The 133,993-nt window shown below is 48.7% G+C and overlaps 1 protein-coding gene across 1 annotated transcript; it reads right to left on the bottom strand.

The window, feature by feature from the left end:
* Positions 1 to 25,121: 25,121 nt before the first annotated feature.
* PEX6 (peroxisomal biogenesis factor 6) lies at positions 25,122 to 130,228 on the bottom strand. The gene is made up of 17 exons (XM_063918743.1): positions 128,801 to 130,228; positions 103,902 to 104,053; positions 95,967 to 96,050; positions 95,593 to 95,695; positions 94,897 to 95,033; positions 92,185 to 92,296; positions 88,338 to 88,546; positions 79,181 to 79,376; positions 75,177 to 75,253; positions 71,389 to 71,512; positions 70,437 to 70,642; positions 70,283 to 70,344; positions 43,768 to 43,876; positions 37,296 to 37,412; positions 36,456 to 36,533; positions 28,971 to 29,110; positions 25,122 to 25,501 (listed from the first exon to the last, which is right to left on the bottom strand). The coding sequence occupies exons 1-17, from the start codon at positions 130,190 to 130,192 to the stop codon at positions 25,353 to 25,355; spliced, it is 3,447 nt and encodes a 1,148-aa protein (XP_063774813.1). The 5' UTR covers positions 130,193 to 130,228; the 3' UTR covers positions 25,122 to 25,352.
* Between the last annotated feature and the right edge of the window lie 3,765 nt (positions 130,229 to 133,993).

Raw genomic sequence — 133,993 nt, 5'->3', positions numbered from 1 at the left:
ATACAAAATGAGAAGCCCTGAGCTAATCCCGTCAGTGATGGAATGAAGTTGATAGACCAAGGCAAGTGTTGGAGACTCAACAGACATCCACTAGTAGAATGGGAAAACTCAGAAATAAATTTGGGGTTGTGGGGGAAAAAATGGTAAATCCTGTCATTGAATGGGAAATTATAGATTTTGGGGAACTGTAGAATGGGTGCTAGTGCTTTGCAATATGGGGGCTGGGGGGAATTGTGTGTGTGTGCGTGGGAGAGTGCAGGCGGGTCATGAAACAATGAGTACAGTTAAGAAAGAGATTCACTTCTCTTGTATTGTGATGATTCAATAACCAATGTCCACAGTTAATCAGTATTCCAATCAGGAGTGATAGGCAAAAGCACATTCCTTCTGATGGCGGTCATGTCATATTTCTGCTGGACAGGGTAATAAGCATGGCTACTTATGGTTCCTCTTCCAATTATGGGATCATCGTGGCACACGGGATTGGTGACGTAAAAAAGTGCGACGGCAAGACCTGATTGTAAAGGAACCTGGACAATTCAGCATCAGTCAGAAGCTGGTTGTCTCCGAAAAGCCTATATCAGGGGCAGGGCCAAAGAAGCTACCCTGAAGAACTGTACTAATTGAATAGAGCAGAAAGGACCACCATTCCTGGACCCAAGTGAGTAACCATGGTAAATGGAGAATTCCAACAACTCAAGAAATATATCTTTAAAGAAAAATGTAGTACTGCCACAACTAGAGCTGGACTAGATACTGCTATCCTTGTCTGGTTAGTGCACCACTGGGGCCATTATATAGCAAACAGTGGTGACTGTAAGGACTCATACAGGAAGAACCTGTGCACACGGTATGGTAGACCAGATACTGGGGAATTTGGATTTGGAAGAAACAGACAGTAATAGATATTGAAGGTAAAGTTTGAGTGTCCAACATCTCAAATTAAGTGTCTACAGTGGTTGTAACTAATCCGAATTTGTCAGGAAAAACCTGGAAGTCAGTAGGAGGAAACTGCTGAACAGAGAGACTGGTCCCTTGCACCATCGGAATAGCCACAGGGTGGAATAGGTGGTAAAGTGTAAACTCAGGAATACAGAAACAGAAGGTGGATGAGCCCCCCCCCCTCCCTTCCCTCCACTTTCCCCTGTACAAAACAATCCATCAGAAACTTCAGAACCACTCCAAGGTCCTACTACAGGACCACTTCAAGATCCCACTACACAACCACCTCAAGGTCGTCTACAAAATCACTCCAAGGTCCTACTAGAAAACCACTCCAAGGTCCTACTACAGAACCACTCCAAGGTCCTCCTATAGAATGACTCCAAGGTCCTACTACAGAACTACTCCAAGGTCCTACTTCAGAATGACCATGATATCCTCCTACATAAAAAGTACAAGGTCATCCTACAGAATGACTCCAAGGTTCTACTACAGAATAATGCAAATGACCAATTACAAAACTACAATGTACTACTACAGAACAACTATAAGGACCAACTACAGTATAACTACAATTTCTTACTTCTATTGGGGATAGAACTAGCCCAATGAAGAATGGCATATCATATATAGCACATGTGTTAAGCCTCAGGAAATACACCCAGTCACTCTTTACAAATTGTGGACTGTGTACTCAGTCTCACGTGTTTAACTATTTCCTGCTTGATTTATTTTTACCTTTTAGCTAGGATTACAATTAAAGGCACATGTCCTCATTGTGGCTAGGAACGTTGTACTGATCAGTTAACAAGTGCTTGCAATAAATTATTATTATTATTATTATTATTGTTTATTTATAAGGCAGCACAAAGTAGTGCCGTATAGAGTACACATAGAAAACGGAAGCAGGTTATCAGAGCATAGATACAATATATAATGGCAGATCATAGTGTAATTGCATAGAATACGTACTAAAAATCACACCACTGACTGGGTAGGACAGAAAACAGGGACATGGGAAGGGTAACTTACTGAAGGAAAGGTAACAAAGTAGCACACTTGGGGCCTGATTCATTTTTGTAAGTAAAGCAAATGATCAAGCAACTGGGCAAAAACATGTTACACTGCAGGTGGGGCAGATGTAACATGTGCAGAGATATTTAGATTTGGGTGGGTTATATGGTTTGATTTATTTTTACACTGCAAATTCGATTTTAGTTTGGACGCACCCCACCCAAATCTAAATCTCTCTGCACATGTTACATCTGCCACACCTACAGTGCAAAATGGTTATGTCCAGTTGCTTGATAATTTGCTTTACTTACAAACATGAGTTGGCCATTAATGATATGACGGGTGCTAGGGAAGAACAAGAGGGCACAGGGCTGTACCCGTAAGTGCTTACATACTGAGGGGAAGGGGTGAACAGTTGGAGGGTAACTGGGAAGGATATATAGCAGATGGACGATGAAGAACAGTATTGAGTGTACACAGATCCAGAGCAATATAAGTGGGGAGAAGATGGATTTATGAAACAAAACAATTGGTAAAACACTGGGATATGAAATCATGCGATTCCTGTCTTTGTCTCAGGGTTTACATCCAAGAATGCTGGATTATTTGCCTCACAATTAAAAATCAACTTCTTACATTATTGCACTTTTATTTCATTCAAATTTGCGATGGCAGGTTGGCGGTTCCGTGACACCCATCGGTCTGCTAAAATAACGCAGCAGTTGGAGGAGCCTGGACAGAATAGCAAGTGGTATTATCAATAGTTACAATAGAATGGTGATATTATTAAAGCATCCAAAAACACAGCAGAGTCAGATTCAAGGATCTACTGTATGATGGCAGGAGCTGTGTTGGCATGGGTGAGGATGAGTAAAAAATCATTGGAGGACACAGGGTTAGAGTGGAGCTGTGACATGTAAGAGGCAGCTGATCAAGATGTTAGATTGGAGTAGGAGGGGTTATGATCAAAGTGGGAGGAGCTGTGACAAGAATGAGGGTGCATTAGTAGTAGACAAGCAGAGGATACATTCGTAACACACGAATACTAGTAGTAGAGGAGCTGTAATTAGAAGTGGGAGGAGTTGTACTAAAAGTAGGAGGGGCTGATAGAAGTGGCAGGGAATGTGATTAGAAGTGGCAGGGGCTGTGATAGAAGTGGGAGGGGCTGTGATAGAAGTGAGAGGGGCTGTGATAGAAGTAGGAGGGGCTGTGATAGAAATGGGAGTGGCTTTCATAGAAGTAAGAGGGTCTGTTATAGAAGTGTGGATACAAAAAATGCACCGACCATAAAAAAATTTCACAATTTGTCTGGATTATCCTATGGCTCTTATGAAAGGGTACGGAGTCATTTGTATCTCTACATCAGTCATGACCTGTGTAATGTCCAACCCAGGCAGCTAAGACCTTGTATCTGCTCCTCATGCTAATCTGAGCCATCTAGTAGGTAGTAAAGCCACGCCAGACTTTTTGTCTGGTCCTTGGCACATGGAGAATGGGCTTTGGCGGCCCTATAATATTCCCAGCCCTGTTTCTGAGTACAGTCTGCAATGGACATCTCTAAAAGTCTTGTCCCCTTCATACTCCTATGGGAAAAGATCTACCATATAGGCGCACAAAGTGTGAGGAACCAATAGCCTCCTGTAGGTCTCTATGAGCATTGAGCAGGAAGCTGTGGCTGCAAGACCATCTCGTCAGGGGACATAGCGACATGTCCCCTTTACCTTAATGTCTCATTAAACCACACGCATAGTCTGTTCACCTGGTGGTCATAGGGTGGCTCATGCAGGAACCGGGCACCAAATTCAATGAGAATCTCACATGGAAAATGAGTAAAAGCAAATCAGATGCTTTTTTTCTGAATAAGCCATTGCCTCGTGATGTCTGATTTCATTACCCACTACTGTGAGAAGTAACTAATCCCCAGGCCTGGAGGGCACAACTACTCTTTGAAAAGTCTCAGTACCTAATGGCATGGACTACAGTTGGGACCCGTTATCTCTGACAGTATACCAGGACTGACAACAGTGGGCATCATCCTGCCAGATTGCTGATCATCTAATTTATTGGGCTAGCCTCTTCATTGCCCACTCTTGGAGATTTATATGAGCAGGTAAAATAAGATAGTACAATCGGATGTGGAGTTTACAATCTATATTCCCTACCACATGTACATGCATACACATTCACACTAAGGTTAATTTGTAGTGAGCCAATGAACCTACCAGTGTATTTTTGGATTGTGGGAGTAAACCAAAGTACCCAGAGGAAACCCACGCAAGCATGGGGAGAATATACAAACTCTTCACAGTTAGAGCCAGGGTGGGAATTGAACCCATGACCTAAGTGCTGTGAGGCAGTAATGGTAACCATTACACCGTCCATACTGCGAGGTACAATTTCAAGGAGGTCACTATTAGTAGAATTAGTGTAGGAAACAGATTTAATTCATTGGAATAATTTGTTCAGGGACAGGAAGTTTATGGAGTTCCGGAGCAGACAGTTGCCAGGACTTCCCGTGCTCTTACCGGCTGGGTCCTAACTCATTGGCTCCTCACTGGTCACATGCTTTGATCAGGGCAGGATTAAGAGCCACATGGACTTGGGGCTGATTGATCAATTGCCTGCTGTGAGAATCGGCGTGGTGACCAGTAATGTGTGGGTGTGGCCAGTGACACGTGGGTGTGGCCAGTACCACCCCCTAAACTTTCAGCCCCAATGTCTCCCAAATATACAGAAGTAGAAAAATTAATCATTGTGTGAGGAAAATAGAAATCCAATTTTAATACTTATGGTTTATGGCTGACTAACCCACCACGTGGCCAGCTAGTGACCGTCATGGAGTCATGATGATGGGCCTATTTTTATGTGGAGTAATGAGCTGTAGTCCTATCCACCTCATTGCTAATCTGGCCCTGGCTCTGATAGGCTGTTTACATATTTCCAGCAACACTTCCCAATTGTGACAATACATATAGAGTCTTAAGGGGGGTACACGCGGAGAGATCCGTGCCTAAATTCTAAGCAATCTGACTAGATTGCTTAGAACTTAAGCACGGATCTCTCCGTGTGTACCGAGTGGGGGCGCGCTGGGTGAAATGAGCGCGCCCCCACCCCCAGTTCGCCCCCATCGCTCAGTACATATCTCGCTGTGCTGAGTGGGTGGAGAGATGTGTGCTGAGGGATCTATCAAGGACCGCTCTCCCTGTGTGTACGGGGCTTTAAAATCACCTAGATCCCTCTTGAGTCAGGGGTCATTATCAGTATACCCCAATAAAATTGCTCCACCACCCAATTTACATAGCGCAGGCACATTTGAGAAATAAAACCACATATGTTCTGCGCTGACAGTACGGAACAACACAGCGGCCTAAGTAGCTAGCGTTTTGAAAGAACGATAAAAGAGACTGTATGTAAATAATCAAAATAATTAGCTGGGTAGATGTACAGTAGGTCCCAGTTACTAGGAGACACAAAGACATTATCGTTTACATACTAGAACACAGACAGCTGCAGATAACACAGGAAAACGTTTGTTATGAACAGGAAACAGAGATTACAAGGAATACAGTTCAAAGAGAGAACAGACACCAAAGACTATCCCTCCGCAAAGGATTCCCATTCAGGCACGAGGCTGTCAGCAATACTAACATTCCTCTCAGGGGAATCTCAGGGACTATGGGGGTCTATATATTAAGCCATGGAAAGAGATAAAGTGTAGAAAGATAACACACCAGCCAATCAGCTCCTAACTGTCATGTTACAGGCTGTGTTTGAAAAATGACAGTTAGGAGCTGATTGGCTGGTACTTTATCTCCGTCTACTTTATTTCTCTCCAAGGCTTAGCACATAGACCCCTATGTATCTCCAATAATAAAGGAAGAGCACAAACATTGCCACAGAGCTAACACTATCAGGCTTATACTTTGAGTAGGGATTGTCTAGAAGAGTGGGAAACCTACAGAACAGTAGCTCATTACTAAAGAGAGGTAATTGGAGCCGGAATGTCTGTAGAAGATCTGTAAAGTGTAATTATCCCCTTTGATAAGCAATAAACACTGCACTGCAGGAGATATTTACGGTCTGTAGTTATAAACAGGTATTTTTATGACTTCCTTTAACTCCTGTTTGAACAATAAACTTCTCACATTCCTGTTGTGACTCCTTGTGGCCACATTCGGTACTGCATGGCTTCAGCTCTATCTAGCCCTGTGGTAGTCCCTATAAATGGTTCACAAGCTGATGTTAGTTACTAAGGAGTAGAAGAGGGCCGCATGAATAGTATTATGTCATAACAGAAATTTTTTTTTTTTTTTAGAAACCATTTTTATTTAGTTTTACAAAGAAGCAGTTACAGAAAACACCCAGCTAGTTTTCGTAGAATTTCCATATCAATGAAGTTTAACCCAAATAAATACATATGTATAAACAGGAATCTGCTGCAGCTACTGGCGACATCTGCTGCAGTTTGTCTATTTTCGCATGCGTCTCAGTCGCACTGCGCACCTACCTTTGTGATCCCACTCGCGGTGCAGATTTTTTCACATTGACAGTCAGAGACCGTTAGGCGGCAGTTAGGAGGAGTCACAGACTTTTTTTTGGGGAAGTATCTCAGCCTACAACTGCGAACCTGTACGCAGAAAACATGTCTCCAGCGTTCCAGCGACCATTCTGTGTGTCCATACGCAGATAGACGATTACCAAAGGATCTGCGACCACCGCTACATGTGTGTACACAGAAGCTGGGATCTACCGGTGGGCATCTCTGTGCATTTCCAGGTGGCAGCTTTACCATATTTTCGTGCATGCGTGGCGTACGGGAGCGCAGCTACTAATGTATTAGCTACATCTCTGAATCAGGCCCAAAGCATGGAGGATGGTGGGGATATAGGAAGAAAGCCTGTGGAGGAATTAGAGAAGTCCTGATTCTCACTGCAAAAAGGTTAAATGTGAATCTGTCCCAACAGTGATAGAAATACCAGTCGTACGTCACACGCTTTATTGGTTTCTTCACCTTCACAGTTCCGGCTATGAAGACGTCCATGTCATGTAATACATTCTATGCACACCAATACTATGTGTCATTTATTATTTTTCTGAAAATAAAACAACTTTTACCAGCAGGTGATCTGCCAGCACTGCTCAGTGATCCCCATTCCCCAGAACTATCAGTAACTCAATCAGTGTCAGCTGGTGTTAAGGGGTCTATTCATGAAGCAGTGGAAATACTGGGGAAACAGAACATTGGAGAAGTTGCCCATGGCAACCAATCAGCATCTCCCTTTTATAGAATTTACTTGATAGAGGCTTCCTTCAAAGCGGATTGGTTGCCACTTGTCCTTTTCTCCACTCTTTTCACTGCTTCATGAATAGACCCCTAGGGGGAGATGTACTAAGCAGTGATAAAATAAGAATTTACTTACCGATAATTCTATTTCTCATAGTCCGTAGTGGATGCTGGGAACTCCGTAAGGACCATGGGGAATAGCGGCTCCGCAGGAGACTGGGCACAAAAGTAAAAGCTTTAGGACTAGCTGGTGTGCACTGGCTCCTCCCCCTATGACCCTCCTCCAAGCCTCAGTTAGGATACTGTGCTCGGACGAGCGTACATAATAAGGAAGGATCTTGAATCCCGGGTAAGACTCATACCAGCCACACCAATCACACCGTACAACTTGTGATCTGAACCCAGTTAACAGTATGATAAACGTAGGAGCCTCTGAAAAGATGGCTCACAACAATAAACAACCCGATTTTTGTAACAATAACTATATACAAGTATTGCAGACAATCCGCACTTGGGATGGGCGCCCAGCATCCACTACGGACTATGAGAAATAGAATTATCGGTAAGTAAATTCTTATTTTCTCTGACGTCCTAGTGGATGCTGGGAACTCCGTAAGGACCATGGGGATTATACCAAAGCTCCCAAACGGGCGGGAGAGTGCGGATGACTCTGCAGCACCGAATGAGAGAACTCCAGGTCCTCCTCAGCCAGGGTATCGAATTTGTAAAATTTAGCAAACGTGTTTGCCCCTGACCAAGTAGCTGCTCGGCAAAGTTGTAAAGCCGAGACCCCTCGGGCAGCCGCCCAAGATGAGCCCACTTTCCTTGTGGAATGGGCTTTTACAGATTTTGGCTGTGGCAGGCCTGCCACAGCATGTGCAAGCTGAATTGTACTACAAATCCAACGAGCAATCGTCTGCTTAGAAGCAGGAGCACCCAGCTTGTTGGGTGCATACAGGATAAACAGCGAGTCAGATTTTCTGACTCCAGCCGTCCTGGAAACATATATTTTCAGGGCCCTGACTACGTCCAGCAACTTGGAGTCCTCCAAGTCCCTAGTAGCCGCAGGTACCACAATAGGCTGGTTCATGTGAAACGCTGAAACCACCTTAGGGAGAAATTGAGGGCGAGTCCTCAGTTCTGCCCTGTCTGAATGAAAAATTAGGTAAGGGCTTTTATATGATAAAGCCGCCAATTCTGAGACACGCCTGGCTGAAGCCAGGGCTAACAGCATGACCATTTTCCATGTGAGATATTTCAATTCCACAGTGGTGAGTGGTTCAAACCAATGTGATTTTAGGAGACTCAACACTACATTGAGATCCCAAGGTGCCACTGGAGGCACAAAAGGAGGCTGTATATGCAGTACCCCTTTGACAAACGTCTGAACTTCAGGCACTGAAGCCAGTTCTTTCTGGAAGAAGATTGACAGGGCCGAAATTTGAACCTTAATGGACCCTAATTTTAGGCCCATAGATAGTCCTGTTTGCAGGAAATACAGGAAACGACCCAGTTGAAATTCCTCTGTAGGGGCCTTCTTGGCCTCACACCACGCAACATATTTCCGCCAAATGCGGTGATAATGTTTTGCGGTTACATCCTTTCTGGCCTTGACCAGGGTAGGGATGACTTCATCTGGAATGCCTTTTTCCTTCAGGATCCGGCGTTCAACCTCCATGCCGTCAAACGCAGCCGCGGTAAGTCTTGGAACAGACAAGGTCCCTGCTGGAGCAGGTCCTTTCTGAGAGGTAGAGGCCACGGGTCCTCCGTGAGCATCTCTTGAAGTTCCGGGTACCAAGTCCTTCTTGGCCAATCCGGAGCCACGAGTATAGTTCTTACTCCTCTCCTTCTTATGATTCTCAGTACTTTGGGTATGAGAGGCAGAGGAGGGAACACATACACTGACTGGTACACCCACGGTGTTACCAGAGCGTCCACCGCTATTGCCTGAGGGTCCCTTGACCTGGCGCAATATCTGTCTAGTTTCTTGTTGAGACGAGACGCCATCATGTCCACCTTTGGTTTTTCCCAACGGTTTACAATCACGTGGAAGACTTCTGGGTGAAGTCCCCACTCCCCCGGGTGGAGGTCGTGTCTGCTGAGGAAGTCTGCTTCCCAGTTGTCCACTCCCGGAATGAACACCGCTGACAGTGCTGTCACATGATTTTCCGCCCAGCGAAGAATTCTTGCAGCTTCTGCCATTGCCCTCCTGCTTCTTGTGCCGCCCTGTCTGTTTACGTGGGCGACTGCCGTGATGTTGTCCGATTGGATCAAAACCGACTGACCCTGAAGCAGAGGCCTTGCTTGACTTAGGGCATTGTAAATTGCCCTTAGTTCCAGGATATTTATGTGAAGAGACGTTTCCATGCTTGACCACAAGCCCTGGAAATTTCTTCCCTGTGTGACTGCTCCCCAGCCTCTCAGGCTGGCATCCGTGGTCACCAGAATCCAGTCCTGAATGCCGAATCTGCGGCCCTCTAGAAGATGAGCACTCTGCAACCACCACAGGAGAGACACCCTTGTCCTTGGAGATAGGGTTATCCGCTGATGCATCTGAAGATGCGATCCGGACCATTTGTCCAGCAGATCCCACTGAAACGTTCTTGCATGGAATCTTCCGAATGGAATCGCTTCGTAAGAAGCCACCATCTTTCCCAGGACCCTTGTGCATTGATGCACTGACACTTGTCCTGGTTTCAGGAGGTTCCTGACTAGCTCGGATAACTCCCTGGCCTTCTCCTCCGGGAGAAACACCTTTTTCTGGACTGTGTCCAGAATCATCCCTAGGAACAGTAGACGTGTTGTTGGAATCAGCTGCGATTTTGGAATATTTAGAATCCACCCGTGCTGACGTAGCACCACCTGAGATAGTGCTACTCCGACCTCTAACTGTTCCCTGGACCTTGCCCTTATCAGGAGATCGTCCAAGTAAGGGATAATTAAGACGCCTTTTCTTCGAAGAAGAATCATCATTTCAGCCATTACCTTGGTAAAGACCCGTGGTGCCGTGGACAATCCAAACGGCAGCGTCTGAAACTGATAATGACAGTTCTGTACCACAAACCTGAGGTACCCTTGGTGAGAAGGGTAGATTGGGACATGGAGATAAGCATCTTTGATGTCCAGAGACACCATATAGTCCCCTTCTTCCAGGTTCGCTATCACTGCTCTGAGTGATTCCATCTTGAATTTGAACCTTTTTATGTAAGTGTTCAAGGATTTTAGATTTAAAATTGGTCTCACCGAGCCGTCCGGCTTCGGTACCACAAACAGCGTGGAATAATACCCCTTTCCCTGCTGTAGGAGGGGTACCTTGATTATCACCTGCTGGGAATACAGCTTGTGAATAGCTTCCAATACTGCCTCCCTGTCGGAGGGAGACGTTGGTAGAGTAGACTTCAGGAACCGGCGAGGGGGAGACGTCTCGAATTCCAATTTGTACCCCTGTGATACTACCTGCAGGATCCAGGGGTCCACTTGCGAGTGAGCCCACTGCGCGTTGAAATTTTTGAGACGGGCCCCCACCGTGCCTGAGTCCGCTTGTAAAGCCCCAGCGTCATGCTGAAGACTTGGCAGAAGCGGGGGAGGGCTTCTGATCCTGGGAAGAGGCTGCTTGCTGCAGTCTTTTTCCCCTTCCTCTGCCCCGGGGCAGAAATGAGTGGCCTTTTGCCCGCTTGCCCTTATGGGAACGAAAGGACTGAGTTTGAAAAGACGGTGTCTTTTTCTGCTGAGAGGTGACCTGCGGTAAAAAGGTGGATTTTCCAGCCGTCGCCGTGGCCACCAGGTCTCATAGACCGACCCCAAATAACTCCTCCCCTTTATACGGCAAAACTTCCATATGCCGTTTTGAATCCGCATCACCTGACCACTGTCGTGTCCATAAACTTCTTCTGGCAGAAATGGACAACGCACTTACTCTTGATGCCAGGGTGCAAATATCCCTCTGTGCATCTCGCATATATAGTAATGCATCCTTTAAATGCTCTATAGTCAACAATATACTGTCCCTATCCAGGGTATCAATATTTTCAGTCAGGGAATCCGACCAAGCCACTCCAGCGCTGCACATCCAGGCTGAGGCGATTGCTGGTCGTAGTATAACACCAGTATGTGTGTATATATCTTTTAGGATATTTTCCAGCTTTCTATCAGCTGGTTCCTTGAGGGCGGCCGTATCAGGAGACGGTAACGCCACTTGTTTTGATAAGCGTGTGAGCGCCTTATCTACCCTAGGGGGTGTTTCCCAACGCGCCCTAACCTCTGGCGGGAAAGGGTATAATGCCAATAATTTATTAGAAATCAGCAGTTTTTTATCGGGGGAAACCCACGCTTTGTCACACACCTCATTTAATTCATCTGATTCAGGAAAAACTATGGGTAGTTTTTTCACACCCCACATAATACCCTTTTTTGTGGTACTTGTAGTATCAGAAATGTTCAAAGCCTCCTTCATTGCCGTGATCATGTAACGTGTGGCCCTACTGGACATTACGTTTGTCTCGTCACCGTCGACACTGGAGTCAGTATCCGTGTCTGGGTCTGTGTCGACCATCTGAGGTAACGGGCGCTTTAGAGCCCCTGACGGTGTTTGAGACGCCTGGACAGGCACTAACTGATTTGCCGGCTGTCTCATGTCGTCAACAGTTTTTTGCAAAGTGCTGACACTGTCACGTAATTCCTTCCATACGACCATCCAGTCAGGTGTCGACTCCCTAGGGGGTGACATCACTATTACAGGCAATTGCTCCGCCTCCACATCATTTTCCTCCTCATACATGTCGACACAATCGTACCGACACACAGCACACACACAGGGAATGCTCTGATAGAGGACAGGACCCCACGAGCCCTTTGGGGAGACAGAGGGAGAGTTTGCCAGCACACACCAGAGCGCTATATATATGCAGGGATAACCTTATATAAGTGTTTCTCCCTTCTATAGCTGCTGTATATGTATTTTCTGCCAATTAGTGCCCCCCCTCTCTTGTTTTACCCTGATTCTGTAGCAGGACTGCAGGGGAGAGTCAGGGAGCCGTCCTTCCAGCGGAGCTGTGAGGGAAAATGGCGCTTGTGTGCTGAGGAGATAGGCTCCGCCCCCTTTTCGGCGGCCTTTTCTCCCGCTTTTTTTAGGAAAACTGGCAGGGGTTAAATGCATCCATATAGCCCAGGAGCTATATGTGATGCATTTCTTTAGCCATATAAGGTTTAAAATAAGAATTTACTTACCGATAATTCTATTTCTCGGAGTCCGTAGTGGATGCTGGGGTTCCTGAAAGGACCATGGGGAATAGCGGCTCCGCAGGAGACAGGGCACAAAAAGTAAAGCTTTAGGATCAGGTGGTGTGCACTGGCTCCTCCCCCTATGACCCTCCTCCAAGCCTCAGTTAGGATACTGTGCCCGGACGAGCGTACACAATAAGGAAGGATTTTGAATCCCGGGTAAGACTCATACCAGCCACACCAATCACACTGTACAACCTGTGGCCTGAACCCAGTTAACAGTATGATAACAGCGGAGCCTCTGAAAAGATGGCTCACAACAATAATAACCCGATTTTTGTAACTATGTACAAGTAATGCAGATAATCCGCACTTGGGATGGGCGCCCAGCATCCACTACGGACTCCGAGAAATAGAATTATCGGTAAGTAAATTCTTATTTTCTCTATCGTCCTAGTGGATGCTGGGGTTCCTGAAAGGACCATGGGGATTATACCAAAGCTCCCAAACGGGCGGGAGAGTGCGGATGACTCTGCAGCACCGAATGAGAGAACTCCAGGTCCTCCTTAGCCAGGGTATCAAATTTGTAGGATTTTACAAACGTGTTTGCCCCTGACTAAATAGCCGCTCGGCAAAGTTGTAAAGCCGAGACCCCTCGGGCAGCCGCCCAAGATGAGCCCACCTTCCTTGTGGAATGGGCATTTACATATTTTGGCTGTGGCAGGCCTGCCACAGAATGTGCAAGCTGAATTGTATTACACATCCAACTAGCAATAGTCTGCTTAGAAGCAAGAGCACCCAGTTTGTTGGGTGCATACAGGATAACAGCAAGTCAGTTTTCCTGACTCCAGCCGTCCTGGAACCTATACTTTCAGGGCCCTGACAACATCCAGCAACTTGGAGTCCTCCAAGTCCCTAGTAGGCGCAAGGCACCACAATAAGCTGGTTCAGGTGAAACACTGACACCACCTTAGGGAGAGAACTGGGGACGAGTCCGCAGCTCTGCCCTGTCCGAATGGACAAACAGATATGGGCTTTTTTGAGAAAAAAACCCACCAATTTGACACTCGCCTGGCCCAGGCCAGGGCCAAGAGCATGGTCACTTTTCATGTGAGATGCTTCAAATCCACAGATTTGACTGGTTTTAAACCAATGTGATTTGAGGAATCCCAGAACTACGTTGAGATCCCACAGTGCCACTGGAGGCACAAAAGGGGGTTGTATATGCAATACTCCCTTGACAAACTTCTGGACTTCAGGAACTGAAGCCAATTCTTTCTGGAAGAAAATCGACAGGGCCGAAATTTGAACCTTAATGGGCCCCAATTTGAGGCCCATAGACACTCCTGTTTGCAGGAAATGCAGGAATCGACCGAGTTGAAATTTCTTCGTGGGGCCTTCCTGGCCTCACACCACGCAACATATTTTCGCCACATGTGGTGATAATGTTGTGCGGTCACCTCCTTCCTGGCTTTGACCAGGGTAGGAATGACCTCTTCCGGAATGCCTTTTTCCCTTAGGATCCGGCGTTCCACCGCCATGCCGTCAAACGCAGCTGCGGTAAGTCTTGGAACAGACATGGTACTTGCTGAAGCAAGTCCCTTCTTAGCGGCAGAGGCCATAAATCCTCTGTGAGCATCTCTTGAAGTTCCGGGTACCAAGTCCTTCTTGGCCAATCCGGAGCCATGAGTATAGTTCTTACTCCTCTACGTCTTATAATTCTCAGTACCTTAGGTATGAGAAGCAGAGGAGGGAACACATACACCGACTGGTACACCCACAGTGTTACCAGAACGTCCACAGCTATTGCCTGAGGGTCTCTTGACCTGGCGCAATACCTGTCCCGTTTTTTGTTCAGACGGGACGCCATCATGTCCACCTTTGGTATTTCCCAACGGTTCACAATCATGTGGAAAAACTTCCCGATGAAGTTTCCACTCTCCCGGGTGGAGGTCGTGCCTGCTGAGGAAGTCTGCTTCCCAGTTTCCACTCCCGGAATGAAACACTGCTGACAGTGCTATCACATGATTTTCCGCCAAGCGAAAAGTCCTTGCAGTTTTTGCCATTGCCCTCCTGCTTCTTGTGCCGCCCTGTCTGTTTACGTGGGCGACTGCCGTGATGTTTTTCCCACTGGATCAATACCGGCTGACCTTGAAGCAGAGGTCTTGCTAAGCTTAGAGCATTATAAATTTACCCTTAGCTCCAGTATATTTATGTGGAGAAAAGTCTCCAGACTTGATCACACTCCCTGGAAATTTTTTCCTTGTGTGACTGCTCCCCAGCCTCTCGGGCTGGCCTCCGTGGTCACCAGCATCCAATCCTGAATGCCGAATCTGCGGCCCTCTAGAAGATGAGCACTCTGTAACCACCACAGGAGAGACACCCTTGTCCTTGGATATAGGGTTATCCGCTGATGCATCTGAAGATGCGATCCGGACCATTTGTCCAGCAGATCCCACTGAAAAGTTCTTGCGTGAAATCTGCCGAATGGAATTGCTTCGTAGGAAGCCACCATTTTTACCAGGACCCTTGTGCAATGATGCACTGACACTTTTCCTGGTTTTAGGAGGTTCTTGACTAGCTCGGATAACTCCCTGGCTTTCTCTTCCGGGAGAAACACCTTTTTCTGGACTGTGTCCAGAATCATCCCTAGGCACAGCAGACGTGTCGTCAGGATCAGCTGCGATTTTGGAATATTTAGAATCCATCCGTGCTGTTGTAGCAGTATCCGAGATAGTGCTACTCCGACCTCCAACTGTTCCCTGGACTTTGCCCTTATCAGGAGATCGTCCAAGTAAGGGGTAATTAAGACGCCTTTTCTTCGAAGAAGAATCATCATTTCGGCCATTACCTTGGTAAAGACCCGGGGTGCCGTGGACAATCCAAACGGCAGCGTCTGAAACTGACAGTGACAGTTCTATACCACGAACCTGAGGTACCCTTAGTGAGAAGGGCAAATTTGGGACATGGAGGTAAGCATCCCTGATGTCCCGGGACACTATATAGTCCCCTTCTTCCTGGTTCGTTATCACTGCTCTGAGTGACTCCATCTTGATTTGAACCTTTGTAAGTGTTCAAATTTTTTTAGATTTAGAATAGGTCTCACCTAGCCTTCTGGCTTCAGTACCACAATATAGTGTGGAATAATACCCCTTTCCTTGTTGTAGGAGGGGTAATTTGATTATCACCTGCTGGGAATACAGCTTGTGAATTTTTTCCCATACTGCCTCCTTGTCGGAGGGATACCTTGGTAAAGCAGACTTCAGGAGCCTGCGAGGGGGAAACGTTTCGACATTCCAATCTGTACCCCTGGGATACTACTTGTAGGATCCAGGGGTCCTGTACGGTCCCAGCGTCATGCTGAGAGCTTGGCAGAAGCGGTGGAAGGCTTCTGTTCCTGGGAATGGGCTGCCTGCTGCAGTCTTCTTCCCTTTCCTCTATCCCTGGGCAAATATGACTCTTATAGGGACGAAAGGACTGAGGCTGAAAAGACGGTGTCTTTTTCTGCAGAGATGTGACTTAGGGTAAAAACGGTGGATTTTCCAGCAGATGGACCGACCCCAAATAACTCCTCTTCCTTTATACGGCAATACACCTTTGTGCCGTTTGGAATCTGCATCACCTGACCACTGTCGTGTCCATAAACATCTTCTGGCAGATATGGACATCGCACTTACTCTTGATGCCAGAGTGCAAATATCCCTCTGTGCATCTCGCATATATAGAAATGCATCCTTTAAATGCTCTATAGTCAATAAAATACTGTCCCTGTCAAGGGTATCAATATTTTTAGTCAGGGAATCCGACCAAGCCACCCCAGCTCTGCACATCCAGGCTGAGGCGATCGCTGGTCGCAGTATAACACCAGTATGTGTGTATATACTTTTATATGATATTTTCCAGCCTCCTGTCAGCTGGCTCCTTGAGGACGGCCCTATCTATAGACGGTACCGCCACTTGTTTTGATAAGCGTGTGAGCGCCTTATCCACCCTAAGGGGTGTTTCCCAACGCGCCCTAACTTCTGGCGGGAAAGGGTATACCGCCAATAATTTTCTATCGGGGGGAACCCACGCATCATCACACACTTCATTTAATTTATCTGATTCAGGAAAAACTACAGGTAGTTTTTTCACATCCCACATAATACCCTCTTTTGTGGTACTTGTAGTATCAGAAATATGTAACACCTCCTTCATTGCCCTTAACGTGTGGCCCTAATAAGGAATACGTTTGTTTATTCACCGTCGTCACTGGATTCAGTGTCCGTGTCTGTGTCGACCGACTAAGGTAAACGGGCGTTTTAAAACCCCTGACGGTGTTTTTGAGACGTCTGGACCGGTACTAATTGTTTGTCGGCCGTCTCATGTCGTCAACCGACCTTGCAGCGTGTTGACATTATCACGTAATTCCCTAAATAAGCCATCCATTCCGGTGTCGACTCCCTAGAGAGTGACATCACCATTACAGGCAATTGCTCCGCCTCCTCACCAACATCGTCCTCATACATGTCGACACACACGTACCGACACACAGCACACACACAGGGAATGCTCTGATAGAGGACAGGACCCACTAGCCCTTTGGAGAGACAGGGGGAGAGTTTGCCAGCACACACCAAAAAACGCTATAATTATATAGGGACAACCTTATATAAGTGTTTTCCCTTATAGCATCTTTTTATATATTTCTAACGCCAAATTAGTGCCCCCCCTCTCTGTTTTAACCCTGTTTCTGTAGTGCAGTGCAGGGGAGAGCCTGGGAGCCTTCCCTCCAGCCTTTCTGTGAGGGAAAATGGCGCTGTGTGCTGAGGAGATAGGCCCCGCCCCTTTTTCGGCGGGCTCGTCTCCCGCTCTTCAACGGATTCTGGCAGGGGTTAAATATCTCCATATAGCCCCCGGAGGCTATATGTGAGGTATTTTTTGCCAAAAAATAGGTTTACATTGCCTCCCAGGGCGCCCCCCTCCCAGCGCCCTGCACCCTCAGTGACTGCCGTGTGAAGTGTGCTGAGAGCAATGGCGCACAGCTGCAGTGCTGTGCGCTACCTTAAGAAGACTGAGGAGTCTTCTGCCGCCGATTCTGGACCTTCTTCTCTTTTCAGCATCTGCAAGGGGGCCGGCGGCGAGGCTCCGGTGACCATCCAGGCTGTACCTGTGATCGTCCCTCTGGAGCTAATGTCCAGTAGCCAAAGAAGCCAATCCATCCTGCACGCAGGTGAGTTCACTTCTTCTCCCCTAAGTCCCTCGTTGCAGTGATCCTGTTGCCAGCAGGACTCACTGTAAAATAAAAAACCTAAGCTAAACTTTTCTAAGCAGCTCTTTAGGAGAGCCACCTAGATTGCACCCTTCTCGGCCGGGCACAAAAATCTAACTGAGGCTTGGAGGAGGGTCATAGGGGGAGGAGCCAGTGCACACCACCTGATCCTAAAGCTTTACTTTTTGTGCCCTGTCTCCTGCGGAGCCGCTATTCCCCATGGTCCTTTCAGGAACCCCAGCATCCACTAGGACGATAGAGAAAACATGTTTTATTGCGTCTCAGGGCGCTCCCCCCCAGCGCCCTGCACCCTCAGTGACCGGAGTGTGAAGTGTGCTGAGAGCAATGGCGCACAGCTGCAGTGCTGTGCGCTACCTTATTGAAGACAGGAACGTCTTCTGCCGCCGATTTTTCCGGACCTCTTCGCTCTTCTGGCTCTGTAAGGGGGCCGGCGGCGCGGCTCCGGGACCCATCCAGGCTGAACCTGTGATCGTCCCTCTGGAGCTAATGTCCAGTAGCCAAGAAGCCCAATCCACTCTGCATTCAGGTGAGTTCGCTTCTTCTCCCCTTAGTCCCACGATGCAGTGAGCCTGTTGCCAGCAGGTCTCACTGAAAATAAAAAAACCTATTTAAAACTTTTACTCTAAGCAGCTCTGGAGAGCTACCTAGCATGCACCCTTCTCGGCCGGGCACAAAAATCTAACTGAGGCTTGGAGGAGGGTCATAGGGGGAGGAGCCAGTGCACACCAGCTAGTCCTAAAGCTTTTACTTTTGTGCCCAGTCTCCTGCGGAGCCGCTATTCCCCATGGTCCTTACGGAGTTCCCAGCATCCACTAGGACGTCAGAGAAAAGTGGAGTAGTGAGCCAGTGGAGCATTGACGTAACAATTATAATTTGCATACTATTAAAGTATACAGAGCAGCTGATTGGTTGCATTGGGAAACTTCTCCACTGGCTCACTTCTCCCACTTAGGGGTACATTTACTAAGCAGTGATAAGAGCGGAGAAGTGAGCCAGTGGAGAAGTTGCACATGGCAACCAATCAGCACTGAAGTAACATCTATAATTTGCATACTATAAAATGATACAGAGCTGCTGATTGGTTGATGGGGAAATTTCTCCACTGGCTCACTTCTCTACTCTTATCACTGCCTAGTAAATTTTCAACTAAGTCCCCTACCCATAGCCCTGCATGCTAATATGGATGAGATTGTCCATATTGGTTTACATGCACAACGTTCATCGTTGGTGCCTACACACTAAACAATATGAACAAGTTCTCGTTCATTAATGAATGAGAACGTTCATATCGTTCAGTTATATCTATAAGTGTGTAGGGCCTTTAAGGCCTCCTTCATGTCTGGGATCTTCAGTGATTCTCTAGTGGGTACATTATTATTATTATGAACGTGATTTGTAAGGCACCAGAGTGGGGAGAACCAAGCATACATAATACAGGAACACACATAAAACAGGGACATATTGGGGTAAATTTACTAAGATGGGAGTTCTATTTAAGATGGGATGTTGACCATAGCAACAAATCAGATTCTACTTCTCATTTATCTAGCACATTCTAGAATATAATACCTGGAAACTGATTGGTTGCTATGGGCAACAACCCATCTTAAATAGAACTCCCATCTTAGTAAATTTACCCCATTGTAGGTAAAACGGACTTACAATGTAGAATAAATAAATGCCGACGCCAAAGTCAACATTTCACTGGGAATAAGGGAAACCTAAGTGAGATAGTAAAGGGTGCACCAGGGCAAATCAGCCAGGGGGAGGGAATATCAGCATTGTACAATAGGCAGGAGGTATGAGGCATACCCTCCAACCTTACCTCTTTGGCCGGTACAGTACAGTTTTTTATGGTCTGCAGCGGCCAAAATGGGCCTAGTACCGATTTCTGCGTCTCCCTTGTCCTATAGCTTCCTATGACAGCGTCATGTGGCCACGCCCCCTGTGCCAGTAACCATGCCCCCTTTCAGAAATTGAACACTTTTCTTGATTATCAGAAATTGAACACTTTTCTTGTTTAACGATGTTGGAGGGCGTGATGATGAACCAGTGTGAGCATTGTAGCCAGGTATAAGGTATACCAGTATGGGAAGTAAAGGCATGAGTGGGGTTATCAGTATGGGTACAGCAGGCGGGGGTAGACTATATGAGTATTGGTACGGTAAGTGGGTGTAGAATGAACCGGTGTGAGTAACGTACATCAGTATGGTAAGAGTAGGCAGGAGCGGGGTTAATTAATGTGGGTAGGGTAAGAGAGGCTAGGGTGTGCTAGTGCATGTAGCACAGCTGTGGCCAGGGTTTATTAATGTGGGTAGGGAGTGCCAGTGCGTGTAGTACAGTCGGGGGTAGGGTCTATCAATATGAGTTGGTTGGGAGGGCAGGTGTGCTAGTGCATGTAAAACAGCCAGTGATGGGGTATATCAGTGTGGGTTGGGTAGATGGGTGCAGGGTGTGCCACTGCATGTAATACAGCTGTAGCTAGGGTATATCAGTGTGGGTTGGGTAGATGGGTGCAGGGTGTGCCAGTGCATGTAGTAGGGTATATCAGTGTGGGTTGGGTAGATGGGTGCAAGGTGTGCCAGTGCATGTAGTAGGGTATATCAGTGTGGGTTGGGTAGATGGGTGCAGGGTGTGCCAGTGCATGTAGTACAGCTGTAGCTAGGATATATCAGTGTGGGTTGGGTAGATGAGTGTAGGGTGTGCCAGTGCATGTAGTAGGGTATATCAGTGTGGGTTGGGTAGATGGGTGCAGGGTGTGCCAGTGCATGTAGTAGGGTATATCAGTGTTGGTCGGGTAGATGGGTGCAGGGTGTGCCAGTGCATGTAGTAGGGTATATCAGTGTGGGTTGGGTAGATGAGTGTAGGGTGTGCCAGTGCATGTAGTAGGGTATATCAGTGTGGGTTGGGTAGATGAGTGTAGGGTGTGCCAGTGCATGTAGTAGGGTAGATCAGCGTGGGTTGGGTAGATGAGTGTAGGGTGTGCCAGTGCATGTAGTAGGGTATATCAGCGTGGGTTGGGTAGATGAGTGTAGGGTGTGCCAGTGCATGTAGTAGGGTATATCAGTGTGGGTTGGGTAGATGAGTGTAGGGTGTGCCAGTGCATGTAGTAGGGTATATCAGTGTGGGTTGGGTAGATGAGTGTAGGGTGTGCCAGTGCATGTAGTAGGGTATATCAGTGCGGGTAGGATAGGCGAGGGTAGGGTGTGCCAGTGCATGTAGTAGGGTATATCAGTGTGGGTTGGGTAGATGGGTGCAGGGTGTGCCAGTGCATGTAGTAGGGTATATCAGTGTGGGTTGGGTAGATGGGTGCAGGGTGTGCCAGTGCATGTAGTAGGGTATATCAGTGTGGGTTGGGTAGATGAGTGCAAGGTGTGCCAGTGCATGTAGTAGGGTATATCAGTGTGGGTTGGGTAGATGGGTGCAGGGTGTGCCAGTGCATGCAGTACAGCTGTAGCTAGGGTATATCAGTGTGGGTTGGGAAGATGAGTGTAGGGTGTGCCAGTGCATGTAGTAGGGTATATCAGTGTGGGTTGGGTAGATGGGTGCAAGGTATGCCAGTGCATGCAGTAGGGTATATCAGTGTGGGTTGGGTAGATGGGTGCAGGATGTGTCAGTGCATGTAGTAGGGTTTATCAGTGTGGGTTGGGTAGATGGGTGCAAGGTATGCCAGTGCATGTAGTAGGGTATATCAGTGTGGGTTGGGTAGATGAGTGTAGGGTGTGCCAGTGCATGTAGTAGGGTATATCAGTGTGGGTTGGGTAGATGGGTGCAAGGTATGCCAGTGCATGTAGTAGGGTTTATCAGTGTGGGTTGGGTAGATGGGTGCAGGGTGTGCCAGTGCATGTAGTACAGCTGAGGCTAGGGTATATCAGTGTGGGTTGGGTAGATGAGTGTAGGGTGTGCCAGTGCATGTAGTAGGGTATATCAGTGTGGTTGGGTAGATGAATGTAGGGTGTGCCAGTGCATGTAGTAGGGTATATCAGTGTGGGTTGGGTAGATGAGTGTAGGGTGTGTCAGTGCATGTAGTAGGGTATATCAGTGTGGGTTGGGTAGATGAGTGCAGGGTGTGTCAGTGCATGTAGTAGGGTTTATCAGTGTGGGTTGGGTAGATGAGTGTAGGGTGTGCCAGTGCATGTAGTAGGGTATATCAGTGTGGGTTGGGTAGATGAGTGTAGGGTGTGCCAGTGCATGTAGTAGGGTATATCAGTGTGGGTTGGGTAGATGAGTGTAGGGTGTGCCAGTGCATGTAGTAGGGTATATCAGTGTGGGTTGGGTAGATGAGTGTAGGGTGTGCCAGTGCATGTAGTAGGGTATATCAGTGTGGGTTGGGTAGATGAGTGTAGGGTGTGCCAGTGCATGTAGTAGGGTATATCAGTGTGGGTTGGGTAGATGAGTGTAGGGTGTGCCAGTGCATGTAGTAGGGTATATCAGTGTGGGTTGGGTAGATGAGTGTAGGGTGTGCCAGTGCATGTAGTAGGGTTTATCAGTGTGGGTGGGGTAGATGAGTGTAGGGTGTGTCAGTGCATGTAGTAGGGTATATCAGTGTGGGTTGGGTAGATGAGTGTAGGGTGTGTCAGTGCATGTAGTAGGGTATATCAGTGTGGGTTGGGTAGATGAGTGCAGGGTGTGTCAGTGCATGTAGTAGGGTTTATCAGTGTGGGTTGGGTAGATGAGTGTAGGGTGTGCCAGTGCATGTAGTACAGCTGGGGGTAGGGTATATCAGTGTGGGTTGGGTAGATGAGTGTAGGGTGTGCCAGTGCATGTAGTAGGGTATATCAGTGTGGGTTGGGTAGATGAGTGTAGGGTGTGCCAGTGCATGTAGTAGGGTATATCAGTGTCGGTCGGGTAGATGAGTGTAGGGTGTGCCAGTGCATGTAGTAGGGTATATCAGTGTGGGTTGGGTAGATGAGTGTAGGGTGTGCCAGTGCATGTAGTAGGGTATATCAGTGTGGGTTGGGTAGATGAGTGTAGGGTGTGCCAGTGCATGTAGTAGGGTATATCAGTGTGGGTTGGGTAGATGAGTGTAGGGTGTGCCAGTGCATGTAGTAGGGTATATCAGTGTGGGTTGGGTAGATGAGTGTAGGGTGTGCCAGTGCATGTAGTAGGGTATATCAGTGTGGGTTGGGTAGATGAGTGTAGGGTGTGCCAGTGCATGTAGTAGGGTATATCAGTGTTGGTCGGGTAGATGACTGTAGGGTGTGCCAGTGCATGTAGTAGGGTATATCAGTGTGGGTTGGGTAGATGAGTGTAGGGTGTGCCAGTGCATGTAGTAGGGTATATCAGTGTGGGTTGGGTAGATGGGTGCAGGGTGTGCCAGTGCATGTAGTAGGGTATATCAGTGTGGGTTGGGTAGATGGGTGCAGGGTGTGTCAGTGCATGTAGTAGGGTTTATCAGTGTGGGTCGGGTAGATGGGGGTAAGGTGTGCCAGTGCATGTAGTACAGCTGGGGGTAGGGTATATCAGTGTGGGTTGGGTAGATGAGTGTAGGGTGTGCCAGTGCATGTAGTAGGGTATATCAGTGTGGGTTGGGTAGATGAGTGTAGGGTGTGCCAGTGCATGTAGTAGGGTATATCAGTGTGGGTCGGGTAGATGAGTGTAGGGTGTGCCAGTGCATGTAGTAGGGTATATCAGTGTGGGTTGGGTAGATGAGTGTAGGGTGTGCCAGTGCATGTAGTAGGGTATATCAGTGTGGGTTGGGTAGATGAGTGTAGGGTGTGCCAGTGCATGTAGTAGGGTATATCAGTGTGGGTTGGGTAGATGAGTGTAGGGTGTGCCAGTGCATGTAGTAGGGTATATCAGTGTTGGTCGGGTAGATGAGTGTAGGGTGTGCCAGTGCATGTAGTAGGGTATATCAGTGTGGGTTGGGTAGATGAGTGTAGGGTGTGCCAGTGCATGTAGTAGGGTATATCAGTGTGGGTTGGGTAGATGGGTGCAGGGTGTGCCAGTGCATGTAGTAGGGTATATCAGTGTGGGTTGGGTAGATGGGTGCAGGGTGTGTCAGTGCATGTAGTAGGGTTTATCAGTGTGGGTCGGGTAGATGGGGGTAAGGTGTGCCAGTGCATGTAGTACAGCTGGGGGTAGGGTATATCAGTGTGGGTTGGGTAGATGAGTGTAGGGTGTGCCAGTGCATGTAGTAGGGTATATCAGTGTGGGTTGGATAGATGAGTGTAGGGTGTGCCAGTGCATGTAGTAGGGTATATCAGTGTGGGTTGGGTAGATGAGTGTAGGGTGTGCCAGTGCATGTAGTAGGGTATATCAGTGTGGGTTGGGTAGATGAGTGTAGGGTGTGCCAGTGCATGTAGTAGGGTATATCAGTGTTGGTCGGGTAGATGACTGTAGGGTGTGCCAGTGCATGTAGTAGGGTATATCAGTGTGGGTTGGGTAGATGAGTGTAGGGTGTGCCAGTGCATGTAGTAGGGTATATCAGTGTGGGTTGGGTAGATGGGTGCAGGGTGTGCCAGTGCATGTAGTAGGGTATATCAGTGTGGGTTGGGTAGATGGGTGCAGGGTGTGTCAGTGCATGTAGTAGGGTTTATCAGTGTGGGTCGGGTAGATGGGGGTAAGGTGTGCCAGTGCATGTAGTACAGCTGGGGGTAGGGTATATCAGTGTGGGTTGGGTAGATGAGTGTAGGGTGTGCCAGTGCATGTAGTAGGGTATATCAGTGTGGGTTGGGTAGATGAGTGTAGGGTGTGCCAGTGCATGTAGTAGGGTATATCAGTGTGGGTCGGGTAGATGGGGGTAAGGTGTGCCAGTGCATGTAGTACAGCTGGGGGTAGGGTTTATCAGTGCGGGCAGGATAGGCGGGGGTAGGGTGTGCCAGTGCATGTAGTAGGGTATATCAGTGTGGGTCGGGTAGATGGGGGTAAGGTGTGCCAGTGCATGTAGTACAGCTGGGGGTAGGGTTTATCAGTGCGGGTAGGATAGGCGGGGGTAGGGTGTGCCAGTGCATGTAGTAGGGTATATCAGTGTGGGTCGGGTAGATGGGGGTAAGGTGTGCCAGAGCATATAATACAGCTGTGGGTAGGGTTTATCAGTGTAGGTAGGGTAGGCACAACTACAGTGTACCAGTATGGGTAGTATCTAGAGAAGATATGGGTTTTCAGACAGCATTTAACAATCTGTGATATATGATAAAACAACATCATCCTCACATCCTGCTGCAGCATAGATTCTATATGAAGCCGTGCCCTCTACCGTAACTTATATGGATCCTAGTACTATGGACCGGTCATTCCCCAGGTTACAAGCCGTTGGGCCGGGCAGTGCTGTTTTGTTTCCCATACTGAGCATGTTCTAGTCAGATTAGTAGAATTACAGATACAGATCTGAAGTCATATATCAGGTATACTATCTACACGAGCGCTTCTACTGATTACATAGCGTCACACTGTTTATACAGATGTTTATTACAGGAATATATACATAAATGAGCATTAGGCAGAGAATACTCAGACATTGTACACGATTTCAGCACTATAACTATGGAACGTAGAATGACGGGAGTCACTGCTGCTCACAAGCTGTTGTTCAATCTTATACATTGTCAGTTTTCCTGGACAATATCACTTCCCAACACTATGAACCATTCATCATCCGGGTGCTGTAAAAAGCGACTGTTATATATTGGGGGTTGTCGCAGAAAACTGCTTGTGGACCTTCTCAAAGCGTTCTAGTTCCTGCTGTGACACAGAAGGACGAAGTCGCTCCGCGGCCTGAACGAGATGTTCCATGCGAAGAAGCAGCTCCGTACCGGGCTCATCCAATCCTGAGAGGACATAAGCAGACGGCACTGCATGAATAACCGTAATGGCAGCTAATGGGTACTCGTAGCTTCTGATTGTAATAAGCCCAAAAACGTCACCAGTTACTGCTTAGATAAATCCCTTTTCTCCAGAGCGACAGGATAATAGGAGATTGAATGGACATAAGAACACAGAAGCAACACGCAGGCCATTCCGCAACTGGCAGATGGGCAGCATACTGGCCATATGGACATTACATGGTGGAAAGAAGCATAGCACCGCTAGATCGGATAGTCTGAGCAAATGACCTGGGTAAAAAATAACCTTAGCAAAGCTCTGTCAGCAGAACCTTGGAATGGGCTCAGAATAATGCCCCTTAGTCCAGTGCAAAACCAGGTGGTTAAACGGTGGCCGTACGTGAGCCCTTCCCTTCCCTGTGACAGAAGCCAGAGGTCACTGCAACATACGAGCTAATACTGAAACAGGAGCTAGAGGAGCTGAGATGTTTATGATTCTCTCTAAGAAAACCTTATGCTGCAGAAGTAATGTCCTTATGTGCCATGATGTTAACGGGGATGTTCATAAGTGGTCAAGGCCAAACACAACGCCATTCATAAGAAGATCCAGACAAAGAGAACGAAGGGTCCACAATACAATTGTATTTATGCTGCTTACGGGTGTTAGGAGTGTGTACAGTACTGTAGACACTGTCTGATGCACTGCTCGGAGACCCCTGGCGGGTGTAGTATGGTATCCCGGCGGCCGGGCTCCTGGCGACCAGCATACCGGCGCCGGGAGCTCAACCGCCGGCATACCGACAGCGTGGCGAGCGCAAATGAGCCCCTTGCGGGCTCGCTGCGCTTGCCACGCTGCGGGCACAGTGGCGCGCTACGCTATTTTATTCTCCTTCCAGGGGGGTCGTGGACCCCCACGAGGGAGAAAAAGTGTCAGTATGTCGGCTGACGGGATTCTGGCACCGGTATACTGTGCGTCGGGATCCCGACAGTCGGCATACTGAAGACCACCCCCTCTGGCAGCAGCAACCATTCTGTAGGGTCCATGGTCTTCTAGCTAACTAAAATTGCCCTCCCGATACTCCACTGCCTGGATGGAAATGGCTGATAGAGTAGCCTCAGCCCCTTGTTCACAGGGAATTATCTTACTTGACATCTGTCAATGGGTTTAGTATGAAATACATTATTTATCACCAGTTATTTACATAGCGCACACATATTCCGTAGCGCTTTACAGAGAATATTTTGCCCATTCACATCAGTCCCTGCCCCAGTGGAGCTTACAATCTATATTCCCTATCGCATGTACACACAGACACATTCATACTAGGGTTAATTTTGTTGGGAGCCAATTAACCTACCAGTATATTTTTGGGTTGCGTGAGGAAACCCACGCAAGTACGGGAAGAATATACAAACTCCGCACAGTTAGGGCCATGATGGGAATTGAACCCATGACCTCATTGCTGTAAGGCAAATACATACAATCAAAATCCCCACGGTCAAAATCCCGACAACAATTGACCGACAGTCAAAATCCCAACAAGGTTTTAATACCGACAGTCAAAATACCGACATTTAAAATGTCGACAGGTCAAAAAGTTGACACAAGTTTTTCATTATTTCTTTGGGTGTGTATGTCGACATGGGTCAACATGGACACCGTATAAGTGTACCGCGTCCCCTTGCAAGGCTCGCTGCTCTCAGCACACTATTATATTCCCCCTCCAAGTCCACTGGGATGGTAAAGTACTGTATGAACAAGTCGGTTTCAATTAAAAAATAATGAAAAACTCATGTCGACTTTTTGACCTGCCGACATTTTAAATGTTAGTATTTTGACCTTGTCTGTATTTTAAATGTCGGTATTTTCACCATGTCGGGATTTTGACCGTCGGTCACTTGTCAGGATTTTGACAGTCGGTCACTTGTTGTCTGGATTTTGACCGTATGGATTTTGAATGTAGGTAAATTGACTGCATCCCCTGCCAATGCCAGGGCACAGAAGATGCTGCCTTGACGGTTTAAGTACTTGACTATTGCCATCCTGAAGACCCTATAGATCAACAGAAGACATAAGTTTCCAATTCAGAACATATCGAGCCTGCGGCCCTCCAATCTGATTGTCAGCCTTTGAGACTGGCACTCATGGTCACCACATACCAGTCCAATTAACCCTTAAAAAAGGTGACATGAGACAGAGATGTATCCCACACCCTCAGTAATTCTGCTACAGCTCAAACTGAACTGGGCAAATCGGACTGCATCTATAGTGGCATGTACAAGGCGCCTCACTTGGTGCAATGGTGGGCAAGTTAAACTCAAAGTGCTGATGCCCCTGCCCTGCAACTGCCACAAGAAAGTAGCATTGATGGCAGAATCAAACTGGAGTGTGGTGGGTCCACTCATAGCTGGAGTCAGGGACAGATGTGTTGGACATCTATGTCACTGCACTGCTACATGCAGATGGTCTTCTACAAAGTCCAGAGATGGGGGGTGCTAATTATCATTTTATCCGGATAGGTGGTTAGCTGAAATGAAGACCATTACCCTGGTAAACACTTCAGGGTTAACTGTAGGACCCAAGACTGGAAATCCCAATAGAAAATTATCCACTTGATAGAGTCCTCCACCCATAACAGCTGTAATTGCTCTTGAATCAAATCCATGTGTCCCTCTTTTAGGTCTGATATATAGGCCTATGTGTGCATTCTGACGTATGCCCGGTTCCCACATATAATATGCTGTATCCAAATCTAAGGTATGTTTGTGATGTTTTGTTCTTTCTGAAGCATCAGCCCATTTACTGGGAGTGATATGCCAACAGTTCTTTACTATACCTAAACCACAGACGCAAAATAGTATCAGACCTCTTTAGTGATTGCCACCACCACAGTCCAGAGATGCAGATATGGAGCTAGAAACTATTTCATTTGGTTCCTGATTGTAACAGGGATAAGATGTGGACTCCAGGGGCCTCATGAGGATTGAAACTGGACTCAAAGGAGAATAGGAAGAAACCAAATGTCAGGGGCAGGCAGCAGAGAAGTGAGCTCAGGTAATTTGTATACAGTAGGTTGTCTGCACAGCAAGATAACAGACACTGCCTAACAGAGAAACTACATGGATACTACTTAATGACCACGTCATTTGTATGGATTGAGCTGCTGTGAATGGTCAATTGGGTTCTGTGAAAATTGTCAATTGACTCTGGAAAAGTTGAAAGCTACAAACTAGACATTAACAACTCAGTACCCGGTCAAATACCTTAAACTGGTGCTGATGCAGTTTCCAACAAAGTCTAGTGACCTCAATATACCAATGACACTAGAAGAACCCCCAGCAACAAGTAGACCCATCAAACTAAGCAGGGTCTCCAGTTTACTAAGCTCCTTCCATGGAGTGACCACTTTCCCTTCCAGCTTCCATCCTGCACCTAATCCCACCATTTACAATTTACAAAATCCCTGGTACTTGCCTTCCTGCAGACACTTGATGTTCTCCTTAACGGCACTCATCATTGCGTCTGCACACAGAGCATAGAGGTCAGCACCGGTCAGGGCAGTCGGACAGTATTCTAATACCAGGGAAAGTTCCACAGCGGGGTCCAGAGAGAACCTACAAGAAAAGGGGATACTTCATAGACTGCATCTGGCACGGAGACAGTCTGATGGTCACTGAAATAGTCTCAGATAGCAGAAGATAGCGTTCAGCCCATGACATGACATGACACAGGAGTGAGAACACTCTATTCCGGGAACCAATCGTACCTCTTCGACTGTCCGCTATTACCCAATCTTGTTTTATTACTCTATCGTTCCTAATTGTAAAACACAATGCAGTATGCTGGCGTTATATAAGTAACTGTTATTATTAATTTATTATTAATCATAGTAATAATAATAGTTCACAAAGCACATCTGAAGAGCTGTCCAGAAATATAAGACACCCTCTGATGTAAATGCAAAAATAAGATTTTACTCACCGGTAAATCTATTTCTCGTAGTCCGTAGTGGATGCTGGGAACTCCGTAAGGACCATGGGGAATAGCGGCTCCGCAGGAGACTGGGCACAACTAAAGAAGAAAGCTTTAGGTCACCTGGTGTGCACTGGCTCCTCCCACTATGACCCTCCTCCAAGCCTCAGTTAGGACACTGTGCCCGGACGAGCTGACATAATAAGGAAGGATTTTGAATCCCGGGTAAGACTCATACCAGCCACACCAATCACACCGTATAACTCGTGATACTATACCCAGTTAACAGTATGAATATAACTGAGCCTCTCAACAGATGGCTCAACAATAACCCTTTAGTTAGGCAATAACTATATACAAGTATTGCAGACAATCCGCACTTGGGATGGGCGCCCAGCATCCACTACGGACTACGAGAAATAGATTTACCGGTGAGTAAAATCTTATTTTCTCTGACGTCCTAGTGGATGCTGGGAACTCCGTAAGGACCATGGGGATTATACCAAAGCTCCCAAACGGGCGGGAGAGTGCGGATGACTCTGCAGCACCGAATGAGAGAACTCCAGGTCCTCCTCAGCCAGGGTATCAATTTTGTAGAATTTAGCAAACGTGTTTGCCCCTGACCAAGTTGCAGCTCGGCAAAGTTGGAAAGCCGAGACCCCTCGGGCAGCTGCCCAAGATGAGCCCACCTTCCTTGTGGAATGGGCTTTTACCGATTTTGGCTGCGGTAGTCCAGCCGCAGAATGCGCCAGCTGAATTGTGCTACAAATCCAGCGAGCAATAGTCTGCTTAGAAGCAGGAGCACCCAGTTTGCTGGGTGCATACAGGAGAAACAGCGAGTCAGTTCTCCTGACTCTAGCCGTCCTGGAAACATAATTTTTCAAGGCCCTGACTACGTCCAGTAACTTGGAATCCTCCAAGTCCCTAGTAGCCGCAGGCACCACAATAGTTGGTTCAAGTGAAAAGCTGATATCACCTTAGGGAGAAACTGGGGACGAGTCCTCAATTCTGCCCTATCCATATGGAAAATCAGATAAGGACTTTTATATGACAAAGCCGCCAATTCTGATACACGCCTGGCCGAAGCCAAGGCCAATAACATGACCACTTTCCACGTGAGATATTTTAGATCCACGGTTTTTAGTGGCTCACACCAATGTGATTTTAAGAAACTCAACACCACGTTGAGAACCCAAGGTGCCACTGGAGGCACAACCGGGGGCTGAATATGCAGCACTCCTTTTACAATGTCTGAACTTCAGGTACTGAAGCTAGTTCTTTTTGGAAGAAAATCGACAGAGCCGAGATCTGTACCTTAATGGAGCCTAATTTTAGGCCCATAGACACTCCTGCTTGTAGGAAATGCAGAAATCGACCTAGTTGAAATTCCTCTGTTGGGGCCTTTTTGGCCTCACACCAAGCAACATATTTTCGCCATATGCGGTGATAATGTTTTGCAGTTACATCTTTCCTGGCTTGAATCAGCGTAGGAATGACTTCCTCCGGAATGCCCTTTTCCTTTAGGATCCGGCGTTCAACCGCCATGCCGTCAAAACGTAGCCGCGGTAAGTCTTGGAACAGACAGGGCCCCTGCTGCCGCAGGTCCTGTCTGAGCGGCAGAGGCCATGGGTCCTCTGATATAATTTCTTGAAGTTCTGGGTACCACGCTCTTCTTGGCCAATCCGGAACCACGAGTATCGTTCTTACTCCTCGCCTTCCTATTATTCTCAGTACCTTTTGTATGAGAGGCAGAGGGAGGAACACATAAACCGATTGGTACACCCACGGTGTTACCAGAGCGTCCACAGCTATCGCCTGAGGGTCCTTTGACCTGGCGCAATATCTTTTATAGCTTTTTGTTGAGGCGGGACGCCATCATGTCCACCTGTGGCCTTTCCCAATGGTGTACAATCCTTTGGAAGACTTCTGGATGAAATCCCCACTCTCCCGGGTGGAGGTCGTGTCCGCTGAGAAGATCTGCTTCCCAGTCGTCCACTCCGGGAATGAACACTGCTGACAGTGTTAACACATGATTTTCCGCCCATCTGAGAATCCTTGTGGCTTCTGCCATCGCCATCCTGCTTCTTGTGCCGCCCCGTTGGTTTACATGGGCGACTGCCGTGATGTTGTCTGATTGGATCAGTACCGGCTGGTTTTGAAGCAGAGGCCTTGCCTGACTCAGGGCATTGTAAATGGCCCTCAGTTCCAGAATATTTATGTGTAGGGAAGTCACTTGACTTGACCAAAGTCCCTGGAAGTTTTTTCCCTGTGTGACTGCCCCCCAGCCTCAAAGGCTGGCATCCATGGTCACTAGGACCTAGTCCTGTATGCCGAACCTGCGGCCCTCTTGAATGGAACCTGCCGAATGGGATTGCTTCGTAGGAAGCTACCATTTTTTCCCAGGACTCGCGTGCAATGATGCACCGATACCTGTTTTTGCTTCACGAGGTCTCTGACTAGAGATGACAGTTCCTTGGCTTTCTCCTCCGGGAGAAACACTTATTTCTGTTCTGTGTCCAGAACCATCCCCAGGAACAGTAGACGTGTCGTAGGAACCAGCTGTGACTTTGGACTGTTTAGAATCCAACCGTGCTGTTGTAGCACTTTCCAAAATAGTGCTACCCCGACTAGCAACTGCTCCTTGGACCTTGCCCTTATAAGGATATTGTCCAAGTACGGGATACTTAAAACTCCCTTTTTTTTATTATTTTTTTTAGGAGTATCATCATTTTGGCCATTACCTTGGTAAACACTCTCGGTGCCATGTACAGTCCAAACGGCAGTGTCCGGACTTGGTAATGGTAATCCTGTACCACAAATCTGAGGTACTCCTGGCGAGGATGGTAAATGGGGACATGCAGGTAAGCATCCTTGATGTCCCGGGATCCCATGTAATCCCCCTCGTCCAGGCTTGCAATAACCGCCCTGAGCGATTCCATCTTGAACTTGAATTTTTTTTTATGTATGTGTTCAAGTTTAAATATAAAATGGGTCACACCGAACCATGCGGTTTCGGTACCCCAAACCGTGTGGAATAGTAACCCCGTCCTTGTTGAAGTAGGGGCACCTTGAGTATTACCTGCTGGGAATACAGCTTATTAATTGCCTCTAGCGCAGCCTCCCTGCCTGAGGGAGCTGTCGGCCAGGCATATTTGAGGATCCACCTGTGAGCGAGCCCACTGATCGCTGAAATTTTTGAGACGTCCCCCCACCGTACCTGGCTACACCTGTGGAGCCCCCGCGTCATGCTGTGGACTCAGAGGAAGCGAGAGAAGAATTTTGATTCTGGGAACAGGCTGACTGGTGCAGCTTTTTCCCTCTCCCCATGTCTCTGTACAGAAAGGAAGCGCCTTTGACCCGCTTGTTTTTCTGAAGCCGAAAGGACTGTACCTGATAATACAGTGCTTTCTTAGTCTGTGAGGAAACCTGAGGTAATGGATACGAGGTCCCAGAGACCATCCCCAAATAATTCCTCACCCTTATAAGGCAGAGTCTCTATGTGCCTTTTAAAGTCAGCATCACCTGTCCAGTGACAGGTCTCTAATACCCTCCTGACAGAATGGTCATTACATTCATTTTGGATGCCAGCCGGCAAAATATCCCTCTGTGCATCCCTCATATATAAGACGACGTCTTTAATATGTTCTCATGTGTGACAGGGTCACCGACCACGCTGCAGCAGCACGATCTGCAGGTCTCAGTCTAGTACCTGAGTGTGTAAATACAGACTTCAGGATAGTGCCACCTTTTTTGACAACCGTGTGAGCGCCTTATCCACCCTAGGGGATATCTCCCAGCGTAACTTATCCTCTGGCGGGAAAGGGTACGCCATCAGTAACTTTTTAGAAATTACCAGTTTCTTATCGGGGGGAACCCACGCTTTTCACACACGTCATTCATTCATCTGATGGGGGAACAAAACACTGCCTGCTTTTTCTCCCCAAACATAAAACTCTTTTTAGTGGTACTTGGGTTAATGTCAGAAATGTGTAACACATTTTTTATTGCCGGGATTAAGTCACGGATGTTCCTAGTGGATTGTGTATATGTCTCAACCTTGTCGACACAGGAGTCAGCCTCCGTGTCGACATCTGTGTCTGCCATCTGAGTGAGCGGGCGTTTTTTTTTTTTTTTTGAGCCCCTGATGGCCTTTGAGACGCCTGGGCAGGCGCGGACTGAGAAGCCGGTTGTCCCACAGCTGTTACGTCATCCACCCTTTTATGTAAGGAGTTGACACTGTCGGTTAATACCTTTCACCTAACCATCCACTCTGGTGTCGGCCCCACAGGGGGCGACATCACATTTATCGGCATCTGCTCCGTCACCATATAAGCCTCCTCATTAAACATGTCGACACAGCTGTACCGACACACCGCACACACACAGGGAATGCACTGACTGAGGACAGGACCCCACAAAGCCCTTTGGGGAGACAGAGAGAGAGTATGCCAGCACACACCAGAGCGCTATATAATGTGGGGATTAACACTATAACTGAGTGAAATTTCTCCAATAGCTGCTTGTATATATAATATTGCGCCTAAATTTAGTGCCCCCCCTCTCTTTTTAACCCTTTGAGCCTGAAAACTACAGGGGAGAGCCTGGGGAGCTTTCTTCCAGCTGCACTGTGAAGAGTAAATGGCGCCAGTGTGTCTGAGGGAGATAGCTCCGCCCCTTTTTCGCGGACTTTTCTCCCGCTTTTTTCTGGATTCTGGCAGGGGTATTTACCACATATATAGCCTCTGGGGCTATATATTGTGGTATTTTTGCCAGCCAAGGTGTTAATATTGCTGCTCAGGGCGCCCCCCCCCCCCAGCGCCCTGCACCCTCAGTGACCGGAGTGTGAGGTGTACATGAGGAGCAATGGCGCACAGCTGCAGTGCTGTGCGCTACCTTGGTGAAGACTGATGTCTTCTGCCGCCGATTTTCCGGACCTCTTCTTGCTTCTGGCTCTGTAAGGGGGACGGCGGCGCGGCTCCGGGACCGAACACCAAGGACTGGGCCTGCGGTCGATCCCTCTGGAGCTAATGGTGTCCAGTAGCCTAAGAAGCCCAATCCGGCTGCAAGCAGGCGAGTTCGCTTCTTCTCCCCTTAGTCCCTCGCTGCAGTGAGCCTGTTGCCAGCAGGTCTCACTGAAAATAAAAAACCTAAATCTATACTTTCTTTCTAAGGGCTCAGGAGAGCCCCTAGTGTGCATCCAACCTCGGCCGGGCACAAAATCTAACTGAGGCTTGGAGGAGGGTCATAGTGGGAGGAGCCAGTGCACACCAGGTGACCTAAAGCTTTCTTTAGTTGTGCCCAGTCTCCTGCGGAGCCGCTATTCCCCATGGTCCTTACGGAGTTCCCAGCATCCACTAGGACGTCAGAGAAATTGCATATACATTCGCATAATTGCGATGCATACTCAGAAATCAAGTACCAACGACAGTTGCGGTTGAACCATGCCTACTCAGAATAATGAGTGTGCAGTCACACCGGCGCCATGTTTTTATACACAAACCATTGCAACTGACGTCACATACACGCCCAAAACCGGATAAGATCTGCCAGCACTTTTCCAACCACTCCCCACAAACGCCATTTTAACACCCACGAATGGTCACTTCCTGTCACTCAAATTGCGATCACATTTCACTGAAGCTGCGATCGCATTTTAGCCTTTGTGCACGCGCAATGCATTCGTAGCGCATGCACAGTCTGTCGATATTCACCCAATTCGCAATTTTGCAACTGAGGCTGAATAAGGCCCCATGTCCACAATAGTATCACAGCTATCATACGTTGAGTACACAAATGACAATACACCCAAACGCAGATAGTTTAGTAATGTTTCCTGGACTAGTTACAATGTAATTTCCACAACACCAATCTTTTGCAATGCACATATTGTCGTTCACAGACCGATCCCCTACTTGTCGACCTTTTCATTGTAGACATTTCAATTGCAGACAATCCGACTGTTAAATTGTGGAGGTTGTAGACTAAAGTGACAAATTTTTTCCTGGCTACAACCCGTAATTATAACTTTATTATGACTCAAGATGGATTATTAAAAGAAAATCTCTCAACAATCCACCTGGATCTATTCAGAATCCGCAGCATTTAAATTCATGCATCAAACTCATATTGTCCAAATAGACCAGTGATGGGGAACCTTTGGCACTCCAGCTGTTGTTGACCTACACATCCCAGCATGCCGTGCTACAGTTTTGCTATTTGGCCATGCTAAAACTGTAGCAGGCAGTGGCGTATCTATAATGGGTGCAGTGTGTGCGGTGCACACGGGCCCCTGAGTCCAGGGGGGGCCCCCTATACACACATTTCTCCTATACTTACCTTTCCGGAGTCCATCGCTGTGGGCCCCTCCTCTCCCGTAGCGCCGCTACTAGTGCACTGACCACTAGAGACTCTGGCACAGTGCCAGAGTCTACAGCGCATGCGCAAGACTCCGAAAAAATGGTGCGGCGGCCATTTTTCGGAGTCCAGCGCATGCGCTGTAGACTCTGGCACTCTGACAGAGTCTACAGCGCTCAGAGCGCTAGCGCAGCGGTGACGGCTATGGGAGAGGAGGGGGCCTAAACACGGAGTCTGCACACAGGTCCCCTCCTCTCTAGAGATGCCCCTGGCAGCAGGGCATGCTGGGATGTTTAGTTCTACAACAGCTGGAGTGCCAAAGGTTCCCCATCACTGAAATAGATTGTAAGCTTATTGCGAGCGCCGTCTTACCACTTTGTCTAGTAGTACACTATTGTTTTAGTGTTTTTATTCCCAATTGTCAAGCGTTTTGGAGGATGCTGGCGCTACATAAATGTTAATAAAATACCATTGTCCCCTGAAGCATCGTAACACAGTTTACCAGAAGTCACAACCTAGTGCACAGGACTATATTGCACATAAAACATACAAAATTGTATAGCATCAAAGAAATGCCCCTTTAAAACACGCCGACACAAAACATGTACAGCTGACGCACATGCAGATACTCACTTGCGTGTTATGGCCTCTAGAACTTTCAGCTGTGACTCACGGTCCTCATTAATCCCAACATACACCAGTTTGTCAAACCTGGGGGAACATGGAAACCACAACTGCGTAAGGAGCCCATATAATCAGGTTGTAAAATCAGGCGCCCAAAGCCGGTCATTCAGGGCTATAATACTGTCCGGTATCCTGGACCAGAAGATCTCACACATCTCACTACGCATCTATAGAGGGTTTCCCACATCTTACCAGCATTGTAACATTAGCACCAACCATATATTACAGAGATGTTTTACAGACTGAAAAGTAGATACATTGAGCCGTAGAGAAAGATAAAATGGAAAAGTTGACCAATCAGCTTCTATCATTTATCTAGTGTAGCCTATGACATGACAGTTAGGAGCTGATTGATTGATAGCAGTGGGAAGGAGATGATGGTATACTGTGACTGAGGGAATGAAAAGCACATGAGGGAACAGGGCCCTGCTCGTGAGAGCTTACAGTCTAAAGTACTAGGGATACCATGCTGATCCGGGCAAATAGAATCACATCTAAGCCAAACTTTTCCATGGTACATAATAGTCATTACTAGCACTTAAAATTGTCACCTTCAATGTTACTTATTAAAGTACAAATATTTAAGTCTTTTATTACATCTAAATACAATATTATAAAGGACATTTACTATATATGTAGCATGCAGGAGCTAACCCAGGACCAGTGTATTCAAATGGTGTCTTTGTTATTCAGGGGACCAGGTCTATTGTATATCTCCATGTACTGTAGGTAGTATAGGATAGGACATATCAGTTTATGAACAAACAGCTAAAGGAAAATGTACTCTACCTCCCAGGTCGCAGCAAAGCTGAATCCAACAGATCAGGGCGATTTGTGGCTCCAATCACGAAGACATCGTTTGACGAGTGTAGTCCGTCCATCTCCGCCAATAGCTGAGACACCACCCTGTATACACAAAGGCAGGCATTTACCTGTGGGCAATTCTCTATCCTACTCCAATACTGGAGCTCAATTTACACCGTCTGCAGGGCAGGCAGGGACAGAACTTATTCTGCAAAACTATAGACGTCATCTCTAATGGCCTAAGGTTATTCCAAACTATCATTTATACCTGGGCAGAAACCATGTTTTAAGAATTCTCCACACTGGACCATCACATAGATAATTACTGTTTAATTTATAAGGCGCCACAAGGGTCCAATAGCGCCGTACAGGGATAAAACTGAGAACAAGTTACACTAATACAGACAGTAAAATCACAGATCTATAACTAAAGTGAGCATTTAGCCCATATGTACGGTCATAGAAATTAATCTTAATAGACCGTTTTGAAATTATACTTTTATTGCACTACCATTCATACAGACTACCCTGGCAGGTCCTGCTTCAGATCACCATTCATACAGACTACCCTGGCAGGGTCCTGCTTCAGATCACCATTCATACAGACTACCCTGGCAGGGTCCTGCTTCAGATCACCATTCATACAGACTACCCTGGCAGGGTCCAACTTCAGATCACCATTCATACAGACTACCCTGGCAGGGTCCTGCTTCAGATCACCATTCATACAGACTACCCTGGCAGGTCCTGCTTCAGATCACCATTCATACAGACTACCCTGGCAGGGTCCAGCTTCAGATCACCATTCATACAGACTACCCTGGCAGGTCCTGCTTCAGATCACCATTCATACAGACTACCCTGGCAGGGTCCTGCTTCAGATCACCATCCATACAGACTACCCTGGCAGGTCCTGCTTCAGATCACCATTCATACAGACTACCCTGGCAGGGTCCAGCTTCAGATCACCATTCATACAGACTACCCTGGCAGGTCCTGCTTCAGATCACCATTCATACAGACTACCCTGGCAGGGTCCAGCTTCAGATCACCATTCATACAGACTACCCTGGCAGGGTCCTGCTTCAGATCACCATCCATACAGACTACCCTGGCAGGGTCCTGCTTCAGATCACCATCCATACAGACTACCCTGGCAGGGTCCTGTTTCAGATCACCATTCATACAGACTACCCTGGCAGGGTCCTGCTTCAGATCACCATTCATACAGACTACCCTGGCAGGGTCCTGCTTCAGATCACCATTCATACAGACTACCCTGGCAGGGTCCAACTTCAGATCACCATTCATACAGACTACCCTGGCAGGGTCCAACTTCAGATCACCATTCATACAGACTACCCTGGCAGGGTCCTGCTTCAGATCACCATTCATACAGACTACCCTGGCAGGGTCCTGCTTCAGATCACCATCCATACAGACTACCCTGGCAGGGTCCTGCTTCAGATCACCATCCATACAGACTACCCTGGCAGGGTCCTGCTTCAGATCACCATTCATACAGACTACCCTGGCAGGTCCAGCTTCAGATCACCATCCATACAGACTACCCTGGCAGGGTCCTGTTTCAGATCACCATTCATACAGACTACCCTGGCAGGGTCCTGCTTCAGATCACCATCCATACAGACTACCCTGGCAGGGTCCTGCTTCAGATCACCATTCATACAGACTACCCTGGCAGGTCCAGCTTCAGATCACCATCCATACAGACTACCCTGGCAGGGTCCTGCTTCAGATCACCATCCATACAGACTACCCTGGCAGGGTCCTGCTTCAGATCACCATCCATACAGACTACCCTGGCAGGGTCCTGTTTCAGATCACCATTCATACAGACTACCCTGGCAGGGACCAGCTTCAGATCACCATCCATACAGACTACCCTGGCAGGGTCCTGCTTCAGATCACCATTCATACAGACTACCCTGGCAGGGTCCAGCTTCAGATCACCATCCATACAGGCTACCTTGGCAGGGTACTGCTTCAGATCACCATTCATACAGGCTACCCTGGCATGGTCCTGCTTCAGATCACCATCCATACATACTACCCTGGCAGGGTCCTGCTTCAGATCATTTTAATAACTCCTATGGAAATTTGTGAAATGATTACTCTAATTACTCTCCAAAATAGTAGTAACTCTTTTTTGTGTGTTAAAATTTGATTTTTAGTCTCTTATTTTTTAACAATATAAGGTTTCGATTTTATTAGACTTGTCCCGCTATACGTCCCACTTACAGTAACTCTGGACCAGCTGACTGTTGCCCTACAGTGGTCATATAGTCTAAAATAAGAAGAACTAGTGGGTTCTCAACTTAACCCAAAAGAAAAAGAATTGAAAACAAGAGAGAGTATCTCCGGCGCGGAGACTTCATAGATCAGATCTTTGATGTGACACTTCTGCTATGTAAAATGAGTCCCTTACTCTCTATAAATGGGAGTCAAGCATATAGGACTGTTAAAGGTAGTGTCATTACTTAAGATATAAGTGGTCAAACCCCCTTTTACCCAAACATGAAATCTGGGCTGCAATAGGCAAATAAAGAGATGACCCAACAAAAAATGATAATCAATAATCCAGTGCCGGGAAACACCTCCTGAGGAAGAAGCCAGGTGCCAGGAACCACTGCCTGAGGAAGCGAACCAATGCCGGGAAACACTGAGGAAGAGGCCTGATACCGGGAAACACTGCCTGAGGAAGAGGCCAGGTGCCAGGAAACGCTGCCTGAGGAAGCGGCCCAATGCCGATAAACACTGAGGAAGAGACCAGATACCGGCAAACACTGCCTGAGAAAGTGGCCTAATGCCGGTAAACACTGCCTGAGTGCCCGAGGAAGTGGCCAGGTTCTGGGAAACGCTGCCTGAGAAAGCAACAAGGTGCCTGGGAAACGCTGCCTGAGGAAGTGACCAGGTGCCGGGAAACACTGCCTGAGGAAGTGGCCAGGTGCTGGGAAACGCTGCCTGAGGAAGTGGCCAGGTGCTAGGAAACGCTGCCTGAAGAAATGGCCAGGTGCCGGGAAACGCTGACTGAGAAAGCAACAAGGTGCCAAGAAACACTGCCAGAGGAAGTGGCCAGGTGCCGGGAAACACTGACTGAGGAAGCAACAAGGTGCCGAAAACGCTGCCTGAGGAAGCAACAAGGTGCCGTAAAACGCTGCCTGAGGAAGCAACAAGGCGCTGTGAAACGCTGCCTGAGGAAGTGACGAGGTGCAGGGAAATGCTGCCTGAGGAAGTGACCGGGTGGCGGGAAACGCTGCCTGAGGAAGTGACCAGGTGCCGGGAAACGCTGCCTGAGGAAGTGACCGGGTGGCGGGAAACGCTGCCTGAGGAAGTGACCAGGTGGCGGGAAACGCTGCCTGAGGAAGTGACGAGGTGTCGGGAAACGCTGCCTGAGGAAGTGACGAGGTGCCGGGAAATGCTGCCTGAGGAAGTGACCAGGTGCCGGGAAACGCTGCCTGAGGAAGTGACCGGGTGGCGGGAAACGCTGCCTGAGGAAGTGACCGGGTGGTGGGAAACGCTGCCTGAGGAAGTGACCAGGTGCCGGGAAACGCTGCCTGAGGAAGCGACCAGGTGCCGGGAAACGCTGCCTGAGGAAGCGACCAGGTGTCGGGAAACACTGTCTGAGGAAGTGGCCCGGTGCCACAAATTGCTCTGCAGTTTTGTAGTGACATCATCTATGTGAGAGGTGATATAATGTAGCGACATCATCCATGTGAGACTGCCCAGGAAATAATGTACTAACATCATCTACCTGAGACGGAATATAATGTAGTGACACCATCTATGTGAGATGGGATATAATGTACTGACATCTATGTGAGACGGGATATAATGTAGTGACATCATGTATGAGAGGCAGGATATAATTTAGTGACACCACCCACGTGAGGCAGGATGTGATGTAGTGACATCATCTATGTGAGACAGTTTCGTGTTCCTGTAGATGACTTACATGCTGTATAAGAAACAGTTCTCGTAACAATAATTCACAAAACCATTGCTATCCCCTCACTGTAATGGTGTATTGGTATCACATCATGCTGTGCGTCACGCTGCTTTTCCTGTACCCTGTGCGTTTCCCACACTCAGAGGCAGTTAGTAAGACACACCTTTAGTCTCAGAGGTTTCCTGCCGCTCTGTAGGTAGGACAATGATACTAATAAAGGATACAGTATGAGTGTGTAGGTGTGTTTTGCCCTAGGCCAGTAACCAGAATGCCAGTGATATATGGAGGTATAGCAGTGGGCCTGGCAGTGTCTGTGTACTGAGCGGAGAGTAACCCCTTGCATCACCACAGAGCACAGCAGAACAGTAGTGTCTCTGTATGGACACCCAGCAATGTCACTGACACTTCACCTGGGAACACTCCATACTCTATTTCACTCCTGCACCCCAATAATTAGCGATCACTTGCAGATGTGATATTAGTATGCTGGCATGAAATGACCACAAGTGATCCTACAATGCTCAGATACAGGAGAATCCTCGGACACTTACTTCTGCAGCCTTTGTCATACCGTAGTTTAAAAAATAAATAAATTCAATTTTTGTTCCCAGAAAAATCATCAAATCATGTGACAATAATGTATTTAGTATGGAAAGATGAGGGGAGGGGTGGGGGTTATACAGTACACATTGGGGTATATGGAATAGGTTTCAGGTTGGTTTTCCTTAAAACAAATTGCTGCTTTAAATTTAACAGCTAAACTGCCAGAATCACGCCAATTCCAGGAGATCAGATCCTACAGGAGGGTTGGGTTTGTGCGACCGGCGTTTTGGGGGGTCGAGCACAACGAAGTCCCTTGCGGGCTCAGTGGCTTGCTGCGCTCGCCACAGGTTCTATTCCCGCTCTGTGGGTGTTGGTTGTCGTGGACACCCACGAGTGGGAATAGTCCCTGGCAGTCGGCATGCCGACTGTCAGGCTTTTAAGAGAGCGGGATCCCGGCAGCAGTATAGAGACCAACGGGATTCCCGACTGCCAGTCACATAACTACATCCCCTACAGGATAAACCCCATTGTGATCATACAGTATAAGAGCCACATTCCAAATGTTGATAACTGCGTCATTTACTTTGAGCAGAGCTCAGAGCCGTCACTGAGCTGCACGGTGAGGCCAGCACCAATGTTCATGTGCCATGAGATGAGCTTCACCAACATGGACGGCTGGTGAGCGATCACTGTATTTGTTTTTCCATCTTTGAAGAGTGGTTACCGTGGCTACAGTGATGAGTGAACTTTTGTCCAATGAGAATAGAGCGCTGCAGTTTCTTCTGACTGTATGACCTCTCCTATAAGCACTCACCGGAGTGTGCTCAGTGCAGCTGCACATCCTGCAAGTTTCTGGGCAGATATGGGCATGATATGGGCAGTTGCACTGATATGGGCAGTTGTACTGACACCAGCAGTCACGTTCAGATGAACATTCTGCGCCTCCACATGGCTGGTGCAACTCTGCAGCTACCAGGTGTTACAGACAGTCCGCGCAGAGCAGCAATGTGGCTCCTATCTAATGCCTGAAGTCTGCCGTTTAATTACACCCGCACGCGACACCCCTCAGCAGACTCACCCAAGAAAGAGTACAGGGTCTGAGATTTAGCCACAACTAAGAAGTGTCCATATTCTGATGAATAAAATGTAAGGACAGCCACGTGCAACATCTGCTATTCCTTCTTAGGAATCTATGATCCACTTCTACACCTGTGTCCTGCAACTGCTGAGGGAAATATGAAACGCATCCATTGCTGAGGTTGCCTTAAATTTATGCTTCTGGTTCAAAAACAACTTTATTAGAAATGAACACAGCGAGCATAACATAGTCCTCGTGCAGCAATGACACCATGTAGTATGTGGGTACCTAGAACCTCCTTTACAAAGTGCACAGCACACGCACAGGAAGTCCCTCGGGTTATGCATCAGTCTGATGTATCTGTAGGGGCACCCATACACCCTATGTCAGCGAATGCCTCCACAAACTCAGACGCAAATGTATGACTGGCAGAGAAAACGACACCTCTCATTACATTAACCTTTTAACCTATGTCTGACCATGAGATAGGGGGCTGTGGCACTTTGTGGGGTACCAACTCTTTAACCACTAGGCCAAACTGCAACAGGAAGGGACAAAACACCATAAAAGTACAGTATGGTGTTTGCTGCAAAGTTCTGCGGAGTACAGACGTCAGAGCGCCCTTCCACAGGGAAGACAACTCCTTTACAAATGTGCCCTCTCAGCCCGTTATCGGATGGTCACGCTTCATCAGTGTAAGAATGTTTGTTTTTAATGCATGGAATAATTTTTTACTTCACAGGTTAATGAATAAAACTTTTCCCTCCAAAAAATGTTTTTCCCAGCTTTGAGTGCCGTAGTCTCCTCTTAGCATATATTAAATCTCGAGGTGCATATCATGTGTCTGATGCAAGACAGTGTCTCACCTGTCCATGACGCCTCCTGAATCTCCACTCCTTCCCCGATTAGGAGCTAATGAGTCCAGCTCATCAAAGAATATAATGCATGGGGCAGCAGCTCGCCCGCGAGAGAAGACTGCAGGAAGAGAAAATGATGGCGGAAATAAAACAATGACATGCAGAGACAGAAAACAGAGCACAGGCAGAGAGGAAGAGGACAGGAGGTAGAGGTGTGACGAAAAGGCATGGAGAGAGATAGGGGAAGAGGAAATAAAGAGATATAGGAAAGGGAGATAGAGAGATAGAGGCAGGGGAGAGAGAGAGACAGAGGAAGTGGAGAGAGAGATAGAGGAAGAGGAGAGAGAGAGTAAGGGGAGAGAAAGAGTACATGAAAAAAGACTGCGGAGGGAGGAGAGAGCAAGTAGAGAAAGGAGAGAGAGAGAGAGAGAGAGAGAGAAAGAGAGAGAGAGAGAGAGTAGAGGAAGGAGAGAGAGAGACAAAGAAAAAGAGAAGGAAAGAGAAAGAGTGTTGATGTAAGAGACAAAGAGAGGGTGAAGAAAGGGAAGAGAAAGAAAGAGTAGAAGGAAAAAAAGAGAGATTAGAGCAGGGGTATTCAACAAGCGGCCCTCCCGCTGTTATGGAATTATACATTCCAGCATGTCCTGCCACAGTTTTGCTATTAGGGCATGCTAAAACTGTGGAAAGCATACTGGGATGTGTAGTTCCACAGCAGCTGGAGGGCCACATGTTGAACATCCTGGGTGTAGAAGCAGTTAAGAGGAAGTCGAGGAATGCGAGAGGGAGCATGTCAAGGGGGAGAGAGAGAGTAAAGGGCCCCATACACTAGAAAGATAATGCCAGATTTCAGCCCAATTTGGGCATTTGGGCCGATATCAGGATTTTGGTACTTACCGATAAATCCCTTTCTCCGATTCCACAGGGGCCACTGGAGCGTAGTTACAATGGGGAAATAGTAGGCAGTAAATGGGAGCTGGCACTTTAAAATTTTCACACTGTGGCTAGCTCCTCCCCTACTATCTCCCCTCCAAGCCAGTCTACGTAAAACTGTGCCCGATGAGAGATGGAATAAACAAACCTTAAGGTAGAGGAGGTTAATGACGCCCTGTAAACCAGGATAATCCAAACTAAACCTGGAACAGAACCTGACAAAAACCAGGCTAGCCTGAACTCAACAAGCAGTCATATGGTGATCTGCAAACCTTTAAGCAAAAAACAAGGAGAAACAGCGCTGGGCGGGCGTCCAGTGGCTCCTGTGGAATCGGAGAAAGGGATTTATCGGTAAGTACCAAAATCCTGATTTCTCCTTCATCCACTAGGGGCCACTGGAGCGTAGTTACAATGGGGACGTCCCAGAGCTCCCAAAAACGGGTGGGAGAGCGCTGAGAGTCCTGTAAAAACTGCTCGGCCAAACTGTGATGCAGAGGCCGCAAAAGTGTCAAACTTGTAGAATTTGACAAAACGAATGTCGGTCTGACCAAGTAGCCGCCCGACAAAGTATTCATGGAGACCTCACGGGCAGCCGCCCACGAAGGTCTTACAACGCGCGTAAAGTGCGCTGAAAAGGAAAACGGAGGCTCCCTAGTAACTGGCAAGAAGACTGTCTGATGGTCAGATGTATCCAACGGCCCAGCGTACGCTGGGACCCCGGCTATTTAGCACGGGAGCATCATACAGAGACAAAGAAGAAAAACACTTTGTCGAATAGCCGAAGACCTCTGTAGAGAGAGTCGGCGAGCCCTGACAAGCCTTCAAAGAGGACCGAAAAAAACACTAGTGTCAGATTTATCTGAAAAATGGATATCCCCTCTGGAAGAAACGACTGCTGAGGCCGAAGCTCAGCCGGGGGAGTTGCCAATAGAGTACTCCCTGAAAAAGAGGCCGAACCTACGGTCGCTAGACTAATCTCTTTTGGAAGAAAACGGAAAAAGGCAGAGAGCTAAAATTCCGGTCATTGTGGTCTGAAGCGCAGCGGAGTCAAATCTCCCAGAGAAACCACAGATGAATGGTAACTGAAAGAAGGGGAAAAACCCCTTTTATCCTTGTTATGTCCCATAAAGTTTTCCAAAAGTGGCAAAAGCGAGAAGAGGTAACAGACTTCTGAAATCGGTGCCCAGTAGGCCTAACCGAACTAGGGAACTCGTCCCTTCTGAGGTCTCGTGAATAGTCACCCGTTTAAACGAAGCAAGTGTAAGATTGAACAAAGAAAAAGGACCCTGTTGAAGTAGACAGTCCAGTCGAGGTAGGAGCCCAGGCTCCTCTACTGACAACAGGTGTATCTGTATCTTCAAGTCATGCGTGGCCCAACCAGCGCCACCGAGAGGACTAGCACACAATTCCCTCATGTGTTACAGAACATGAGGTAGAAATAGAAAAGGAGGCAGGATAGAGTAACCAGAAAACTCCCCGGAGCCCTGAGAGCCTCCTCGGCTACTGCCGCCAGAGCTCACGTCCGAGAGTAGTAAAGGGTTAAAGAGTCAGTCAGAACGCCCTGAGGTCGATCCGAAATCTCCGCCCACAGCGGACCGGCTGACAAAACTCCGGGGAATGTTCCCTCACCCGGGAGTCTGACCTGGAAAGAAGATTGTTGTCCTCCGCTCAGAGAGAAATGTAGGCGACCACTCATTGCGTCGCAACTTGATTGAAGGAATAGAGTACCTGGTGCCGAGGAAGGAAAAATCCTCTGACGAACCGTGTTGAGAAACGTCTACGAGGAGCATAGATAGGATCTGTGTCGAACCAGAAGCTCCTGGAACCTCCGGATATTCCGAAGCCACCTAATGTACAGAGTGGGATAGTAGCAGTAGATTGTCCCATTAGGGAACCAACGTCACCTACTGTCCTTGAAAAAGAGTTATTGTGTGATCTTCCTGAACCCTGTGGGAGCGGAAGAGAGACCGAAAGGAAAGGACTGACAGCGAAAATGAGAATCCTGTAATGCGACTCTGAGAAAAGCCCGTCCAACGGAAATCAGTAAACAGGCATCCCTGAAGACAAGGGACACGTAAAACCCCCTTTCTTGTTCAAAACTAGCAATCACAGACTGAAAGGATTGTAAGGCCAGAATAGGCCTGGCCTAGTCAACTGGCTTCGGAACGTGAACAGAAAACAAAGGCCTGAGTACTGTTCCGATTCAAAGGATATCTGAGAAACAGGGATCAACATCCTTTTCGGTTAAAAACATATGGAGTGCCACCTGCAGTATGACTCTCTTGATTCCTGAAAAGGTTGTACAGCAAAATCTAGTCTGTAACCGCCCAATCCTTCTCAGTACTCCCCGTAGGACCAGCAACATGTGCCTACCCTGGGACCCTCCAGCTGGTAGGAAGGTTTGACCTGTAGTGAGTGTATAGGATGACCTAAACTCGGACTGGACCGAGGATGTTGAACCGCTGCTTCAGCCTGTCACCCTGGCGACATAGATATCGTGTGTGGAGTCGAAAGCTTGAAAGGCACGGAAAGATCTAGATGAAAAACCGGTAAAGGTCTGTCCTGAAGCTGGGGCAGCAGTAGGAGAAAGAAAAGTGGACTTACCTCCAATGGTTCAAGAAATCCTGCAGATAGTTCCTTCCCCTGAACCATCTGCCCCGTAGGATTTCATGTTCACCTGTCACTGTTGCAGCCCCAGAGGTCGTCTGGTTAAGACAGCCCAAGCGAAAATGCAGGTTCCGAGTCTGCAGACGTGGAGACCTCCAAAGAAGATAAAGCAGAATCGTGATTCTGACCTGTACCAAAATATCAGTTTCCTCTGTAACCTAGAGGACAATTGGTCCACAACCTACCTGCTCCGGACAAGGTAGAACCCTGCTGCCGTATATGTGTGGATACTTGAGCAATGTTGCCTCAGGAAAACGGCAGCTTGTTGGACCGGTGATACATCGAGGGTAAACCTTGGAGAGGTTCTGATACCATTTCCCTCCTTCTGCGGGGAAAAGATAGGAAAACAAACATTGTTTTATACCTGAAATTGTGTATGCGGGTGTCTGCAAGCTGCCTACCGGAGCCTGTCCAGCTCATCCGAAACTGGACCATTTCGTCATCTGCGCCGAACCCTGATGTATCTGACGTGTCCGCCTTCTTTACCTGCAGTATCAGACAAACTGCTGTATAATGCACCTGGATATTCTGAGACACTGGTTGAGATTGCACAGAAAACAGACATCCACTGTATCCTGGGCATCTCTCGCCTCCTCCCCGAGGGGCCTTTCCACTGGTAATCTGTGAGGCTAGCAAGGTTCTTTTAGAAACCTGGAGAGGTGAAATGACGTACAAGGTCTCTGGTTAACAGTGACATTACCTGCGTAATCTGAGCTGTTCCAACAGGAGTGTCCTGCAGGTGCGTGGAGGGCTAAGCAGATGGCTCCACCGCATACTTCACACCTAAGAGGGAATTCTTTGACTATCCCAGGTGAGACAAACGAAAGGAGAAAAGGTGGGTTAAATAAACACAGCACTATGTAAGGTCTGCACTATAATGTGTAGAGACCTACACAATTCCATATAAACCTTCTAGTGAACCCGTAGCGCTGCGCTGTTCTACTGACTGAGCTATCTGTGCTCTGTTGGGATTCAAAACCCCTGTCCCCCTGTTGAGATACCCGCTACTAGCATACTGAGCCGCAACGCTAAAAGTATCTGTTGTGGTACTTGAACCCAGGCCTCTGTGATTGGGTGTTTAGGGGATTAGTGTGCTGAGTCACACTGTTTATATATATATATATATATATATATATATATATATATATATATATATATATATATATACACAGTCCCCAAATTGCCAATAGCATTAGTAGCCAGTGACACCAAGGAATAACAAAGGGTAGGCAACACCCCGCCCTGTATGTAGCGTATCGCTAATTAAGGTGCACCAGATGTTTTCGGAGGTTCCGCTGGCTCTTCAAAATGGTGGCCAGCCTGCGAGAGGAGATGGGGGAAAGTGTTATGTGGCAAGGCGGGGCATTTTGTCGTTATAAAACATTGCGGAAGTGGTTTGTTTTACCCCCTATATCTGGCATTGTATGCATATATATCTATATACACATATATACATACACCCGCACACATACAAATATCTATATACACAAACAAACACCCAACAGGGTAGATAAATACTGTGTGAAAAACTGTTATTGCACACTAGATTTAAATCCTTAATGAGCTGATCCCCAGCTCCTGTTATATAGCAGGCTCCCTGATCTACAGCCTTTTGTATGGAATGCCGGGCAGAGGACTCTCATGCATGAAGGAATGGCTGCCAAAGCGAGATATACACAATATCTTATCTCCCTGCACAGAAAGCTAAAATCCCCCTCTGTGACCATGAGCGCTGGGAGCCGCCGCCGGGAGCCCGCTGAGCAAGCGGGAATGTCAGCCTCACCTTTTAAATGTGCTGGAGCGACCGGGGAGCGGAGGTACTGGAGCGGCCGGGGAGCGGAGGTACTGGAGCGGCCGTGGAGCGGAAGTGCTGGAGAGGCCGGAGTACGCGCTGCTGTAGCGGCCGGGGACTTGTACACGCTGCTGCAGCTGCCGCGGCCGGGGGACGGAGTGAGCCTACAGCGCGGGAGTTAGCTCCGCCCCCCCCCCGCTCCGGCGCCAATTTCAAAAATGAAACCCGCTGCACATGAAGCGGGAAGTGACTGTATCTCCCCGGCCGCCTGTATGCTGCGGCCGGGGAGCAGAGAGTGCTTAGCGCCGAACGGAGCGGGAGTTAGCTCCGCCCCCTCCACTATTGGCGCCCAATTCAAACTTTTTTATGTGTAAAAATAAGCTCTGCATAACCGGCTTGTATACTGCGGCCGGGGAGTGGAGATCGCTGAGCCCGCTTACAGAGCGGGCTGAAGCTCCCATCTAAAACCCCAAATGCGCCCTTTATACGCTCCGGTATAGGGGGCCACATATGCAAATATGAAAACAGACAGTGTAAAATAATAAATCATGGAAGAAGGGGGGGGGATGGGGAGAGGGGAGAGATTGTACTCACCGCTGTCCTTCCAGATACACGCCGCACTTAGCGGTGTTACACTGCTCGACAGAGCGGCCCCGACACGCGCCGCACGCAGCGGTGTCTCCTGGTGTAGCGGCCCCGACACACGCCGCACGCAGCGGTGTCCGGCCCTTTATACTCACCGCTGCCATGCTGCCGGAATCTTCTGCTGGATGGAGTGGCCGCGACACGCGCCGCACGCAGCGGTGTCCGCCAACTCAGGAGAGCTCAGTGTCTCCCTCAGCCGGGGCCCATCCCGAGCCGCACGCAGCTGCGATGGGACCCCGCCGGCAGCTCCCACGGTGCAGACTGGCAGTGGCAGAGCTGCCAGTCTGTGAGTGTAAGAAAGAAAAATAAAATAATAAAGAAAAAAAAAAAATTTCTTCAGCTAAACCAAAGTGAACCAGCTCACATCGGGCACTAACTAAGACTGGCTTGGAGGGGAGATAGTAGGGGAGGAGCTAGCCACAGTGTGAAAATTTTAAAGTGCCAGCTCCCATTTACTGCCTACTATTTCCCCATTGTAACTACGCTCCAGTGGCCCCTAGTGGATGAAGGAGAAATATTGGGGGAAATCGGGCATTTTCGTTGTGCTTTACACCCGGTCCGATCCGATGCGCGTTCCCGTGAGCATCGGATCGGATCACCCTAGATCCGACATATCACGAGTGCTGCACTCGTGATATGTTGGATCCCGCAGGAATGGCTGGGATCGTATAAGATACATCGTATGCAAAAGGACCGCATACGATGTATCTTATACTATCCTGCCGCCCGGGAGGCTGCCGGGAGGTTGAAGGGAGATCTTATACGACATGACGGACCGTCATGTCGTATAAGTGTATGGGGCCCTTAAAGAAAGAGAGAGAGAAAGTGTCAAGGTGAGGAGGGGGAGGGAGACAGAGAGAGAGAGGAGGTAGGAGAGGGGTTGTGGTAAAGAAAAGCTACAGCAATTAGATACAGTCATTAGGTCAACCCCATATAGTCGACAGGGTCAAAAGGTCAACATTAAAAATGGTCAACACAAAAAATAGGATTTTAATGCCTACCGGTAAATCCTTTTCTCCTAGTCCGTAGAGGATGCTGGGGACTCCAAAAGGACCATGGGGTATAGACGGGATCCGCAGGAGACATGGGCACACTATAAGACTTTGAATGGGTGTGAACTGACTCCTCCCTCTATGCCCCTCCTCCAGACCTCAGTTATAGGAACTGTGCCCAGGGAGACGGACATTTCGAGGAAAAGGATTTTTGTTACACTAAGGGTGAGATACATACCAGCCCACACCACAACACACCGTACAACTGGATTACCAGGAAAACCAGAGAACAGTATGAACGAAAAACAGCAACAAGCTGAACATAACCAATACACAACCTTCGTGTAACCGAAAACAACAACTAACAATACAACTGCAAGTAACAGTCCGCACTGGGATGGGTGCCAGGCATCCTCTACGGACTAGGAGAAAAGGATTTACCGGTAGGTATTACAATCCTATTTTCTCTGACATCCTAGAGGATGCTGGGGACTCCAAAACAACCATGGGGTCTATACCAAAGCTCCAGACCGGGCGGGAGAGTGCGAACGACTCTGCAGCACCGACTGAGCAAACATGAGGTCCTCATCAGCCAGGGTATCAAACTTGTACAACTTGGCAAAAGTGTTTGAACCCGACCACGTAGCTGCTCGGCAAAGCTGAAGTGCCGAGACCCCTCGGGCAGCCGCCCAAGATGAGCCCACCTTCCTGGTAGAATGGGCCTTCACCGACTTCGGCAATGGCAATCCAGCCGTAGAATGAGCCTGCTGGATCGTATTACAAATCCAGCGTGCAATAGTCTGCTTGGAAGCAGGATTTCCAATCTTGTTGGAAGCATACAGGACAAACAGATCCTCCGTTTTCCTAACAAGAGCCGTTCTGGCGACATAAATTTTCAAAGCTCTCACGACATCAAGAGATTTGGCACCGCCACGGCATCCATAGCCGCAGGCACCACAATAGGTTGATTTATGTGAAACGAAGAAACTACCTTCGGCAGAAAGTGTTGACGAGTCCTCAATTCTGCTCTATCCACATGGAAAATCAAATATGGGCTCTTTTGAGACAAAGCCGCCAATTCCGACACCCGTCTGGCGGACGCCAAGGCTAAAAGCATGACCACTTTCCAAGTGAGAAATTTCAACTCAACCTTTCGCAAAGGTTCAAACCAGTGGGACATAAGAAATTGTAACACCACGTCAAGATCCCACGGTGCCACGGGTGGCACAAACGGAGGATGGATATGCAGCACTCCCTTCGCGAAAGTCTGAACTTCAGGAAGGACGGCCAATTCTTTTAGAAAGAAAATAGATAAAGCTGAAATCTGCACTTTGATGGTACCCAATTTCAGGCCTGCATCCACGCCTGCCTGCAAAAAATGGAGGAATCGACCCAGCTGAAACTCCTCCGCAGGAGCTTTCTTTGCTTCGCCGTGATCTCCTTTCTAGCCTTAAGGAGAGTGGGGATGACTTCCCCAGGAATACCCTTTCGAGCTAGGATTTGGCGTTCAACCTCCACGCCGTCAAACGCAGCCACGGTAAGTCTTGAAATACGCATGGCCCCTGCTGTAACAGGTCATCTCTGAGAGGAAGCGGCCAAGGATCTTCTATGAGCAATTCCTGAAGATCCGGATACCAGGCCCTCCGTGGCCAATCTGGAACGACGAGTACTGCCGGAACCCTTGTTCGTCTTATGATCCTCAACACTTTTGGAATGAGAGGAAGTGGAGGGAACACATATACAGACTGAAACACCCACGGAGTTACCAGGGCGTCCACTGCACTGGCTTGGGGGTCCCTTGACCTGGAACAATACCTCGGAAGCTTCTTGTTGAGGCGAGACGCCATCATGTCTATTTGGGGAATTCCCCAACGCCTTGTCACTTCTGCAAATACCTCTTGATGAAGAGCCCACTCTCCTGGATGGAGATCGTGTCTGCTGAGGAGAACCATTTTCCCTGGAAACTTCTTCCCCATGTGACTGCTCCCCAGCCTCGGAGACTTGCATCCGTAGTCAGCAGGATCCAATCCTGGATTCCGAACCTGCGTCCCTTTAGAAGGTGAGAACTTTGCAGCCACCACAGGAGAGAAATTCTGGTCCTGGAAGATAGACTTATTTTCCGGTGCATGTGCAGGTGAGACCCGGACCATTTGTCCAGCAGGTCCCACTGAAACACCCGGGCATGAAACCTGCCCAACGGAATGGCTTCGTAAGCCGCAACCATCTTCCCTAGCACTCGAGTGCATTGATGAATCGACACTCTTGCCGGTTTCAGAATCTCCTTGACTATGCATTGGGTTTCCAGAGCTTTTTCCGCTGGAAGAAACACTCTCTGCAGTTCCGTGTCCAGAATCATGCCCAAGAAAGGCAGCCGAGTTGTCGGAATCAACTGAGACTTTGGCAAATTTAGAATCCAACCATGATGTTGCAGAACCATCAGGGAGAGTTCCACATTTCTTAGCAACTGCTCCTTCGATCTCGCCTTTATCAGGAGATCGTCCAAGTACGGGATAATTGTGACACCTTGCTTGCGTAGGAGTACCATAATTTCCGCCATCACTTTGGTGAAGACCCTCGGAGCCGTGGAAAGCCCAAACGGCAACGTCTGAAATTGGTAATGATAATCCTGCGCCGAAAAATCTCAGGAAAGCTTGATGTGGAGGATATATCTTTTATGTCGACTGACGCCATAAAATCTCCCCCTTCCAGACTGGAGATCACTGCTGAAGAGATTCCATCTTGTACTTGAAAGTTTTCAAATACAGATTGAGGGATTTTAGGTTCAGGATCGGTCTGACCGAGCCGTCCGGCTTTGGTACTACAAAGAGGCTCGAATAAAACCCTTGTCCCTGTTGGGACGGGGGTACCGGAACAATGACACTGTGTTGACACAGCTTTTGTATCGCAGCACTCACTAATTCCCTTTCTGGGATATAAACTGGCAAGGCTGATGGACACTATGTCTACCACACAAGGATCTAGGCCCGAGTGAAAACAGACCTGACTGAAGAGTCTGAGACGCGCCCCCATCGGCACGGACTCCCGTAGGGGAGCCCCAGCGTCATGCGGTGGACTTGGCAGAGGCCGGGGAGGACTTTTGGTCCTGGGAGCCTGACACAGCAGGCAACCTTTTTCCCCTTCCTCTACCTTTTGAAGCAAAGAAGGACGAGCCTCTTCCTTTTTTGTATTTATTAGGCCGAAAAGACTGCATCTGATAATGGGGTGCCTTTTTCTGTTGCGCTGGAACATAAGGAAGAAAAGATGACTTAACCGCTGTAGCGGTAGACACTAGGTCAGCGAGGCCGTCACCAAACAAGACACTACCTTTATATGGGAGAGCTTCCATAGCTTTCTTGGAGTCGGCATCAGCATTCCATTGATGAATCCACAGCGCTCTCCTGGCCGAGACTGCCATGACATTGGCCCTTGATCCCAAGAGGCCAATATTCCTCGCCGCATCCTTTAGGTAAGCTGCAGCGTCCCTGATATAACAGAGAGTCAATAGAATGTTATCCCTATCCAGGGTATCCATGTCAGATGCCAAATTATCAGCCCACTTAGCAATAGCACTACTCACCCAAGCCGACGCCACGTCAGGTCTGAGGAGTGCACCCGTAGTGACATAAATGGACTTTAATGTCATTTCCTGCTTACGATCCGCAGGATCCTTGAGGGCAGCAGTGTCGGGAGACGGAAGCGCCACCTTCTTGGACAGCCGTAACAGAGCTTTGTCCACATTGGGCGATGACTCCCACTTTTCCCTGTCGTCAGAGGGGAAAGGATATGCCATAAAAATTCTCTTGGAAATCTGCCACCTTTTATCAGACGATTCCCAAGCATTTTCACAAAGAGCGTTCAGTTCATGAGAGGGGGGGAAACGTCACCTCAGGCTTCTTTCCCTTATACAAACAAACCCTTGTATCAGGAACAGCAGGTACTCCAGAAATATGTAAAACATCTTTAATAGCCACAATCAAGTACTGAATACTCTTTTTTATTTTTATTTTTTATTTTTAATAGAGTATTTTTATTCATCAAAATGGAAGAATTACAGACATTTCAGTGTATACCGGGATATCCGGGTGACATTATATTACATATACAACTGTACTTAGCCACGCCATACCATATACACATAGGGTTAAACTTGACCGGCATACATATGGCTATCGCAATAACGACCCACAAAAAACAGTTTTTTCTGAAGTCTGAAGGTAAATATCTACACATTCGTTAAACGTTTTCAAATTTCTCCCCATTCTAACTAGTGATGAGCGGGTTCGGTTCCTCGGAATCCGAACCCCCCCGAACTTCAGCCTTTTTACACGGATCCGAGGCAGACTCGGATCTTCCCGCCTTGCTCGGCTAACCCGAGCGCGCCCGAACGTCATCATCCCGCTGTCGGATTCTCGCGAGGCTCGTATTCTATCGCGAGACTCGGATTCTATATAAGGAGCCGCGCGTCGCCGCCATTTTCACACGTGCATTGAGATTCATAGGGAGAGGACGTGGCTGGCGTCCTCTCCATTTAGATTAGAAGAGAGAGAGTGAGAGTGAGACACTTGATTTACTGGAGCTTAGGAGTACTCAGAGAGTGCAGAGTTTACTAGTGACTGACCAGTGACCACCAGTGCAGTTTTTTTATTATATTATTATTTAATATAATCCGTTCTCTGCCTGAAAAAAAACGATACACAGTGACACAGTAACAGTATACCATATCTGTGCTCAGCCTCAGTGTGCTGCATCATCTATGTATATCTGACTGTGCTGAGTGCTCAGTGCTCACACAGCTTAATTGTGGGGGAGACTGGGGAGCAGTAGCAGGAGTACATATTATTTAACAGTGCACACTTTTGCTGCCAGAGTGCCACTGCCAGTGTGACTGACCAGTGACCACTGTCTGACCACCAGTATATTGTGATTGTCTGCCTGAAAAAGTTAAACACTCGTCGTGTGGTGTTTTTATTCTATAAACGCATTCTGCTGACAGTGTCCAGCAGGTCCGTCATTAATTATATAATATATACCTGTCCGGCTGCAGTAGTGATATATATATATATTTTATATCATTATCATCCAGTCTATATTAGCAGCAGATGCAGTACGGTAGTCCACGGCTGTAGCTACCTCTGTGTCGGCAGTCGCTCGTCCATCCATAATTGTATACCACCTACCTGTGGTGTTTTTTTTTTTTTCTATCTTCTTGATACTACTAGTAGCTTACTTTAGGAGTCTGCAGTGCTGCTGACAGTGTCCAGCAGGTCCGTCATTATATAATATATACCTGTCCGGCTGCAGTAGTGATATATATATATTTTTTATATCATTATCATCCAGTCTATATTAGCAGCAGACGCAGTACGGTAGTCCACGGCTGTAGCTACCTCTGTGTCGGCAGTCGCTCGTCCATCCATAATTGTATACCACCTACCTGTGGTGTTTTTTTTTTTCTATCTTCTTGATACTACTAGTAGCTTACTTTAGGAGTCTGCAGTGCTGCTGACAGTGTCCAGCAGGTCCGTCATTATATAATATATACCTGTCCGGCTGCAGTAGTGATATATATATATTTTTTTTATATCATTATCATCCAGTCTATATTAGCAGCAGACGCAGTACGGTAGTCCACGGCTGTAGCTACCTCTGTGTCGGCAGTCGCTCGTCCATCCATAATTGTATACCACCTACCTGTGGTGTTTTTTTATTTTTTCTATCTTCTTGATACTACTAGTAGCTTACTTTAGGAGTCTGCAGTGCTGCTGACAGTGTCCAGCAGGTCCGTCATTATATAATATATACCTGTCCGGCTGCAGTAGTGATATATATATATATATTTTTTATATCATTATCATCCAGTCTATATTAGCAGCAGACGCAGTACGGTAGTCCACGGCTGTAGCTACCTCTGTGTCGGCAGTCGCTCGTCCATCCATAATTGTATACCACCTACCTGTGGTGTTTTTTTTTTTTTCTATCTTCTTGATACTACTAGTAGCTTACTTTAGGAGTCTGCAGTGCTGCTGACAGTGTCCAGCAGGTCCGTCATTATATAATATATACCTGTCCGGCTGCAGTAGTGATATATATATATATTTTTTATATCATTATCATCCAGTCTATATTAGCAGCAGACGCAGTACGGTAGTCCACGGCTGTAGCTACCTCTGTGTCGGCAGTCGCTCGTCCATCCATAATTGTATACCACCTACCTGTGGTGTTTTTTTTTTTTTCTATCTTCTTGATACTACTAGTAGCTTACTTTAGGAGTCTGCAGTGCTGCTGACAGTGTCCAGCAGGTCCGTCATTATATAATATATACCTGTCCGGCTGCAGTAGTGATATATATATATTTTTTATATCATTATCATCCAGTCTATATTAGCAGCAGACGCAGTACGGTAGTCCACGGCTGTAGCTATCTCTGTGTCGGCAGTCGCTCGTCCATCCATAATTGTATACCACCTACCTGTGGTGGTTTTTTTTTTTTCTATCTTCTTGATACTACTAGTAGCTTACTTTAGGAGTCTGCAGTGCTGTTGACAGTGTCCAGCAGGTCCGTCATTATATAATATATACCTGTCCGGCTGCAGTAGTGATTTTATATATATATTTTTTATATCATTATCATCCAGTCTATATTAGCAGCAGACGCAGTACGGTAGTCCACGGCTGTAGCTACCTCTGTGTCGGCAGTCGCTCGTCCATCCATAATTGTATACCACCTACCTGTGGTGTTTTTTTTTTTTTCTATCTTCTTGATACTACTAGTAGCTTACTTTAGGAGTCTGCAGTGCTGCTGACAGTGTCCAGCAGGTCCGTCATTATATAATATATACCTGTCCGGCTGCAGTAGTGATATATATATATTTTTTATATCATTATCATCCAGTCTATATTAGCAGCAGACTCAGTACGGTAGTCCACGGCTGTAGCTACCTCTGTGTCGGCAGTCGCTCATCCATCCATAAGTATACTAGTATCCATCCATCTTCATTGTTTACCTGAGGTGCCTTTTAGTTGTGCCTATTAAAATATGGAGAACAAAAATGTTGAGGTTCCAAAAATAGGGAAAGATCAAGATCGACTTCCACCTCGTGCTGAAGCTGCTGCCACTAGTCATGGCCGAGACGATGAAATGCCAGCAACGTCGTCTGCCAAGGCCGATGCCCAATGTCATAGTACAGAGCATGTAAAATCCAAAACACCAAATATCAGTAAAAAAAGGACTCAAAAATCTAAAATAAAATTGTCAGAGGAGAAGCGTAAACTTGCCAATATGCCATTTACCACACGGAGTGGCAAGGAACGGCTGAGGCCCTGGCCTATGTTCATGGCTAGTGGTTCAGCTTCACATGAGGATGGAAGCACTCAGCCTCTCGCTAGAAAAATGAAAAGACTCAAGCTGGCAAAAGCACAGCAAAGAACTGTGCGTTCTTCGAAATCACAAATCCACAAGGAGAGTCCAATTGTGTCGTTTGCGATGCCTGACCTTCCCAACACTGGACGTGAAGAGCATGCGCCTTCCACCATTTGCACGCCCCCTGCAAGTGCTGGAAGGAGCACCCGCAGTCCAGTTCCTGATAGTCAGATTGAAGATGTCAGTGTTGAAGTACACCAGGATGAGGAGGATATGGGTGTTGCTGGCGCTGGGGAGGAAATTGACCAGGAGGATTCTGATTGTGAGGTGGTTTGTTTAAGTCAGGCACCCGGGGAGACACCTGTTGTCCGTGGGAGGAATAGGGCCATTGACATGCCTGGTGAAAATACCAAAAAAATCAGCTCTTCGGTGTGGAAGTATTTCAACAGAAATGCGGACAACATTTGTCAAGCCGTGTGTTGCCTTTGTCAAGCTGTAATAAGTAGGGGTAAGGACGTTAACCACCTCGGAACATCCTCCCTTATATGTCACCTGCAGCGCATTCATCATAAGTCAGTGACAAGTTCAAAAACTTTGGGCGACAGCGGAAGCAGTCCACTGACCAGTAAATCCCTTCCTCTTGTAACCAAGCTCACGCAAACCACCCCACCAACTCCCTCAGTGTCAATTTCCTCCTTCCCCAGGAATGCCAATAGTCCTGCAGGCCATGTCACTGCCACTGGCAATTCTGACGAGTCCTCTCCTGCCTGGGATTCCTCCGATGCATCCTTGCGTGTAACGCCTACTGCTGCTGGCGCTGCTGTTGTTGCTGCTGGGAGTCGATGGTCATCCCAGAGGGGAAGTCGTACTCGTAAGACCACTTTTACTACTTCCACCAAGCAATTGACTGTCCAACAGTCCTTTGCGAGGAAGATGAAATATCACAGCAGTCATCCTGCTGCAAAGCGGATAACTGAGGCCTTGGCATCCTGGGCGGTGAGAAACGTGGTTCCGGTATCCATCATTACTGCAGAGGCAACTAGAGACTTGTTGGAGGTACTGTGTCCCCGGTACCAAATACCATCTAGGTTCCATTTCTCTAGGCAGGCGATACCGAAAATGTACACAGACCTCAGAAAAAGACTCACCAGTGTCCTAAAAAATGCAGTTGTACCCAATGTCCACTTAACCACGGACATGTGGACAAGTGGAGCAGGGCAGGCTCAGGACTATATGACTGTGACAGCCCACTGGGTAAATGTATGGACTCCCGCCGCAAGAACAGCAGCAGCGGCACCAGTAGCAGCATCTCGCAAACGCCAACTCTTTCCTAGGCAGGCTACGCTTTGTATCACCGCTTTCCAGAATACGCACACAGCTAAAAACCTCTTACGGCAACTGAGGAAGATCATCGCAGAATGGCTTACCCCAATTGGACTCTCCTGTGGATTTGTGGCATCGGACAACGCCAGCAATATTGTGTGTGCATTAAATTTGGGCAAATTCCAGCACGTCCCATGTTTTGCACATACCTTGAATTTGGTGGTGCAGAATTATTTAAAAAACGAGAGGGGCGTGCAAGAGATGCTGTCGGTGGCCAGAAGAATTGCGGGACACTTTCGGCGTACAGGCACCACGTACAGAAGACTGGAGCACCACCAAAAACGCCTGAACCTGCCCTGCCATCATCTGAAGCAAGAAGTGGTAACGAGGTGGAATTCAACCCTCTATATGCTTCAGAGGTTGGAGGAGCAGCAAAAGGCCATTCAAGCCTATACAACTGAGCACGATATAGGAGGTGGAATGCACCTGTCTCAAGCGCAGTGGAGAATGATTTCAACGTTGTGCAAGGTTCTGCAACCTTTTGAACTTGCCACACGTGAAGTCAGTTCAGACACTGCCAGCCTGAGTCAGGTCATTCCCCTCATCAGGCTTTTGCAGAAGAAGCTGGAGACATTGAAGGAGGAGCTAACACAGAGCGATTCTGCTAGGCATGTGGGACTTGTGGATGGAGCCCTTAATTCGCTTAACAAGGATTCACGGGTGGTCAATCTGTTGAAATCAGAGCACTACATTTTGTCCACCGTGCTCGATCCTAGATTTAAAACCTACCTTGGATCTCTCTTTCCGGCAGACACAAGTCTGCTGGGGTTCAAAGAACTGCTGGTGACAAAATTGTCAAGTCAAGCGGAACGCGACCTGTCAACATCTCCTCCTTCACATTCTCCCGCAACTGTGGGTGCGAGGAAAAGGCTCAGAATTCCGAGTCCACCCGCTGGCGGTGATGCAAGGCAGTCTGGAGCGACTGCTGATGCTGACATCTGGTCCGGACTGAAGGACCTGACAACGATTACGGACATGTCGTCTACTGTCACTGCATATGATTCTCTCCCCATTGAAAGAATGGTGGAGGATTATATGAGTGACCGCATCCAAGTAGGCACGTCAGACAGTCCGTACTTATACTGGCAGGAAAAAGAGGCAATTTGGAGGCCCTTGCACAAACTGGCTTTATTCTACCTAAGTTGCCCTCCCACAAGTGTGTACTCCGAAAGAGTGTTTAGTGCCGCCGCTCACCTTGTCAGCAATCGGCGTACGAGGTTACATCCAGAAAATGTGGAGAAGATGATGTTCATTAAAATGAATTATAATCAATTCCTCCGTGGAGACATTGACCAGCAGCAATTGCCTCCACAAAGTACACAGGGAGCTGAGATGGTGGATTCCAGTGGGGACGAATTGATAATCTGTGAGGAGGGGGATGTACACGGTGATATATCGGAGGATGATGATGAGGTGGACATCTTGCCTCTGTAGAGCCAGTTTGTGCAAGGAGAGATTAATTGCTTCTTTTTTGGTGGGGGTCCAAACCAACCCGTCATTTCAGTCACAGTCGTGTGGCAGACCCTGTCACTGAAATGATGGGTTGGTTAAAGTGTGCATGTCCTGTTTATACAATATAAGGGTGGGTGGGAGGGCCCAAGGACAATTCCATCTTGCACCTCTTTTTTCTTTCATTTTTCTTTGCGTCATGTGCTGTTTGGGGGGTGTTTTTTGGAAGGGCCATCCTGCGTGACACTGCAGTGCCACTCCTAGATGGGCCAGGTGTTTGTGTCGGCCACTAGGGTCGCTTAGCTTACTCACACAGCTACCTCATTGCGCCTCTTTTTTTTCTTCTTTGCGTCATGTGCTGCTGTTTGGGGAGTGTTTTTTGGAAGGGCCATCCTGCGTGACACTGCAGTGCCACTCCTAGATGGGCCAGGTGTTTGTGTCGGCCACTAGGGTCGCTTAGCTTACTCACACAGCTACCTTATTGCGCCTCTTTTTTTCTTTGCGTCATGTGCTGTTTGGGGAGTGTTTTTTGGAAGGGCCATCCTGCGTGACACTGCAGTGCCACTCCTAGATGGGCCAGGTGTTTGTGTCGGCCACTAGGGTCGCTTAGCTTACTCACACAGCTACCTCATTGCGCCTCTTTTTTTCTTTGCGTCATGTGCTGTTTGGGGAGTGTTTTTTGGAAGGGCCATCCTGCGTGACACTGCAGTGCCACTCCTAGATGGGCCAGGTGTTTGTGTCGGCCACTAGGGTCGCTTAGCTTACTCACACAGCTACCTCATTGCGCCTCTTTTTTTCTTTGCGTCATGTGCTGTTTGGGGAGTGTTTTTTGGAAGGGCCATCCTGCGTGACACTGCAGTGCAACTCCTAGATGGGCCAGGTGTTTGTGTCGGCCACTTGGGTCGCTTAGCTTAGCCATCCAGCGACCTCGGTGCAAATTTTAGGACTAAAAATAATATTGTGAGGTGTGAGGTGTTCAGAATAGACTGAAAATGAGTGGAAATTATGGTTATTGAGGTTAATAATACTTTGGGATCAAAATGAACCCCAAATTCTATGATTTAAGCTGTTTTTTAGGGTTTTTTGAAAAAAACACCCGAATCCAAAACACACCCGAATCCGACAAAAAAAATTCGGTGAGGTTTTGCCAAAACGCGTTCGAACCCAAAACACGGCCGCGGAACCGAACCCAAAACCAAAACACAAAACCCGAAAAATTTCCGGTGCTCATCACTAATTCTAACTCAATTAACCCCCCAACTATAAGGCCAAACATGGCCTAGCACACCGACCAAGGGTGCCTAAAAAATATCAGTAATTAACAAAAAATAAAAAAAAACTAAATAATAATAATAACAACAAAAACATAAGCAGAATAAACAAATCAATTCCATCCAAGCCTATAGTCTCATAGTCACGCGAGGCGAGGTACATAATCCGCATAATGTACATATCAATACGAGGGGAGGGGGCCCAGGCCATTTACACATGTCCCACATAGCCAGGCCCTCATGAAGGTACACAGAGTCTCAAAGCTTGAGAGCAGGGGAGGAGTATATAGAGTTGATCCAGAAGGACCATATTTTCCCGTATTTAGAGAGAGCATTATTTTTCATATAGACATACTGATCTTTCAGTACGGTGTCATTCACCAAGACTTTAAATGCAGACATCGTAGGAGAATGTGGGGCCATCCATGTCCGCGCTATGCATACCTTAGCAAGGGCGCAAATGCTACGAGCATACAGTCCCTCCCACCGAAGCCCAGAATCATGCCCTCCCACCCCCAAAATGCAGAATCCCGGAGTCAGCATGACTCTCGGTACCCCTGTATGTTCCAGAATCGACCCGACCCCAGCCCAAAACACCTGTAAGGATGGACACTCCCACACTAGATGCAAGAATGATCCGCCAGAAGTCCCACATTTAGGACAGGCGGCAGCGCCACCGGCCCCGAACCTGGCCAACCTGCTCGGTGTCATATACGATCTGTGTAGTACAAAGAGTTGGATTTGTTGGAACCGCAGCGATTTGGTGACCTGGCTCGAGTTTCCTAGCGCAACCCCCCACTCCTCTACATCTATAGGGCCTAAGTCATGCTCCCAGCGCTCCCGAAGAATCGAGAGCGGGTCTGCATGTATTGTTGCAAGAAGGTACGAGTAGGTGAAGGAGATCACCTTAACCCGACCCAATGCACGTAAAAAGGTTTTGATGGGGAAGGGGAGGAGCGCTGGGGGTGAAACCCCGAACTGTGATCGTAAGGCGTGCCGGAGCTGTAGATATCTGTAAAAGTAAGAGTTCGGGAGACCAAACTCCTCTTTCAAGTGCTGAAAGGATTTCAGAGCCCCGCCGCTATACAGCTGGGATATGGAAGTCACCGAGTATGGGGCCCACACCCCCGTACCCTCCAAGGACCCCAGCTCACGAAGCGATGTGGAGTGCCAGAGAGGAGTATCCGGGTCCATACCATCATATCCAAACATACTTGACAAGGCCAGCCAAATCTTCATGGCCTGATAAATAATAGGAGGGGACAGCCGTGAAGCGCTCCCTCCCACAAGAATCTGCGCCGGGGAAAGGTCCGGGTAATAACACCTTAAAAACGCCCGACATAAATCAGCCTCCTCTCCACCCCGCAACCAACCACCAATGTGAGCGAGCTGGGCCGCATAGTAGTACAGCTGGAAGTGAGGCAAGGCCAATCCCCCGTCAGCCTTTTGTCTAGTAAGGGTAGTCAGCTTTATTCTAGGCCTTTTATTGGCCCATATTAGTGATGTCAATATACTGTTCAATTTCTTAAAGAAGGCCGTATAGACGTACACAGGGGATTGTGAAAAAACATATAGTAGCTTGGGCAAAACTATCATTTTAATAAGGCTAACCCTACCCGTCATTGTCAGTGGGAGTTTACACCAGGCCCTCGACTTACGTACAATCATGTGTATAAGCGGGTCAAGGTTCAAGGGTATAAAATCTGAGGGGTCGTTAGTAACCTGGATCCCCAGGTATTTAAACTGGCCCGTCCAGCACAGCGGCAGGGGTATCTTCGGCACCTGGGGAGGAGAACCCATGATGGGCATTATAAATGATTTGGACCAGTTTATACGGAGACCTGAGAAGCCGCCAAAGGTCTCTATGACCTGCAGCACCACAGGCATATCCACGGCATAGTCATGTAAGAACAGCAACAGGTCATCCGCATAAAGGGCTATTTTATCAGTGCAGGGGCCCGTAACGACTCCCCCAATGTCCGAGTGCGACCTTACCAGACAAGCCAAGGGTTCGATGGCTATGGCAAACAAGGCGGGGGAGAGGGGGCATCCCTGTCTGGTGCCCCTAGTCAAGGTGAAGGAGGAGGATATATAGCCGTTGACCGAGATCCTGGCACGTGGATTCTGATAGAGTAGTTTGATCCATTGTATGAAATTAGGGCCAAAGCCCATATATTTCATGACTCCCCACAGGTAGGACCATTCAACACTGTCGAGGGCCTCAGCCGCATCCAGCGAAACCACAACCGCGTCCGAGGGGAAATCATGTGGAGCCTGTAATACTGTATAAAGCCTGCGCAGATTGATGGACGTGGATTTCCCCGGCATGAAGCCAGATTGATCCTGATGTATTACCGTTTGGATTACAAGGTTGAGCCGAATCGCGAGGATTTTTGCCAGGATCTTGGCATCGGTAGGGATAAGGGAGATTGGTCTATAAGACTCCTTCAGTTCTGGGTCCTTGCCGGGCTTTGGCAACACTATAATAACGGCCTCGGACATTGAGGAAGGAAGTCGGTTGGAGGCAAATATATCCGTGTACATCTCAAGCAGTTTTGGGCCGAAGAACTGCACATACTGTTTGTACAGCTCGGTGGGAATACCATCACTTCCCGGAGACTTACCACCAGGGCACATTCCTATCGCCGCAGTCACTTTCTTTAAAGTCAAGGGCGCGTCCAGAGAGTCCCTAGCCTCAGGGGGAAGCTTTGAAAGGGGTATATTAGACAAATATAGATCTAAGTCCCCCTCGGAGCACGACATCTGGGAGCCGTAGATATCCCTAAAGTACGATAGGAACAGCTGTATCATATCAGGGGTATTGCTCACAATGGAGCCATCGGGGCCAGACATCTGCACTATCGTATTCCCAGGGCGGTCATAGTGCACCAAATGAGCTAATAGACTACCTGGCCTGTCCGCCTGCATGTATATATTGGTTGCCCTGAACAAAAGGGATCGTGCATTTTTGTCTGCGAGGCAAACCAGCCAAGCCTCCTTAGCTAACAACCACCGTACTTTTAGTGCAGAGGTGCCCTCCGCCAAATATCTAGTTTCTAAATCCCTATAGTCATACTCTAGCCGTCGCTCCGTCGCTCTGTACTCTAACTTGCGGGTAGCGATCTTACCGATCAGCATATATGCCTTAAATGTGTCCCATACAACATGTACCGGGGCTGAGCCCATATTATCCGCAAAAAAGCCCTCCCACCTGGACTGTAACTTTGGGCATTCTCCTAACTGAATCAACCAGGATGGATGCAACCTCCAGTAAGACTGTCCCCTCCGGCACTCCACATCAAGAGACAACAACAGGGGCGAGTGATCAGACACCCCCCGCGCCTCATAATGAACATCCGTTACACTAGGTAGAAGCTCGGGCGAGACCAGGGCCAGGTCGATTCTGGAAAATGTACCATGCGTTCCAGAGAAGCATGAGTACTGTCTAAGTGTAGGGTGCCGAACCCTCCAAGCATCCACCCACTGCATGCTATCTATAACATCCGCGAACTTAGAGGGAGAAGTCGACTGGCCACCTCCCGCCCCCATATCTCGAGTGGACCTCCATCTATCCAGGGAGACATCCAGCACGTTGTTAAAATCCCCTAGACATATAACAGGAGTTTGGGGGGACGAAGCAATAAACGATGCAGCTTTCTGCAGGACATCATATGAAAATGGGGGGGGGGATGTAGACAGACAAAATGAACAAAGCACGGGAGTTCAGCTTACATTCCATAAACACAAACCTGCCATATGGATCAGTATTTACCGTGATTAATTCAAACTGTACGGTTCTCCGTATCATTACCGACACTCCCCTGGAAGAGGAGGAGTGCGAGGAATGATACGCCCAGCCCACCCAAGGCCTACGGAGTGACAATAGCCTATTTCCCTCCAAATGAGTTTCACTCAAACAGATGACGTCCGGTCCATATTTCTTAATCATTTTGAATACCAGGGACCGCTTTACTTTGTTATTAATGCCCCGGACGTTCCAAGCCAAAATCTTTAAAGCAGACATGTGACACTATGTATATTCCGAGACGCAGCGCTCTGTGAAAGCCCAAACAACAGCATAGTCTGGGCCCCCGCCCGCCCCTGCAAAGTGCTAGCCCGCAACCCACAACCCCTGAAATAGCACAACCTCACCTCGCATAAGAATAGGCCACCATATGGGAAACAGAAACCAATACAAAACAGAAATAAAAACATGCCAGAAAAATAAACAGCATCCCCACAACATCCCCCCTCCCCGTATACCTCCCCGAACTGTGGCATACACATATCCCTAACAAACCACCACCCTGGTATCCCAAAAAAGCCTACGACAGTGCTATACGCAGCGAACAGACCCAAAGGGAAAGAAACCCTTAATACTGTATGTAAAGTCACTGCTCAACAATGTCCAGAACAACCACGACCAGGGGAGACTCCCCGGACGTATACTTGCGTATAGATGGCCCATGGAGAAAGGTAGCTGGGCGTCAGTCTGGAGCCAGCTGGCGGGCACCCGGAGCGTATCTGTCCAGCCAGGCCGCCGCCTCCCTCGGAGTGTTGAAGAACTTGGTTTCCCCGTCCGCCACCACACGCAGCCGGGAAGGGAACAGCATTGAATAGGGGAGATTCAAGTCGCGAAGTCGCCGCTTGACAGGCAGAAACTGGGCCCGATCTTTTTGGACATCAGCAGCGAAATCCGGAAATGCTGACACCCGGACACCATTTCGAATCAAAGGGCCCTTCGTGCGACCCAGGCGCAGAACAGAGTCTCGGTCTTTGTAATGTAAGAACTTGGCTATAAATGTCCGCGGCGGGGCACCCGGGGGCAGAGGCCGGAACGGTACCCGATGCACCCGCTCCACTGCAAACTGGGATGTAAAGGATTCAGCGCCATATGCTTCTGTCAACCAGGATTCCAGGAAGTCCTCAGGATGTGCCCCCTCCTCCTTCTCAGGTAAGCCCACGAATCTTACGTTGTTTCTGCGAAGTCGTCCCTCCATATCCAGGAGTTTAGTTTGCAGTGTAGAGACCTGCTGTGTGACCGCAGAAACAGACCGCTGGAGGGGGCCGCTGAGGTCTTCCAAATTAGAGACTCGCGTCTCCGTTTCTCCCACTCTCTCTCGTACCCGCTGAACATCCTGGCGCAACAGGGATAGGTCACACTGCACCTTCTCCATTTTGTCCGATAGACGCTGTTCACTGGCCGCTATGGCCTCCAGGACCTGCTGAATGGAAGGAGGAGGTGGCTGCGCGTCCGCGCCCGAGTCGGCCTCAGCCGGGGGAGTCGGCTGAGCAGCCGGTTGACGGGCATACTTCTCCAATTTAGCCGCCGCACTCTGGCCACCCTTCACCATGATAGCAAGGCTTAGGTAGCGCTCAGGGTCCCTGTATTCAGTGTCAGAAAGCACAGCAGAGGAGAGGAGGTACAATGTCAGCAGCACTTCAGGGCATCCAGCAGGAGAGCACAATGGAGGTGGGGGCCCAAGGGGGCCTGGGGCAATATGATATTGTATGCTGTGTAGTGTTCCACGGGGACAGGACAGTCCGTGTCCAGAGCAGCTCCCCCAGCCCCGCAGTTCCCACAGATGCAGAGAGTCACACAGGCAGGATATACAGCAAAGCTGCAGCCAAGATGGCCGCCGGATCATGCAGTCTCTCCCCTCCCTGCACAAGGAGCTCGGTTCCAGGCTCCAGGAGGCAGAGGTGGTCGGGAGAATCAGCCAGGGGACACAGGCGAGGGGGCACCGCTCACTACAGGCACCGGGTAAGCCAAATCCCGGCGATCGCCGCGGGTCCGTGCGCGCGCGCCCGCGGCTATGTGTTATAAATTTAGTCCGGGGATCCTCTGGCGGCCTAGGCCCAGGAGTCGGGCGGCCGCTGGTACAGGCTGGGAGCTCCGGAATACGGCCGCAAACGATGCCCGCAGCCGCCCCACAGACAGCGCTCTATACTGGCCAGGTCTGAGCCGCAGAAGGGGCCCCAGGATGGATGCAGGATTTATCCGTCCGGGGAGCTCCACCAGTCTGCTTCCTACCCGCTCAGCGCCGTGGCCACGCCCCCATGTACTGAATACTCTTAACCAATTTTGTAAACTGGCCTCACTATAGTCGACACTGGAATCAGAGTCCGTGTCGGTATCCGTATCAGCTATTTGGGTAAATGAACGCTTTTGTGACCCTGAGCGGACCTGTACCTGGGATAAGGCATCCTCCATGGATTTTCTCCACTATTGTGTCTGAGAATCAGATTTATCCAGCCTCTTAGACAATAACGCCACATTTGCATTCAATGTACTCAACATATTCAACCAATCATCAGTCGGCGGTGCCGACAGTCACTCCCAAATCCTTCTCTGCGCCCCCAGTAACTTCCTTCGGGGAGGAGCACCCAGCCTCAGACATGTCGACACACCGTACCGACACACACACACTCACTCACACTGGCTATAGGGGACAGACCCACAGGGAAGCCTGTTAGAGAAACACAGAGGGAGTATACCAGCTCACACCCCAGCACCCATATAATACTGAAAAATAATATATGATGTCTGCGCTGTTATAATAGCACCAAATTACTGTGCCCCCTCCCCCCCCCCCCCCCCCTTTTGCTCCCTGTACTTGATAAGGAGAGTGGAGGTCCGGGCCAGCGTCTCTGCAAGTCTGTGAAGAGAGAAAATGGCGCTGGTAAGTGTGAGAGCTAAGCCACGCCCCCTCCTGGCGCGCTGTAGTCCCGCTCAATTTTTAAATATTTATACTGGCGGGGGCTTATATTTAGTGCCTAGGCACTTATAATATGTCTTTCTGCCAGTTTTATAGCCTCAGTAACCTGCTGCCCAGGGCGCCCCCCCTGCACCCTGTGAGTGCCGTTGGAAGTATGTGTGGGAGCATGGGGCGCAGCGCGACCGCTGCGCTGTACCTCGTTACTGAAGTCTCCTGCCGTCACTGAAGTCTTCTGTTCTTCTGTATACTCACCTGGCTTCTTTCTTCTGGCTCTGTGAGGGGGGTGACGGCGCGGCTCCGGGAACAAGCAGCTAGGCGCACCAAGTGATCGAACCCTCTGGAGCTAATGGTGTCCAGTAGCCTAAGAAACAGAGCCCTTAACTCAGAAGAAGTAGGTCTGACTTCTCTCCCCTCAGTCCCACGAAGCAGGGAGCCTGTAGCCAGCAGGTCTCCCTGAAAATAAAAAACCTAACAAAGTCTTTTCAGAGAAACTCAGGAGAGCTCCCCTAGTGTGTGTCCAGTCTCTCTGGGCACAGAATCTAACTGAGGTCTGGAGGAGGGGCATAGAGGGAGGAGCCAGTTCACACCCATTCAAAGTCTTATAATGTGCCCATGTCTCCTGCGGATCCCGTCTACACCCCATGGTCCTTTTGGAGTCCCCAGCATCCTCTAGGACGTAAGAGAAAAAAATGTTGACAGAAGTTTTTTTTTTTGGGTGTCATTTTCTATGTTTCATCATATGTGACCACAATTATTGTAGACGTATACCCTCGCGGGCTCGCTTCACTCCCCACGCTCGGGACAGGTTACTACTCCCAATAAGAGACGTGCGGGTTTGTTTTTACTCGGATTTACTCGGGGCTCGAAACGGCATCTTATTTGATCACTGATGTCACGAGTTTTGGATAGCCAATAAGCAAAACCCGAAATACCCGAGTAAAACTGAACCCGCTCATCTCTACTCCCAATCGTAGTCCATGTGGATGGTGAATCAAGAAAAAGTTGAAAAATATGTGAAAACCCCCCAAAAACTTGTGTTGACCATATGTGTGTCGACCATTGTCATATTGACCTTTTGAACGTGTCGACTTTAAGCACGGTCTACCTTTTACCTGTCGAACATATGGTATTGACCTATTGACAGCCTATCTAGAAACTGTTTATACTTTGGAACCCGAAGGAGAGATAGTAGAGGAAGGAGATAGAGAAAAAGAATGTAGGAAGGAGATAGATAGAAGTGTGTGTGTGTGTGTGTGTGTGTGTGTGTGTGTGTGTGTGTGTGTGTGTGTGTGTGTGTCTTTGTACACATACAGTACCTTCTCTGACATTTTCCTCACTCTGTCCAACGTACATGTTAATTAATTCTGGCCCTTTAACACTGTAAGAAAGAAGACAAGATGTTACCAAAACTCCCCACGTTCTGGGCTCCTCATTTCCCAGGATCCCGTTTCAATGGAACGTTACAGTCACCTGAGGAATGTCATGTCACACTCCGTGGCCACAGCTTTAGCGAGCAAAGTTTTTCCAGTTCCTGGGGGTCCATAAAGCAAGATCCCAGACCTACGGAGCCCTAAGGACAGCATTTCAGGATGCTCCAAGGGAAGCTGCACCGTGTCCAAGAGCTGACGCTTTGCATCCTGTAGTCCGCCAACATCCTTCCAGTGCACACAAGGCACCTGGCAACATAGAGGAGACAGGGAAGAGCTAGGATATGTACCTGTAACAACACACGCCGAGACCTCTGTACACTGTCATTGTGGAAGGGTCCAATATTGGAAACAGGACTGAGCGCACATCTAATTAATGCCAAGGACATATTTTTCTATGACACTATGGTGGTCATTCCGAGTTGATCGCAGCCAGCAACTTTTTGCTGCTGCGATCAACTAGTACACGCCTATGGGGGAGTGTATTTTAGCTTAGCAGGGCTGCAATCACTTGTGCAGCCCTGCTAAGCTAAAAAAAAATGTAAGCAAAAGAAGATTAGGCCTATACCTACTTACCCTGTGCGACGATCCCTGCGATGCTGGAGCCGGCTTTGACGTCAGACATTCGCCCTCCGTTCTTCTGGACACGCCTGCGTTTTACTCACCACTCACCGAAAACGGCTCCAAATGGCCCGGATCCGCCCTGGAACGCCTTCTTCCTGTCATAATCCTATTACCATCATCAGGGACACATCGCACCTGTTACCCCCATCAGGGACACATCGTTCGTGTTACCCCCATCAGGGACACATTGTTCGTGTTACCCCCATCAGGGACACATTGTTCGTGTTACCCCCATCAGGGACACATCACTCCTATTACCCCCATCAGGGACACACATTCCCAACCTTAACAAAATCCTCAGCTTAGTCATTACACATAGCAGCATGGGGTTTCTATAGTGGGACACAGATATGAGGAGACCACGGACTTACCTTGGGAGCACCAATCTCTTGAGAATGAGCATCCTGTAATTCAGAAAGCGCATTATCCAAATCCAGTGAGGTAATAGGAAAACCAGCAGCCAAGAGCCCCTCCTCATCTGCCTCTGTGAGAACACTGTGGTATGACAAAATCAAACAAATATATAAAGATCCAGATACCAGATTTATGTTGTCACCAGGATAATTTTCTCTCATTACCTATGGATACCCAATGTTCTTTTATTTATGCTAGATTTTTTTGTTTAAGCTTTCATACTGTTTGTGCAATGCACCAAAACTTATGATATGCTTGCAGTTTGAAGCATAGCGCAGTAGAGGAGAGAGGCAGAGTGCAGTAGAGGAGAGAAAAAAAAGCGCAGTAGAGAGAAGCAAAGCGCAATAGAGGAGTGGCCGAGTGAAGTAGATGAGATATGCAAAGCGCAGTAGAGGAGAGAGTCGTAGTGAAGTAGATAAGATATGCAGAGAGCAGTAGAGGAGAGAGGCTGAGAGCAGTAGAGAGGCTGAGCGCAGTAGACGAGAGAGGCTGAACGCAGTAGACGAGAGAGGCTGAACGCAGTAGACGAGAGAGGCTGAGCGCAGTAGACGAGAGAGGCTGAGCGCAGTAGAGGAGAGAGGCTAAGAGCAGTAGAGGAGAGAGGCTGAGAGCAGTAGAGGAGAGAGGCTGAGAGCAGTAGATGAGAGAGGCTGAGAGCAGTGAGGTTGAGAGCAGTAGAAGAGAGAGGCTGAGCGCAGTAGAGGAGAGAGGCTGAGAGCAGTAGATGAGAGAGGCTGAGAGCAGTAGAGGAGAGAGGCTGAGAGCAGTAGAGGAGAGAGGCTGAGAGCAGTAGATGAGAGAGGCTGAGAGCAGTAGATGAGAGAGGCTGAGAGCAGTGAGGTTGAGAGCAGTAGAAGAGAGAGGCTGAGCGCAGTAGAGGAGAGAGGCTGAGCGCAGTAGAGGAGAGAGGCTGAGCGCAGTAGAGGAGAGAGGCTGAGCGCAGTAGAGGAGAGAGGCTGAGCGCAGTAGAGGAGAGAGGCTGAGCGCAGTAGACGAGAGAGGCTGAGCGCAGTAGACGAGAGAGGCTGAGCGCAGTAGACGAGAGAGGCTGAGCGCAGTAGACGAGAGAGGCTGAGCGCAGTAGACGAGAGAGGCTGAGCGCAGTAGACGAGAGAGGCTGAGCGCAGTAGACGAGAGAGGCTGAGCGCAGTAGACGAGAGAGGCTGAGCGCAGTAGACGAGAGAGAGGCTGAGCGCAGTAGACGAGAGAGGCTGAGCGCAGTAGACGAGAGAGGCTGAGCGCAGTAGAGGAGAGAGGCTGAGCGCAGTAGAGAGGCTGAGAGCAGTAGAGGAGAGAGGCTGAGAGCAGCAGGGGAGGAGGCCGAGAGCAGTAGAAGAGAAAGTCAGAGTGCAGTAGGTGAGAGAGGGAGAGCGCAGTAGGTGAGAGAGGGAGAGCGCAGTAGACGAGAGAGGAGAGCGCAGTAGACGAGAGAGGAGAGCGCAGTAGACGAGAGAGGGAGAGCGCAGTAGACGAGAGAGGGAGAGCGCAGTAGACGAGAGAGGCTGAGCGCAGTAGACGAGAGAGGCTGAGCGCAGTAGACGAGAGAGGCTGAGCGCAGTAGACGAGAGAGGCTGAGCGCAGTAGACGAGAGAGGCTGAGCGCAGTAGACGAGAGAGGCTGAGCGCAGTAGAGGAGAGAGGCTAAGAGCAGTAGAGGAGAGAGGCAGAGAGCAGTAGAGGAGAGAGGCTGAGAGCAGTAGATGAGAGAGGCTGAGAGCAGTAGATGAGAGAGGCTGAGAGCAGTGAGGTTGAGAGCAGTAGAGGAGAGCGGCTGAGCGCAGTAGACGAGAGAGGCTAAGCGCAGTAGACGAGAGAGGCTGAGCGCAGTAGACGAGAGAGGCTGAGCGCAGTAGACGAGAGAGGCTGAGCGCAGTAGACGAGAGAGGCTGAGCGCAGTAGACGAGAGAGGCTGAGCGCAGTAGACGAGAGAGGCTGAGCGCAGTAGACGAGAGAGGCTGAGCGCAGTAGACGAGAGAGGCTGAGCGCAGTAGACGAGAGAGGCTGAGCGCAGTAGACGAGAAAGGTTGAGCGCAGTAGAGGACAGAAAGGGAGAGTGCAGTGGAGGAAAGAGGCTGAGCGCAGTAGAGGAGAGAAGCTGAGAGCAGTAGAGGAGAGAAGCTGAGAGCAGTAGAGGAGAGAGGCCGAGTGAAGTAGGTGAGAGAGGCCGAGTGAAGTAGGTGAGAGAGGCCGAGTGAAGTAGGTGAGAGAGGCCGAGTGAAGTAGGTGAGAGAGGCCGAGTGAAGTAGGTGAGAGAGGCCGAGTGAAGTAGAGGAGAGAAGCTGAGAGCAGTAGAGGAGAGAAGCTGAGAGCAGTAGACGAGAGAGGCTGAGCGCAGTAGACGAGAGAGGCTGAGCGCAGCAGTAGACGAGAGAGGCTGAGCGCAGTAGATGAGAGAGGCTGAGCGCAGTAGACGAGAGAGGCTGAGCGCAGTAAACGAGAGAGGTTGAGCGCAGTAGACGAGAGAGGCTGAGTGCAGTAGAGGACAGAAAGGGAGAGTGCAGTGGAGGAAAGAGGCTGAGCGCAGTAGAGGAGAGAAGCTGAGAGCAGTAGAGGAGATAGGCCGAGTGAAGTAGGTGAGAGAGGCCAAGTGAAGTAGGTGAGAGAGGCCAAGTGAAGTAGGTGAGAGAGGCCAAGTGAAGTAGGTGAGAGAGGCTGAGTGAAGTAGATGAGAGAGGCCGAGTGAAGTAGATGAGAGAGGCCGAGTGAAGTAGATGAGAGAGGCCGAGTGAAGTAGATGAGAGAGGCCGAGTGAAGTAGGTGAGAGAGGTCGAGTGCAGTAGGTGAGAGAGGCTGAGAGCAGTAGAGGAGAGAAGCTGAGAGCAGTAGAGGAGAGAAGCTGAGAGCAGTAGAGGAGAGAGGCTGAGAGCAGTAGAGGAGAGAAGCTGAGAGCAGTAGAGGAGATAGGCCGAGTGAAGTAGGTGAGAGAGGCCGAGTGAAGTAGGTGAGAGAGGCCGAGTGAAGTACGTGAGAGGCCGAGTGAAGAAGGTGAGAGATGCCGAGTGAAGTACGTGAGAGGCCGAGTGAAGTAGGTGAGAGATGCCGAGTGAAGTACGTGAGAGGCCGAGTGAAGTAGGTGAGATATGCCGAGTGAAGTAGGTGAGAGGCCGAGTAAAGTAGGTGAGAGAGGCCGAGTGAAGTAGGTGAGAGAGGCCGAGTGAAGTAGGTGAGAGAGGCCGAGTGAAGTAGGTGAGAGAGGCCGAGTGAAGTAGGTGAGATAGGCCGAGTGAAGTAGGTGAGTGAGGTAGAGTGCAGTAGAGGAGAAAAGCTGAGAGCAGTAGAGGAGAGAAGCTGAGAGCAGTAGAGGAGAGAAGCTGAGAGCAGTATAGGAGAGAGGCTGAGAGCAGTAGAGAAGGCTGAGAGAAGTAGAGGAGAGAAGCGGAGAGCAATAGAGGAGGCTGAGAGCAGTATAGGAGAGAGGCTGAAGCAGTAGAGGAGGCTAAGAGAAGTAGAGGAGAGAAGCTGTGCGTAGCAGGGGAGAGAGGCCGAGTGCAGTAGATAAGAGAAGCAAAGTGCAGTAGAGGAGAGTGGCTGAGTGAAGTAGGTGAGAGAGGCAAAGTGCAGTAGAGGAAAGAAACAGAGCACAGTATAGGATCCAGTCCGAGCGCAGTAGAGGAAAGAAGCAGAGCGCAGTAGAGAAAATGCAGGTAGTAAACCATTCATGAAAAGAGACCTAGGGCAGGAAAATGCAGACTAGTATAATGCAGTAATGGAACCAGACATATGTGGAAAAGAAGAGGAAATCTTACCATGAATTTCGGACTCTGGCACATGCAAAACGCCCGGCTTTTGATAGCAATGCACAGAGATCTCCCACAACAAAACCCTGATGTATAAACACAAGATATAAGACAGAAATGAGTCATCATTTAACAACGCTTTTCTCCTTATTTCAGATATAATGGTGGACAAATATAAGGGACCAGAAATACATTTGGATGTGTTATGTGCTTAAAAAGACAGACCGACAGATCACATATCTCTTTGCTGGAAAATAATCAGTGAATCTTGGTGAGTAGTGACTGCCGGACGAGCTGTCAGGTGATGATAATATTATTGGAAATGAGGATATAAAGAACTGTAGCTATGTGTATTGTACGAAGACACATCAGGCTCAATTGGGACATTTAGTCAGTAAGGATGGAGGTTTGGCAAGACAAAGCACAGACTATACCTGGACTATAGGCAATGCTAAGACACTGGGGGTTGCCGACTTCACGCATCAAAGATCAGTCACCAAGAATATAACAATGACTTCATGAGCTCACCGCCTCACCTTCACCCAATATGAAGAGCTGTGTATGCATGTAGACAACATGGAAAGATACTGGAAGACGTTACATAGGCTGGGCCTTGACAAACTTCTTCAAACGTTAGCAACCGGGGTCAAACGTGAGGATAATAATTAGGTCTGGAATTGTCCAACATGTCCCAAATGCAGCAGTGGATGCAATCAAGATAAACGTTGCATAGCACCGTCCATCCAAAAATAGCATCCTGGGATGTAAATATATTAAACTTATAAAGTGTAAGAGCAAGTGGACAGAAGACCAGGTGGCCATAAACCTGTAGCACGCAGATCAGGAGGCTTACTGATGCCCTCTTGTCCCAAATACATAAGGAAGCTGCATTCCTGGTCTGCCAAAAGGCCAGGTATCCTCTCTTGTGGGCAACCAAGAAAACCAACATTCATGTGCACCTCATGAGGCCAAGGGAATATCTTGGTCTTGAAAGCTCTGACAACATCCAGAAAGTGAAGAAAGCCCTCTTGTTCTGACCTTGGTCTCTAAACGGAATCACAATACCCAGATCCAGATGGTAAGTGGATATCACTGCAGGCTATAATAAAGGCTAGTGGGTGTTGCATGACTTGTCGACAGTTATCAGGTAAACATGAGAATGTCGACAGGGTCGAACTTTCGACCATGTTGACATTCATCATGTCTACCTGGATGATATGTCGATAAACCACCCTTGGTAGTTTAGTGGTCTCTTGCCTTCTCCTGGCGGCAGATCCAACAACCTTTTTCAGGTCCCGTCGGTCACTTGAGGATCAGTTCTGGCACAGGCATCCAAGTATTGGCGAGAGTTTGAGGCTTTCGAACGTTCTGATGTTGACATTGTGGTGTTGACCTTACGAGTGTTGCTTGGTTATTGTCGACCATTCGACCGGATACGGAGGTTAGTCCAGGACATGGAGACTTACAGGACAAAACTCCAAGCTTAAAAACTCTCCTATATGTAGATACTACATTTAGAACTTAAGGTAATGTTCCACCTAAGGAATCATTACTCCACCAACTATAAGAGTTTGTAATAGGGATTAAAAGAGGATGATGTCATGATATCAACATCAGGCTGAAATCCCAAGGAGTTGCCGGGGAACGTGTGCAGGTTGTAATGCAAACACCACCGTAGCATAATCTGTACCCCCATGACATTTGACAGTTTGTTTTCTCTGTAAGAAAACGGAGAGGGAACAGAAAGCAAAAGAACAATATGCAAACCCTGCAAAAAACAGCAATAGATGGGACCATTGAAGGAAAAAGAATATAAATCTTCCACATCCTGTGATAAGTTCTAACCGGGCTTCTGACCTTTAATTATTATTTACAAATACTTTGCCATATAAACCTTTTTGCAGTAAAGATCATCTTCAACAGCCACGCATGGTAGTCAACCACACTAAACCCTGGTGAAGGAAAAGGTTATATCAGAGAGCAGACAACATGTCAGGCCTGCTACCCTGTTGATAATCTAAATCAGGGGTTCTTAAACTATTTTGCTTGGGACCCCGTTTGATAATGAAAACTATTATGTAGTCAGAAGTCCGCGCATGCACAGTAGCACTGCGGAGATACAAAGCAGAAGTGAAGTGACCGTAATGTGATCGTTTCATTTCTTACACATCCCAAGGATGAGCTCCTTTTAGAGCCCCTGACCTTCATGTGTTTTTTAATACATTCCTGCAAATGTTATGTTTAGAACCCCTGTTAAGGCTATGGAGGTGGCAGGAAGAGTCAGATAGTGACTGGGAAGAAAGTGGGTGACAGGTAGAAACTATAGGGTGTCAGGGAAAGGCAGTGAGTGACAGGGAAAGGCAGTGGATGACAGAGAGAGCTAGAAGGTGACAGGGGGAGGCAGAGGGTGACGGGGAGGCAGAGAATGACAGGCAGTGGGTGCCTGTCATACAGCCTGTGTTCAGTACTCCCCTCCTGCTTCCCCCCATCCCCACCATCACCAGGCTGCACTTACAACAGGTTCTTCCAAGACTCAGAGGGAGTCCTGCTCACTGAGAGCTGGCTGGCTCCTCTGAGTCTGACCGTGGTCTGCTGTTGGTACTGGCTGCTTTATTCGTCTGTAAGTACCTTCTGCTGCTGCTGGCTGCAGCGCTGAGCGGGACTGGAGAGCCTGTGCACTGGGGTGGGGGCGGGGAAGACAGTTCAAATTACTTCGGGCTCCTCGGATCACTGGCTGAGTCGAGAAGCCATCATCAGCCTGACAATCAGCATGGGTTTGCGACCCCATGCTGATATTGTTGCAACCCACTTTGGGGTCAGGATCCACTGCTTGAGAACTGCTGATCTAAGTGTACCACCAACAGCGTAACAAGTCACCTGACCGCACTCTACCTTTACCTTCTTTAGGGAACAAATAAATCAGATGTAAACTCCAAGGGACAAACATGGTGTCCACTAATAATGCTTCACCATGGCATCCAAATGAAATTATGTAATCCATCCACTTGACCTTTCCTCAGTTTGTTCATAGACTTGTTTTGATTAGAAATCAGCTCAATGTGTAACTCCCTTGAGTGGAATCCTGCAAATACACCACCTCGAAGGTGGAGAATATCCTACTTAAGACTAGGGTCTTCACAAGTCCCTGATGAGAGAGAAATTAACAATCTGGTAAAAACATTCTCTGTGGACAATTACTGAACAAAAGCCCCAGGAAGACCATCTACTGGGAAGGTCTCAAGTTGGATTTCCCATATCAGGGGGATCTAAGACCTGGACCATCTACAGAATACAAACCTGCAGCAAGGCCAGAGAGACCGCCTCGATCAACAGGTAATCCAGGTAGGTAATGACAGTCAACCCCTTGGATCATAGAAAGACATCACTGTGATGATCTTCATAGACACACTGAGTTCTGCAGCCAGGCTGAAAGGCAAAGCCCAAGACTGAAGACTATGAGACTGGATGGCAACTCTGAGAAGGCAACGGTGTCTATGCTAGATTACAATTTAAAAGGAGACGTTCTCCACATCCATGAACACCCTGAACTCATTTATTTCATACAGACTGTCCATCTAATACTGGAAGTTTCGGGGCTTCAGCTTCATAATGGGCCTAACTACAGGACAAAGACGACCTGCACTCTATTGGAGCCTCACTGTCAATGGTAATCCCCAGCTGACCCGGCCCCTAGATCACCATGGGTCTGCTCCCCTTATACAGACCCCGGTCCTGGAGCCAAGCTCGACGTGTATAGAGATTGCTCTTCCAGAATATGGAGGCTTCAGTTATCTCCCAGCCGTCCTCCGGTATTGGAGATGAAGACCTTTATATCTATGAGCAGTGTAGTCTACGTACATGTGAATATCTATAGCTTCTGTTGTGTTTAAGATTTATCCCCTGAGATCAGGACCTGTATTCACTTTATTCATTCTTGCTGAATGCACAGCTCTCTATATATTATGAAGACAGTATATGCACTGCTTGTACGTCACATATTCTCCTGTACTCACAGCTGTCCGGCGTGCTAGGTGTGCGATGCTGACATCTCTGCTGAGTGGAAGAGGGGCGGTCAGTACTGTGAGCAGAGACACACGCTGGTCTTCTGATGGAGCTTTCAGGGAAACCTCATGAAGAAAGCAGGAGTGCAAGTCCAGGGGGATGTCTTGTGGGCGAGATGAAGTAGCTACAACGATTAGCGGCAGATCCCTGCAGACACAAACAGTGAGAGAGTGCTCCCTTCAGATATAGAAAGTGTGATCTCAGGAGAGAGTGCTCCCGTTAGATACAGACAGTGTGATCTCAGGAGAGAGTGCTGCCTTCAGATACAGACAGTGTGATCTCAGGAGAGAGTGCCTCCTTTCACATACATACAGTGTATTTTTTTTTTAAGTGAAGAGTTTGCCTATAGCAACCAATCAGATTCTAATCATCATTTATCTAGCACCTTCTAGAATATAATAGCTAGAATCTGATTGGTTGTTATGGGCAACATCTCCACTTCTAAAAACCCACACTTTAGTAAATATACCCCGGACTCCATCCTTGATCCTCTCCAATCTGCTTTCCACCCACTCCACCGAAACAGCCCTGATCAAAGTCACCAATTGCCTACTTTTGGGCAAATCCAAGTGCCACTTCTCTCTGCTCGTCCTCCTGGACCGCTCTGCGGCCTTCGGCTCCATGGATCATCCTCTCCTTCTCTGCACTCTTCAGACCACTGGCCTCTCTAGTACCGCCCTTGCCTGGTTCACCTCCTACCTCACCAACCGCTCTTTCTCTGTGTATGTCTCCAGTTCCACCTCACCCCCTTCTGTATATCCCACTGGCGTCCTGCAGGGCTCTGTCCTTGGCCCCCCGCCCTTCTTCCTGTACACCACTTCCCTGGGAGAGCTCATCAGTTCCTTCGGCCTCCAATACCACCTCTGTGCTGACGAGACGCAACTATACCTCTCCTCTCCTGACTTCTCCCCCTCTGTCCCATCTCGGGTATCCAGCTGCCTCTATGCCATCTCCTTCTGGATGTCTGAGTGCTCTCCAAAGTTCAACATGGCCAAAACCTAACTCATCATCCCCCCCCCCCCCCACCCCCCAACAGAGGTGTAGAATTATGATCCTCTGTTATGGGGGAGAATTGGTATCTGCGCATGTTATGTGCACTGATACTGCTTCTCCCCCATGTATGACTGCGGTGGTGTGTGTGAATTGACAGGGGCTGTTTTCACTCCGGCAAACAAGATCAAACAACATCTTGTCGTTATTGCTTCCTACTTCGCTTTGGTATAGAGGTGAAGCAGGAAGAGATATACCGGCCTGATCAGTGCCTGGAAATACATCTACCCCCTAGTCACCCCCTCCAATTTCTCTATCATTGTTGACAACACCATCATCTCCCCTGCTGCCCAACACCTATGATTGGGTGTCTCCACCCTTTCCTTCGCCCCCCACGTCCAACCTCTGTCTCAATTCTGTCAGTTCCAGCTACGTAATGTCGTTCACATCTGGCCGATCCTCTCTGAGAATGCTACCAAACTGGATAATAAGTTTGGTAGCATTCTCAGAGAGTATCGGCCACATGTGAACGACATTACGTAGCTGGAACTGACAGAATCATTTCTCGGCTCATTTCTACTGCAACCTTCTCCTCACTGGCCTCCCACGTCCCCTGTCCGTCCCCTCCAATCTGTTCTCATCTCTGCAGCTAGACTTATCTTCCTCTCCCAACTTTCCACATCCGCCACCCACCAGAGAGGTCGGCCAATGACTGTCGCCTCTCCTCTACCCTGGTTACTGCATCTCACACTCAGTGATGGTCACTGGAAAAAGCTCCCTTAGTCTATCAGGTTCTCCCCGACCCTGCACAGCTTCAAACGTGCACTGAAAACCCACCTGTTCATCAAAGTGTACCCTTCCACCATATAACCTTGTCACCAGGTCGCTCACCCCACCCTCCTACCTCGGTCATCTCTACTTTGCCTACTTCCTGTTCCCAGGTCCCCATTCACAAGATCACTCACACCTTATGTCATCTGTCTCCTCTCTAACCTAGATTGTAAGATCCTAGGAGCAGGGTTCTCCTCCCTCATGTACTCACAGCCCTCTTCTCTAGCGCTTCATTGACAGCTTTCATCTACTCAGTGGCCATTAGCCCGGAATTCCTTTCGCTCCCAGACGTTAGTCTCTTCCAGGGGCTTGCCTACTGCTAGTCATGCCGTCACTATTGGAGACTGGTTCCACCCTTCGCTGATTACTCCCTTGCTCAGCATGCTTCCCAGCTGTATTGTGTACTGAGAATTGTGGTGAAATTATTACTTATGTTCTGTTTATGTTCTGCCTACTGTAATGTAATGTTCTGTGTACCCTGTACTGTCCTACTGTTGCCAGATGTACGGCATTGCGGACCACTTGTGGTCGCCTTATAAATAAAATTTAATAATAATATTAATAACAACAGCTAGCTGATGTGCCGGGGCACAGGTTTGTTGGAACATTTTGCCCCTTTTCACCCCCTTAGGAGTCGAAAAATCTCTGCTTAGTGGGTGGCTGCAAAAGAGGATTTTGGTACTTACCGATAAATCCATGTCTCTGAATCCTCTAGGGGACACTGGAGTCCTATACAGTAGGGGTGTGAAGCTTGCAACCGGAGGTGTGGCACAATCTAAAATCAGCATTGTTTGCACAGCCGGCTCCTCCCCCTTCACATCCCTTGTCCCTCAGTTTGAAAAATTTGACTGAGAGAATAGGACATGATACTATAGCACATGGTGAGGAACCGAACCGTACAACATATCAATCAGCCTGCAAGAACTCTTAACCGAATAACTAACGCTGTTTGCACGAACTGTTTAAACAAGAACTTTGAACACAGCAGGTTGACAGCACCGAGGCGGGCGTCCAGTGTCCCCTAGAGGATTCAGAGAAATGGATTTATCGGTAAGTACCAAAATCCTCTTTTCTCTTTCATCCACTAGGGGACACTAGAGTCCTATACAGTAGGGGACGTCCCAAAGTTATCCCCCAGGGAGGGAGTGCTGTCGGTGGCCTGCAAAACTAAACGTCCGAACTTAAGAGTCTCCGGACGCAAAAGTATCAAACTTGTAAAATTTCGCGAACGTGTGGGCTGAAGACCACGTCGCCGCTATGCAAAGTTGAGTAGTGGCAGCACCCCTGGCAGCCGCCCACGAGGCACCCACTGATCGGGTAGTATGAGCACCCGTCTGAACCGGAACCTGTTTGCCACAGGAAATATAAGCCTGCCGAATGGCAAGTCTAATCCATCTAGACAAAGACTGCTTAGATGCTGGCCAACCCTTCTTTGGCCCATCATAAAGAACAAACAAATGGTCCGACTTTCTGAATGACGACGTAACCTGTACGTATACCCGTAAAGTTCGGACAACATCCAATGACACGTCCTCATGTGTGAGACCCTGGAAAGATGGGACCACTATTGGCTGGTTTACGTGAAACCCCGAAACCACCTTCGGAAGGAAGTCTGCTCTTGTACGGAGTTCTGCCCTATCCTCATGAAAAACTAAAAAAGGACTCTTACAGGATAAGGCTCCCAACTCAGAAACCCGTCTAGCCAAAGCCAAGGCAAGTAATAACGTGACCTTCCAAGAGAGATATTTCAGGTCTGTTCTTGCTAACGGCTCAAAAGTTGGTGATTTCAAATATTCTAACACCAAATTTAAGTCCCATGGTGCAGTGGGAGGACGAAAAGGGGGTTGTATCCCCAGAACCCCCTGTAAAAAGGTTTGAATCTCTGGCAAGGATGCTAACCGCTGCTGAAAAAGGATGGAGAGAGCCGAAATCTGAACCTTCAGAGAGCCCAGTCTGAGCCCTCCATCTAGACCGGCCTGAAGGAAAAGTAGAAGTCGGGATAAGTGGAAGTTCGTTGAATTGCATCCCAGTTCCTGACACCAAGCCATGTACCGTCTCCAAATCCTGTAGTAGTGCCTGGCTGTGACCGGCTTCCTAGCGGTAATCATTGTAGGAATGGCCGTTCGTGGTATCCCTCTGTTTCTTAAGATCCTGGTTTCAATAGCCACGCCGTCAAACGCAGCCTGTTCAGGTCGGGGTGTAGGAACGGTCCCTGAGATAGCCGTAACCCCCGCAGGTCTGAGTACCAACTCCTGCGGGGCCAATCTGGTGCAATTAGAATTGCCCACACTCGTTCCCGCTTCACCCTTTTCAGAACCCTGGGTATGAGTGGGATTGGTGGAAATATGTAAACTTTCCCGTAACACCAAGGAAGCGTTAATGCGTCCACTCCTTCTGCTGCTGGATCTCGTGTCCTGGACACATATCTGGGCAGCCGATGGTTTTGCCGAGACGCCACTAGGTCCACCTGAGGCAGACCCCATCTCCTCACAACTATGTTGAAAATCCATGGATGTAGGCACCACTCTCCCAGATGCATGTCCTGACGACTGAGGTAATCTGCTTCCCAGTTCTCCTCACCTGGAATGAACACTGCCGAGAGGATGATGTTTCGTCTTTCTGCCCACAACAAGATCTTTGTGGCTTCCTTTAACGCCATCCTGCTCTTTGTTCCTCCTTGACAGTTTATGTAAGCCGTCGTCGTGACATTGTCCGACTGTATCCTGACGTGTTGATTTATGACTAGGTCTTCTGCTAAGAGAAGCGCATTGTAAACTGCTCTTAGTTCGAGAATATTTATGGGTAGTTTGCTCTCCTGTAACGTCCACCGTCCCTGAAACTGATGGTCCTCTAGGACGGCTCCCCAACCTCTGAGACTGGCGTCCGTTGTCAGGATCCTCCAATTCCAAATGCAGAATCTCTTCCCGGCTGTGAGGTTCTTGTGTAACGACCACCATATCAAGGAGACTCGTACTTGCGGTTGGAGTCGGATTCTCCGATGGAGAAGCCAGTGCGAACCTGCTCCCTGAGCAATGAGGTTTATTTGGAATGGTCGGGAATGAAGTCTGCCGTATTGGAGAGCTTCGAACGACGCCACCATCTTCCCGAGAAGCTGCACACTGAGGTGCAGAGAAACAGTTTGCGTCCTCAGTACCTGAGCCACTAATCTCCGTAGGTCCTGGACCTTGTTCTCTGGTAGGAACACGCGTAATAGTACCGTGTCCAAGATGAGACAGAGGAATTGAATTCGTAGAGTCGGTATGAGGTTGGACTTTTGGAAATTAACAATCCACCCATGTTGAATAAGAAATTGATGGGATGTCTGAACATCCTTGAGCAGTCGATTCTGAGATGGTGCCTTGATCAGTAAATCGTCCAGATAAGGTATAATCGTGACCCCCAACAGTCTCAGTCCTGCAACCATGATTGCCATGATCTTCGTGAAGATTCTTGGGGCTGATGATAGACCGAACGGCAAGGCCCTGAATTGGTAGTGATCCGCCACCAGTGCGAACCTTAAGTAAGCCTGGTGAGGAGTCCAGATTGGAATATGCAGATATGCATCCTTTATGTCCATGGATACCATGAACTCGCCCTGTTCTAAGCCTGCAATGACCGATTGGATTGATTCCATCTTGAATTTGTAGACCCTTAAAAACTGGTTGAAAACTTTTAAATTGAGTATTGGTCTGACCGTCCAGTCTGGCACGACAAAAAGATTGGAATAGAACCCCGTTCCTCTCTGAGAAGCGGGAACCGGAATAATGACCTCTGACTGTAGCAATTTTAGAATTGCGGCCCGTAGTGCCCTTGCTTTTTGAGGGCACTGAGGCAATCCTGTTGTAAAAAACTGACTGTGAGGCCTCTGTTGAAATTCCAGTTTGTATCCCTGAGAGATTAAGTTGTTCAACCAAAGTTCTGGTGAGGTTTTGGCCCAGATGTCCTGAAAACCTTCCAGACGGCCGCCCACCAAGGGGGACCCCAGGTGAGCTGGGAGGCCGTCATGCCACGGTCTTGTCAGCAGGTTTATCCTGCTTTCTGGTTGCTGTCTGTGAGCGGCCTCTACCTCTGCTCCCATGTGCTTGTGTACCGAAACCCCTTCCTCGGGCTCGAAAGGACTGTGATCTAAATGAAGTAAACGCTGGTCCCGAATAACCTCTCCTAGTTTGTGGAGTGGTTCTTGTATAAGGAGTAGGCAGAAAAGTGGACTTCCCCGCTGTAGCCTGCGAAATCCACTTGTCCAACTCTGGTCCGAACAGCATTTCACCCCCAAAGGGGATGGATTCTACCGCATTCTTGGTGTCAGAGTCTCCTTGCCATTCTCTGAGCCATAAAATCCTTCTAGCCAATATGGCCGATGCGGAGATGCGAGATGCTATTCTGCTAATGTCCTTAGAAGCTTGACACAAGTATGAAGGAGATTCTCGAATGTGTTCCGCCAGTTGGGTAATCTCTTCTAAGCTATTTTCCTCCTCAATAGCTTGTACAATACGTCCAGACCATGCTTCCATGGCCTTGTTGACCCAAGCACAGACGATCGCAGGTCTCTGCGCTGCACCAGCTGCTACAAAAATTGACTTTAACGCTGTGTCAACCTCACGGTCTGACGCATCCTTTAAAGTAGTTACGTTAGGAATTGGTAAGATTGTCTTCTTTGACAACCTTCCTAGGGAAGCATCCACTACCGGCGGAGTCTCCCACTTGTCCATTACACCCTTAGGTAGGGGATAAGTTACTTGAAACCTTTTCGGATATTGAAAGCGTTTGTCAGGTTGTTTCCAAGCCTCCTCCATCTGAGATTGGAGGGATTTAGGAATGGGAAACACTGCTGAACGCGGCTTTTGGGATTCGAACAAATCAAAATCTTCCGGCTCCCGTATTTCCTCTACCTTAAAGTTTAGGATCTCCTTTACCGCGTCAATTAAGGAGTCCAGACCTGAGATTGCCGTGTCCTCCTCGGAAAATCGGTGTCTAGGTTAGGTTCAATTAACTCACCTTCCTCCGTATCAAGAAGAAGACCCTCTTCCTCCTCTGATTCTGGTATAATAGGAAGAGTTCTTTTAACAGCCTTGCGCACACTCGTTTCTGCGTGTGCGGGCGGCGTTAACTTGATGAGAAATTCCTCCATCGTCTTTGAGAATCCCGCAGCCCATTCCGATTGCTGCTTGCGCGATTCTGCCATCTCCTTGGAGATTCTATTCGCAAGGTTGTCTTCCCATGCCTTAGCCAGAGCACTGCTCCCTGGTGGAGCGTCCTTGTCTAAGCAAGAGTCGAACACCCCGGAGCTGCCAACCCGCGTGCTCTTCTTGTCACATTTCGGACAAACATAACAGGTCTTTGAGGTCTTAGACATGCTGTTTTTAAAACCCCTTACCAGGGTACTACGCAGCGCTTTCACCCTTTAAACTAGGAAGAGAAAGACTGGGAGATGACGAAAGCGAAGGTATTGGATCCGGCTGGAATTACCAGTCCTTTCTTATAGAAAAGGAGCAGGCCAAAATATTTTAACAAAAATAAATAAATAATAAATAAAAAATAAAACACCAGCCGACTCGCAATCCCCAACCCTAACTGTAGATATCACTGCACGATATGAACGATCTCGTTCATTAATGAACGAGATAACGTTCATATCGTGCAATGTGGAGTCACCAGCGATGAACGATGCGCGGCCCCGCGCTCGTTCATCGCTGGTGACATGTCGGCTGTGCATGCAGGCCAATATGGACGAGATCGTCCATATTTGCCTGCACGTCTATGGAGCCAGGTGACGGGGGGAGTGAAGAAACTTCACTCCCCCTGTCACTGCCCCCCCCGCCGCCGGGTCGCCCGTCGGCCGTATCGGCCGTCGGGCACCTCGGCGGCACATCGCCTAATGTGTAGGGCCCATTAGAGTTGGCATCCGCTTGCTTCCGTGTATTTTCTTCAGGATCTTTGAAACAGAAGTCCCTTGAAAATATAAATTGTAAAGTATGATTACTTTTCAGGAGATCCTCACATATATATTTATACCAGCAGAGGGAGCTGTTAGCAGAATGATCTCTCTAACATATTAATATATGCACTATCCAGGTAGTGCAGCAGGGGGGAGCTGGTTTTGTAATAAAACAACCTTCCCTTATGTTCTTTACTGGGGGGGGGGGGGGGGGGGAACCTTCTTTACCACAGACTGGCGCCATAAATTGTACCGCTATCTTGCTAATAACCAGGCCCCCACTAAATGCCGTATGAAGACCGCTGCAGTAGATCTCTTATGGTATATCACCGCACGCTTGTTTAGCCGCGCAACGTTGTTTCCTGTCAGACTCTCCCCCCCCTCGCTGGCTGGCGTGCGCCGGGTCCCCCGGCTGGCGCGCTCCGAACCCGCTGGCTGGTGCGCGCCGGGGCCGTTTCCCGAAGCGGCGCCTGTGCACCGCTTCGTCTCCGCTGTGCAGCGCGCCGCTCAGCCGTCTCTCCCTACTCACAGTGGAAGACACGCTGAGTCCCACGCCGCACTAGGTTCCCGCACGCCAGCCGCTGTAGACATACTATCAGGAGGGCTAGAGAGAGAGAGAGAACAATTAAGTAAAGAGAGTGAAAAGAAAAAAAAATTATATATACATAAAAGACCCTAGCCTAAGCTACCGCTATTTTAGACAAGTACTCACTATTAGGGGCTTGTTGGAGGATCTCCTGTGGAGAGATGCAGGTCCCTTCAAAAGGGATCTTTGTCTCTCCAATATAAAGAGGCTTTGTCTTCCTTTTATTAGGTGGATGCAGCACCCTGTATTAGTTTTAGTCAGGAGCTCAGTGCTCCATGTGCTGTACCTCCAGCATAATTTTTCTAACGGGGAGGAGGGATGTGAAGGGGGAGGAGCCGGCTGTGCAGACAATGCTAATTTTAGATTGTGCCACACCTCCGGTTGCAAGCTTCACACCCCTACTGTATAGGACTCCAGTGTCCCCTAGTGGATGAAAGAGAAATAACGGTCACAGTTCCCAGACCACCCAGCATGGTCACATGTTCCGGGTCACCCAGCAGTTGCACAGGGAGAGTTCACCAACGGTCACATTTTCCAGAGCACAATGGTTATCCATTGTAATTGGCAGGCGGACTTTTTGCCACATCACGAAACAAAACAACCAATTACAATGCCAATATTTTTCTGTAAATCTACAGACCAAGACCTTTAATTTGGTATATGATGTGCTCTGCTCAGACAATGGTATCATAGAAAGATGTCACTCATAAAAGTCCTTCTGCCATTAACATTTTGCCCTCTGTATCACAGAAGTCGGAACGAATACCTATTTGTAGATTTCATCTCTAGAAGGAGACTACTAAGAGTGGAGAGGACCCTGGTGTCCTCTCCAAATCCATCTCTCTCCTTCCCCAAAAGATCCACATGACAAAGCAGCAGCACACAGGGTCGGCAGTCCCAGGCACGAGAGAAAAGAGTGCGGAGACGTGTTACACTGGCAGCACTGCTCTCCCTGCACAGCCTTGCACACTCAACCTGAAATACAAACAGAAGTGTCACTACTGTAGCAGCACTGCTCTCCCCATACAGCCTTGCACACTCATTCTGACAGATATACACAGAGGAGACATGTCACACTGCCAACACTGCTCCCCCCATACAGCCTTGCACACTCATCCTGACAGATACACACAGAGGAGACATGTAACACTGGCAGCACTGCTCTCCCTGTACAGCCTCGCACACTCATCCTGACAGATATACAAAGAGGAGACATGTCACACTGCCAGCACCGCACTCCTCATACAGCCTTGCACACTCATCCTGACAGAAATACACTGAGGAGACATGTAACACTGCCAGCACTGCTCCCTCTGTACAGCCTCGCACACTCATCCTGACAGATATACAGATGAGACATGTCACACTGCCAGCACTGCACTCCACATACAGCTTTGCACATTCATCCTGACAGATATATACACAGAGGAGACATGTCACACTGCCAGCACTGCTCTCCCTGTACAGCCTCGCACACTCATCCTGACAGATATACAAAGAGGAGACATGTCACACTGCCAGCACTGCACTCCTCATACAACCTCGCACACTCATCCTGACAGAAATACACTGAGGAGACATGTAACACTGCCAGCACTGCTCCCTCTGTACAGCCTCGCACACTCATCCTGACAGATATACACAGAGTAGACATGTCACACTGCCAGCACTGCTCTCCCTGTACAGCCTCGCACACTCATCCTGACAGATATACAAAGAGGAGACATGTCACACTGCCAGCACTGCACTCCTCATACAACCTCGCACACTCATCCTGACAGAAATACACTGAGGAGACATGTAACACTGCCAGCACTGCTCCCTCTGTACAGCCTCGCACACTCATCCTGACAGATATACAGATGAGACATGTCACACTGCCAGCACTGCACTCCACATACAGCTTTGCACATTCATCCTGACAGATATATACACAGAGGAGACATGTCACACTGCCAGCACTGCTCCCCCCGTACAGCCTCACACACTGATCCTGGCATATATACACAGAGGAGACATGTCACACTGCCAGCACTGCTCTCCTCATACAGCCTCGCACACTCATCCTGACAGATATACACAGAGAAGACATGTCACACTGCCAGTAGTGCTCTCCTCATACAGCCTCGCACACTCATCCTGACAGATATACACAGAGGAGACATGTCACACTGCCAGCACTGCTCCCCCTGTACAGCCTTGCACACTCATCCTGACAGATATACACAGAGGAGACATGTCACATTGCCAACATTGCTCTCCACATACAGCTTTTCACACTCATCCTGACAGATATACACAGAGAAGACATGTCACACTGCCAGTAGTGCTCTCCTCATACAGCCTCGCACACTCATCCTGACAGATATACACAGAGGAGACATGTCACACTGCCAGCACTGCTCTTCCCGTACAGCGTCACACACTCATCCTGACAGATATACACAGAGGAGACATGTCACATTGCCAACACTGCTCTCCACATACAGCCTTGCACACTCATTCTGACAGGTATATAGAGGAGACATGTCACACTGCCAGCACTGCTCCGATCCATACAGCCTCGCACACTCATCCTGACAGATATACACAGAGGAGACATGTCACACTGCCAGAACTGCTCTCCTCATACAGCTTCGCACACTCCTCCTGACAGGTATACACAGAGGAGACATGTCACACTGCCAGCACTGCTCCCCCTGTACAGCCTCACACACTCATCCTGACAGGTATACATAGAGGAGACATGTCACACTGCCAGCACTGCTCCCCCTGTACAGCCTTGCACACTCATCCTGACAGATATACACAGAGGAGACATGTCACACTGCCAGCACTGCTCCCCCTGTACAGCCTTGCACACTCATCCTGACAGATATACACAGAGGAGACATGTCACACAGCCAGCACTGCTCCCCCATACAGCCTCGCACACTCATCCTGACAGATATACACAGAGGAGACATGTCACACTGCCAGCACTGCTCCCCTCATACAGCTTTTCACACTCATCCTGACAGATATACACAGAGAAGACATGTCACACTGCCAGTAGTGCTCTCCTCATACAGCCTCGCACACTCATCCTGACAGATATACACAGAGGAGACATGTCACACTGCCAGCACTGCTCTTCCCGTACAGCGTCACACACTCATCCTGACAGATATACACAGAGTAGACATGTCACACTGTCAGTACTGATCTCACTGTAAAGGCCTTGCACACTCATCCTGACGCATATACACAGAGGAGACATGTCACACTGCAAGCACTGCTCTCCCCGTACAGCATCACACACTCATCCTGACAGATATACACAGAGTAGACATGTCACACTGTCAGCACTGCTCTCCCCATACAGCCTCGCACACTCATCCTGACAGGTATACACAGAGGAGACATGTCACACTGCCAGCACTGCTCTCCTCATACAGCCTCGCACACTCCTCCTGACAGATATACACAGAGTAGACATGTCACACTGCCAGCACTGCTCCCCCTGTACAGCCTTGCACACTCATCCTGACAGATATACACAGAGGAGACATGTCACATTGCCAACATTGCTCCCCATGCACAGCCTCGCACACTCATTCTGACAGATATACACAGAGTAGACATGTCACACTGCCAGCACTGCTCCCCATGCACAGCCTCGCACACTCATCCTGACAGATATACACAGAGTAGACATGTCACACTGCCAGCACTGCTCTCCCCGTACAGCATCACACACTCATCCTGACAGGTATACACAGAGGAGACATGTCACACTGCCAGCACTGCTCTCCTCATACAGCCTCGCACACTCATCCTGACAGATATACACAGAGTAGACATGTCACACTGCCAGCACTGCTCTCCTCATACAGCCTCGCACACTCATCCTGACAGATATACACAGAGAAGACATGTCACACTGCCAGCACTGCTCCCCCTGTACAGCCTCGCACACTCATCCTGACAGATATACACAGAGGAGACTTGTCACGCTGCCCGCACTGCTCCCCCCGTACAGCCTCACTCTCTATCTCTGCACATTTTTTGTCTGACTGACAAATACAGATATAGGTAGTCTATTCCGAGCATGGCACAGTCACTCACAAGCCCCAACACAGAGATCCAAGCACTTGATAATACCTGGAAGTCTTCATACAGCACATACACTTATCCAGCTGCCTTCGCTTTACATATGTTTATCCAACTTTGGGGGCAATTCAGAGTTGATCGCAGCAGCAAATTAGTTTGCAGTTGGGCAAAACCATGTGCAGTGCAGGTGTGGCAGATATAACATGTGCAGAGAGAGCTAGATTTGGGTGGGTTATATTGTTTCTGTGCAGAGTAAATACTGGCTGCTTTATTTTTACACTGCAATTTAGATTTCAGTTTGAACACACCCCACCCAAATCTAACTCTCTCTGCACATGTTATATCTGCCCCCCCTGCAGTGCACATGGTTTTGCCTAACTGCTATCAAATTTGCTGCTACGATCAACTCTGAATTAGGCCCTTTGTGTATGTCAATGGATCAGAATTCTGACGTACAGTAACTACAAGAAAATTACATTCTGGATATACAAACATGCACATATCTGACATTGGACACTCACCTGGTACAGATGTAAGTTAAGTCGACTGCAGGCTGCTCGCACCACGGTCACTTTACCACTTCCTTTCGGACCGCAGAGAAGAACTCGTCCTCCCACCCCAAGCACCTCTCTCCTATGAGAACACAATTATATCACAATCAGGTATTAGAGGCCTGAACAGTACAGAACCAGAGTCCGTCTCTTAAGGGGGGTACTCACGGAGCGATATTCTAAGCAATCTGACTAGATTGCTCAGAATATAAGGCTGATCGCTCCGTGTGTACCCCTTACAGCGATTGGCCTGCCGTGCAGGCCAATCTAGCAGGTCGCTCACTTCACCCGCTGGGTGAAGTGAGCGCCCCCCCCCCCCCCGTCTCCCCCCGCACGCTCAGCACAGATCGCGCTGTGCTGAGCGGCGGGAGAGATGTGTGCTGAGCGGTTCGCTCAGCACACATCTCTCCCCACATCGGCCCGTCTGTATGGGCCTTTAGAACATCTCAGCTATGACAAATCTGTCTCATGACCAGATATTAGAGAAAGGTATAATACTAATCCAAGAACATACCTATATGACATCTATCTCATAATGAGACATAAGGATGGCAGAGATTAGAACTGTATTGTTCAGCGATGACATCAAACTTTGCGCTAAGGTTTTGGGTAACCATATAAAGACACTTCTGGCAGAACTGATTCATTTCAACTAAGTCGTAGTTGTTTAGGGACCCCAGAGACAACACAAGGAGGGCAGTTTATCTCCTAGAAAGGAGGGCAGTTTATCTCCTAGAAAGGAGGACGGTTTATCTCCTAGAAAGGAGGACGGTTTATCTCCTAGAAAGGAGGGCAATTTATCTCCTAGAAAGGAGGGCAGTTTATCTCCTAGAAAGGAGGACGGTTTATCTCCTAGAAAGGAGGGCAATTTATCTCCTAGAAAGGAGGGCAGTTTATCTCCTAGAAAGGAGGGCAGTTTATCTCCTAGAAAGGAGGGCAATTTATCTCCTAGAAAGGAGGGCAGTTTATCTCCTAGAAAGGAGGGCAGTTTATCTCCTAGAAAGGAGGGCAGTTTATCTCCTAGAAAAGAGGGCAGTTTATCTCCTAGAAAAGAGGGCATTTTATCTCCTAGAAAGGAGGACGGTTTATCTCCTAGAAAGGAGGGCAGTTTATCTCCTAGAAAGGAGGGCAATTTATCTCCTAGAAAGGAGGACGGTTTATCTCCTAGAAAAGAGGGCAGTTTATCTCCTAGAAAAGAGGGCAGTTTATCTCCTAGAAAGGAGGGCAGTTTATCTCCTAGAAAGGAGGGCAATTTATCTCCTAGAAAGGAGGACGGTTTATCTCCTAGAAAGGAGGACGGTTTATCTCCTAGAAAGGAGGGCAATTTATCTCCTAGAAAGGAGGGCAGTTTATCTCCTAGAAAGGAGGACGGTTTATCTCCTAGAAAGGAGGGCAATTTATCTCCTAGAAAGGAGGGCAGTTTATCTCCTAGAAAGGAGGGCAGTTTATCTCCTAGAAAGGAGGGCAGTTTATCTCCTAGAAAAGAGGGCAGTTTATCTCCTAGAAAAGAGGGCAGTTTATCTCCTAGAAAGGAGGACGGTTTATCTCCTAGAAAGGAGGGCAGTTTATCTCCTAGAAAGGAGGGCAGTTTATCTCCTAGAAAGGAGGACGGTTTATCTCCTAGAAAGGAGGACGGTTTATCTCCTAGAAAGAAGGATGGTTTATCTCCTAGAAAGGAGGGCAGTTTATCTCCTAGAAAAGAGGGCAGTTTATCTCCTAGAAAGGAGGACGGTTTATCTCCTAGAAAGGAGGGCAGTTTATCTCCTAGAAAGGAGGGCAATTATTGTCCCAGAAATTAAAAACAAAAGGAAGACTCTTCTTGCCATGAGTCTGTCCCTTGATCCAGAAAAGACAAAACCGCCAGCTCCATGATCTAGCTGAAAGAGGATTGCTGGCATGTTAATCAGTTTTAAAACTCATTTATTGGCCTCTTGTCCACTAGTTAGATTCATGAATCACACAGCAGAGACACGGCTAAAACTCCACACCGGGTGGTATCATTTTCTGCAAACATACATACAGTATGAACGAGAAGCAGTTGGGATCATGGCTGTCGGTATCCCCCATATGAACCCATGTTTAAGTTATATTGATTTCTAATAGGGAAACTTAATCATTCCCAATGGTTCCTCATGGTGCATGTATACTGTAAGTGACTAATACCAGTTATTTTGTTGATTTCAGATATCACAAATGTACACAGATTTGGTTTAATGAACATGTATACGGGGAAGTATTGCCTTGCTCGGTTAAGTTTTCCTTAAAGACTATAAACTGAACTTTGTTATCCCCTTTATCAAGGATAATCAACATGCGGCACTCCAGCTGCTGTGGAACTATATATCCCAGCATGACATGCCACGTTTTTGCTACTAAGGCATGCAAAAACTGAAGCAGGGGATGCTGGGATGTCTAGTTCCACAGCAGCTGAATACCCCCACCCTATATGTTTCGTTCTAGCTCAGGGAGTTGCAGTCAATTTTTTAAGATCCTTTTTTTACTCTTTACTGGGCAATAACATGTTTAACTGGCCTGTCCACCCCTTGATTGCCTATACATAGTACCCCAGGGTGTTGTTTAAAGACTGGACAAGCCACTAGCAGATAACATGTTGGAAACCAGATTACAGTAGATAATTGACTATTAGAGGACCACACAGGAAAGTGAATTCTTAACCCTTACATGCTCTGCAGATGAGGCTGGAGTATTCGGCACATGTCATCAACTACATGTGACAGACCCGCTGGTGACAAACTGCTCCAAAACACCTGGCCATCGCGAGACGGAAAGGAGGGGACAAAGCTGTGTGTGCTGCCCACCTGTTATAAGACAGCAGAGTGAGTGCTTTCCACATATTAGTACACGCCCACTGAGCAGTTTCTATGACAAATCTGCATTGACCCGCCCACAACAGTCCCATAACACGCCCACTGAGCAGTTTCTGACAAATCTGCATTGACACGCCCACAACAGTCCCATAACACGCCTACTGAGCAGTTTCTATGACAAATCTGCATTGACACGCCCACAACAGTCCCATAACACGCCCACTGAGCAGTTTCTATGACAAATCTGCATTGACACGCCCACAACATGACACGCCCACAACAGTCCCATAACATGCCCACTGTGCAGTTTCTAGCCGCCTCCCAGTCACTGACACCCATCACCTTTCCACAACATTTCTGATACCGTCTGACCCAATCGCAACAGCGCCTCTTTGTGTACACTCTGTGTAATGTATGTACCGTAGCGGTTTTCAGACATTTCCACACATGCGCAGTTGCATAAAAAAAAAAGTATATAACCTCAACTATCTGAACCTGAGCATTGCATGCAGCTCTGAGTCAGGCGCATTGTATCCACGGCTAACATCACCTGATAGAGAGTGGTGTGAGTGGTGTCCGCCATGTATCCAGGACTTGTTGCCTCTCCATCTTGCCCTTCTATTCTCTTTACCTTGAAGTAGAGGTCAGGGCACCTAGAAGGTAATACTGATGGGCTTAGTGTATATAGGAAAACAAGGGACAATATAGCACTGGTTTATACACATACATACACACTAGAGGAGAGATGATCGCACACACGCATACACACTGGGGGTGTGCTGAAAACACACACATACTGTACATGCATTAGTGGGGAATGCACACTAGAGACAACATGCACAGTGTCATCAGATAAGAGCACACGTGTGTATGGACACTAAGTTCACACATACACACTCAAGTAGCCATCGTCAAATTACAAACCTAACCGGGATCCGGGATTTGTTGTTCAGAAAGTCAGCATGTGAGAGACACGACACGCACAGGATATCATCCACTTGAACGGACCTAAAATTCAGAGAGATTTTGTGTTATATTGGAAACACATAAAAAGTCCCAGAAGTGTACGGTTACTAATAACCCCCTTTCTCTGAGACTGTACAGAACAAATACAGTGCATCAGACCTTACCAAAGTCAGATAAGTCCCTGGAAATAGAAGACTCCTTGCTATAACCCCCCTGCTTCTCCTAAGCAAGGACAAGGATGCCACCTTCAATGAAAGCTGATCTTCTCATCAAAAGTGGCCTTCATGGAGGTGGTAATGTCCACTTTTCACATTTTGAAAACAGAAGTGGGGGATGACCGTAGGGTTACCACCTCATCTCTTTAACTCTGGAAACATATTAATTACACAGGTTCTGTGGCTGGCTGACTTCAAGACTCCATTTCACCTGGTTTTAATCAGCCACAGAACCTGTGTACAGAATTAAAGGGATGAGGTGGTAACCCTAGATGATCGTGAAACTGGTTAGCAAACCAGCCCATGGGCATCATAGGATGTTCCATTTAAGTAGGTAAGTGGAACTTTGGTTGAGTATGCCAGCTACCCAATGGGATCTGGCATCCCTGTAACATGTCCTGAATCAGTGGAATATGGAAGAAATGCAGAGATTAGGGCTATATTATAGGGGAGATGCAAAAACGAGGTAGGAGCTCTAGGGGAGAGGCGAGAGGCACAAATAGAAATACGCCAGAGTTCTAGAGGAGATGCAGAAATCAGGATTTTGGTACTTACCGATAAATCCCTTTCTCCAATTCCACAGGGAACACTGGAGCGCAGTTACAATGGGGAAATAGTAGGCAGTAATTGGGAGCTGGCACTTTAAAACTCAAACACTGTGGCTAACTCCTCCCCTACTATGTCCCCCCTCCAAGCCAGTCTACGTTAAACTGTGCCCGAGAGCTGGAATAAACTAACGTTTAAGTAGAGGAGGTTAACGCCGCCATGTAAACCAGGATAACACGAAACAAACTTGGAACCTAACCTAACAAAAGGTTAACCTGAACCAAAGAAGCAGTCACATAGTGATCTGCGAACCGTTCAGCGAAAAAGGTGGAAACAGCGCTGTGTGGGCGTCCAGTGTCCCCTGTGGAATCGGGGAAAGGGATTTATCGGCAAGTACCAAAATCCTGATTTCTCCTTCATCCACTAAGGGACACTGAAGCGCAGTTACAATGGGGACATCCCAGAGCTCCCAAGACGGGCGGGAGAGCGCTGAGAGTCCTGTAAAACCACTCGGCCAAACTGTGATGCAGAGGCCGCAAAAGTGTCAAACCTGTAAAATTTGACAAACGTATGTCGGCCCGACCAAGTAGCCGCCCGACATAATGTAGTCATGAAGGCTCCACAGAGCGCGTAGAGTGCGCTGAAATTGAAGACGGAGGTTCCCGAAAAGCTGCCAAATAAACTTGTCTGATGGTCAGTCGAATCCATCTTGACAAAGTCTGCTTAGAAGCCGGCCAACCCCGGCGGGCAGCTTCGTATAGAAAAAATAAAGAGTCGGACTTCCGAATAGCCAAAGTCCTATCCACATAGATCTTGAGCGCCTGACAACATCCAATGATCTCGAATCCGGAGAGTCCACCGAGAGGGCCGGAACCACAAGTGGCTGATTGATGTGAAAATCGGACACCACCTTAAGTAGAAAAGACATGCGAGTACGGAGCTCGGCCCTATCAGCATGAAACACCAGGTAAGGAGGCCGACAAGAGAGAGCCCCAAGTTCCGACACCCGTCTGGCCTAAGCGAGAGCCAGGAGAAGAACCACCTTCAAGGTGAGATATTTCATCTCCACTGACTCAAACAATGAAGATTGCAGAAAAGAGAAGACCAGATTGAGGTCCCATGGTGCTGTCGGAGGGCGAAAGGGTGGCTGTATTCGTAAAACCCCCTGAAAGAAAGTCTGAACTTCCGGCAGCAAGGCTAACTAACTTTTTCTGGAAGAAAACCGAAAGAGCAGAGACCTGCACCTTTAGTGAACCCAGTCTTAAGCCTGCCAAGAAACCCGCCTGCAAAAAAACTGAGAAGGCGGGCCAAGCGAAAAACTGAAGGAGAAAACTCTCGACGTTCACACCAGGCCACATAGGCCTTCCAAATGCGGTAGTAGTGAGCAGATGTGACTGACTTTCTAGCCCGAAGCATAGTAGGTATAACCGTACGAGGAATCCCCTTCCTTTTCAAGATGGCCTTCTCAACAGCCACGCCGTCAAACGTAGCCTGCGTAAGTCTGGATAAAGAAAAGGACCCTGTTGTAGTAGATCGTCCTGTAGTGGTTGGGGCCAAGGCTCGGCTACTGACAACAGGTGTACGGTGGAGTACCAAGCCCTGCGTGGCCAATCTGGAGCCACCAGGAGGACCAGAGCGTTTTCTCTATTGATGCGTTGCAGAACCCGAGGCAACAGTGGGAAAGGAGGAAAGAGGTAAACGAACCGAAAATTCCAAGGAGCCGTGAGGGCATCCACGCCCGCCACCGCCGGGTCCCTCGTTCGAGAGTAATAAAGAGGCAGCTGATGGTTCAGGCGGGACGCCATGAGGTCAATCTGTGGTTTTCCCCACTGGCGGACCAGCTGACAAAACACCTGGGGATGGAGCGACCACTCTCCCGGGTGCATGTCCTGCCGGCTGAGATAATCGGCTTCCCAATTGTCCACTCCTGGGATGAGTATCGCCGAGAAGGACAGAGCATACTCCTCCGCCCAGAGAAGGATGTTGGTGACCTCATTCATTGCCGCACGGCTGCGAGTGCCACCCTGACGGTTGATGTACGCTACCGTTGTGGCATTGTCGAACTGAACTCTGACCACTCAACCGCGCAGCAGGTGATATGCCTGAAGTAGGGCGTTGTATACCGCCCGTAGTTCGAGAATGTTTATGGGGAGAGCGGACTCTTAAATTGACCAGCGCCCCTGAAACCGATGTTCGAGGCTCACTGCCCCCCCAGCCTCGTAGACTTGCGTCCGTGGTGAAGAGAGTCCAATCCCACACTCCGAACCGCCTTCCTTCCAACAGATGTGCCGACTGGAGCCACCAGAGAAGCGACGACCGTGCCTTTGGAGATAGCGTTACCCGCTGATGAAGGAACAGATGAGATCCTGACCACTGATGTAGAAGACACAGCTGGAACGGTCAAGAGTGGAAGCGACCGTACGGAAGAGCTTCGAACGCCGCTACCATCTTTCCCAGAAGGCGAATGCACAGATACACTGACACCCGACGGTGTCGAAGTACCGACCTTACCAGCGCCTGCAGAGACAGGATCTTGTCCTGAGGAAGGAAAACCTTCTGACGGACCGTGTCGAGAATCATCCCAAAAACAGCAACCGTTGTGAGGGGCATAAGTGAGACTTCGGGAAGTTCAGGATCCACCCGTGCCGAATCAGAAGGTCCTGCGTTATCCGGATATTCTGAAGTAACAGGTCTGTCGAGCGTGCCTTTATTAGCAGATCGTCCAGATAGGGAACAATCGTCACACCCTGCTTCCGAAGTAGGGCCATCATGACCGCCATGACCTTTGTGAACACTCTGGGAGCAGAAGTGAGAACGAACGGAAGGGCCTGGAACTGAAAATGAGCGGCCTGTATCGCGAACCGGAGAAAAGCCTGATGAGGAGGCCAAATGGGAACATGTAAGTATGCATCCTTGATATTTAAGAAACTCGTTTTGCTCCAACCCTGCAATAACAGACTGGAGGGACTCCATCTTGAACTTGAATACCCTCAAATACGGATTGAGATCTTTCAAGTTTAGGACTGGCCTGACCGAGCCGTCCAGCTTCGGTACGAGAAACAGGTTTGAGTAATAGCCCTGTTTCCGATGATGAGAGGGAACAGGGATCAGTACCTTTGCGGATAGAAGCTTCTGGACCGCTGCCTGTAAGGCAACTCTTCTGTTGTCGAAAACTGGTAAACCCGTGGTAAAAGAAAACGCTGGGGCGGTCGGGCTTGAAAATAGAGCTTGTACCGCAAATGATGAGATCCCTTACCCAAGCATCTAGACAGGACTGTACCCAGACCTCCCTGAAATCCCACAGACGAGCTCCCACCCTGTGGTCTCCCAGGTGGGAGGGAAGCCCGTCATGCGGTGGTTGTGGTGGATGACTTAACCTCTGATTGGGTTGAGGCTGTGGAACCCCTGCCTCTACCGCTATGGCCACGGGAGGCGGAAGCTCCTCCCCTGGCCTCGAAACCTGGAAGGGGCACGAAAGGATTGAAAGGAGGGACCCCTGTATGGCCTGCGAGAGGCTGGAGTAGCAGAAGGAAGATAAGTCGACTTACCTTCGGTGGCCTGAGAAATCCAGGCATCCAGACCCTTACCGAACAGGACCTCTCCCGTAAAGGGCAACGCTTCTGCTGCCCTTTTGGACTCCGTATCCGCCTGCCACTGCTGCAGCCAGAGAGCTCTGCGGGCCGAAACTGCTAAAGCGGAAATCCGAGCTCCGAGAATACAGATGTCCTTAGAAGCCTCGCAAAGATAAAGGGCTGATTCACGGATGTGTTCCGCCAACTGTATCAGTTGATCTGCCGGCAAATCGTCCCGAATTCCAGAGGACAATTGTTCCGCCCCCAGCCTCCATCGCCTTGTTGACCCAACAACCTACCTGCGCATGGCGATGTAATACCCCCGCCGCCAAGTTAATAGTCTACAAGGTGGATTCCAACTTCCTATCCGAAGCCTCCTTAAGCGAAGTCGCTCCAGGAACCGGCAGAACCGTCTTTTTGGACAGATAAGACACCGAAGGATCCACAATCGGAGAGGTCTGATAACGCGTCCTGCTATCTGCGGGAAATAGATAGGAAGACAACATTTTTCTTGATACCTGAAACTTCGCGTCTGAATGTTTCCAGGCTGCCGTTATGAGCGCATCTAGCTCCTCTGAAACTGGAAAGGTCACCGGCAGACATTGGTTGGTGCCAAACCTTGACGGGCGTAAGGCGTCCTGCTCTGTCTCCTCCACCTGTAATACTGAGCGAACAGCAGTAACAAGAAACCCTATACCCTGAGCTACTGGTTCAGAGTCCTCGTACACCTGATCGTCATCAGTATCCTGTACATCTACCACCGCCTCATCTAATTGAGGCATATCATCGTCAGATTCCTGCAACACAGAGGCTAGCAATCTCTTTTTAGAAGCCTGGGGGGGGGGGGGGGGGGGGGTAAAGGACGGGGCTTGGAAAGGGATTACAGCCCTAGAGAGCCCTTCAACTGATTTTGCCAGGGAAATAGCCCATGCTGGTTCAGGCTCCGGTACCGGGACAAGCTGTCGGAACCGGGCCGCCTCCCTATCTTCCCGAGAGGCCTTCAGTTCCCTAGTTAACAGGGACATAACCTCTCTGAGCTGTGATGTCCAAACAGGGCTCTGGGATTCTGATGAGGGCTGGGCAGATGGTTCTAACCCACCATCCTCACATAAAAGGTGTCCCTGCTTTTGTCCTGCCTTGGAGCCTTTGGGGGAGTGAGCCGCGGCCGCCGGAGAGCGGGGAGCCGAGATCATACTCTGAAAAATCCTAGTAGAGCAGCATAGTTTACCATAAACACATGCAGGACACTTTACAAGTACATAATATAAAAGCCACCTAAATAAAAGTACAGCTTTTTACTCACCGCTGCTGCTGCGGTGGAGCGGCCCCGACACGCGCCGCACGCAGCGGTGTCCGGCCGCATATACTTACCGCTGCCGTAATCTTCTGTCGACGGAGCGGACCAGACACGCGCCGCACGCAGCAGTGACCGGACAGCTCCGGAGAGCCAGTGTCTCCTTCAGCCGGGGCCCATCCCGAGCCGCACGCAGCTGCGATGGGACCCCGCCGGCAGCTTCCCGCGGTGCAGACTGGCAGTGGCATAGCTGCCAGTCTGTGAAGAAAGAAAAGAGAAAAAAAATAATAATAATTCTTAATAGAAAAACCCAAGAGTGACCAGCTCCCTTGGGCACAAAACAAAGACTGGCTTGGAGGGGGGACATAGTAGGGGAGGAGCTAGCCACAGTGTTTGAGTTTTAAAGTGCCAGCTCCCAGTTACTGCCTACTATTTCCCCATTGTAACTGCGCTCCAGTGTCCCCTAGTGGATGAAGGAGAAATAAGTGCTGGGTAATAGGGTAAAGGCAAAAGTAAGGACAGGGTTCCAGTGGAGAGACAGAATTTCAGGCATCTTTTTTGCTGAAAATGCGTCTTAGTCACAACGTGTGACTAGGATGCACGAGGACTGTGCTGATTAATATGATACATGACACTTGTATATTGTATTGACTGAGTCAGTATACAGAACAGAACTTATATTGCTACATTGTACCAATTCTTACAGATGTAGAGTCTCAGTCGCAGTCATATATTTTATTTTTATTTATTACCAGTTATTTACATAGCGCACACATATTCTGTACCGCTTTACAGAAAATATTTGGCCATTCACATCAGTGGACAATTGCCCCAGTGGACAATCTTTATACTTTACCACATGTACACGCACACACATTCACGACAGGGTTATTTATTTTTTTGTTGGGAGCCAATTAACCTACCAGTGTATTTTTGTATTGTGGGAGGAAACCGGAGTACCCGAAGGAAACCCACGCAAGCACGGGGAGAATATACAAACTCCACACAGTTAGGGCCATGGCAGGAATTGAACCCATGACCTCAGTGTTGAGTTAGTAATGCTAACCATTACACAGGCCGTGCTGCCGTACCAAATTATCAGCACAGTCTCCTTGTGTGTCCTAGTCGCACTGCGTGGCAACTAATATTACGCATTTTCCTCAAAAAGATGCCAGACACCCGAAGATTCTCACGCAACCTGGCGTGCCAAGAGGGGCTGTTTGCGTGGCTGCAGCAAAGCTGTATAATGACATATCGGTAGGTATAAGACTTTAGGGGAGACGCAGAAAGAAGGATAGGATTCTCTGGGAGAGGCAGAAAGAAGGATAGGATTCTCTGGGAGAGGCAGAAAGGAGGACAGGGTTCTCTGGGAGTGGCAGAAAGGAGGACAGGGTTCTCTGGGAGTGGCAGAAAGGAGGACAGGATTCTCTGGGAGTGGCAGAAAGGAGGACAGGGTTCTCTGGGAGAGGCAGAAAGGAGGACAGGATTCTCTGGGAGAGGCAGAAAGGAGGACAGGATTCTCTGGGAGTGGCAGAAAGGAGGACAGGATTATCTGGGAGTGGCAGAAAGGAGGACAGGGTTCTCTGGGAGAGGCAGAAAGGAGGACAGGGTTCTCTGGGAGTGGCAGAAAGGAGGACAGGATTCTCTGGGAGTGGCAGAAAGGAGGACAGGGTTCTCTGGGAGAGGCAGAAAGGAGGACAGGATTCTCTGGGAGTGGCAGAAAGGAGGACAGGATTCTCTGGGAGTGGCAGAAAGGAGGACAGGGTTCTCTGGGAGTGGCAGAAAGGAGGACAGGGTTCTCTGGGAGAGGCAGAAAGGAGGACAGGGTTCTCTGGGAGAGGCAGAAAGGAGGACAGGGTTCTCTGGGAGAGGCAGAAAGGAGGACAGGGTTCTCTGGGAGAGGCAGAAAGGAGGACAGGGTTCTCTGGGAGAGGCAGAAACAAGGACAGGGTTCTCTGGGAGAGGCAGAAAGGAGGACAGGGTTCTCTGGGAGAGGCAGAAAGGAGGACAGGGTTCTTTGGGAGAGGCAGAAAGGAGAACAGGGTTCTCTGGGAAAGTCATAATTAAGGACAGAGTTCTCTGGGAGAGGCAGAAAGGAGGACAGGGTTCTCTGGGAAAGTCATAATTGAGGACAGAGTTCTCTGGGAGAGGCAGAAAGGAGGAGAGGGTTCTCTGGGAAAGGACAGGGTCTCATAGCACAGTGTTATAGAGGAAACATGGAAATTTATAACTGAGGGACAATATGAAACATGAAGGTAGACCTAACCTGGGTGTTTTGAAGTACTGGTATAGAGCGTTGTTGAATGAGTCTTCAGTGCTGTAACATGGAGACTTCACCATCTCTATATAAAGCGCCTTTGCATAGGGGGGCTCAATAAGAGCAGATCGACTTCCCTCTGTGGGCTCGCTGCTGTAGCGCTGGGTGCAGGACATAAAGGAAGAAAGGGATTCTTTTGCTGGCAGATCAGCACAATACATACAATTACAGAGAGCTACTAATGTTCCCCATAGCCATAAAAACACATTCATACGAGGATGCTTCTATAAGTAAGGTAAAAAGACGTGTGTAATGTTCTCTGTTTCATTCTAATTTCCCGCCAGGCCAGAGCAGGTAGACCGCTGCTTCCCCTCACGGCCATTAGACTGCGCCTCATATCAGCCACACTGTCCGAACATCAGGAGTAAGATTGCGGGGCTGGCGGAAACATGGGCCCTTATTCCGAGTTGTTCGCTCGCAAGCTGCTTTTAGCAGCATTGCACACGCTAAGCCGCCGCCTACTGGGAGTGAATCTTAGCTTATCAAAATTGCGAACGAAAGATTCTCAAAATTGCGAAAAGACTTCTCTGTGCAGTTTCTGAGTAGCTCGAGACTTACTCTGCCAGTGCGATCAGTTCAGTGCTTGTCGTTCCTGGTTTGACGTCACAAACACACCCAGCGTTCGCCCAGACACTCCTCCGTTTCTCCAGCCACTCCCGCGTTTTTCCCAGAAACTGTAGCGTTTTTTCGCACACTCCCATAAAACGGCCAGTTTCCGCCCAGAAACACCTACTTCCTGTCAATCACATTACGATCACCAGAACGAAGAAAAAACCTTGTAGTGCCGTGAGTAAAAAACCTAACTGCATAGCAAATTTACTTGGCGCAGTCGCACTGCGGACATTGCGCATGCGCATTAGCGACTAATCGCTCCGTTGCGGAAAAAAAATAACGAACGAACAACTCGGAATGACCCCCATGGTCACACATTGAGGTGTGTAGTGTGATCAGCTGAAATTCATCACCAACGTGTTGAGGTGTACAGTGATAACATCATGTCACAGAGACAGGTCTGGTGCACTGCCTCTGATAACGCCAGGCCACAGTCAGCCACCGCACACGTGAATTGTTGCGGCGCTACTATTGGGAAGTACTGGACCATCCTCCCAACAGCCCTGACCTGGCACTTAGTGATTTCCATCTCTTTGGACCATTAAAGAAGCACCTGGGTGGAAGGCGGTTCGCAACCACTGGTAAAGTTCAGCAAGCCGTCATGTCCTGGCTTCAGGCACTTGACACTGATTTCTGATGCGTTGGTGTACTGAGTTGAATACATTTATGCAATGAGGTCTTGTCACCTTATTTATTGAACCACCATTCTGGAAATGAAACCCACTGCAGAACATACAGTGTATTAGTGCCCAAAACATATTTCATTCTAAATATATTAGTGAAGAAGTTATGAAGACTTAAGCTGTACAATTGGAGTGGACCGGGAGTTTACATAAATATACAAGTGATGTAAGCGATATATGTAGTGGGGATGTAGTCAGGATCCTGGCGGTCAGAATACTGACGGCGGGATGACGACCGCCAGAATGCCGGCAGCGCCGCCACAGCTATTCCCACTCCTGGGTGTCCATGCCACCCATGGAGTGAGAATAGAAGCTGTGGCACTGAGCTCGTAAGGGTCACCATTGCGCTCGCCCCCTTCCTGCCGGCATTCTGGCGGTCGGGATCCCGGCGTCGGTATTCTGGAGCGTGTGTACAGCAAAGATAAGAGTCTGAATGAGACCGGAAGACAAACCCATCCCTAATCCAACACAATGTAAAGGACTGTGCATACGCATTTCTTGTAACGAGCAAGACTTCCATTCAAAAAGTGTTTAAATATTCATTTTCCAGCATTTTCTATTAAGTCGACAGTTGGGTGATCTGTTGCGCCCAACCTTTCCGAAGTATCTGCATTGCTGCTAAGAAAGGACAAACAACCCTCTCAGTGTAACAGCTGCCAGGCTAGTATTGCAGAGGGGAAATTCCTACCTCACCCCAAAATGGGAATCTAATAAACCCCACTGAGCTATCACGCGGATAATGTCCTATGGGGGCTGTTCAGAGTTTTTAGCAAACCAAAAAAAGTACACTAATGGGCAAAACTATGTGCACTGCAGGAGCTGCAGATGTAACATGTGCAGAGAGAGTTAGATTTGGGTGGTTTATATTGTGTATGTGCAGGGTAAATACTGGCTGCTTTATTATTATACTGCAATTCAGATTTCGGTTTGAACACACCACACCAAAATCTAACGCTCTCTGCACGTTACGTCTGCCCCACCTACAGTGCAACATGGTTTTGCCCATAATACCCTTTTCTGGGAGTGGTTGGAAAAACGCAGGTGTGTCCATGCGTTTGGAGGGAGGGTTCCTGACGTCAATTCCAGTCCCGGACAGGCTGAGGTGATCGCAGCGGCTGAGTTAGTCCTGGGCTGCGCAGAGACTGCACAAGATCTGTTTGTACAGCTCTGCTACACATGCGTTCGCACACTTGCACAGCTAAAATACACTCCTTCTGTAGGCGGCGACTATCTGATCGCAGCAGTGTAAAAATCGCCAGCTAGCAATCAGGTCTGAATTAGGCCCATTGTCTATAGCTATATTATAGGGCCTTATTCAGAGTTGGTCTATGCAAGTGTACGCGCATCAACCCGCGATTACTGCATGTGTGAAAGGACACAACCCGGGAGTAAGTCCTGGGTCCCCAACCCTGCTGCCATCCAGGGTCACGTAGCTGAGACTCGGGAATTTTCTGGCTGCTAGATCCAGCAAATTCCTGGGTCACATGTCTGAAAACGGTCAGTTGCCACCCACAAACGCCTTCTCCCTGTCAATCTCCTTGCGAACGCCTGTGCGAATGGATTCTTCACACAAACCCATCGCTGAGCGGTGGTCCGCTTTGTACCCGTGCGACGTGCCTGCGCATTGCGGTGCATACGCATGCGCAATTTAGACCTGATCGCCTGCTGTACGAAAACGCAGCCTAGCGATCAGGTCTGAATTACCATCAATATATCATGTTCTGCATTCTGGATCTGATTCAGAGTTGGCTGCAATTGTTCCCCAATTTTAAGTATATGCATATGGAAAACAGCAGTAGGGTATCTATAATGGGTAAAGTGTGTGCGGTACACAGCACACGGGCTCCTGGGTGCAGGGGGCCCCACACTGCACACCCTGAACCTATTTTTTTAAATACTCAACTCTTCGAAGTCCCATGTTGACTCAACATACCACACCCATGAGACACTAACGTCAATGTAGTAATCCACTTATATTATGTTGCCACTACATTTTCCCAGAGACCTGTGCACCACCTAGTGCTCAGAGCCAATAATAAGAATTTACTTACCGATAATTCTATTTCTCATAGTCCGTAGTGGATGCTGAGGACTCCGAAAGGACCATGGGGAATAGCGGCTCCGCAGGAGACTGGGCACAAAGTAAAAGCTTTAGGACTAGCTGGTGTGCACTGGCTCCTCCCCCTATGACCCTCCTCCAAGCCTCAGTTAGGATACTGTGCCCGGACGAGCGTACACAATAAGGAAGGATTTTGAATCCCGGGTAAGACTCATACCAGCCACACCAATCACACTGTACAACCTGTGATCTGAACCCAGTTAACAGCATGATAACAGAAGGAGCCTCTGAAAAGATGGCTCACAACAACAATAACCCGATTTTTGTAACAATAACTATGTACAAGTAATGCAGACAATCCGCACTTGGGATGGGCGCCCAGCATCCACTACGGACTATGAGAAATAGAATTATCGGTAAGTAAATTCTTATTTTCTCTAACGTCCTAGTGGATGCTGGGGACTCCAAAAGGACCATGGGGATTATACCAAAGCTCCCAAACGGGCGGGAGAGTGCGGATGACTCTGCAGCACCGAATGAGAGAACTCCAGGTCCTCCTCAGCCAGGGTATCAAATTTGTAGAATTTAGCAAACGTGTTTGCCCCTGACCAAGTAGCTGCTCGGCAAAGTTGTAAAGCCGAGACCCCTCGGGCAGCCGCCCAAGATGAGCCCACTTTCCGTGTGGAATGGGCTTTTACAGATTTTGGCTGTGGCAGGCCTGCCACAGAATGTGCAAGCTGAATTGTACTACAAATCCAACGAGCAATCGTCTGCTTAGAAGCAGGAGCACCCAGCTTGCTGGGTGCATACAGGATAAACAGCGAATCAGATTTTCTGACTCCAGCCGTCCTGGAAACATATATTTTCAGGGCCCTGACTACGTCCAGCAACTTGGAATCCTCCAAGTCCCTAGTAGCCGCAGGCACCACAATAGGCTGGTTTAAGTGAAATGCTGAAACCACCTTAGGAAGAAATTGAGGACGAGTCCTCAATTCTGCCCTGTCCGTATGAAAAATTAGGTAAGGGCTTTTATAGGATAAAGCCGCCAATTCTGAGACACGCCTGGCTGAAGCCAGGGCTAACAGCCTTACCACTTTCCATGTGAGATATTTTAAGTCCACAGTGGTGAGTGGTTCAAACCAATGTGATTTTTGGAATCCCAAAACTACATTGAGATCCCAAGGTGCCACTGGAGGCACAAAAGGAGGCTGTATATGCAGTACTCCCTTGACAAACGTCTGAACTTCAGGAACAGAAGCCAGTTCTTTTTGGAAGAATATTGACAGGGCCGAAATTTGAACCTTAATGGACCCTAATTTTGAGGCCCATAGACAGTCCTGTTTGCAGGAAATGCAGGAAACGACCCAGTTGAAATTCCTCTGTAGGGGCCTTCCTGGCCTCGCACCACGCAACATATTTACGCCAAATACGGTGATAATGTTGTATGGTTACATCCTTCCTGGCTTTGATCAGGGTAGGGATGACTTCATCCGGAATGCCTTTTTCCTTCAGGATCCGGCGTTCAACCGCCATGCCGTCAAACGCAGCCGCGGTAAGTCTTGGAACAGACATGGTCCCTGCTGGAGCAGGTCCTTTCTTAGAGGTAGAGGCCACGGGTCTTCCGTGAGCATCTCTTGAATTTCCGGGTACCAAGTCCTTCTTGGCCAATCCGGAGCCACGAGTATAGTCTTTACTCCTCTCCTTCTTATGATTCTCAGTACTTTTGGTATGAGAGGAAGAGGAGGGAACACATACACTGACTGGTACACCCACGGTGTTACCAGAGCGTCCACAGCTATTGCCTGAGGGTCCCTTGACCTGGCGCAATATCTGTCCAGTTTTTTGTTGAGGCGGGACGCCATCATGTCCACCTTTGGTTTTTCCCAACGGTTCACAATCATGTGGAAGACTTCTGGGTGAAGTCCCCACTCCCCCGGGTGAAGATCGTGTCTGCTGAGGAAGTCTGCTTCCCAGTTGTCCACTCCCGGAATGAACACTGCTGACAGTGCTATCACATGATTCTCCGCCCAGCGAAGAATCCTTGCCACTTCCATCATTGCCCTCCTGCTTCTTGTGCCGCCCTGTCTGTTTACGTGGGCGACTGCCGTGATGTTGTCCGACTGGATCAACACCGGCTGACCCTGAAGCAGAGGTCTTGCCTGACTTAGGGCATTGTAAATGGCCCTTAGTTCCAGGATATTTATGTGAAGTGACGTTTCCATGCTTGACCACAAGCCCTGGAAATTTCTTCCCTGTGTGACTGCTCCCCAGCCTCTCAGGCTGGCATCCGTGGTCACCAGGACCCAATCCTGAACGCCGAATCTGCGGCCCTCTAGGAGATGAGCACTCTGTAACCACCACAGGAGAGACACCCTTGTCCTTGGAGACAGGGTTATCCGCTGATGCATTTGAAGATGCGATCCGGACCATTTGTCCAGCAGATCCCACTGAAAAGTTCTTGCGTGGAATCTGCCGAATGGAATCGCTTCGTAAGAAGCCACCATCTTTCCCAGGACCCTTGTGCATTGATGTACTGACACTTGGCCTGGTCTTAGGAGGTTCCTGACTAGGTCGGATAACTCCTTGGCTTTCTCCTCCGGGAGAAACACCTTTTTCTGTACGGTGTCCAGAATCATCCCTAGGAACAGCAGACGTGTCGTCGGAATCCGCTGCGATTTTGGAATATTTAGAATCCATCCGTGCTGTCGTAGTACTACTTGAGATAGTGCTACTCCGACCTCTAACTGTTCTCTGGACCTTGCCCTTATCAGGAGATCGTCCAAGTAAGGGATAATTAAGACGCCTTTTCTTCGAAGAAGAATCATCATTTCGGCCATTACATTGGTAAAGACCCGGGGTGCCGTGGACAATCCAAACGGCAGCGTCTGAAACTGATAGTGACAGTTCTGTACCACAAACCTGAGGTACCCTTGGTGAGAAGGGCAAATTGGGACATGGAGGTAAGCATCCTTGATGTCCAGAGACACCATATAGTCCCCTTCTTCCAGGTTCGCTATCACTGCTCTGAGTGACTCCATCTTGAACTTGAACCTTTTTATGTAAGTGTTCAAGGATTTCAGATTTAAAATGGGTCTCACCGAGCCGTCCGGCTTCGGTACCACAAACAGCGTGGAATAATACCCCTTTCCCTGTTGTAGGAGGGGTACCTTGATTATCACCTGCTGGGAATACAGCTTGTGAATGGCTTCCAATACCGCCTCCCTGTCGGGGGTAGACGTTGGTAAAGCAGACTTCAGGAACCGGCGAGGGGGAGACGTCTCGAATTTCTGCTGCGAGGTGACTTGGGGTAAAAAGGTGGATTTTCCAGCCGTTGCCGTGGCCACCAGGTCCGATAGACCGACCCCAAATAACTCCTCCCCTTTATACGGCAATACTTCCATATGCCGTTTGGAATCCGCATCCCCTGACCACTGTCGCGTCCATAATCCTCTTCTGGCAGAAATGGACATCGCACTTACTCTTGATGCCAGAGTGCAAATATCCCTCTGTGCATCTCGCATATATAGAAATGCATCCTTTAAATGCTCTATAGTCAATAATATATTGTCCCTGTCCAGGGTATCAATATTTTCAGTCAGGGAATCCGACCAAGCCACCCCAGCACTGCACATCCAGGCTGAGGCGATTGCTGGTCGCAGTATAATACCAGTATGTGTGTATATACTTTTAAGGATATTTTCCAGCTTCCTATCAGCTGGTTCCTTGAGGGCGGCCGTATCAGGGGACGGTAACGCCACTTGTTTTGATAAGCGTGTGAGCGCCTTATCTACGCTAGGGGGTGTTTCCCAACGCGCCCTAACCTCTGGCGGGAAAGGGTATAATGCCAATAATTTTTTAGAAATTAGCAGTTTTTTATCGGGGGAAACCCACGCTTCATCACACACCTCATTTAATTCATCTGATTCAGGAAAAACTACGGGTAGTTTTTTCACACCTCACATAATACCCTTTTTTGTGGTACTTGTAGTATCAGAAATGTTCAAAACCTCCTTCATTGCCGTGATCATGTAACGTGTGGCCCTACTGGAAAATACGTTTGTTTCCTCACCGTCGACACTGGAGTCAGTGTCCGTGTCAGTGTCTGTATCGACCTGAGGTAACGGGCGTTTTATAGCCCCTGACGGTGTTTGAGACGCCTGTACAGGTATCAACTGATTTGCCGGCTGTCTCATGTCGTCAACAGTCTTTTGTAAAGTGCCGACACTATCACGTAATTCTTTCCATAAGACCATCCAGTCAGGTGTCGACTCCCTAGGGGGTGACATCACTAACATAGGCAATTGCTCCGCCTCCACACCATTTTCCTCCTCATACATGTCGACACAGCGTACCGACACACAGCACACACACAGGGAATGCTCTGATAGAGGACAGGACCCCACTAGCCCTTTGGGGAGACAGAGGGAGAGTTTGCCAGCACACACCAGAGCGCTATATATATATATAGGGATAACCTTATATAAGTGTTTTTCCCTAATATAGCTGCTGTATATATTAATATGCCAATTTAGTGCCCCCCCTCTCTTGTTTTACCCTGTTTCTGTTGTGCAGGACTGCAGGGGAGAGTCAGGGAGCCTTCCTCCAACGGAGCTGTGAGGAAAAAATGGCGCTTGTGTGCTGAGGAGATAGGCTCCGCCCCTTTTTCGGCGGCCTTTCTCCCGCTTTTTTGTGGAAAACTGGCAGGGGTTAAATACATCCATATAGCCCAGGAGCTATATGTGATGTATTTTTAGCCATTTAAGGTATTTTCATTGCGTCCCAGGGCGCCCCCCCCCCCCAGCGCCCTGCACCCTCAGTGACCGGAGTGTGAAGTGTGCTGAGAGCAATGGCGCACAGCTGCGGTGCTGTGCGCTACCTTATTGAAGACAGGACGTCTTCTGCCGCCAATTTTCCGGACCTCTTCACTCTTCTGGCTCTGTAAGGGGGCCGGCGGCGCGGCTCCGGGACCCATCCATGGCTGGGCCTGTGATCGTCCCTCTGGAGCTAATGTCCAGTAGCCTAAGAAGCCCAATCCACTCTGCACGCAGGTGAGTTCGCTTCTTCTCCCCTTAGTCCCTCGATGCAGTGAGCCTGTTGCCAGCAGGTCTCACTGAAAATAAAAAAAACTATTTAAACTTTTACTCTAAGCAGCTCAGGAGAGCCACCTAGATTGCACCCTTCTCGTTCGGGCACAAAATCTTAACTGAGGCTTGGAGGAGGGTCATAGGGGGAGGAGCCAGTGCACACCAGGTAGTCCTAAAGCTTTTTACTTTTGTGCCCAGTCTCCTGCGGAGCCGCTATTCCCCATGGTCCTTTTGGAGTCCCCAGCATCCACTAGGACGTTAGAGAAATACTGTAGCTGGGCTGCCGTTGCCTGCTTGTGATGAGGGAACCCAGACGGAAAATGCACACGGCCACCTTCTCTCTTAATACGCCCCCGGAAAATGTTAACTGTTTTAAGATGCGTGCAAGTCAGCGACAGTATCATGTGCTTCTGGATTACACCAGGTACACGTCACAGACGGAATCCAGTCACATGGATGACACTACAATATCCACACTAGAATGTTGACATTGTTCACCATGGTGACATTTTCAGAATGCCGACAGTTAGAGTTAGGCGCCGCATGGATGGTTAAGCTGCAGGAGGAGGTTAGGTTTAGGAACTAGGGGGAGGATTGGAGATTAGGGTTACGGATAGAGCCTGTGTACTTCCCGGAACACCGTTCGGAACAAGTGTCCACCAGAACTGCTGGTCACATGACAGCAAAGAAGACACTGCAGCTTCTGACTGCTGGTCCACCAACGACATTATGTCGACATGCTACCATGACTACAGGTCATCAGTGTAGACATGATGAATGCCATCATGGTCACTGTAAACATGCTAAGCATGTCGGCAGTTTGGCCATGTCAACATTCTATTGTAGACTCAACATACCACACCCATCACAGACACTAACGCATTCAGTGTCACAGGAGCGTTCACATACAGCCAATCAGAATCGATTCGTTATTACTGTTGTTAATCGCCAGGTGCACCTGCCCCTGACCACCCGTAACTAATATGGCAGCCACTCCCCTGCACGTTCTCCTGCATGGGATCTGGACTGTAGGCCGACAATGTCTAGGTCGGATCCATATGGTCGACATGCATTAAGCCAACATTGAAAAAATGTCAACATGTTAATATGGTCTACATTTTATTGTTTGGGGGGTGGGGGTCTTGTTTTTGGACTTTTTTCATCCTTGACTATCAATGTCACATATCATAACCTTTAGTAACCTTGTGTCGAGCGAAGGCCAAAAATGCAAAAAATTTTTTTTTACCATTTCTTGTCAACCTTTTGTCCATGTCAACCTAGACACTGTAGATCTTGTATACGACCCCCCTGCATTTTAGCTCCCTCCCTGAATTTAAGCTATCTTGGGGCCTAATTCAGGTTGTATTGCTTATGTGATCCAACAAGCAGTTTCTCGATAGAAACTGCTTGTTGGAAAATGTGGGTCCTGCGATCGCATCACAGGGTTGCGAACGTCTCTGCCTGATTGACAGGTAGAGGCGTTCGTGCAGCTTTGCAATTCATGCTGAATTAGGACTTGATCATCAGCTTCTCCATCATGTTGGCTGCTCCTGGTTGTGTGCTAGGGGAACTTCCTGGACAGGCCACCTGACATTGCATCAAGCCACGCCCCCCTCAGTGAGGCAGATCTGATAGCTGCCTCCCCTTGTGCTGTGTTTTGCAGTATTATTGGCCGCAGACTATCACATGGAGGGGCTGAGCTCAAATACAGCATCATCCCTGATCTCTCCCTGACATTCCCTGTATATCTTCTTTGTAGGGATGGCCATCGGTAGGGATGGCCATCGGTAGGTTATCCATCGATGCTTACCATCAATGGTACCATTGATGGAAAACCTTGATGGTGTGAAACCATCTGGAAGGTAACCATCGGTGGTTTCACCCACCGATGGTCACCCCTGCTTTAGTGTACCACGAGCTGCAAGCCAAACAGAGTTCGGGGACGGGGCTTCGCAGGTGTCGGGGGGGCGGAGCTAGGGTCCGTATCCCAACACCTTGGAAAAGAAAAAATAATAAGAATTTACTTACCGATAATTCTATTTCTCGGAGTCCGTAGTGGATGCTGGGGTTCCTGAAAGGACCATGGGGAATAGCGGCTCCGCAGGAGACAGGGCACAAAAGTAAAGCTTTTACAGGTCAGGTGGTGTGTACTGGCTCCTCCCCCTATGACCCTCCTCCAGACTCCAGTTAGGTACTGTGCCCGGACGAGCGTACACAATAAGGGAGGATTTTGAATCCCGGGTAAGACTCCTACCAGCCACACCAATCACACCGTACAACTTGTGATCTAAACCCAGTTAACAGTATGATAACAGAGGAGCCTCTGAAAGATGGCTTCCTAAACAATAACCCGAATTAGTTAACAATAACTATGTACAAGTATTGCAGATAATCCGCACTTGGGATGGGCGCCCAGCATCCACTACGGACTCCGAGAAATAGAATTATCGGTAAGTAAATTCTTATTTTCTCTATCGTCCTAAGTGGATGCTGGGGTTCCTGAAAGGACCATGGGGATTATACCAAAGCTCCCAAACGGGCGGGAGAGTGCGGATGACTCTGCAGCACCGAATGAGAGAACTCCAGGTCCTCCTTTGCCAGGGTATCAAATTTGTAAAAATTTACAAACGTGTTCTCCCCTGACCACGTAGCTGCTCGGCAGAGTTGTAATGCCGAGACCCCTCGGGCAGCCGCCCAAGATGAGCCCACCTTCCTTGCGGAATGGGCCTTAACAGATTTAGGCTGTGGCAGACCTGCCACAGAATGTACAAGTTGAATTTTGTTACAAATCCAACGAGCAATCGACTGCTTAGAAGCAGGTGCACCCAACTTGTTGGGTGCATACAGTATAAACAGCGAGTCAGATTTTCTGACTCCAGCCGTCCTTTAAATGTATATTTTTAAGGCTCTGACAACGTCCAACAACTTGGAGTCCTTCAAGTCGTCTGTAGCCGCAGGCACTACAATAGGCTGGTTCAGGTGAAACGCTGATACCACCTTAGGGAGAAAATGCGGACGCGTCCGCAGCTCTGCCCTATGTCGAATGGAAAATTAAATAAGGGCTTTTATAAAACAAAGCCGCCAGTTCAGATACTCTCCCGGCCGAAGCCAGGGCCAGTAACATAGTCACTTTCCATGTGAGATATTTCAAATCCACATTCTTTAGTGGTTCAAACCAATTGGATTTGAGGAAATCTAAAACTACATTTAGATCCCACGGTGCCACCTTAGGCACCACAGGAGGCTGTATATGCAGTACTCCTTTGATAAAAATCTGGACCTCAGGGACTGAGGCCAATTCTTTTTGGAAGAATATTGATAGGGCCGAAATTTGAACCTTAATAGATCCCAATTTGAGACCCACAGACAATCCTGATTGCAGGAAATGTAGGAAAACGACCCAGTTGAAATTCCTCCATCGGAGCACTCCGCTGCTCGCACCACGCAACATATTTTCGCCAAATACGGCGATAATGCTTCGCGGTGACTTCCTTCCTTGCCTTTATCAAGGTAGGAATGACTTCTTCTGGAATGCCTTTTCCTTTTAGGATCTGGCATTCAAACGCCATGCCGTCAAACGCAGCCGCGGTAAGTCTTGAAAAAGACAAGGACCCTGCTGAAGCAGGTCCCTTCTCAGAAGTAGAGGCCACGGATCGTCCGTGACCATCTCTTGAAGTTCCGGGTACCAAGTCCTTCTTGGCCAATCCGGAGCCACTAGTCTTACTCCTCTTTGCCGTATAATCCTCAATACCTTTGGTATGAGAGGCAGAGGAGGAAAAACATATACCGACTGGTACACCCAAGGTGTTACCAGCGCGTCCACAGCTATTGCCTGCGGATCTCTTGACCTGGCGCAATACCTGTCCAGTGTTTTGTTGAGGCGAGACGCCATCATGTCCACCATTGGTTTTACCCAACGGTTTAATAGCATGTGGAAAACTTCTGGATGAAGTCCCCACTCTCCCGGGTGAAGGTCGTGTCTGCTGAGGAATTCTGCTTCCCAGTTGTCCACGCCCGGGATGAATACTGCTGACAGTGCTATCACGTGATTCTCCGCCCAGCGAAGGATCCTGGCAGCTTCTGCCATTGCCCTCCTGCTTCTTGTGCCGCCCTGTCTGTTTACATGGGCGATTGCCGTGATGTTGTCCGACTGGATCAACACCGGTCTTCCTTGAAGCAGAGGTTCCGCCTGGCTTAGAGCATTGTAGATTGCTCTTAGTTCCAGAATGCTTATGTGAAGAGACTTTTTCAGGCTCGACCACACTCCCTGGAAATTTCTTCCCTGTGTGACTGCTCCCCAGCCTCTCAGGCTGGCATCCGTGGTCACCAGGATCCAATCCTGCATGCCGAATCTGCGGCCCTCCAATAGATGAGCCTCCTGCAACCACCACAGACGGGATACCCTTGTCCTCGGCGACAGGGTTATCCGCAGGTGCATCTGAAGATGCGACCCTGACCATTTGTCCAACAGATCCCTTTGCATGGAATCTGCCGAAAGGGATTGCTTCGTAAGAAGCTACCATTTTTTCCCAGGACTCTTGTGCATTGATGTACAGACACCTTTCCTGGTTTTAGGAGGTTCCTGACCAGGTCAGATAACTCCTTGGCTTTTTCTTCGGGAAGAAAAACCTTTTTCTGAACTGTGTCCAGAATCATCCCCAGGAACAGCAGACGAGTTGTCGGCATTAATTGGGATTTTGGAATATTCAGAATCCATCCGTGCTGCTTTAGCACCTCTTGAGATAGTGCTAAACCCATCTCTAGCTGTTCTCTGGACCTTGCCCTTATTAGGAGATCGTCCAAGTATGGGATAATTAATACGCCTTTTCTTCGAAGAAGAAATATTATCTCGGCCATTACCTTTGTAAAGACCCGAGGTGCCGTGGACAAACCAAACGGCAGCGTCTGAAACTGATAGTGACAGTTTTGTACAACGAACCTGAGGTACCCCTGGTGTGAGGGGTAATTGGAACGTGGAGATACGCATCCTTGATGTCCAAGGATACCATAAAGTCCCCTTCTTCCAGGTTCGCTATCACTGCTCTGAGTGACTCCATCTTGAACTTGAACTTCTTTATGTACAGGTTCAAGGACTTCAGATTTAGAATAGGCCTTACCGAGCCATCCGGCTTCGGTACCACAAAAAGAGTGGAATAATACCCCTTCCCTTGTTGTAGAAGAGGTACCTTGACTATCACCTGCTGAGAATACAGCTTGTGAATGTCTTCCAAAACCGTCTCCCTTTCTGAGGGGGACGTTGGTAAAGCAGACTTCAGGAAACGGCGAGGTGGCTCTGTCTCTAATTTCAACCTGTACCCCTGAGATATTATCTGCAGGATCCAGGGATTTACCTGCGAGTGAGCCCACTGCGCGCTGTAATTCTTGAGACGACCGCCTACCGCCCCCGAGTCCGCTTGCGAAGCCCCAGCGTCATGCTGAGGCTTTTGTAGAAGCCGGGGAGGGCTTCTGTTCCTGGGAAGGAGCTGCCTGTTGCTGTCTCTTCCCTCGTCCTCTGCCTCGTGGCAGATATGAATAGCCCTTTGCTCTCTTATTTTTAAAGGAACGAAAGGGCTGCGGTTGAAAGGTCGGTGCCTTTTTCTGTTGGGGAGTGACTTGAGGTAGAAAGGTGGATTTCCCGGCCGTAGCCGTGGCCACCAAATCCGATAGACCGACCCCAAATAACTCCTCTACGCATCGCCTGTCCACTGTCGTGTCCATAAAGCTCTTCTGGCCGAAATGGACATAGCACTTACCCGTGATGCCAGTGTGCAGATATCTCTCTGTGCATCACGCATATAAAGAAATGCATCCTTTATTTGTTCTAACGACAGTAAAATATTGTCCCTGTCCAGGGTATCAATATTTTCGATCAGGGACTCTGACCAAACTACCCCAGCACTGCACATCCAGGCAGTCGCAATAGCTGGTCGTATTATAACACCTGCATGTGTGTATATACCTTTTTGGATATTTTCCATCCTCCTATCTGATGGATCTTTAAGTGCGGCCGTCTCAGGAGAGGGTAACGCCACTTGTTTTGATAAGCGTGTTAGCGCTTTGTCCACCCTAGGAGGTGTTTCCCAGCGCTCCCTAACCTCTGGCGGGAAAGGGTATAAAGCCAATAACTTCTTTGAAATTAGCAGTTTTTTATCGGGGCACCCCACGCTTCATCACACACGTCATTTAATTCTTCTGATTCGGTAAAAACTACTGGTAGTTTTTTCACACCCCACATAATACCCTGTTTAGTGGTACCTGTAGTATCAGCTAAATGTAACATCTCCTTTATTGCCAAAATCATATAACGTGTGGCCCTACTGGAAAATACGGTTGATTCGTCACCTTCACCACCGGAATCAGTGCCTGTGTCTGGGTCTGTGTCGACCGACTGAGGCAAGGGGCGTTTTACATCCCCTGACGGTGTTTGAGGCGCCTGGACAGGCACTAATTGAGTGTCCGGCCGCCTCATGTCGGCAAACGACTGCTTAAGCGAGTTGACGCTATCCCGTAATTCCACAAATAAAGGCATCCATTCTGGTGTCGACCCCCTAGGAGGTGACATCCTCATATTTGGCAATTGCTCCGCCTCCACACCAATAACGTCCTCATACATGTCGACACACACGTACCGACACACAGCAGACACACAGGGAATGCTCTATACGAAGACAGGACCCACTAGCCCTTTGGGGAGACAGAGGGAGAGTCTGCCAGCACACACCAAAAAGCGCTATATATGACAGGGATAGCCTTATGATTAAGTGCTCCCTTATAGCTGCTTTTATATTAATATATTGCCATTTATTTTGCCCCCCCTCTCTGTTATACCCTGTTTCTGTAGTGCAGTGCAGGGGAGAGACCTGGGAGCCTTCCTGACCAGCGGAGCTGTGACAGAAAATGGCGCCGTGTGCTGAGGAGATAGGCCCCGCCCCTTTTTCGGCGGGCTCGTCTCCCACTATTTAGTACATTTAGGCAGGGGTAAATATCTCCATATAGCCTCTGGGGCTATATGTGAGGTATTTTTAGCCTTTTTAAAGGTTTTCATTTGCCTCCCAGGGCGCCCCCCCCCCAGCGCCCTGCACCCTCAGTGACTGCCGTGTGAAGTGTGCTGAGAGGAAAATGGCGCACAGCTGCAGTGCTGTGCGCTACCTTAAGAAGACTGCAGGAGTCTTCAGCCGCCGATTCTGGACCTCTTCTTGCTTCAGCATCTGTGAGGGGGCCGGCGGCGTGGCTCCGGTGACCATCCAGGCTGTACCTGTGATCGTCCCTCTGGAGCTTCATGTCCAGTAGCCAAGAAGCCAATCCATCCTGCACGCAGGTGAGTTCACTTCTTCTCCCCTCTGTCCCTCGTTGCAGTGATCCTGTTGCCAGCAGGAATCACTGTAAAATAAAAAACCTAAGCTAAACTCTCTAAGCAGCTCTTTATGAGAGCCACCTAGAATTGCACCCTTCTCGGCCGGGCACAAAAATCTAACTGGAGTCTGGAGGAGGGTCATAGGGGGAGGAGCCAGTACACACCACCTGACCTGTAAAAGCTTTACTTTTGTGCCCTGTCTCCTGCGGAGCCGCTATTCCCCATGGTCCTTTCAGGAACCCCAGCATCCACTTAGGACGATAGAGAAAAGATTTTAAACCTACCGGTAAATCTTTTCCTCGTAGTCCGTAGAGGATGCTGGGACTCCGTAAGGACCATGGAGATAGACGGGCTCCGCAGGAGACATGGGCACTTTAAAAAAGACTTTGGATCTGGGTGTGCACTGGCTCCTCCCTCTATGCCCCTCCTCCAGACCTCAGTTAGAGAAACTGTGCCCAGAGGAGAGGGACAGTACGAGGAAAATAAGAATTTACTTACCGATAATTCTATTTCTCGGAGTCCGTAGTGGATGCTGGGGTTCCTGAAAGGACCATGGGGAATAGCGGCTCCGCAGGAGACAGGGCACAAAAAAGTAAAGCTTTACTAGGTCAGGTGGTGTGCACTGGCTCCTCCCCCTATGACCCTCCTCCAGACTCCAGTTAGGTACTGTGCCCGGACGAGCATACACAATAAGGGAGGCATTTTGAATCCCGGGTAAGACTCATACCAGCCACACCAATCACACCGTACAACTTGTGATCTAAACCCAGTTAACAGTATGACAACAGAAAGGGCCTCTTAAAGATGGCTCCTTAACAATAACCCGAATTAGTTAACAATAACTATGTACAAGTATTGCAGATAATCCGCACTTGGGATGGGCGCCCAGCATCCACTACGGACTCCGAGAAATAGAATTATCGGTAAGTAAATTCTTATTTTCTCTATCGTCCTAAGTGGATGCTGGGGTTCCTGAAAGGACCATGGGGATTATACCAAAGCTCCCAAACGGGCGGGAGAGTGCGGATGACTCTGCAGCACCGAATGAGAGAACTCCAGGTCCTCCTTTGCCAGGGTATCAAATTTGTAAAATTTTACAAACGTGTTCTCCCCCGACCACGTAGCTGCTCGGCAGAGTTGTAATGCCGAGACCCCTCGGGCAGCCGCCCAAGATGAGCCCACCTTCCTTGTGGAGTGGGCTTTTACAGTTTTAGGCTGTGGCAGGCCTGCCACAGAATGTGCAAGTTGAATTGTGTTACAAATCCAACGAGCAATCGACTGCTTAGAAGCAGGTGCGCCCAACTTGTTGGGTGCATACAATATAAACAGCGAGTCAGATTTTCTGACTCCAGCCGTCCTTGCAATGTATATTTTTAAGGCTCTGACAACGTCCAACAACTTGGAGTCCTCCAAGTCGCTAGTGGCCGCAGGCACCACAATAGGTTGGTTCAGATGAAATGCTGATACCACTTTAGGGAGAAAATGCGGACGAGTCCGCAGTTCTGCCCTATCCGAATGGAAGATTAGATAAGGACTTTTATAAGATAAAGCCGCCAATTCAGATACTCTCCTGGCAGAGGCCAGGGCTAGTAACATAGTCACTTTCAATGTGAGATATTTCAAATCCACCTTTTTCAATGGTTCAAACCAATGGGATTTGAGGAAATCTAAAACTACATTTAGATCCCACGGTGCCACCGGAGGCACCACAGGAGGCTGTATATGCAGTACTCCCTTGACAAAAGTCTGGACCTCAGGGACAGAGGCCAATTCTTTTTGGAAGAATATTGACAGGGCCGAAATTTGAACCTTAATGGATCCCAATTTGAGACCCATAGATAATCCTGATTGCAGGAAATGTAGGAAACGACCCAGTTGGAATTCCTCCGTCGGAACCCTCCGATCCTCGCACCACGCTACATATTTTCGCCAAATGCGGTGATAATGTTTCACGGTGACTTCCTTCCGTGCCTTAATCAAGGTAGGAATGACTTCTTCTGGAATGCCTTTCCCTTTTAGGATCTGGCGTTCAACCGCCATGCCGTCAAACGCAGCCGCGGTAAGTCTTGAAAAAGACAGGGACCCTGCTGTAGCAGGTCCCTTCTCAGAGGTAGAGGCCACGGTTCGTCCGTGAGCATCTCTTGAAGTTCCGGATACCAAGTCCTTCTCGGCCAATCCGGAACCACTAGTATTGTTCTTACTCTTCTTTGCCGTATGATCTTCAATACCTTTGGTATGAGCGGCAGAGGAGGAAACACATACACTGACTGGTACACCCAAGGAGTTACCAGTGCGTCCACAGCTATTGCCTGTGGATCTCTTGACCTGGCGCAATATTTGTCCAGTTTCTTGTTGAGGCGAGACGCCATCATGTCTACAATTGGTCTTTCCCAACGGTCTATTAACATGTTGAAGACTTCTGGATGTAGACCCCACTCTCCCGGATGAAGATCGTGTCTGCTGAGGAAGTCTGCTTCCCAGTTGTCCACGCCCGGGATGAACACTGCTGACAGTGCTATCACGTGATTCTCCGCCCAGCGAAGAATCTTGGCAGCTTCTGCCATTGCACTCCTGCTTCTTGTGCCGCCCTGCCTGTTTACATGGGCGACCGCCGTGATGTTGTCCGACTGAATCAACACCGGCTTTCCTTGCAGGAGAAGTTCCGCCTGGCTTAGAGCATTGTAGATTGCTCTTAGTTCCAGAATGTTTATGTGAAGAGACTTTTCCAGACTCGTCCATACTCCCTGGAAGTTTCTTCCTTGTGTGACTGCTCCCCAGCCTCTCAGGCTGGCGTCCGTGGTCACCAGGATCCAATCCTGAATGCCGAATCTGCGGCCTTCTAATAGGTGAGCCTTCTGCAACCACCACAGAAGTGACACCCTTGTCTTTGGTGACAGGGTTATTCGCAGGTGCATCTGCAGATGCGACCCTGACCATTTGTCCAACAGATCCCTTTGGAATATTCTTGCATGGAATCTGCCGAATGGAATTGCTTCGTAAGAAGCCACCATTTTTCCCAGGACTCTTGTGCATTGATGTACTGACACTTTTCCTGGTTTTAGGAGGTTCCTGACCAGATCGGATAACTCCTTGGCTTTTTCCTCTGGAAGGAAAACCTTTTTCTGAACCGTGTCCAGAATCATTCCTAGGAACAGCAGACGAGTTGTCGGGATTAAATGGGATTTTGGAATATTCAGAATCCACCCGTGTTGTCTTAGCACCTCTTGAGATAGTGCTAAAGCTGTCTCCAGCTGTTCTCTGGACCTTGCCCTTATTAGGAGATCGTCCAAGTATGGGATAACTAATACGCCTTTTCTTCGAAGAAGAATCATCATCTCGGCCATTACCTTGGTAAAGACCCGAGGCGCCGTGGACAATCCGAACGGCAGCGTCTGAAACTGATAGTGACAGTTTTGAACAATGAACCTGAGGTACCCCTGGTGTGCGGGGTAAATCGGAACGTGTAGATACGCATCCTTGATGTCCAAGGATACCATAAAGTCCCCTTCTTCCAGGTTCGCTATCACTGCTCTGAGTGACTCCATCTTGAACTTGAACTTTTTTATGTAGAGGTTCAAGGACTTCAGATTTAGAATAGGCCTTACCGAGCCATCCGGCTTCGGTACCACAAATAGAGTGGAATAATACCCCTTTCCTTGTTGTAATAGGGGTACTTTGACTATCACCTGCTGAGCGTACAGCTTGTGAATGGCTTCCAACACCCTCTCCCTTTCGGAAGAGACGGTTGGTAAGGCAGACTTCAGGAAACGATGAGGAGGATCCGTCTCTAATTCCAACCTGTACCCCTGAGATATTATCTGCAGGATCCAGGGGTCTACCTGCGAGTGAGCCCACTGCGCGCTGTAATTTTTGAGACGGCCCCCCACTGTCCCCGAGTCCGCTTGAGAGGCCCCAGCGTCATGCTGAGGTTTTTGCAGGAGCCGGGGAGGGCTTCTGTTCCTGGGAAGGAGCTGCCTGTTGGTGTCTCTTCCCTCTTCCTCTGCCTCGTGGCAGGTACGACAAGCCCTTTGCTCTCTTATTTTTGTAGGAGCGAAAAGGCTGCGGTTGAAAGGTCGGTGCCTTTCTCTGTTGGGGAGTGACTTGAGGTAAAAAAGTGGATTTCCCGGCAGTAGCCGTGGCCACCAAGTCTGATAGACCAACTCCAAATAACTCCTCCCCTTTATACGGCAAAACCTCCATGTGACGTTTTGAATCCGCATCGCCTGTCCACTGTCGTGTCCATAAGGCTCTTCTGGCTGAAATGGACATAGCACTCACCCGAGATGCCAGTGTGCAAATATCCCTCTGTGCATCACGCATATAGATAAATGCATCCTTTATTTGTTCTAACGACAGTAAAACATTGTCCCTATCTAGGGTATCAATATTTTCAATCAGGGATTCTGACCAAACTACTCCAGCACTGCACATCCAGGCAGTTGCTATAGCTGGTCGTAGTATAACACCTGCATGTGTGTATATATTCTTTTGAATAACTTCCATCTTTCTATCTGATGGATCCTTAAGTGCGGCCGTCTCAGGAGAGGGTAACGCCACTTGTTTGGATAAGCGTGTGAGCGCCTTGTCCACCTTAGGGGGTGTTTCCCAGCGCGCCCTAACCTCTGGCGGGAAAGGGTATAATGCCAATAACTTTTTTGAAATTATCAACTTTTTATCAGGAGCAACCCACGCTTCATCACACACGTCATTTAATTCTTCTGATTCAGGAAAAACTGTTTGTAGTTTTTTCACACCATACATAATACCCTGTTTTACGGTATCTGTAGTATCAGCTAAATGTAACGTCTCCTTCATTGCCAAAATCATATAACGTGTGGCCCTACTGGAAAATACGTTTGAATTTCTACCGTCGTCACTGGAATCAGTGCCCGTGTCTGGGTCTGTGTCGACCGACTGAGGCAAAGGGCGTTTTACAGCCCCTGACGGTGTTTGAGGCGCCTGGACAGGCATTAATTGATTGTCCGGCCGCCTCATGTCCTCAACTGACTGTTTAAGGGAAGATAAACCATCACGTAATTCCACAAATAAAGGCATCCATTCTGGTGTCGACCCCCTGGGGGGTGACATCTGCATATTTGGCAATTGCTCCGCCTCCACACCAATATCGTCCTCATACATGTCGACACCACGTACCGACACACACCGCAAACTCACAGGGAATGCTCTAATGAAGACAGGACCCACTAGCCCTTTTGGGGAGACAGAGGGAGAGTCTGCCAGCACACACCACAAAGCGCTATATATACAAGGGATATCCTTATATTAAGTGCTCCCTTATAGCTGCTTTAATATATATATATATAGCCATTAATGTGCCCCCCCTCTCTGTTTTACCCTGTTTCTGTAGTGCAGTGCAGGGGAGAGACCTGGGAGCCGTTCTGACCAGCGGAGCTGTGACAGAAAATGGCGCCGTGTGCTGAGGAGATAGGCCCCGCCCCTTTTTCGGCGGGTTCTTCTCCCGCTATTTTTCCAGTCAGGCAGGGGTTAAATATCTCCATATAGCCCCTATGGGCTATATGTGAGGTATTTTTAGCCTTGTATAAGGTTTATATTTGCCTCTCAGAGCGCCCCCCCCCAGCGCTCTGCACCCTCAGTGACTGCCCAGTGAAGTGTGCTGAGAGGAAAATGGCGCACAGCTGCAGTGCTGTGCGCTACCTTATGAAGACTGAGGAGTCTTCAGCCGCCGGTTTCCGGACCTCTTCACGCTTCAGCATCTGCAAGGGGGTCGGCGGCGCGGCTCCGGGACCGGACTCCACGGCTGGGCCTGTGTTCGATCCCTCTGGAGCTAATGGTGTCCAGTAACCAAGCAGCAAATCCACTCTGCATGCAGGTGAGTTTACTACTTTCCCCCTAAGTCCCACGTTGCAGTGATCCTGTTGCCAGCAGGACTCACTGTAAAGAAAAAAACCTAAACTAAACTTTCTCTAAGCAGCTCTTTAGGAGAGCCACCTAGATTGCACCCTTCTCGTTCGGGCACAAAATCTAACTGGAGTCTGGAGGAGGGTCATAGGGGGAGGAGCCAGTGCACACCACCTGACCTAGTAAAGCTTTACTTTTTTGTGCCCTGTCTCCTGCGGAGCCGCTATTCCCCATGGTCCTTTCAGGAACCCCAGCATCCACTTAGGACGATAGAGAAAGGATTTTTGTTAATCTAAGGGCAAGATTCATACCAGCCACACCAATCACACCGTATAACCTGTGATATACAATCTAGTTAACAGTATTCTGTCCTGTGACGGGAAAGGATACGCTGTTAAAATCCTTTTGGGAATCTGCAGTTTTTTGTCTGGAGTTTCCCACGCTTTTTCGCATAACTCGTTCAGCTCATGTGAGGATGGAAAGGTGACCTCAGGCTTCTTTCCTTTATACATGTGTACCCTCGTGTCAGGGATACGCAAAACATCTTTAATTGCGATAATCATATATCGAATACATTTAGCCACCCTTGGCTGCAATTTTGCATCATCGTAGTCGACACAGGAGTATGAATCCGTGTCGGTATCTGTGTCAACTATTTGGGATAGTGGGCGCTTCTGAGGCCCCGAAGGTCCCGGCGACATTGGGACAGACATGGGTTAACTCCCTGACTGTACCCTAGCTTCAGCTTTGTCTAATCTTTTGTGCAATAAATTAACATTAGCACTTAAAACATTCCACATATCCATCCAGTCAGGTGTCGGCGCTGCCGACAGAGATCTAACATTCATACACTCCCCCTCCTCCTTAGGTGAGCCTTCAACATCAGACATTTCGACACACGCGTACCGACACACCACACACACACACACACACACACACACACACACACACACACGGAAGCTCTTTTCTGAAGACAGGTTCCCCACCAGGCCCTTTGGAGAGACAGAGAGAGTATGCCAGCACACACCCCAGCTCTATATGACCCAGGAAAAAACACAGAATGTTTACCCAGTAGCGCTTTTGTAGCATGTATATGCGCCAATTATGTGCCCCCCCCCTCTACTTTAAAACCCTATTTCACTGTGTGTCAAGCAGGGGAGAGTCCGGGGAGCTTTCTCTCAGCGGTGCTGTGGAGAAAAAATGGCGCTGGTGAGTGCTGAGGGAGAAGCCCCGCCCCCTCGGCGGCGGGCTTCTGTCCCGCTCAAATTTCCTAATAACATGGCGGGGGCTCTTTTTATACATGTACAGTGCCCAGCTGTACATGTATATATGTGTATTTGCCACAGGAGGTGTTTATTGCTGCACAAGGATCCCCCCCCCTGCGCCCTGCACCCTTACAGTGACCGAAGTGTGTGAGGTGAATGGGAGCAATGGCGCACAGCTTCACTGCTGTGCGTTACCTCTATGAAGATCAAGGTGTCTTCTGCCGCCTCTGAAGTCTTTTCCTCACATACTCACCCGGCTTCTCTCTTCCGGCTCTGCGAGGAGGACGGCGGCGCGGCTCTGGGACGGACGGCGAGGGTGAGACCTGCGTACCGATCCCTCTGGAGCTAATGGTGTCCAGTAGCCTAAGAAACAGAGCCCTGAAACTCAGAGAAGTGGGTCTGTTTCTCTCTCTTCAGTCCCTCGATGCAGGGAGTCTGTTGCCAGCAGGCTCCCTGAAAATAAAAAACCTAACTAAAATACTTTCTTTTACAGGAAACTCAGGAGAGTTCCCTGAAAGCACCCAGTCTCCACTGGGCACAGTATCAAACTGAGGTCTGGAGGAGGAGCATAGAGGGAGGAGCCAGTGCACACCCAGATCCAAAGTCTTTCTTAAAGTGCCCATGTCTCCTGCGGAGCCCGTCTATCCCCATGGTCCTTACAGAGTCCCAGCATCCTCTAGGACGTTAGAGAAATATTCGTTTGCTCTTTAACATCGATGGTGGGAAACCATCTGGTTCTCCCCCATCGATGGTAAAAGTAGTTACCATTGGTCATAGACCATCGATGATTTCAAATCATCAATGGTCGTTGGTCAGCCTTACTTCTTTGTATTACTCTAATCATTTTTATAGTCAAAACTCTGGAGTATGACAGGTAAGTATCTGCCTCTCCTGACTGCATGTCACTGACTACCACCTAGTGGAATACTTGCAGTTGACAACATGCACGAATATACCTCCAATTTGTGGATTACCAAAGACTAAACCATCAATTAAAATGTGCAATTATATGAAGATCCTGCTGATATCTGAGGATGGTTATAATGTTATCCATATGCACTACAAAGGTTTGCCAACACATATAGGGGGTAATTTCAAGTTGATCGCAGGAGGAACTTTTTTAGCAGTTGGGCAAAACCATGTGCACTGCAGGGGAGGCAGATATAACATTTGCAGAGAGAGTTAGATTTGGGTGTGGTGAGTTCAATCTGCAATCTAAATTGCAGTATAAAAATAAAGCAGCCAGTATTTACCCTGCACAGAAACAAAATAACCCACCCAAATCTAATAGGCCCTACACACTCGGCGATGTGCAGCCGAGCTGCCCGACCGCCGATACGGGCGACGGGCGACCCGGCGGCAGTGACGGGGGGAGTGAAGTTTCTTCACTCCCCCCGTCACCCGGCTCCGTAGACTTGCAGGCAAATATGGACGATCTCGTCCATATTGGCCTGCTGCACAACCGACATAGCACCAGCGATGAACGAGCGCGGGGCCGCGCATCGTTCATCGCTGGTGCCTCCACACTGCACGATATGAACGTTATCTTGTTCATTAATGAACGAGATCGTTCATATCGTGCAGTGATATCGGCATGTTACTCTCTCTGCAAATGTTATATCTGCCCCCCCTGCAGTGCACATGGTTTTGCCCAACTGCTAAAAAATTTCTTGCTGCGATCAACTTGGAATTACCCCATAGTTGCTTCAGTAAAATTGTGTTGTACCCTCATGAAGAAATTAAAGAGGTATATTTATTTGGTTGGGTCATGCGGGTCTCAGGCCTCATCACACTGTGATATTCTGTATGTTTTATTACATAATAGTGGCACTAGCAAAGAACATTACACCAGAGATGGTCAATACTATTTCTACAGAGTTCATTACTTTCAACCCTGAGATATGGTCTCACCTCTATGAGAACTTCATTGACGGAACTCGTTCCAGCTGTCAAGTTAAAACTGAGAACAGCAGAGATGACTGCAGTGCATCCTGCAGTGCTGCCAGAATATGTGGGGGCACTTCTTCCTGCCACGCTCGGGGTACTCAGAAGATGGCTGTATTTGTGAGGGTGCCCCAACCACAGCTCCGCAGCCAATATCATAGCTAGATGTTTTCTCCCTCCAGCCAAGGCGTCCACTGGAGCTGGCTCTTTCCTTGCTACTTTTGTGCTTCTGTCCACCTCTGGTAAAGACACCCACACCCACTCACGGTGAAATAGCCCCAGCTCCCGCAGCTGATTTTTGCTCACCCACAATGCAGAACACCGATCCGAAGGGCCTCCCACCTCCTGCAGTCTTCCTGCCCGAACCAATGATTCGGCATCAACAGGAGCCACACGGAGTCTTAAGGGGCCCGTTCCTCGAACAAAGCTGGAAACCAGCGGAGTGTGGATATCCAACCCAAGTACACTAAAATCCAGAAAATGTGTTTCACCGGAACTCACCGCACCTGCTGACCCACCGACCACCCCACCAACATGCAACCCTATATGTATAGAGTCTTCCTGTGGGCACTTTACCAACTTCCCCTGTCCTCCTTGGCATCTTGTGTCTCCATTTCCCCATCTCATACTCCATTCTTGAACCCCCGGAGTTCTCCCTGTTTTATGCCTCACCTCCAATCTCTCCTCTTGCTGCCCACCCTGGGGGACCCCTTCTTCTCCTTGTCCCCAGAGGCTCCCCTCTTCCAGTCCTCCCTGGGGCTTCACATCTTCCAACCGTACCTGGGGTATCACATCTTTTAACCCTTCCCGGGGTCTCACTTCTTCCAGCCCTCCCCGGGGTCTCACATCTTCCTGCACATCCAGGTGTCTCCCCTCTTCCTGCAGACCAAAGGGTTTCCCACCATCGAGCCCTCCTCGGAATCTCAAATCCTTCTGCCCTTCCTGGGTTCTTGCCTCTTCCTGCACCGTCAGGGGTGTCCTCTCTTCCTGCACCCCCAGGGGTCTCCCTTCTTCCTGTACCCCCAGGGGTCTCCCTTCTTCCTGCACCTCCAGGGGTCTCCCATCTCCCCCAATCCCACTGTTGTACCCCTTCAGCTCAATAACGCTAATACGAGTGTGTGGCCCCAAGATGCCCTGCAAGGTGGGTCTGGTGTCCACAATTAGCGCCCCACTTTCAGGCAGCACTTCTCCCCTCCGGACTAATAGTGGTCCCCGGGGTAATGGCGCCCTCCTACTCCTGACCCCCAAGAGCACCCACTCCAACGCTGGGGGGGAACTGAGCAGGAGTCGCCTTGGAGTTAGGGGCCCCCGTGTCCGCACGAAAAGCAGTGGCCCCCCTATGCTCTGATCTGCAGGCATGTTCCGCAGCAGAGTCTTCCGGGAGCAAAGAGCAGAGAGGCTATGTTTACCTTCTCTTCCTGTCTTACAACGGCGGCCATTTTCTCGGAGACCAACCGCGGGATTGAGAATTGTCTGTGAAGTATTGGTTCAAAATCAGTTACTATACTATCATTTGTAATGGAAACTAGATGCTCAAAGTTCAGCACCTCTCAGTAAATACATTTATTTTCCGTAAGACTTTAATGTTCTCAGAGAAATTTATGTAAGTAATGTTAGATGAAAAGCATTTATCAAACAGGCATAATTTAATGTGGGCACTATCACTATGCAAGATGGTACAATTAATTTCTCTGACGTCCTAGTGGATGCTGGGGACTACGTAAGGACCATGGGGAATAGACGGGCTCCGCAGGAGACTGGGCACTCTAAAAGAAAGATTAGGTACTATCTGGTGTGCACTGGCTCCTCCCTCTATGCCCCTCCTCCAGACCTCAGTTAGAATCTGTGCCCGGCCAGAGCTGGATGCACCTAGTGGGCTTTCCTGAGCCTGCTAGTAAAGAAAGTAATGTTAGGTTTTTTATTTTCAGTGAGATCTGCTGGCAACAGACTCACTGCTACGTGGGACCGAGGGGAGAGAAGCAAACGTACCTGTTCACAGCTAGGTTGCGCTTCTTAGGCTACTGGACACCATTAGCTCCTATTATGCACACCAGTGCCTGCAGGAATGTACTGGTGTCAGAACTGTTATGCACTCCAGTGCCTGCAGGAATGTACTGGTGTTTGAACTGTTATGCACACCAGTGCCTGCAGAAATGTACTGGTGTCTGAACGGATAGGTATGCAAAACAAATGAACTCACAGACAGACTGGGGAATATGACATTACGTACACAGAAGGTGATAGGGTAACAAAATACACACAAAGTGAACAGAGAAGCCCAGAGGCTAAGGAACTGGGTGTCTCCCTAGTATTAGTAATGCTCAGATGGGAAAAGCAAGATGTTGTGTTTTAATACGTAGAGAACCCGAAATGCTGTTGCTAAGGGCAACAGCAAAACCCTAAAGGGTTACCAACGGGTGTGGCAGTAAACTCCTTGGTCAGAGATGGAATGATAGACACAAGGAGAGTCTCCACAATCCTAATTCTCACTTGCAGTGCACAGGTTCAGCTTACTGCCACTAAACTGACACCTGACACCTTGCACAGTGAGACAGGATTTAGGCAGGCAAGTCTTAGAATACAGCCGCAAACTTGCTAAGTTCACAGAGTAGTAAAAGAACCCCAGCAAGCTAAACGACTGACTCCAGTCTTACTGCTAGGTCTGGATTGGCAGAGTGTAGTACCAAATCCCCAGGCCTATTTGCAGTAAGCAACAACAATTACAAAGCTACACAGTACTGGCTAACTTTCAGGAACTGACTAACCAACAAAGATTCAGCAGCATCTGCTTAACCTGAGAAGAGGCCTTATAAAGCAGGTGCTGTCCACACCCCACTCAGACCTCACAGACTGTGAGCACAAAAACCAGCACCGGATCCCCTGCCGTGCACAGAGCCTGTAACCACTGCACAGCAAAAGACCCGAACCGGAGTATCAGCTGCGCTCAGGTTACTCCGCTAGCACTTGTCTCCCGGTTGCCATGACGACATGGCAGCACAGGGCAGGAGACCCTAACAGTACCCCCCCTCTGACAAGGGGTCAAAGAACCCCTACCACCGGGTTTATCGGGGAACTGCGAGAAGAAAGAGCGTATCAGTCTGGGGGCATGAAGATCACAACTGCGCACCCACGACCGCTCCTCCAGGCCATACCCCTTCCAGTGCACCAAAAATGACAGCCGACCCCGAACCATCTTGGAGTCAAGAATCCTTTCAACAACAAACTCCCTCTGGCCACGTATCAGAAGAGGGGAAGGTCTTCCTCTGGAAGAAGGATTACTAATCGCCCGTTTTAAAAGGGAACAATGAAATGTTTTATTGATACCCAAAGAACGGGGCAGATCTAACTGAAATGCCACCGGATTGATAACCCTGGTGATCTTATAAGGGCCGATGAACCGGGGGCCTAACTTATGAGATGGCTGTCTCAACTTCAAATTCTTGGTAGACAACCAGACGAAGTCTCCTAATTTGAAGCTGCAGGGTCTTTTCCGCTTATCAAAAACCCTTTTGGTCACTAATGACACAGACACAAGGGCTTTCTTCACTTTCCGCCAAATACCTCTAAGGACCGAAACCACAGAGGAACCACCAGGCGTGGAGTCCAGGGGGTCAAAAGAATTGGCCTTAGGATGATGCCCATACACACAAAGGAAGGGAGAGATCCCTGTAGCAGAGTGACCTGCGTTGTTATAGGCAAACTCCGCCATGGACAGATGAGCAACCCAGTCAGTCTGACACTTGGAGACATAACACCTGAGGAACTGCTCCAAGGACTGGTTCACCCTTTCAGTCTGCCCATTAGACTGCGGATGGTAGCCTGACGACAAGCTGACAGAAATCTGGAGATCGGAACAAAATGCCCTCCAGAATTTGGCCACAAACTGGGATCCGCGGTCAGAGACCACATCAAGTGGCAACCCGTGGAGACGCACAACATGCAGCATAAATAATTCAGACAGGCGTCTGGCCGATGGCAGCCCAACCAGTGGAACGAAGTGCGCCATCTTCGAAAACCTGTCAACGACAACCCAGATGGCTGTCATCCCCGAGGATTTGGGCAAGTCCACCACAAAATCCATTGAAATGTGGGTCCATGGCTTAGATGGGATAGAGAGTGGATGTAATGGGCCAACAGGAACCCCTCTAGGAGTCTTATTTCGGGCACAGATGTCACATGCCCGAACCCACTGATCCACATCCTTAGCCACCGAGGGCCACCACACCGCCCTAGATAGCAACTCCCGAGTTCTGGCAATACCCGGGTGACCTGCCGACTTCTTGGCATGGAATTCCAGGAACACTCGCTGTCTTAACCTAGGAGGCACAAACAAAAGACCTACCGGAAGGTCTGGAGGAGCCTGCTCCTGTGCTCTAAGGACTAATGATAAGAGGTCCTGGGTAATGCCCACTTTAATACATGATGGGGACACAATGGGCAACGGCTCCTCGGTGGTCTCCTGGATTGGAGCAAAACTCTGCGAGAGCGCATCAGCCTTGATGTTTGTTGACCCAGGGCGATATGTTATCAAAAAATTAAAGCGAGCAAAAAACAAAGCCCATCGTGCCTGCCTGGCATTGAGACGCTTCGCTGACTCTAAATATGCCAGATTCTTATGGTCGGTGAGAATTGAGACCACAAACTTAGCCCCCTCAAGCCAGTGTCTCCACTCCTCGAGTGCATCCTTAATAGCCAACAATTCCCGGTTACCCACGTCATAATTCATCTCGGCAGGCGAAAATTTACGGGAAAAGTAAGCACAGGGATGAAGGCGATTATCAGACACTCCCATCTGAGAAAGCACTGCCCCAATACCCATCTCAGAGGCATCCACCTCCACCACAAAAGGACACTCTGGATCTGGGTGTCGCAGCACCTTGGCCGATACAAATGCCCTTTTGAGACGGGCAAAAGCCGCTTTAGCCTCACAAGACCAGTGAGCAACATCCGCCCCTTTCTTAGTGAGTGCCACCAAGGGCGCTACTATAGACGAAAATCCAGCGATAAATAGTCTATAAAAATTCGCAAAGCCCAGGAAACGCTGAAGCGCCTTCAAACTAGTGGGCTGCACCCAATCCAGGACTGCCTGTACCTTGGAACCCTCCATTTGGAAACCTTCTGGGGAGATAATATATCCTAGAAATGCGATTTGCTGAACTT

This window comes from Pseudophryne corroboree, chromosome 4 (assembly GCF_028390025.1).
Source record: "Pseudophryne corroboree isolate aPseCor3 chromosome 4, aPseCor3.hap2, whole genome shotgun sequence".
Classification (NCBI taxonomy): Eukaryota; Metazoa; Chordata; class Amphibia; order Anura; family Myobatrachidae; genus Pseudophryne; species Pseudophryne corroboree.
This window is presented reverse-complemented; position numbering and strand designations above follow the sequence as displayed.

What these genes read in the sequence shown, in the direction of transcription:
- PEX6 (XM_063918743.1), bottom strand. Translation starts at nt 130,192, where the DNA reads ATGCCTGCAGATCAGAGCATAGGGGGGCCACTGCTTTTCGTGCGGACA. An exon ending in TCAATGAAGTTCTCATAGAG is followed by an intron (nt 104,054 to 128,800) that starts GTGAGACCATAT and finishes TCCTGCACCCAG; the next exon opens with CGCTACAGCAGCGAGCCCAC. An exon ending in TGTGACATGACATTCCTCAG is followed by an intron (nt 70,345 to 70,436) that starts GTGACTGTAACG and finishes TCTTTCTTACAG; the next exon opens with TGTTAAAGGGCCAGAATTAA.